Raw genomic sequence first — 144,179 nt, 5'->3', positions numbered from 1 at the left:
TTGTTCCTCCAACTCTTTTCTTGCACCTTAATCCCCTAAAGTTCGGAGAAACTGAGGGGGGAGGTCATGAGCCAACTGATAAAGCTGTCTTCCACAGGCCCAAATTCCTTCTCATTCTGAAGGTTCTCCATTAGTCAGTGTATTTAATCCTCTCCCCATCAGACACTTTGATGGAAGTTCATGGCTCCCTCAGTGGTGGTGGGGATTAAAAGAAAAGGTGCAATCTCTGTTAGAGCTAATATATGTTTCTTATTATAATGAGCCAATATACTATTAGGGATCTTGTGGTCAGCTTACTGTGCTTGATAAATACGACCAATGCATGTTATTCCCCTCTGAGACCGACCTCCCATCATCTTTCCATACTCATCTATCGACAGTAGTCATTTGCGGATAATTCTCCCCACCAAGAGCCTACCTCTAATGTGCCCATTGTCTTTCCCCCTGCTGCAAATTGGTCTGATACAGGCCCTAGGATAACAAATCTAGACTGTATCATTATTATTGCTGTTATTTTACTAGTTCCTTGATGCTAAGACAGGGGTAACAAGCTAATCATTTGCTGTAGCTATAGGAAAGTTACTTGTAACTTAATGCATTATTTCCTATCACACATTTGTGTAACTGATTTCTACCCATGTTTAGGAATAGTACCCTAAATTCAAATACTCCTCAGTACATTTCCTAAAGCTTTTGTTTGCTGTGGAACATTAAACCATCTTTTCCTTTTCTCTTCCTACCTATATCTCTTGTGGCTAGTCTTGATTTCATTTCAACAAATAGCACCATTTGTTTAAGTTTAGCCTAACAATGCACCTTGCCTTTTGTTTGAATGCACTGATGAGTTCTTGATCCTCCACATTGGTAATTTGTACTTCTAGCCATAGCATAATTTCTTTAAGGATTTGCCTGCACTCATGAACACCTTTTTCTTCAGACCTTTTCTCTCATGTTACCTCTTCATCCTTGGAGATTATAAAAGTCATCTTTATGGAAGTTCACTGCTTGATGCATTCCCACGGAATTTATGCGTGTATGCCTGCCTGCCCACCTTTAGTTGAACTACCAGACAAATTGCAACCATACTTGACAAAATCTAGCCCATTCAGAGAGGGATGTTCCAAGACAATAAAGAGGAAACTTTTTCACTCAGTTTCACACAGCTTTGGGCAGGGAGACAGGTTGTCCGGAGAGGTTGTGCAGTTTCCATCCTTGGAGTTTCTGACTGTAAAGATGTGACTAGCAAGATGTGTCTGGAAAAAAACCCTAAAAAATCTAATTTGAATTCACAACTCACTCTGCATGGTGCAGGAGGGTGGACTAAAGGCTTCCTGAGGTTCCCTCCAACCTGAAGTACCCCTATGATCCTTCTCAGTGACTCCTGAGAATGCTACCAGCCATCTAAGTCACTGTAAAGTATCAAGTTGTATTGGCACTGGTCCTTGCTACAGACCTTGGCTGTGTCCCTTGTCTTTGAAGATCTCGCGAAGCCCTTAACATTGTGGATGCTTTTAAGCCTCACTACCTCATCCTCCCCCCAGCCTACTAAGTCCCCCCTTTACTCAAACATCTATTTAATGCTTTGGAAGGCAATATAGCACTCAGATTCAATGTACAGTAAGCATGTTGCTGTAATACATGGGCCCTTCTATACCACGCATACTTGTCTACACAAGGTCTCATGCCAGAGGATCTTGACAGCACAAACCACAGTGTTCTTAGGGACCTACACAGCTTGGATGTACATCCTTCGACACAGGAGAAAAGGGAGCATCAGTCTCTCATGTTTTGAAAAGCTTGACTTGTAAAACATGGGCAGGACAAGGAGAGGGACCAGGACCGGCTGGGCCAATGAAGGCAGACAATACATCTGAATGCTCATGAAGCCTTGCACGGGGATGGAATAGTAACTCTTCTTGTTAATGTAGCCACAAGTGATCTAGGAGGGGTAAATTATTGGACCTTAGGAACACATGGGCAAAGTTCCAATCCTTGAGGATTTCCTTAAATAAATCCCTTCTGTGAAGACAGGCTTTAATAGCCACCTTCCTTGCTTTTCCCACCTCCCACTTGAGTCCACTGAGAAGAAAACTTTTTCAGGGCAACGAACACCCTCATCCTCACATTTAATGGTGTGTAAAAGGTGCTTTTTGAAGCTCAAGGAACAGTTCACTAAAGAGACGTTCAATCAGAAACCCTGTTTCTGAAAACTGCTAATTTATATTTGTCTCTCCAATCCCAAACCAGCTTCCTCGTAACAGTGGAGAAGGTTCTGTGAAACACAGACCAAAGAAGAAATTGGAGATTATTTTCTGTCTACCTGCATAGCTCCACAGAGATTCCTATCAGTTTATACAGCCATCCTGCAGTGCCTCCAGAAGCTATGCTACCTTTGTACCTATGTCAGGCTCCAGAAGAAGTCTTGCCTGCACCCTTCTAAAAGAGAGACAGAGTCAAAAGTTGAGTTATCACAGCTGAAAAAAACAGAAGATGAGCAGCACGGTTCCACAAATAGAGGGAGCAAGAAATGAGTTAGCTTCTCTGTTTTTGGCGAAATATACAAATGGTCTGCATGACTGATATCATAACAAAATGTGGCAGCCAACAACTTAAGGAGTTACTGAACCAACTTGTTGCAGAAATACAGTCAAATATACATCAGCCAGCATGACACCCTGCAGCATCCCTCTGCAAAACTCTTAGTGGAAGTGCAAGCAGTTCAGCAAAAGGAGACACATTAACTCATTTCAAATTACCCGATGCAAAGTGGTAGTGCAGACCTACCATCATGTTCTCATTCTGATGATGACTAGCTTTCACTAAACAATAATTGCAGGGCAGAGCAGGAGAGCCTGGTTAGGAGGTCACTGCTAACATGCGTGTCCTATAGACACCAACTCTACCGTATTTTAAACTACAAATTGCCAACAAACAAAAAAATAAAATAAAAGCAGATCAATAACCTTTCAGATTGACATCATACTGACTTGACAATAAAGTATTTTAACAACTAACACCATAGCCAGTATTATTTGGATAGAAAATCTAACTGTGGCACTTGCTAATACTGTAACTCTATGAAAAAGGGGTCTGAAGCTGCTGGGCTGTGAACCAGAAAAGCTATTCCTGGACAAATGTAAAGGCAACATAATACTGCAGACTGAAAATTCTTCACTTGATTTAAAGTTTGCACTAGCATGGATAGAACTTAATTTCATGAAAACAAAATGCCAATTTCTACCAAAGCTGCCCTAGCAAATGGTGTTTTTCTACAGAAGTATCTGTAATGGACCTATGTCAAGATGCCAGCACACTCCTGGCAACATCCTACCGCAGTAGGTGATTAGAGTTTATGCTGTGTAAAATTAACTTTTAGCTGAAAGGAAAATAATGAACCAAAATACAAAAGGCAATAAGGCAATTCGCCAATTGCTTAAAAAATGTCAGGTCAAATGAGCAAAATGTAGCGTTCTGAAGAATTCCCAAAAAGCTTTGGATATTTTAGCAACTTCTTTTCCATCCCCACAATCCTTTTAGAGCAAAATCTGCAAAACTATTGGCATACTGAACTACTTTCATTTATGATCAAGTGAAGAACAGTAAAGGGAAATTGAAAATATATATTTATAGAAGAATGAGCAAAGAAAAAACAAAATCAAAATCAAACAAAAAAACACTAATAAAATTATCAGATACCAGGCATGGGAAACCATACATGCTGCTAAATCCGTCAAGAATTTTTGTTGAAAACTACGTCACGAGAAACAGACGGGAAACAGCTAGGAGTTGAGTGAAAGCACCCAACACCTTGCAAGCTTGAGATGCAGACAGGAATGAGAGGCAGAAGTAAGGCCTTTATCACAGGTGTGTTTCATGGGAAGCAATGAGTCCGCCCTAGCACAAGCCGAGAACGGAAACTGCTCCACTCATTCCCTCCGAAGAGGCAAAAGCACCACGCACCAAAGGGAGGCGGAAAATGAGCTGAGCAATTGGCCAGGGGAGGGGACAGCAACACGACTCCTCAACCAACTCCTGACCTCAAACAGGAGGGAGGAAAAAAATAAAAAATAAATAAATAAAATCACAGTGTTTCAGTGATGCCAGTGACCAGAAACAGAAATTAATAAAATAAGGGCCTATTTTGGATTTATTAGCAATTTCACACACGCACAAAAACCTGATTTAGAAGTCATGTAATAACTGTATAATTTAGAAATACATTTATTTGGATAAGTAATAATGCACATTAGCAAATACATCACAGGCTTCTCACTATTCACATTACTGTGATGCTTCATTTCACTATCATTGGGAAAAAAGTCATTTTCTGAACAGAAGACTGTCACATAAGTTCTGATCTTCATTTCATTTCAGTTCTGCAGTCTAATCCAACAGTCTGCTGCTGCTTTTCCAGAGTAAGGGTCTAGTAACAAAGGTGACAAAAATAAATCTAAATTCTTCCATTATTTCCTGTCTATAAGACACCAAAAGGAATTTCTTCCAACTTCTAGTGTGTTGCTTTGTGGCTGCTGTGAAGCTTGAGGCTTTATATTCTTTCAAAATAATGTTTCACCTGATCAGATGTAACTGTGCATGTTATGATATGTGTGTGTGTGTATGTATAGATATATAAAATTCATTTTTTAATCCTAGTGAGCCTCTGGCTCAATACTGTCTTGTGGATCAAGTTTGCAGTTATGCATTTCATAAAAAGCATTTCCTATGATCAATTTAAATATATTGCTGCTCATCTTCAATAAATGTTGCCTGCATCCTTGCTCAAGTTGCACTCTCTACTATGTACATCTATTTTAGCCACTATCATTTTTGAATCAAACAATACCTATCTGTTAAACTTTTACTCAGTCTTCATTCTTTCCTGTTCTTTCCTGTTTGATATAGGAGAGAGAAAAATGTTACGGGTCTCTATGTTAATCAGTGATCCCAATACAGAAGCTCAAGCTTCATCAAGCATCATCATTTCTGTTATTTCTTTGATCAAGCATCATCATTTCTGATACTTAACATTTACTCCTGTTCTCTCTCTCTCTGATCTTATCTACTTTCCAGTGTCTGGCAGTTCATCTTTTGGTTTGGTCCAGTTTGGTCCAGCAGCTTCTCAATTTAAAGCTTTGTGAATATATAAATACAGATCAATTCCATCAGACTTACGATTTTTTAGCCAAAAAAAAAAAAAAAATCTAGTAAATGTGAGGCAGATTTTGGAGATAGTTCTTTTTGGGGCAGAGAGATGTAAGTATGTATTTACAGGGGATATAGCATAACTGGTATACTATTTAACACCTTTTTTTTTTTTTTTTTTTTTTTTCCTTTTTTGAACTTCAGTTTGTAGTCTCTCTAGAATACTCTATAAATTAACCTTAATGAATATCTCCTATAGAATAGAATCCTATTTTATGCTACAGCAGCTATTACCCATGAAGAAAAATCAGCTACTCACTTTTTACATTTTCTTTGGGGGTTCTGGCTAAATTCCACCTGACTTTTCTGATGCAACGATTTTTCGTAAAAGAGCAAAATGCAATGGCAAAAATTGCAACACTATGACAAGTGAGGAGAAAAAAAAAAAAAAACCACCACACACACCACTTAATTCATTTACTGTCTCTATTCTTAGGACATTTCCAGCATTTCTGTTCACATATTTGATTTGCTGCATAGGTTTCCCTGCCATGTCCCAGCCCTCCTATTTTCTGCATTCTGCACTTAGCATTCTACATGCCAAATGCAGCACCTTTTCTACTAGTTTCACGTTGGTTTGGTTTTATTCAATAAAGGATCCTTGGTAAAGTTAACCCTGTATCTTGCCATTTCATCACCTGGCTCCCATTATGCATTCCTGCTTGTTTTTTGTTTAGGGAAAGCTGATGTTCCTTAATACAGAGTTTCAGTGGAAACGCTCACTTCTGAGTAGAGCTATCACCTCTCTTGCAGCACAGTATCAGAGGAATAGGGCAATTTTTGTCACCACCAATTAAAAACTTTTACGAAACAGGACCGTTATAAAACAATTAAACCTTGCAAATGCAGTAGTCTCTAGGAGGGAAACCCTGGAGGAAATTCTGCTTATTAAAATTGCAATTTTAGTTTCCATTAAAAGAGAGAATAAGACAACAGAAGATGGGCTGGCAAGACAAATTATTTCTTAATGTCAGTTGAGCTTGTTTCAAATGAGATAACATATCTACACCAGGTTGGGTTCAACACATTTTTGCCTCCTCAACTCATTTATCTAATTCAGTCATATTGATTATAGCCTCATGGACCTTCAATTTCAGGAAGAATTTCCTAACAAACAACCTACACAACATGCTGATTACTGAACAGTTAATTCTAATTAAGTTGGCTATGGCAAGAGAATTTTGATAAAAGTCCTACAATGTAAATACAGTTTGGTTATCCCGGCCCAACTTCTATATAATAAAAACGCACAGCAGGGTCTCCAGATGAGACATCAGAGTGATAGAGATCTAATTTAAAGAAACAAATGAGAAAATTAAAATCACAAATAATTTATTCTTCCGTTGGAATTGATGGAGTACAGTTTTAAATAGCAATGAAGTACACAGTGGTGGAAAATTGGCACAGAACCTACAAGCATTTCATTCATAATAATGCTCCTCATACCGTATCTCTTCAATCTTTGATGTTTATTTTCTATCAAACAATTTTAAGTAAAAGAAAATTGTTTTTCCCTTTAAAAATGATGAACAAATTGAAAATCCTGTTTTCCAGGTATAAGGTCATACACAGACTATGCACGCTTTTTTAAAAAACAAAAAACAAAAAACAAAAAAAAACAAACAAAAACTATTTAAACATGATTGCAACTGAAAAAGTACAATTTTACTCCAGGGCTATTTTTTAAGTTACATCCTTTATAAAAGTTGCCAGAAATTCTTGTATGCATATATTCCTGCACAATAGAATAGCCATTAATTTATCTGATATATAGTTGCAGGACAGTTTCAAACCCAATTTGTTTACTATGCTACTGATCAAGGTGCTGCGTCTATCTCACACGCAACACTATAAGCAATAATGCAGTTCAAAACAAAATTTGGCATTTACCTCACCAACAGGTTTTAGGTGTGATGTTCTATGACATCCCTTGGTCTCACGTTCACCAGTAAGAAAAACGGACACCACACACAAAATGCCCCCTGTCTAAAGATATTAACTCCCAGTTAGGAAAGTTTAGATAGGTTTTACAGTCTTCTAGACTATTTTGATACATACAAATTATTCAACTAAAGGTTAAAATACACTTAGATAACACAGTCCTGTTCTCGGTAATCTTTTCTGAGTTCTTTGCATATTCAAGCCATGTAAAATTCACACTTGGCATTTTCTGTGTTATTGCAATTATTAGCAGGGATTACAGCGTGCTTGTTGTGAAGCTGTGACAAAACACAGGTAAGAGATATGACCCAAACGTTTACCTTGTTACCCCAAAAATGTTGCAGGAAAATGTCAAACTATATTAGAAACAATTTTTACAAAAAATGCTTCACTCAGAAAAATTGTAAAGCTTAAAAAATTAACCTTTGCACAAGACTATATTATACTGTCCTTAATTACGTTCCCATTTAGATAACTGGGATTCTTATTCTTTGTACATGAACCTATCAGTGATGTGTGAGGCTCTCTGCCTTTTCTCACTGTTATCTTTATTGTACACCATTTCGAGGACTTACACCATCAAGCATTTACCATGCCCCTACCCATTTTAACAGCAGACTTCCTATCCTGCCCAGCGAGTAGTGTACTGCCTTGCATATTCACCATATGAAAAACATAATATACAAAATATTGCTGTTGTAAAAAGTGTGCATTTCCCCTTTCCCCCTACAAAAAAAAATCTGTGGAAAAAATATTAAATTCCCATAACCTTCATAAACATACAAAGCTGTTCGCACCTTTCCGTCTGTAACAGTCTACTTGATATACAGTTCTCAGCTCACTGCAAGTTGTTATGTCACATATTTTCTGTCCAATATTGCCATCTAGAGTAGAGATGTGAAATCAGTTTCTGAAAAACTACAGTCTTTTGCAGTTAACCCATGAAGGCTGCATACTGTCAAACAGCCATTTACCCACAAGGTTTTTCCAAAAACTAGATGGATTGGGAAGTTCTCATCTCAGGAAGATGTCCACAGTGCTGAGGAAACAATATGGCTGCTAATAGATACTGCCTACCGGAATGTGAGTATTTTTTCACTGTTGATAATTTCCGTACTGACCCTAAAAAGGAAAACCAAAATATGGAATTAGACCAATAGATAGCTTTCTTGTATTAAAAGTTGAAATCAAAAGACCAATAAAAGAACTGTGATGTTAAATGGTGTAAACATACGACAGTAAGTGGCAAATTGATTTGAACAGCACGAAGTTTTATCTCACTAAATCTTTTATGTTTTAATGTATACACATTAAAATAATGCCATGGATTTAAAACTAAAATTGTACGTCTTTAAATACAGCGCACACTAGGAAATTTGCAGAGTATCACCAAAAATAAGAGATAGGAATTACTTCCCAGCTAAACATCTAACTATTTTAAAAGACAAGGTCACCTACACTCAAAGAAGTTTAGAAAACTAAACTGCTTTCAGACACACCTAAGACATTCATATATCAAGCATCAAAAAATAGACTGATGCGAGTCACTCAACAATCAAGGCACATTATGCTAAACATTATTAAGTAATCAACTTATCCTACAGGAATCATTTATTCCCCAGATCTGATCCACAGAATTATTCCCCTTGCTCATATCCGCTGCTTGCTTTGACAGAGATATCGGGTGTGATTTACTGAAAAGAAGGGCAGAGATGAAAGCCTCAATGCTACAGACTTACCACGAGCTTTAGTTAGTGTGCCATAAAGTAAACATTCTTCAAAGTGCGTTTGCCTTTTTTTTTTTTTTCTGTCAACATTTCAGGTAAATACCACCACAGTAAGGCAATGCTTTAAATGCCATTTTTATATTGCAATGTCACTTTTTTTTTTCATTGTAATACACTGATCAGTTGGGAAGGAGAGTTTCAGAACAGCTGCCAGATGAGTATTTATGCAGTGCAGTTCCTATGGGACTGGCTAGTATGAAAGAGTGGGAAGGCCTTCCATAATTGAATTTCCCAGTGGAACTCAGGTTGCACAAACTAGAAGACTAGAACGTACCAACAGAGCCACATATTTCTGTCACAAAGGAAACCAGAACTCAGCGAACGGACATTCTTTCACTATGTTTGCCATAAGCAAAGCATTTTTCTATACTTTTTTCTTTCCGTAAGTAAGGTATTAATTCAGTGCTTGACCTAATTGCAGCTCTAACCTGTCACACCAAAAGCCTCTATGTGTTCCTTCTTCACTGTCTTTTTCTAAGTTCTGCAGAAAGGAAGCAAACTACTGTCCTTTGGAAATACAGATAACTGTAACTATTCTCACTTGTAAGAGTAAGTTCTTATTAAAAATTCAACTAACTCTTTACTGACCTACCACATTTTTTTCAAACACTATATCCTATCGTTTGATTGAGGATCTGTCAATTTTAGTAATGCCAAGCAATAGTGTTTACTGCAGCGATGTTTCTGAACTATTTATACTGCTAAAATTAAACGTTCAAGTTTAGTTAAACTTCTACGAGAATAAAACCTCTGCTTCATGCTTTATTGAGAAAACAGTTTTACAGGAGTCCTCTCCCATCACAGTCCTGCAATACAGGGACTTTAGTTGCTCACGTGAGGTACTTCTGCTGCTGGAGAGTAGCATTACTGGATTTGTTTTTGTGGAAAATTAATTCAACAATTCTTAATGCAAGGCAGTAATGAAAATGATCCTACATGAGATTTAGGAGTCTCAACTTTCACAACAGTTACTAAGGTTCAAAAACAGGGTTTGTAGGTCCACACTTTGCTGAACTGCATTCAACTTTACAAACTCAAAAAAGAATGACTAATCATCCCTCCAGAGAAGTATTTCTGAACAAGCCACATGGGAATAAAAGCACAAGAGTTGCGTATACACAGCAGAGAGACTATGCTCTCAAATGCATGAGTTTAAATGCCTGCAACAACTGAAATTACCAAATGAGCATATAAGAACCACAACAAATCAAATGGAGGCATACCTGGTCATATCCGTAAGGTCTCTGCTGTGGTGGCTGTGGTGGCCCAGGCTGCGTGGGCCTGTATCCCCCATACTGCTGGCCCTGCCCTTGTGGATAATTGGGATACTGAGGTCCTGGGCCACTCTGCGAAGGGCCTGGAAGTCACAGAACAAAATTCGGGTAAAGGTGTTATAAAGAAGCAGCGGTAAAGGCATTGCATTTTATAACTGAGAGGGGCTCAAAAACAGCACTACTGTGCATTAAGGTCATCTACCTAAAAACGTGTAACAGATCACTGAAAGCACCTTAGCTGACAGGGCCTGTGCTCCAACTTGTGTACTTACCTCTTATTTATTCATTTATTTATTTTTGCATTACCAATACATATAGTTCCACGCACTAGGTGTAGGCCATAGGGCAGGGAGGACAAGACAAGAAGATACAGCAGGAACCCTGTCACTTCGTAGCATTAAGGAGGTACCCTGTTCCTGCCATACGCTGCTGCTCCAGGTCAAAGCCTTTTAATTCCAGGCACAGCCAAAGAGCAGTTGGGTTTAGCACTTGTACTTTTGAAGAGACTAGCAGTGCTGCACAGCCTAGCAGCCCATTCTCACACCACGGCAGGCAATCATAAACAGGGAGACAGGCTGCTGAATAAAATGTGAGATGTGACAACCAGGAAATGCTATTGTGGAGTGAAACAAGATGCCCTCCACTCGCTCCTACTCTGGTAACAGCAACTTTCCAGGAAAAGGGTAGAAAATAACTTTGGCTCCAGCTTTTTTGGTCTGTAAAAGCAAAGAGTTCTCCTGCCTATGCAAACTGTCACCACTTGCAGGGACTTTTTCTTCCAGTCAGCTGACCCCTGGAAGCTGCATGTTGCTACCACAAGGCAGCGCAGACATGCCCCAGACCAAGTGACCTCCACGCGCTGCCAGCCTAGCAGGAGAAGGTGCTGCCTGTGTAACTGGGACCCCGAGCTGACTGCTTGCCTTCTGCAGCACCTCTCCTTCATGAGGGGAGTCAGGAATACCTGCAACTCTCTAGGAAGTGCTTTCTGAGCAAAGCAATTTTTTCAGGAAAAAAATGGGTATGTCTTAGCTATACTGTAATTCAGTGCTGCAGTTACAGCTACTGGCACTGAACATTAAGACAACATAGGCTGATAACTTTTGATAAATTTTGAATCTATGAGAGATTTAGAAAGATGGCCTGGAACGAAAAAGCTCCACAGGCTATTGCCTTTCTTCTCAGGCCTCAAATCCCCTTGAACTACAGAGTTTCACCTTTCTGCAGTGGGACAAAACTTAGAAGATTGATAATAAGGCCGGGAAGCAGATTTATTCTTTATTCTTTTATTTTATTTTTATTTCTATTTTTAACCAATTAAATCCTAAATCAAGCAAGGATACTGCATCCTAAAAAGTGCTGTGCTCATCTGACAAATAAAACTTGGGTTCATTTATTCACAGGAATTCTTTATAGTGATTCTTCATAGTAAAATTATAAATGGTCACTAAGAGATTTTGTAAAACAGATTTCGTATTTATTTACTTGGGATCTTAATACCTATTTTTGCTTAAAAAAAGGAAATTGAGAACAAGCTATCTAGGTATACAGATTTTGGCAACTCCAGTGGATTTCCTGATCCCTTTCCTCTATGATCTCTTAATCAGAGTAAGTCAGATTTATTTCATAGAATCATTATGGTTGAAAAAGACCTTGAATATCATCAAGTCCAACCGTAAACCCTTCAACACCATGCGCACTAAACCATGTCCCTAAGTGCCTCATCTAAGGCAGACACAATCACACTTCTTAGTGTGATTTTGTTTTTAATTGGCCCTTTCTATTTGGAGAACTGATTTTGTGTTGGCTAAATTACAGACTTTTATTTGTTTACAACATTTAGAATACTGGGCTGGATGGACCTTCATGCTGTTCTTGTGTTAAACTTAGTGGAATATAAGTGAACATTATTTGAACTACTAATTCACCCATACCCTCAACAAGTTTGTCAAATCTCAGTGGATCCTTTTAAAGCTTAACTCTATCTCAACATAATGAGACTTGATGTGAAACTAGTATTTATCTAGATGGCAAACAAACATGGTATGTACTTCCTTGCATAACCACAACCAGGAATTCTTACTATTTAAACCTGCAACTAAACTAAATTTTAAATTATATGGAACTGTATTTCAGAGATTTCTTTCTAAAGGCTGCTGCTTCTACAATAAATATGTACAATATTAAAGCAAGGAAAACTTAAAGTCAGTGTTTTCACTATGACCTTCTGTCTGTCCCCCCCCCCCCTTTTTTTTTTTTTTTTTTTTTTTTTTTAAGTGATATCCCAACAAACATATACAAGTACTGTAAGCTTCCTGTTAGGAATAATGTCCTCGAATCCAAGAATGGGATCATCTTATGTGGCAAAAGATTTCTTTTGTGTCATGTGCGACAACAGCTTTAGGAAGTTTTCACTACCAGGGCAATACTTTAAGACAAATACTTCCCAAAGCTGCATTGACGATGCTGCCTAGTGAATTTCTTCATTGATCAGTGCAAGAATTTAAAGATGATTCATAAAGACTCTATGAAACTTTACACTAGTTTATAGGAGTTGCAATTCTGAACAACAAAATCAGAGACAAAGATGTGAGAACAACTTTTTGCCATCTTCGTGCCCTCCTAATTCTATGTTCAGCTACAGATAAAACAGCAGAGTCTCTCAGAATCTTTTTAAATTACAGATTCCTGTGTAAAAAATGTCTAGAAGTTCCCCAGTTTGCCATGCTATCAACCTGTAATAAACCAACCAGACCCACTTCCCAACGGATGCCATCTTCTGCTCCTTCTCGTTCTGGCCCACTGAGATGGAAGGTATAGAGCTCTTTGGCAAAGATGGATTTTCTACCCAGTAAAACTGCGGTGGAAAAACGTATGAGGATCTCACTCAGTCTTTCCCATGATTATTGTCTGTGTGTCTTCAGGTTCTTACCATAACCCTGCTGTTGTCCTGGGTAGCCTTGTTGGCCTGGATATTGCTGCTGTTGTGGTGGATAACCCTGCTGTTGCGGTGGTCCTTGATATGCATCTTGCTGCTGACCATATTGGGAGTTTCCTGTAATATGATTGCAAGAAAGAAAGAAAGAAAAGAAAATTAAAGATATTTACTTTATTATTTTTTCCTTCTAAGATGCACAGCCAACAACACAAGAACGAATGAAAATGCAATACTGATTTCAAAAACTGAACGAAACAAAGAAAACTCAAACCAAACAGAAGGAATTCGGCCAAACAAACTGCAGTTAAAGCCAATTTTGCAAAGTTGAACTGCAGCATTTTCAGCATCTCTGCCAAACGAGCATTACATTTACTGGACCATCACAGTCATAAGATCATGACTATGCTAAATAAAATAAAAAAGACAAAGTTAAGGACAGCTACAAGAGCACAGACTAGCTACACAAGATCAGCAAGCTGTTTCCTAACGGCACTATAATTATACAAAATATATACACACACAAAAAGAAAATATGCAACTGAACCAACAAATTTATGTTTAAACAAAAATTTCCATTGAGGGGAAAAAAAAATCTCTATAGTGTTTTAGTCATTTTATTGTTGTTAGACATGGCAAATTATGGTTATACGTTTTAGGTGTTTGCAAGAAATTATTCTGAATGCTTCCAAGTTCCCTGCAATTTTCAAGACAGCCAGCAACTAGTATTCTACAAGAGCTTTGCATGGGTATCAGGTGTGTTGTGCAAGAATTTCTGTTCCCGCTGCAGGTGAGGGAGGAAAGGGGATGTATGTGCGTATGTGTGTGAAGGTATATAGATACCTCCTTCGTAGTAATGTTGTGAGGAATCCTCATAAGGCCTATCGTAGCCTTGTTCAGGATACGACGGTTGCTGATAACCGTAATCATTATGACCTACATCAATTCGACAAGAGACAGGAAGAAACGTTAATGGCCTCTGAGTGAAAACCCTAAAAATATTTAATCTTTCAGAAAAATGAAAAAAAAAATCAACTGGAAATACATGAAAAAGATTTTTCAATTGTACTAGCCAAAGATTTATTCATATGATTTCCTTTAGTACTGAATTAACATGTGACAGGAAAAAAAAAAGCTTAATGCAGTAGTTTTAGCTACATCACAGCAAGGGATGGTCTTAACCTTCTGGTAATCCTTGTTGGGGCGGGGGGGTGGAAGTACTTTATCTTTCACTCAAAAAAAAATGAAAGCATTTAGGCCTTTCACATGTAAATAACCTGAATTAAATTAGAATGAACAAAGAAAGCAATTATCATACTTCAACTAATACCTGTTCTGCTGATCTCCAGTTCAAAACCATATGCTAAAAGTAGTGTGAAATACAGCAAATAAAGCTCAAAAGGGGTTTTGAACAAATCTATATTAAATTTTTCTCTGAAACAAGAGGAAAAAAAAATTCAATGTTGACTTTTCCCTACAAACAGAATTCCTAGAAGCTGTAAGAAAACTCCTCCCATTTTACATTCCAGTCACAAGGAAAATCATTACAAGAGAACTTTCCTTTCCAGAGACTACAGACACCTCCGAAAAAGCAACCAATACCTGAAGTAAGCGCCCTTCCTGTTGGCCGTTTTAAGATAAATACATTTGCAGATAACCAAAACATATCATAGTGCTAACTTGATCACGAAAACAATATGAAATTTTGTTAAAATCTGGGATAAATTTACACTGGGTAGCCAAAATAAGAAGAAAATAGATCTAAAAGGTCCTTACAATTAGTTCTGCAACTGTATCATACTTCATTGACTGAATCTAATATAAATACATAACCATTAACATAAGTTTCATAATATATTCCTTTTACATTCTGTGTAACAGTAATAATGAGACAGTTATAGAGAATATATCTTTACAAGGAATAAGTCTTAGCAAATTCATCTGAGCTGCCACAGAGCTGTCAATGATAATGTCCAATTTCCCCTACTGCAGTAAATTACCTGTAAGCATTTAAAGGTCACGTGCATGACATAAGAGTCCCAAAATGAAAGCTCAATAATAAGTGAAGGCAACCTGTAAAACCTTTGCATGTATGTATCCAAAAATAGCATGTGTAAGCTTATATGCAGGATCTTTAGATATGGTCCTGAGTGTCTTAACAATTGTGTCCTTCTTGTGTCCTTCTGTTTGCAACGAGATATTTTAGCAAGTGTACAGCTTTGCATATATTTTTAAATCATTATTCTCTACCACTTTTCTTGAATTTCCTAGGATACCATTAAGCTGCAGAGAGAGTTATCACAGTAGCCAAGAGTCTGTGCTCAGACTGAAAAGAAGTAACTGCAACTCTCCCAACTTGTAACACAATCCAGGAGCCTTCAGGACTCCAAAGCAGCAGAAGAATCCTTTTGTGCGATTCAAAGTCAAGGTCTTTTCTTGAAAGCTCCGGGGGACTTTTAAATGGGATTCACAATTAATAGCTCCTCAGGGCAGGGACTAATTTATGCCTTTGCAAAACATTAATTAAGCTAAAGGTCCATAACGTATCAATAGTAAGACATTTTTGAGACTTATATTAAAACTAAAAGCTAAGTAAAAAAAAATAAAAACAGAAAAACACCCACATGCCTTTAGCAAGTTTTCCCATGCCCGCCCCCCTCTTATTTATTATAGTTATGACTATTTTAATTCAGCACAATTATACTAGATATAATAATGAACCCCTCATACTTCTAGACAAACCAATTACAGAATCTTCATTTTGAAATACTGATACTGATGATATAGTAACAAGTGAAGGTATTACAAATGACATACTTTAAGTTGTAACGTTAACTAATCATAACAACTTAAGCTCTAGTAACAATTCCGAATTGGGAAGTTTCTGCAAATGCAAGGTATGATACTCAAATCACTATTCTTGCCCCGTTTCCTAATTATGGGCAATGTAATGTCTACATTAATATTGGGCAGGTATAGAAAATGGGAAAGTTAACATTTATGAGAGATTACCATCAGGGTAATATTGCTGGTTCATGCCTTCTGGAGGACCTTGTCCACCATGACTGTATTGGTCCCCATAATAGTCTTCCTGGCCTGAGTACTGCTGTGGTGGGCCTGAAAAACCACAACCAGTCAATACGTAAATAACTTGTTTTCTCTATTATAAAGGTTTCTAATTTCTGATTTCAGTATGAGAAATATTTCTCAAATGTACTCCCCACCCATATTGTTGCATTTCAGACAACATATGTAATCTGGTTTACTTAAAATACACACTCACACCCACACAGATAAACACAAAGTCCTCTGGTCGCACTTGATCTGAGCACACTGATATCATACTTAATTTCTGAGCTTATTTTATGAACTTGTATGTAAAAACACTAGGCAAAAATAAGATTACTCCCCTTCTAAAAGGTCTGCAAAGACAAAAAAAAGCAAGATTGTGCAATATTTTGTCCCCCGCGCCCCCCCCCCCTTTTTTTTTTTAAAAAAAAGAGCTAATTCAGAACCAGGAAGGTACTCTGTTCCTTTTCTATATCTATCAGTCATTTTCACATAGAAACAGATTTCTGCATCAGCATATTTGAGATGCATTCTTTGAGATCCTTTCTGTGAGAAAGAACTCAAAAGAGAAGAAATATTTGTCTTCCAAGTTTCACAGCAATATCAGGAATTTGTTGCTGCAAGATCCAGCCCTAAGAGGATTACAGAAAATTATCCTAATGACAGATAGGTAACAGAAGTCCATACAGTTTGCAACTGTGACTCAAAATAACTTGATCCAGATTTAATGTAAGCAAGAAAGTGATTTAAAACAATTTTGCAGGTGGTTATTCAAAACTGATATCAAGACACTTCTTACCTTGCTGCGGTGGCCTGTATGGAGGGATCTGTCTCTGACCCATCATGTGATTTCCTTGGTTAACTTGACCCATCATTCCTATGGGTGGCTGCTGTCCCTGGTAGTGCTGGCCACCTGCTTGTGGCATATTATATTGTTGCGAGGGAGGCTGCTGGTGCATCATTGGACCTGTAAAAACACAGTGAATATGTCTTCTGTAACACATGACCCACGATTAAATCATTCTCCCAGGCTCCTAGGAACACACCCTCTGCCCTCTGCCCACCACAGAATAGCCCCAAGTAGCCCGTAACAAAACGATCAACTTTCCTATCAACTTGCAAAAAGACAAGGAATTGGAAAGAACAAGTGTCATCAATGTTTTACTAACCAAGACAAACAGGGGAAGTCTGAAGCTGAAGAAAGGCAATCTTTAGTATTGAAAAGCAGTAACAGAGCCGCTATCAACATCATACAGCAGTGAAAATTACAACTGAGCCATCTGAACATATCTGATTGCACATCAGGTTAGTACAGCTTTCTAACAAAGAACAGCTTCCTCCCTTCCTCTGTAGGAACACTTCAGAAGAGTTATTCAGAGTAATACAAAAATGAAACCGACAGTTGGGAGGTGGAGCCCAACTTTTTAAACAATATTTTAAATAAGTTTTTGCTAGCTAACTGATGCCTATTTTACACTTCCTAATGCCAAAACCCTAAGTTTTTTGCAAAGAAGCTAAGCAGTAATCAATTTTGCAGAGAGGAGAGAGAGGAGAAAAAAAAAAAAAAAAAAAGAAAAAGGTGAATCAAAGTACCAAACTAGCTGTTCCTTGTCCCTGTACCAAGAAATAAAGGAAGGTGTCACTTATTTCTTCTACTGAAAACTCCCTTTTGCTATTGCTGCTTTTAAATTTTTGTTTAAATAACTGACTGCTGGAGCACAAGAAGAAAGCACTATGTAGAAAATCCAGTAGTGGAAAATTAGCTGATACAGTCAATACAGACAACGGACTTATACAGGGAAAGGAATACTTAGCCACTTAGGTCTTGCCTATATGGGGTTACTGAAGAAATTTAAGCCAAATTAATTAACGGTATGAATTCAAAGTCTGTTAGTTAAATCCCATTAAACCCCTGTGTGAAATCTCTCAGTGAGAACTAAAATGGCCTTAGTTCCGTTAAGCTTAATTTTCCTCTGAAGATACATATTGGCTACTCTAAAAGATGATCTAGTCTTGCTCCCAATTGTCCGCACAACAATTTCTGTGTTCTGATTTTAAAGTAAATAAATGGTTTAAAGTGGAATACTGCAATTATTTTTCAGTTAACTACAGTATATTTCATTTTTTGATCTCTGGGCAAGTAAGTAATTCAGATCATTTCATTTCACCACTTTTTTGTTTAGAAGTACTGAGAAAGATTAATCAGCTTTGAAAGAAACCAAAAACTTGTTGCCGTAATGTTCCTAGATCTCAAGAAAGCTTGTTAATTAACAATATTAATATTAGTCACAATACAATATGATAAAATGTGTTGGGTCCCCATGGTGCAATGTAGAGGTTTTCTGTTTGCTTTTTAAATTAGAATTTCATTACCGCTTTGTAGAGTCACAATGAGAATTCACTACCCTGTATCACTGTGCATCGTGTTAATAACAGAGTGCCTGGCTTATTTCCAGCTTGTTCACATCTCCCTCTTATCAAATAGATACCTAAAAGAAGCATCATGGTCTCTTAACATCTCACACAATAGAATCATTTTATGCAGTGGCTTGAGGGGTGAAGAAACTTTAAAATTTTCTTTTGAAATACTAACCTACAGTAAGGTTACATTTATTCACTATATTACCACCTAGTATGACAAAGAACTGTAACTAACAACCCCCCTTCACAAAACCGTAGTCAAAAACTGTTACTCTTTCATGATCTAAGAGTTTCTAATATTTATGGCATGCATTTTTGAGCCTAGTTAAAATAAGGATTTTGAAGCTTCGATGAGATCACACCATATTCAAAGAAGCGACGATCTCTTCCAGACTTGGACATAAGATGTCACATAGAAAAGCTTCAAAAAAGGACAGAAGCAAATACTCCTTGCTTTCACAACTTTCTTTAGAAACAGTCAATTTTTGGCAAATTTCTGGAGCTACTTATTGCAAATGGGACAGACTATCCGATTGGCACTGAGCCCATAAGAAGCCCAAGAAAATATCATGCAGTGCTATTACTGTAAATATGCAGGTACAGACACGGATTATGGTCAAGCAACTCGAGTAACTTTGGCACAACAAACCCAGATAGACTTTGTTAAGGGCCTCTGGGTATTAAGGAGTGGGGCTTCACATGTCCATATATTGTGAGCATTCTTGGGATAAGGAAAATGATTTTTAGCATTAGTATTGTAGGTCCTGAGAGAAGTGCAGTACCTTCGGTAGGCATTAAATGGAAAAATGCCCTGTTAAACCCAAACTGGTCTTGCAGAGTAAGCAAACACGTGGGAAAAAAAGTCAATCAATAGATGAAAACTGAACTATGGTTCACTGATCAATTTCCTTTAATTAAAAATAGTCTCTGTTTGTTCCATTATCAGGAACACACAGAATTCTTAGCAGCTACTCAGTTCAAAGGGAAGCTGTAGAAGACTACAGCTACTAAATAAAATCTCCCTCCTCCAGAGCATCTCATACAAAGGACTAGCATAAGGAATATAAGGATGTACAGATATTAGTACTACAATATCTCCTAAATCCAATAATCTGTAGTAATTTAAGAAGAGAGCAGAAAAACAGAAATGAAAACTAGAAGAGGGCCCCAGAGCAACGCGACAACTTGAGACCACACGTACGCTGAGGCTGAATGAGCTGCAGAAAACCACAGGTGCTTAAAACAGCTCCTTAACCACGTCCCTTCTACTGAAATTCAGATACTGGTGACAAGCACTGTTAGTGGACAAAAATAACTGTCAAAACTTCCAAAAAGCAGGGGAACAAGGAAGCTGCTGGTATCACTGCTTTCCTGGTGGAAGAAGCCAGTCTAACTGAGCAGCAATAGTACAAGCTGTTGTTTCTTCTTGAACTATATAGTGACTTTGTTGCTAAAAACGGATGATCGGGGCCTGGAACATCTGTCCTATGAGGAGAGACTGAGGGAGCTGGGCCTGTTCAGCCTGGAGAAGAGAAGGCTGAGAGGGGATCTGATCAGTGTCTATAAGTACCTCAAGGGAGGCAGTGAGGAGGATGGTGCTGGCCTCTTTTCACTGGTGGCCACCGACAGAACTAAAGGTAAACTAAAGTTTGTGGCCACAGTTGAAACACCAAAAGTTCCACAGGAACTTAAGGAAATTTTTTTTTTAACAGGGAGGGTGACAGAGCACTGGAACAGGTTGCCCAGAGAGGTTGTGGAGTCTCCTTCTCGGGGGATCTTCCAAACCTGCTTCGACGCAGTCCTGTGCCACGTGCTCTAGGTGACCCTGCGTGTGCAATGGGGTCGGACCAGATGACCTCTAGAGGTCCCTTCCAACCTTAAGCATTCTGTGATTCTATGATCTTATATTGTACATGCATGCTGGTCAAGCAGCCAGATACCCATATTTAGATTATCAGCGAAATGCTGCAGTAGATATACTAAATCTCACTTTTGTGTGCATTGTTATACAATCACAAAAGGCATGCCTAGAAATTTGGTGGCCATCAGAAAAATTTTTCTTTTGTTTTTCAGGGTTAAAAAAATCATCATAGAAAATACTTGCTTTTAGACATATTCGATGATAATTCCTGGAAAACCTATTTTAGGAACTCTAGCATATGGTAAATTTAATATTTAATTTTCTCAGGATTCATGACAAAAAGCTAGAAATTCCACTAGAGTCCAGATACCCTAGTTAAATTGACCTAAGGGCCGATTTTAAAAATTTCTCAAAAGACATAAAATTTTCAAGATTAAAAAGTCTTCTGGCACTCCTAATGCAGTATTTAGATTGCAAACTAAAAGTAGTAGAGACCTCTTCACATTTTACCTTCTTCTACACAATGTCTCAATCTCAAATTGAATTTGAGGTTTATATGCCTAACCATCCCAGATTTCCCTTAAAAAAAAACAGAAAGAAAAAAAAAAAAAACACATTTTACACTAGAGAAGAGAGATTTATTTCTTTATCAAGAACAATTACTATGACATTTGTTTCTGTCTTTGTTTTCTCAACACAGGAGGACTGTAGCACTTCAGAATTTGAAGACAATTTTATTTCCTTTTAATAGGTTTGATGTCCAAAATACTGGGCTTAACTCTATTGAGTCTGCTGTGCTTCATGCATGACACAGCTACTGTAAGCAGGTGAGATAATTCAACTTAACAGCTTCTCCTCATAGGGGAATGAACAGATAGCAAGGTATCCACAATGGGTCATCAACCCAGTAAATTATTTTATCCCAAACTGGCACAGTCTGAGTAGGTTTACTTTTTGAATAACATAGGGTGTTCCTTTCTATTCCTTTAGATGGACAATAAAAGGAGCTAAGGAATTCCTCTCCTGTCTCGTGCCTCTGTGATCTCTTTGTATTTGGTTTTGGTTAAAAGGACTCTGATATTTAACAGATTAAGTTCATATAAATGAAACTGTCATTAAAGTCTCAACATCACATTCCCGAAATGCTCTTTTGCAAATGACCAAGCCAACACGACACCTAAATATACAGTTCAGCTGTTAAGTGAACTAACTCATCCTACCCTCTAGCCTTTCCCAGAAGCAACATCCCATGGCCATTTAAGACAGGAGACTTTGGCAAGAAAAGCAACTCTAGCAAAATGATTGAAAAAGTATGATTTCCAACACGGTTAATTTATTACTTCCTTGGTCCCCATTTTCAAAGCATTTGAATTCTATAGATGCATTTGCATTCTATAAATGCAAAAGATCGGTTCAGTACAGGTAAGAGGGATCTTTCATGTAATTTCCTTTTCCAGAAAATTCTGCTCACACTTCTCTAAAAAGCCAAAAAATAACAAGAGTTAAAATAATTCATTCAGCATAATGAAAGTAGCATCCCATACATAGAAAATCCATCCACCTATTAAAATGAGTTTCCACCATATACACTACCTACTGCTATTTCCTATCTTTTCCACAAGAGGGGCAAATATTCCTTACAGATTCCCCTAAGTGCTAAGGTAGTTTTTTTTAACTAAGAGCCCCCTGTGAAAGCCTTTATGTAAAGAGCTTGTTTAAGTCCAGAACAACTGAAATACTTATTTTAACTGGACTGACAACATAAAATTAATACTGTGAAAATATTGCTTCTCACTGAAGACATTCCTTGGCTAGAATTGTATAAATTAGTAATAAGTATAGACTAGAAAAAGAAACTAAATCTAACAGATAGATTAATAGATTCCGTTGCTGTGTGTTATATTTTTTAATTGTAAGTTCCTTTCTTCTCAACACCATCTGACTTAAAACGTATATACAGTGAGAAGCTTGATAGAGACCACATAGGAAAAGTTATGCCCAAACCACTAAAAAGTTAGATCAAACCTTTCTGTGTCTTATGGCATTTCTTCTATTATACAATAACACGCATTTCCTCAACAAGTCCTGGCTTCATTCAATACACAGCAGATACTCACCGCAAAATTATTCAACACTTTGTTTCATTGCATTCTTCCGTGTGAGGTGCCATGCCTATTCAAACAACACTCTGAAGCCAGAATTACTAATTTACTCAGGGGTTTTCTTATGCTACTCATAACTAAAACGTCCAATCTTCATAATGAACATACTTTCCCAACACCCCTGTGAAATCAGGTGGTATCATCTCACTGTCAGATTAATTCCTCTACAGACATGGACCCCACTCAGGGGAAAGATCAAGGTCAAAAACATCTACCAATTTTTAGCAACCAATTTGAGATGCTAATACCTTATCTTTCAGAATAGCCAGTGTGACACTGAGCTAGTGCTGTAGCTAACAGAGCAGGAGCCCACGTTCTCAATACGGATTACCCTACAAAGCCAAGCAGCCGACCTTGTTAAGGGCTCATAGCCATCTCCTGACACCAGGCTCAAAAATGTTGGTTTCGTTTCTGTGCAGCAGCATACTCTACTGATTAAAAAAAACTTCAAGCCACAATCTGTTCAGTCCCTTTTTGTTTGGTTGTTACCAACCACACCTCTTATCTGCTCACCCTTGTTTCTTCACCTTAGATGAGGAACCTGGAGCATTTGGGTTTGGTGCGTCCATCTGCTCGGCTAGGCTGGCTCTTGGCTCCAGGTCTCTGGCCATCTCTCCCCTGCTGCCTTGGGGTCACAATTCCCAAAGACACCCAAAGGTATTTAAAAACTGACCAAGTTGGGACAGTATTCTCATTGAAACAGCAAATATAATTTTGCTGGCAGAACAGACAAATTTCGAAGTGTTGTTATAAAGCAAGGAGAACCTACACTCCTGCATTCATGTAAGCGCTCTGTGTAATAATGTTTTTGCGTAACATTTAAAATGTGTAATAAATTTTCACCTATTTTCAGCAATATTCATTTTTTTTAAATACGCTTCTGTGAAAATGCCACAAAAAAGTATAAAACAGACATTTGACATGGAAAAATCTCAGCCTAGTGGATCCAAATTTGGTAAAATGAGAAGGACTCCTGATGCGAAAGCTTACTGTGACCTTAAGTCAATGCTCAAGTCAATGCCAGCAACTCCAATGACATAAATGTTTAGAAAGAGATTTTGTTCTGTAGCCAAAAATTTGGTCTAGAATACTGTCTAAAAATACTGCTTTATCCGTTATTCCCCAAAGATACTGCAATACTATTATTTGTTCAGAACAGAACCCTCTTAAGTGCTTTTCTCCCTAATTTCCAAATTTCAAGTTTGAAAAGAGTACTGAAAATAAAGCCAGGGAGTATTACCAGAAAGAGTAAAGAACTATTTTTGAGATGGGAGAATCACTAGTCCTAAATTGTAAGCCAATCATACAAAGCTGTTTTCTGTAGAGCAATCAAGTGGATGGCTTCCTCATACAAACTACTGCATATTTACTGCTGACTCTCTGCAACTAGCAACTTCAACCCAACACGCACAGGACTTTTCTAAAGCGTCTTACAAATTTTATAAAATTATTCCATGATGTACTGCTCAGGATAGATATATACGAATGTGGAGAGACAGATAAAAATATTCCCAGTTGTGATGATTCTCTGCTACGTGCCCACTTTTTCTTTCCTTTACCGTCATATTTCAAGAATGATGCCATTAACAACGCGAATGTGTGAGACTCAGAATTCCTGCTCTCACTATCAGTAAGAAAACTGCAGAAACGCCAGGCTTCCTGACTTATTTTGGATCTCACATTACCTTACTCTTTAGTCTGTTATAAAACTCTAACTGATCTAATAAAGCATCCCTCACGAACAACTGACATCTATGCAACAAAACAGAGCTTTTGCCTCCAGTGAGGATATGTTGTGATAATAAGAACCCATGCCACTAGAATGCTATTTTTATAAGGACCACAAAAGGAGTCTTAAAGAAGGAAACTATTTTCTCCTACAGTAGAAAGGAAGAAAATGCTCAACTCCAGTCATATCCTTCAACTAATCTGTCTTTAACAAGAATTCATACAGACTGAATAAAAATGCTTACTATAAAAAGGCACAAGTATTACGAAAAAAAAATCTACAGCATGTCTTCCAGTGGGTGGCATGTTTGGATCCAGTATAGTAATAGACTTAACAAGCAAGCTGAAAATACTGCTTGCTGGCTTATAAAGCACATCTATGAGAATAAGTAGTATAGATACAATTTAATAATTTGGCCTGTTGTGACTCTAATGCAATATTTTAATACTGCAACGTCCTTGCACTTCAAAAAGGACCACACTGTCAACAGGATACATCATCTGTTTATGCAATGCAAATGCCCAAGATTGAAAATTAGTTTTGCATTTTACTATATGCACAAGGACATCTCCTAAAAACAGTAGGGAGTAACAGGTTTTTTTCCTGGAACAGACTTTTATTTCTTAAGATTAAAAGACATCCTGAGCTAAAACAGCATGCCGCAAAGAACTAAGACTAATTAGGCATAAAAATCTGAGGGCTACCTGGCTTTAATTTTCTGATATACCCAAGAGACTGAAGAGTAGAGAGCAATATTTTATCAATTTGCACAACAGTAATACTTACAAATGTAAAATCTGAGAAAAATAAACAGCTGCTCAAATTTACAACCCATGAAAACAGGTCCAATTCCAGATTTTCATGCAATATCTGAAAACACTTCAGTGACTGCAAACACAGTGACACATAGGAGGATGGAGATGTACAATTTTAAAAACACAAGGCAAATACATTTCAGAGAAAAAAAAAAAAAAAAGGGAAAAAAGACGACCTTTCAAAAGCATGTCCCTATGTGAAACGTGTTTCATTTTTATAGAAGGTAGCAAGCGCTTCACTGACCTTGGTTTGGCTGCATGTTCATGTTCGGCCTGGGGCCATAGTTGCCCATTTGCTGCCCCTGGCTCATGGTCATCTGAGACTGCACTGGCACGCTCTGTGAGGAGGGCACCGAGTGGCTGTAGCCACCCATGGAGCCGTGGCTGCTGGAAGGCATGTTCATGGAGCTGTTTGTCATGTTGAGCTGGTTTGGCCCAGGCCCTTGCATAGGCATATGGTTAGGTCCTTGGGAGAAAATAAAGGAAAGAGGGTGGGGGAACAGTGTTACATTATGCATCATAAACCAAGTAATTATAGTCACTTTGAGTCGTGAAACTTGATAAAGTCATCAAATACACTTATTTTAAAATAAAGCTAGAACACAAAGTATTTGCTAGTAATTTTCTGACCCAGGTAAGCACTAAAATCACAGAATCACAAAATGGCTGAGGTTGGAAGGGACCTCTAGAGATCATCCAGTCCAATCTCTCTGCTCAAGCAGGGACATCTAGAGCACGTGGCACAGGAAATAAAGTTACAAAATGTCAAAGGTCGGTTCTACTCCGAAATAAATTCTCTTGTAGGGCAGCTGAAGCTGTTAAAACAAAACTCTACATTTAAGATCCATCTTATACCTGTGTCATACAAGCAGCTAGCCTTTTTAATACTTGCTTAACATACCCCAAATTCCAACTTGAACTCCACTTGAAGAGAGTACAGCAGCCTCGGTAGTTTAAAAAAATCCACCTAGAACATTTTTGTGTATTTGAACTAAAGTACAATTATTTTTTCAAAGGTCTGGTAGTATTAACATTGATATGGTGTAAGTACATAGAGAACAGACATGGCTAAAGGCATATCTAATGATGTTTGACCATCAAATCCATAGCTAGCATTTTTTGAGTGTATTTAATGATTACTGATGTGGTAGGGGATGACCAAAAGGACAGCCAAATAGCAATGGATATTTTACAAAGCACAAACTTTACAAGCTTGCCAGCGTGCTGTCTGAGCAGTTTAGCCATTACTTCAGCCAGGAGAAGCAAGCAGTGAGTAAAATCAGTAAGATTAAAGTATCTGTCTCACACACACACACACACACTAGTTAAAAGCAAGGATTATGCATATGATGAACACCATACGAAGAATTTATGAAGTTATGAACAACTAGAGTATGTGACAGAGTAGGTCAAGTGTAAACCAGGCATGTTGATAAATAGAGTCTGCACCCTCATGGCTAAAAGCATCACATTTTTCTAGTTACGTAAGATGCAAAGAGCTATGAAATAGAGAAAACTTAGAGGAGGAACCTAAAAGAAGCTATTCCAGTAGAATTTCAGGAGGATAGAGTGACTTGGTTACATATCTCCACATACAGAAAAAGCTATCTGCCTTCTGATGAAAAAGACTTCTGAGTATTGATTTGGCCAAAGAAATAACTGCACCAATCCAGGACAGAATGAAGGCAAAAGCAGGGGTTTAGACTAGAAGAGCTGTACGCAATGGCACAGAGGCAATACCAACTGCTGTGCAAACAAAAAGATGCAGAAGGAAAATATAATGATGGTCAAGGATCACCGCTAATGAAGGCCAACATAAAGAAACAGAGAATATGTTTAAGGAAGCCCCTCTATCCCTTCTCGGGATATTTTGCTGAAATGAACATATAAGCTTATTTCATAGAATCATAGAATGCTTAAGGTTGGAAGGGACCTCTAGAGGTCATCTAGTCCAACCCCCCTGCACACGCAGGGTCACCTAGAGCATGTAGCACAGGACTGCATCCAAGCAGGTTTGGAAGGTCTCCAGAGACAGAGACTCCACAACCTCTCTTGGCAACCTGTTCCAGTGCTCTGTCACCCTCACTGTCAAGAAATTTTTCCTTAAGTTCCTGTGGAACTTTTGGTGCTTTAGTTTGTGGCCATTTCTTCTAGTTCTCTACGTGGTTACTACTGAAAAGAGGCCAGCACCATCCTCCTCACTCCCTCCCTTGAGGTACTTATAGACACTGATCAGGTCCCCTCTCAGCCTTCTCCAGGCTGAACAGGCCCAGCTCCCTCAGTCTCTCCTCATAAGGAGGATGTTCCAGGCCTCTGATCATCCTTGTAGCCCTGAACTGGACTGTCCCCAGCAGTTCCACAACTAGTAGTAGTAGTAGTGCCACTTATCTTACCAAAACAAGCGAAAAGAGATAATAAAGATATCATATGCACAGTTCACTCTTACTGCAGAACAAAAAGCAAAATTAAATTAAGCAGATATTACTTAATTGCACAAAGGCAGATCTATCACAAAAACAGAAAAAAAAAATCTCAGTAAACAGGATTATAATCATGACACAGAACTACAGATATCTATAATGCCTCCTCTCCAAATGAAGAGTGTCTAGAAGAGCAAACAAGGTGGCTTAATTGGGAAATAAATGGGACCATCCGCAGCAGTAACATCTTAAATGTGTTAAGGGAAAGCTAAGGTGCAGTAAGCTCCAGATTGTGGTGCTAAGAAAATACAGGACTGAGAGAACTCCTTTTTCAATAGCTTCCCTAAGAAGGTAAAGGAGGACACAGGATTAGTACTAGAAAGTAATAAAAGAAACAAAATAGGGAAGCAAAAAACGACAGTGCAGAGATCACACATGCATGTTCTGGGAGTTAAAACAAGAAGTTTTTTAGCAAGAATACGGGAGACAAGGACAAGAAAATCCGAGTCTACTGTATGAAGAAAATCCTCCAAAAAAAAAAAAAAAACAGTAAGAGAAAGTTTTATACAACATAATGTTTTTAATCACAAAATTTACCAAAATACTTGGTGATAATATTTTATTTCCATCTCCATGTGAGGGTGACAGAGCCCCAGCCCAGAGAGGTTGTGGAGTCTCCTTCTCTAGAGATCTTCCAAACCTGCCTGGATGCCACCCTGTGCCACGTGCTCTAGGTGTCCCTACTGGAGCAGGGGGGTTGGACTAGAGGACCTCTAGAGGTCCCTTCCAACCTCAACCATTCTGTGAGTCTGTGATTATCCAGGAAGGGCAGGTACCAGTGCTAAAACAGACAGTCTTTTTTTCCACCCACCCCCCCCTCCAGATTAAAGCCATAATCCGCCACAGATTCAACTCCACCAGAGCCTCGAAAGGTCTGTGGCAACTGCCTTCCCTGGCAAGGGCATATTGTTACCTGTCTTCAAAAACCTGCAATTTATTTCTTCCAGGCAGGTCAACTTTTGGTTGTTTTCACAGAATTCTCTTTGTTTACACATTAACGGCTTAGCTCTATTTGAACAGATATTTTAATTTTTGTATCTAGCTTCCATTAAAAAGCAATTAAATATTTTTATACGGTAAGGGTCCTATAAACAGAAAACAAATGCATACACAGAATGAATGATTACAAGTATGTATCTATGAAACACAAAAAGGTGCAAGTACAGCCAACCTACTACACACTTAAAAAAATATTTAGCTATCCCCTTAATAAGGCAATTCTGTTTTCCCTTCTCCAGAGTGTAACTATGGAATGATTTTAGCATGCCTTCCCCATATTAGAGATATCCTCATCTTAAGCTGTTTATCTTTACATCCTCAGAGACAACCTTACACAGAAAAAGGAAGAAAGAGACATTCAAAAAAAGAGAATATGTTGGAAGAAAGGCTAAATTAAAGTTTAGATGGAAACGGTATTTCAACATCTGTCTAGGTGAATACCCGAACAAATCTATTTACCTTTCACATATTTTCATAAGGGCTCTCTTCTTACTCTATCTAATTACAAAATATGTATGTTTAAGCAGTGGCTTTTCTCCCTTGTGATTCTGCAATGAAGTCATTATGCTCACATTGTGACTTAGTAATCCTTCTCCTTGGAAAAGATCATTATAATAACAATAATATGATTACACTAGAAGGTCAAAGAGACTGATCTGCAAGAGGCAATGCTATTCTCCATGGGAGATGATGGATCTTGGATGGATAGGAGACTCCTCAGCCTCTACTTAGGGAGCAGCATGTATCGGTCTTTCCACTTCCTAAAGCAGACCATGACCAAAATGCATAATGAAACTAACTTCTCTAGATCATTTATTATGCTTGTTGCATGGAGTGTCTGCAGCTCTTCCAATCATTTTCTCAGAAAAGTTGCCACTAATATTATCAGGTCCATTTTATTGAGATTTGAAGGGAAATTAGAGACTGCAGCTTTTTTTTTTTTTTTTTTTTTTTAAACTTTCATATTTTAAATTTTGCATAGTGACTTACTATGTTTATTGCTATTGAGATCATCTTTGTGAATTCTGAAAGATTTTTGACAACAGTTTTACTTCTTGGAAGAATCAGTACCTTGAAGAACTTTGGTATGGTAAGTTCCTCCATATACAAAAGTGAGGGAGTCCTAAAAAAAAGAATCCTAGGAACACGATTTTAAGTTCCAAACCAATTCACACGAAGTAGGCAATATGACTTTATGAGGGGAAATGCTGGAAAACAGCCTCTCTATAAAGCAGCAAGCTTTTCCGGGGCTCCCTCCACTCTGCTATGACTACTGAAGGGAACAGTTACTCCAAAGCCAGGCTGGCACAATGTGGAATTTTATCATCTTGCTTCATTGCTTTGTTTCTTTGGACTTTTCAAGCACTTTTATTTTTATTACAAAACAGGCTGGTATAAAAACTGACTTAAAACTTACACCTTGAACAATGATCTGGAGGCCATTTCTTTACAAATCCCTCACCATTTCAACATGTCTCCAATAATAAGAACACAGGAGATTAGCGGAAACGGGATGGCTTTCTGTGTAAGAGTGATTCATTTTTTTTAAGTTTATCCAAGCTTGAAACATCCTCTTAAAGACATATCTATTTTATTACTACCTAATTATTTAGCCACAATGATTTCACATTATCTTTTCAGGGAAGGATTTGTATTCATTCAGCCACAGGCCAATAGCATTCTCCAATAAGCCTTCCAAAGCCAGCTGTACTGCATGGTTTCAAACAGACTAAATTTAGCCAGTTCTGCTCATCAGAGGAATGCTGTGTGTCAGCTCCATCAAAGCCCAAGGGCAGCCTGATAAACACTGAATACAGGTCACGTAGCTCTGTAGCTAACAAACTCTAAGAGCGCCTGTACTCGGGGGCATTCAAAGCAGTTTTGTCATCAACAATCTCGTATCCCCTGAGCCCCCATGTCGTTTCCGTCGCTAAGCAACGCCGGTGTTAATGTCTTGGAGGAGAAAAACTTACCCGGCATCTGGCCGTTCATCTGGCCCTGCATGTGCGGCGCGGGAGGGCCCCCCGCCACCATGCCGTCCGAGGAGAGGCTGTGCGGCGCGCGCGGCGCCGCCGCGGGGCCGCTCTGGCTCAGCCCGCCCGGGCCCATCGGCAGGTTCTGCGTGGGAGGCTGCAGGGAGACAGTTCAGGCAAACAAGAGGAGCGGTTAGTCTGACAAATAGGTAATATATGTGTATGGTGCAGCAGTTGCCTGTACTGTTAAGCGAAGTAAAAAGAAAGCACCAAAAAGCCTTTCCTTCTTTTCCCTCCTGATGCACTGAACTCCTCTCAATATTTGTTTCAGCAAAACATTTAACATTTCTATCAATTTTACCAGAGGTACATACCAGCAACACTACAGCACCTTCAAGCAATACCTTAAAATAGAAAACACCAATCAATGCCTCATTAAAAGAATTGCACTCAAATAGTTTAAGACTGCTAGAATTACTTTCCCCCTTGTACATGCAAAAGCTTTCCTGCAAAGCAACATTTGTTTAATGGAAAAACAACAACTCTAAGTCTCTCACATCAACAATTTGTTGCTGCTAACAGACCTTGCACCGGGACAAAGCAGGTACAAGAGATAGAAGCCTCCAAATGCTCCGAGAGCAGCAAAAAGAGCTCAGTGCTCATAGAGCACTTGGGTGTGGTAAAATGTTTGAGGTCTCTTCTTGCCTCTCCCCTGAAGCACTGAGGGCCTAGTTCATAATTTTGTGCCAAACACCCCCTACAGACTGGAAGCACATTAGTGCTGGCCTCCAAAGGTCCAGAGACAGCTGCCTAGAAAGGATGTTTTTGGCAAAATTCCTAATGAAATTGTGAGGAAAATAACTGAATAACCTTGAGAGTTCAAACAGGGAGAGCAAGAAAAACAACAAATACAAGGGGGAATTTACTGTTAGGTTCTACTCAGGGCAATGTAAGTAGATACAAAAGCTGCTCGGAGTTTCATTTTCCTATTAAAAATACCAGTGAGATTGTCCTTAACCTCTTTGCAAACTCTAGCCAAAAGCTTTCCAGGAAACATAAACAACCTCTGTGACAGGAAAAGCCTAGGTCTATGGTTTTTGAAGACCCTCTCTAAAAGCCAAAAGCCACAAAATCCTACTCTGAGAGATGGGGAAAGAAGCATGGCGGTATACCCTGGGTTCTTCTCTTGTTCAGTCCTCCTTTTAACTACAGCTTTTCATCAGGAAGTTGCTATATGCAAGACAGAACAGGAAAAAATAGTCCTTAAAAATAAGTGTAAAGCAGGACCCATTTCACCTTGGAGAGGGCAATGCCAGCAACAAGGACGTTAACCTATGTGCTCACTTCTCTCAAGATGAATAAGTGAGCGGTGATGTTATTGCCACTGATGGACTTTCTCACTCTCTTCAAAAGAGACGGCCACTTGGAGGTATTATTTTCATTGCTGCATCTTAAAAAGTTCCTCAAGAGCTTAGTGAAAGGCTTTCTCTTCAGCAGGAAGGGGGAGATGACATAGCTTACTAAGTTCCTTGCATTCCTCCACAGTGAGGAGAATGACCTCACCATGAGCCAGAACCATATTATGAGCAAGTTTCTTCCTCACCATGTAGTACAAGGGGGAGGAGGTAAAAAAACATGAGAGCACAAGGCACTTCTACTCTCTGAACAGTGTAGGAGTGAAATAGAGCTCCACTTTGCTTGATCTTTCCTCACTAGTGAAGTCAAAAGAGAAGAAAGGTCACTCCAGCTAGGTCTTGCTTCCTTCAAAAAGATTACTAGCATTCTGTTGCAGCCTCTGAAAATTATCTAAAACTGATGCACAGAGAAACAAAGTGAAAATAGAACTAATAGACTACTACTCATTTTCTTTTCGAATGAGTATTTCTGGAAAGATCAGCAACGTGACGCTCTTGACTCGATAAGCTGCTAGAGCTTGGAGTGTAACAACAGCCCTGTTTCAGCACAGGGCAGAGCAGAAACCCAGCCAAGCTCAAATGAACAAACCATGACACTATTTTCCTGTTAACTCTTCAAAACTAAGGCAAACTTCTTAGTCAGACATCAGTTACATGTCTTTAGCAAACCCACTGTTCATGCATGCTGATAATGACAAATGCTGTAAAGTACTAAAAAAAAAAAAAAAAAAAAAAAATCAGGTGTACTTAGGTTTTGCAGGTTGCAATTGCCAAATTTATGAACATGCCCGAACTCTTAGGTATGGGAAGAAACACAGAAAAAAATTCCAAATGACTATTCTGGATAAATTTTTATTTTCCAGCTCTAAATTTATGCTGAAAGTTTTCTAAATAAGTTTTGGTTAAACACTGAGATAGACACTAGAGATATCAAAGACAGAAGTCAGAGACCAAATATTCAAGAACAAGAAAAAAAAAAAACACTAACAATTTTTAAAACAAAAGCCTGCAAAAGCCTTTTAGAACCACCAAGAACCACACGGGAGTAGGAGGAGTAATTTAAGGGGACCAGAAAAAAAAGGTATTATCAGAAAATAAGCATGAGGAGTTTCTGGGTATGGAAACATACCTAAGATCAAGTGAGAATCCATTTGAGATTCTTGGAGGAGAGGAGAGGGGGAGGGAAAAAAAAAATCCACTAAACTGACAATATACACAACCTTTCCTCAAAATAAACTCCTCCATGAGAGCACTGGAAGGTAACAAACACTGCAGCTCTTTTTATAAATAAAACAGTGGGATGAATTCTAGGAATCAAAAATCTGAGAGCACTTGTCTCCGAGCTACAAGGAAATTGAACAAAATAATTAGAGAATTATAAAACTCTAAGAGCATTAAGAGATAAAGACAAGTTTGTGAAGTGTAAATAAATGGCATTTTAACTTTCTAATCTATTTGAGCTTTTGGAAAATATGTGCAAAATATGTTTAGCTGCATATTTAACAAAACAAACAAAATTAACCTTGTCTAGGGCTACACACTTTCATTGATCAGAAATTGCCCAAAAGGAAGAAATAAGCAATAACTTTATGCAAAGTCCAAATCAAAGTAACACATGAAAGTTTATGAGTAATACTTATTACTAAATGTCACATGCTGAATATGCTACAATTTTAATAACTGAAAGCTATGGAAGAAAGAATGAACAGACTGATGGCAGGTGAAATTCAACACAAATAAATATAAGGCAATTAAACTGGATTCTGAACACAGAGTTTCACTGTCACTGCAACTACCCTGGAAAGAGAACTAACTGTGACCCAGGCAGTTTGGTGTGAAAATGTTACCCCAAACACAAATCAGAGGATTAGGGAAAAAAAAAAAAAAAAAAAGAGAGAGAGAGAGAGAAGAAAAACACAAGCAGAAGGACTCCAAAGACAGGCACTGAGTGACTCAAGAGCTCAAATATCTTTCACGTGAATCAAGTTGCAAAAGACTTTTTTTTAAAATAGAAAGGAGTCAAACGTGAGAGGATATGACAGAAATACAATTTAATGTATGATATAGAGAAAAATGTAGACAATCCGATTTATGCTTGAACAACAAAATACCCCAAGGGCACAGTCAGTAAATTGAGGTATAATATTAAGCATACAAGATACCAGAAGGAAAAAGAAGAAAAAAAAATAACCTAAACTTGAGTAATTCACCAACACAAGACACTAGAACAAGGTCTAAATAGAATTCAGAAATAATTATACATACATATATGCAATGTATTAGGACATTTTACAAATGTGTTTTAAGCCTTCATGCTAGAATTATACGCAAATAACTACCTGAGATCAATTAAAAATAAATGCCTCTTGCCAATATAATTTATTCTCTAGTGAAATTCCTCCAGAATAGTGTTACTGGCCACAGCCAAGAAAAAACATATATGTATATATATTTATTAAAATGGCAACTTCCTTGTTTTTAATCAGTTAATGCAGGCTTTTAGAGGTCAGCTTCTTTTAAACCTTCTTTAATTACAAAAACCCCTGTGTCATTTAACCTTTCTTGTCTTTAAAAAAAGCTACGGAAATTGGCTATCACCGGTAATACGCACTAAGTATAAAAGTGTTTTTTTAAAAAAACACAAATTGCCCATACAATATTCAATATACTAAAAAAAGCCCTTTGTCAAAAGCAAAATGACCCAACAGGAATCCTCCTCACTTGATCTAAATATGAAGGCTGAGATTACATCCAAAGGTAGTCAGATGCACAGAAGAACAGAAAAGCTCTTTCCCTCTTCTTGCAGAAAGAGTCACAAAGTGGAATGGAAATTAAAAGCACTGCTGACTTTGGTCTCATTATCAAATAGAAAATATTTAATATTCTATCAGCAAAAAAAGTAAATTAAACAATTAAATGTAAGCTCAGAATAAAATACAACTTCACTTGTTAACCTTTACTTTTTGGCTGTCTTTCCTCATGTACACGAGTTGTACTTCCTAGTCACTATGAGCCTTTAAAATTTATCAAAGCATGAAAAAACACACAAACAAAAAACCAACAAAAGAACCACTGTTTTGCCTAACTCTGGAAGGCTAAACTAGAAAGACTGAAGTTATGACTTCAGTTACAACCTGTAGTTATGACTAGAAAACCTCAAAGTAAACATTAAATTTTAACTGATAATTTTCAGAAAACAAAATTCTAGTAATCCTTATAACTTCATTTGCAAGTATAAACTGAAGACAGTCATACTGTACTTTTTCAATGATTTCCTCTGAAGTAATAGATCAGAAAGAAGAGAGTAAACAAAAACAGTTTATCATGGTAGAACTGTATATCTGGAATTTTCATCTATACCTCTTTCCTGCTCTAATTTTGACTACCACATTTTGCTTGCCTTCAACAGCAAGTTAGAATATGTGTTCATGGAACACTCATTGCTATAAAAACCCAGGTTGGAATACCAATTCAGTAATCAAAATCTTAAAGTACCAAAATGCACTAAAACGCACTATTACTACTCAATCTAAATGGCAAAAAAATATTTTAAATATACTACTACATATAAAATTTGCCTGCAGTTCCCTCTACGCACAATGCAAACAAAAGTACTTCTGATCTTTCGAGAAGTAAAGAAATGCTCAAACTCAGGATTTAATCATCCTTGTCATTTCTCAAACAGAATTTTCTGCAAAGCAAAATATCCCATCCCAGGAGGTATCCTGCCCGGCAATCAACTGCTAATCTCACAGCCCTAGTCCCAGGCTCAGAGAACAGTTGTCTGTTGATAGGTGGCGATGGCACCCGCAGAGCCCTTACCAAGGTGTTGGAGCAGGAAATAAAATCGTAAAGGAAGGAGTACTACTTTGAGATCTGAAAAAGGTGAGATTTAATTAGTTTATGTCTCATCTTCTATAAGGAGCAAGATATTCCTGAACTGTAAATATATATTAAAATAAAGTAAGAAAGGGGGAAAAAAAGGCAACTCATACAAATTCTCAGAATACATGGTATTTGGGAGGGGGAGGAAAATTTCTGTGAGAAACACGTTTACCATCATATCTAAAAGGGAAGTTTAATTACAAATGCAATTTGTGCTTTCACTGCTGGAAGTACCAGTTGTGACACCAGCAGCAAGAAATTCTATATTTAGAATGACAACCATTTCTGAAATTTCCACTTATATTAATACCTTCAAAAGCAAAAAGAACTCTGATTTAGTATTTGAAAAAACTGTTAAGGTGTTTCTTAACATAAATAATAAAAGCATTTTGTCCAAAGTATATGTGGGATCCTCGATTGTTTCAAATTGTACAACAGATTGTATAAAAGTATTTCATGGTTTGAATATTCTTTGATACTATGTTAATCAGAAAATATAACCCCAAATTGTTTGTAAATGACCACAAAACAAGAGCTTTTCTGATACTTAAAAAGTAGTAACATACAATTCTTAACCCTTGATACCCTAGAGAGTATTTAAACGGCAAGTTAGAGAGTCCAGTGTAACTTCATATGATTTTATTGTGAAAGATGAGAAAAAGTAACTGCGGGCATTAATCCGGGGAAGACGCAGCTCTAGAAACTAGACAGATTCAGAGGTGTTCCACACCTGCCCCATAAAACAGCTCAGTTTTGTTTTTAAAATTACCTGCCTCTGTTCTTGAATGTTTTTAGGGGAACTCACTTGGGAGAATCTCCAGATTTGGTGACTTTAAGGATGCTACTATCAAGATAATCAGAAGCAGGAGCCTTCTGTTCCACAGCTGTGTATCTCCTGCTTCTTTAGTTTTCAAGATGCCTTCAGTTCATTTCATTGGGGGAAGAGCAAAGCCATACATGAAAAAGGACTCGCACCCATTTACACTACATCCGTGCTACAAGACTGCCTGGTATAGCGCTCTGACAAAACTGTCTAAAGCAACATAGGAACAAGACAAAATTTATTCTACAGCTACTGCCCTTGATTAGAGTCAAATTACACCTTCAGGTGTGAAAGGATTGCATTTTAGAGCATTCTCCTTAACCAAATTGCCTGCTATTTTGACTAATTACAAAAAGAGCTACAAAAGCCAGTGGGTCACTAAAATAGGATTTTTGTGCACAGTGCACTAGCTCCCCACGTGGGCATACTAGATTAGCACTACATGCAAAATAGCGTAGGGAGTCTCTTATTCAAAGTGAAGCAGGCTAATAACGAGCGAAATCGCCCCACACATGCTAACATCTTAAAAGGACCTGTTCTGCTGAGAACGTCTTTCAGCAGAAGTGCTGATTGAGGAAGGTCTCTCCAGCCCCTCTCCCCTTGCTAGTCCCACCCTTCCAGTTGTCCCAGTCCAGCTGTTTGCACAGCCCTGCAGAGAAACAGAACTGATCTGGAACAACCATCCCCTCCCTCCCCAGCACACACAATAAGCTCACACTGGCTCATCATACAGCAACGCTAGAATATGACACACAAAACTTGCTCCAGACTCTTTGGAGCACAATGAAAAACCCTGAAAAGCAACTTTTATCCTAAGACCGTGGCACACCAGCAAAAATTGAGGGTCCCTGGCCTGAGAAATCTTTTTTTTTTTAAAAAAAGGCAGTGTACTTGATTCTCCTTTGCTAGAACCAAAAAAAGGCAAACAAAAAAAAGAAACATAGATTTTTAAAGACAAGTTTAAGTTTTGTTTTAAGTTAAACAATTTGTTTTCAAGACAAGTCTCGATACTGATGTGTTCTAGAATTCCTCCTTGGATTCACATCTACCTCATTGTTCAGGTGCACTCCAACTCCCTTTCCCCAAAACATTAACTCACACTGTACTCCTGTCACTATCTCCCAGGTAATATTTCGCTTCTAAAGCCTTTTAGACATTATACTCTTTGAAAATTTTATCAAGCACTTAACAAAAGCAGTTTTTCTTCAAAATTCATGCTCAGTTGACTTAAGAGCTCATCTGCTTCTCAACAGGTAACATGTAACATTTTTTACTCCTGTTCTCTATTAACTCAGCTTATAAACAGTTGAAAAGAATTGAATTTGGTAAAGACCTGTGCTCTTAACAGCTAACACTGAGTATCTAGTATAATGTACTATTTGGTGTCCACCAGCATCCACTATAATACACAACTGTGTGTTTTTAAAGTAATTTAATCAATATTTACCCTACCATTCCTTGCACACAGATTTAAACCAGAGACTTAAAAGTCTGATGTCAGCTCTAACTAGCAGGAAAACATATATGACTAACAGATTTTCCCAGGTAACATGGTATCTATTAGACAAGAATTTTATTACAGTTAGGATTCTCATTTTTAAAGACGTAATTTTACAAACAGACGTATAATTCACATTTTAATACCTTCACAGCAAGAGTTCTTTCCTGCAAGCCATCTTGCTTTTTGAAGTTAAATAAGTCTAATTTGATTAGTGTATGTGCATATACTTTGTCCTTTCAAATAGTACTAAGGGACATTCAGCAAAATGAAGAAACATCTTTGACAGGAGAGAGAGACTGAGCAGATAAATCCAAGTTTTGGATAGATTGGCAATGGTATGCATGAAGGACACCAGAGTTCCTGCAGAGTACATTAGTTTTGAGGGAAATCTCTCTCAAAACAAACTTTTTGCTATTTTATTAATAACTTTTCCAACATTCTTTGACGCTATCTTTTGAGTATATCTTTGTCCTCTACAACTCACGTAGAATAACTTATTGCTGTTGCTTTGCAGATAGTAGTGGAAATCTAAAGAATGCAAGTGTTGTACTCCTCACTTTGTAAGGCCTTTTTGGGCAGCTTAATCCCTCCAATGCTGGTAAATAGACTCTTACTTTCCTCTGCTGTTCAAGAGAATACCTGCCAAAATTCAGTAAGAGGCCACAGTAAGTCTTATCAATTTCACATGCTGATTTAAACCATCTTTATTCAAGGAAAAAAAAAAAGGCAAAATTCTCTGAACAGTCCCACTCTTAGCAATACTGAAGAAAGTATGGCTGAAAAGAGGCCAGCTGAGCTGCAAGTTCACTCCCCACCTCTTTGGTCTTCTAATGTGATGAAAGGCTCATTTAACAGGAGTCATAATTTAATATTGAACATTTACAATGCACACAAACACAAGCCTTGTCATAACAGTGATGTTTTGAACTAGGTCTTCCTTTTCAGCTACCTTGCAATGCTTACTTTTCCTGTTCCCCTTCTCCTCAGGTCCAGGCCCATTTCAGAAGCATTTCTGTGCACAATGTAGCTAATTCAAGCTGTTTAGCATAAGTTTTATCTTATTCCCTACAGGCAATACTGTTATTTCATTTCAAAAAGGATGTACTGTCATTTTATTAGTACAGCCCAATCTGAAAGACATGACCAGTGGTACCGAAGCCGAATGTTTCCTTTTAACATCCACGTTAATATCCAATAAAAAAGGAAGGAAGGAAGGAAGTAGTAACTAGCTGGCACAAGAGCGCATACTACATGCATCTTTCCCAACACAGAAATCATTAAGTCTAAGGACTACTGAGAAAGGATACAATAAAGTACCGTTATGCCCAAGTCATTTTTGGTTATAAAATCATTCATTCGCCTGAGCTTTTAGTTCTGTTGTCCAGATGAATGCTACCGAAAGACCAGAATCCTCACTTTAACTTCAGCTGATCGTCCATAAAACACTTACACAAGATAGATTAAAGTAGTATAGTTTACCAGAACAACCTTCCAGATGTGACTAGATGAGAGATACTCTAACGTTAGAGAAGCTACCCAGTTAAAGTCCTCTTAATTTACACGGGAAGCTACTGCAGTGCATCATCTGCATCATCAATTTGGTGTATATTTTACTATAGTAGACCTTTAAATACACAGTATCTTGCTCCACATTTAACTGTGGCCTTGCATTTAGTAAGATTGTACAACAGTGGCCACACAAGAGTGCTGAAACGTAACCTATTATCAGCTTGGGCCTCATCAGTTCACCAACAGAAAACCAGAAGAAAAAAAAGAGTTTGAAGCAATTGCATCTTACACTGCAAGGGCAATGGCTCACAGATTCCTATATTATTCTGACTACAAATGAAAACTTTAAAGAGCAATTTCCTTGAAAACCACAAATTAATTTTGATTATCTGATTAAATTAGCACATTTCGGACAAAACTTCAAAATCTGACTTGGCAGATCAGAATGTCTATGCTTAAATATGACTCAACATCCAAATTTGTTCTCATATTTCATTTTAGGAGGAAGAGTAACCAATGAAATACTTTTTCCTCATCCCCTCTCCCAATCTATCGGGGGAAAACAGTTATTAAAAAAGTATAATTATACTCGCTACTGCAAAATCATCCTTACATACAAGATCAGAAATAAACCTAAGTCCTGATCTGCATAAGTCCTTCTTGGCCCCATCTTTGTTTTCTCTTAAGGAGAAAATGCCACCACATTCAACCATACCAAGCTGTCCACCAGGGACTAGGAGAAGGTCAAAATCATTTTCAGTTGTCACCAGAACCAGGATATGAATTAAACCTCCGAAAAAAAAAGTTTAGTTGAAAATAGACATTAACTTCTTAAAGTCCCCCCACCATCAGCCCCAGTATCCAACAAGGACAGAGTTATAACAGAAGCCTCTACATAGAGGTTGGACATAATGAAGCACTGTTTCTATAATCCTCTAGGTACCAACTAAAAAGGAGGCTTCACTAGTAGCAGAGATCAAAGTAATTCAATTTCAGTTGGTGAAAACTAGTCTATAGAAATGGTTGTTTTATAGACACTTTTTTAGTTTCATTTTACATAAGTGAGAAGACTACATGAAGAAGTCATATCACCAAGACCAAAGAACTTCCTAGCCTTTTGTAATAATTCCCCAAACTTTCTAATTAACACGTAATACTAACAGATAACAAGCTATTTTACCATCTGTTGTCCCTTTGCTTACTGCTCTATAAGCAAGGGAAAAGGAAAAATAATGGCCAGTAATTAATAAAATAAGGGCTTCAGGAAGACAGAAATTATAGGTTAGGGAAAAAAAAGCAAGTATTATTCCCAAAAAGGCTAACTTGTAAAGCTATGCAGCACTTCAGGATTAGTCTGTGTAACCTAACAATCTTTTTTTTTTTTTTTATGTATTATCACTTCACAACTCACCTAAAAAAGGTTGCTTTCTGATAATACAAAAGGGCAAAGGATTCTGAAGAGGCTCAATTATAGAGTAATAAAAGTTGACCGATTTTTCATAAGAACTATCTATGAGGCAAACTAGATAACCTGTGCACTGTGCATTTAATCCAAAATACCAGTTTTCAGTTAAGCAAATCAGATTGTGATCAAGAAGGACACAAGCAGTCAGACTACTACACTCCAAACACTGTATGAAAAAGATTCCACCTTGTACAGTAAATTTCAGGCTAAATGTTTGGTGTCAGTAGCTCAAACACCTTTTCTCTGTCAGAAACCCAAACAGAAAACAACCCTTTAGTTTTATAGTGCTTTGTACTTACTGCTGGTAATAAAGACTGCATGTTCTGGTTGGAGTCAGCTATTGTGGCTAGATAAACCAAGTTCGTATGCAGCATCTGTTGGTATCTACCAAAAGAAATAAAGACAAGTATTAAAAAGTCACAAATACAGTGATATTAAAAATCTACTTAATTTGACACATGTAAATAAAGCTACCTATGCAAAACCAGGTTCAAAAGACAAAGGAGAATTTTTAGGAATCCCGTGCCTTTGCCAATACTTGTTTATTTGGTAATTTCTGGCAAGTTCTCCATCAGCATGAGAAAAAAAAAATTGTATGAAAACCTAAAGCAGAGTGACACTGTTCCTAACTATTTCACTACCCGTTGCCAGGAGGCACACAGCTTGTGTAAGTTTGTGGGGCTGTTTGGTGCAGTTTCAATCACAAGCCCTACGAGCCACCTCCCTGTTATACCCCCAAATGCAAGATATCACACACTTAGATCACTCATGACCAAGAGCATTGCAAAAAAAAAAAAAAAAAAAAAAAAAAAAAAAAAAGGGTAGGATCTCTTTTTTTTTTCCTGCTCTAGCACCACATTCCAAGATATGTAGCCCACATTGTTTTCAACAATAACTTTCGAAACAGGAGCAGATTATGGACATATAACTACTGTATGAACTTACATGCAAACTTGTTCCATATCCTACTCATCTCAATAAAGACACTAATTTTAAACAAAAATACCTATCCTTTATCACCCCTTACCTCTCCAGACCACTAGTTATCTTAGGAAAGGATTCCATAGCTACACTGCAATGATTCATCTGGCACATGATAGTTTTTTTGCAAACCTTTGGAGATAACATAGTATAACATAACAGTATTTGGACAAGTACTCTATCTCTCTCCCAAACCGTAATTACAATACACATGAAAAAGAAATGTTTTCACATTTTCGTTATGCAGTCCCCAAAAGTAACATCATGCTATTAACTTGCAGAGCTCAAATTACAACTTTGCAGTGACAGACATACTGCAAACAAAATAAGTCATAAATGTAATATCTACAGCAATATTTTTGTATTCATCATAGTGTATTTCTCCTATGCAGAAAACAAAGAATTGCATTCTAGACAGAAATTCATCCAGGTCACAGTAGATTTGAATTTTTGTCTTACTGAGAGCATTCAGATGTCTTTCCTTTGTTCTGATAGTCCATTATACACTGAATAAGATGGTTATTTTCATCCAACATCTGAAACAACAAAAAAGAAGTTTAGAATAAATTTCATGATCCTTATGAAAAGAAACTGAAGATGAATTTGAGCCCTCTTAGAGATGTTTTAAGCAAGTGTTCAGAAAAGTTCTATTTTAACCAATGATTTATAGATTATTTATATAAACTTTTTTGCTACCATCTTCCCCTCAGTTTTCAGTTGAAGGGTTTCAAAAACACCTGTTCTACACCAAGTTGTCATGAAGTTTTCGAACTCTTCAGTTTCTTTGTCTGATTTCTGCCCAGAATCTTATTTAAAAAATATTTCCTGAATTTCCTCTGTCCTGTTAAAGCCTGTGGGTGTTCAAAACTTTACTAGGAATAGGTACTGAAGGGCTATGGATAGCAGCTGAGATTACTAAATCGCCCTTATTTCAAGGAAATGCACAGAAAAGTTAGGCTGTATTCATAGTACATGTTGCTAGCTAAATGTATCTGACAAATATTCTATAACCGGTGTCATCGTTGTATTATGCTTCAGCACTGCTCAGAAATAGGAAAACATATGAATTAACAGTCGGGGCTGGGAAGGGGGCAAGGCAAATCTTAACCATGGAAGTCATAAATCTCATTGCTTTCTACCAAAAAATAAAATAAAATAGAAAGTAATGAATTTAAGGTGTTGCCAAATTCCACAAACCAAACAGGACAAGTTATATACTCTGGTCTCTTGGATTGCATAACCCCACCACATATACCCACGTATCTCCTAATCACTCCCCTGCACTCTGGTCAGACAAGAGACAGCAGAACTACGGTTAATCTGAGCGACCAGTTGAATTACTCCAGTTAATTGAACTAAACAACAAAAATTATTGTCAAATGGAAAATTCTGCATCCACTTTTCCCCATGCTTTGCCCTCAGTCAGGCAAAATACAGCTGCCAAATTTCACAAAACTGGTGGGATCTTAATTTTATTTCCCTTCTTCCAAACACGGTTGAAATTAACCAGCAGGCTCACGATTCTGGAAGGGAAGCACAGACACTGTAGTCACATCATCCCCAATCCAGAGGGATCTAACATGAAAGATCTGGAGGGTGTTTTGTTGTTCTTTTTTTCTAAATGATCTACCTTTACTATGAAAAGGGTACAGAGTCAAAAGCCTCCTATGGTCCACTAAGGTGTCACACCTATACGTAAGAAGAAACAAGCAAACCAAACAAGTGTTTCTAAATTCAAAACACTGATGCACCAAAATTGACCGGAATGGTCACTGAGCAATTATCCTTGCCTAAAATTGCTAGAGATGAAAATATGTCCTTAAGCAACGGACACACACCAAAGAAGAGTGTTTTTTACAACTTTGTGAGCTCCAGAAGCCAGGCAGAGCTGAACCTCCATGCTCTAAAGGGGACACTTCCTGTGAGCTCATTCTCAATTTTGTAAGAAATACAGTGGCTATTTCACTTGAAAAGTTAGGTAAAAAAGGAGTGAGCAAATACAGGCAAACACAAGTCTAACAAGGCACTTGCAAAGGAAGCCTTGGATCAAGGCTGTTATCAAAATGCTTCCCATCTTTTAGGAGAAGACCAGACATACATAGGGAGAGACAGGTCATGAGACCGACAGTTCAATGATTTTGTTCTTTTTCCCCTCCCTGCATCAGGTAAGCCAGACCTTTTTTTTTCTGGCTCCTTCCAAAATCCAGGGCAAGGGAGAAAATAAGCAAGACTGCATACAAGCATAGCCTATAAATACAACCAGGGCCCCTAGCACTCTTTTGCATCATTCTCATCAAGTTGTTGCTGATAAAAAAAAAAAAAAAAAGAAGGGGGAAAAAAAAAAGTTTCCACACAGATTTGCAAGCACCTACAATCAAGACAGAACCTAGGTTTCCAGACAGCTGAAGACACCTCCTAGGCTTCCAGCAGCTTAGGGACACTGGGGAAACTTGTCAGCTCTAACTAGCCCATGACTTCTGGAGCACCGAACCGCCCGCAGCACAAGAGCAAGTCCGAGGCGCCTCCGCTGTTCAACGCACCCCGGCGGGCTGCGTCTTTGGGCCACGCTCCCCAAGCGCCGCGTTCTGCACCGCGGCCCAAAGCCCAGGTCCTCCCCGCAGCCCCGGCGATGCATCCCGGAGCCCTGATCCACCAGCTGGGGCTGAAACGCGCCTCCGCATGGCCATAAATCCGTCGGACTCCAACCGCAGCTCGAGCTGCGGGCAGCGACAGCCTGAAGTTAACTTTCCAAAGGCCACGAGTTGCCGCCCAACTCGCCGGCGCAGCCACCACCGCGCTCCCACTCGCCCTGAGGGGCTCTCACGCCGCCGCCTCCCGGAGGGCCCAAGCGGGACCTGGGACCCGCTCCGACCACGGCCTCGCCCGAAGCAACCCCAGCGCTCCGGGGGGTGTCTGGGGCGATACGGGGGGACCTCCCCGGCGGGACAGGCCGAGCACAGCAGGGAGGGAGCGGCGGGACTCGGCAGCGCCGCTCGCAGGAGGGGCCCGCGCGGCTGCTCCGCTCCCCGGGCGCGGGCTGGGGCCCGGGGCAGCGGCCGCTCCCCGCGCGGGCCGCGATGCCCCGTGGGGGCCGCGCCGCCCCCCCCCCCCCACCCAGCCCCGCGCCAGGAAGCGGCGGCGGCCACGGGCCGGGCCCCTCCTCCCGCGCGCCCTCACCTTCTGTATGGCGGCCGGCGTGATCTCGCCCTTGGCCCGCTGCCTCGGCGCCGCGAACGCCACCGACATGTCGGGCCGCAGCCGGACGGCGCCGCGGCCGCCCGCGCCGCTCACGCGCCCCGCGGGACCGGCGGCAGCGGCCGCAGCAGCGCGAGACGACGGCGACCCGGGAGGAACGCGCGGCGCGGCGGGGGGGCGGCTGCCCTCGGCACGGCCCATCGCCAGCCCGCCGGGGAAGGCCCAGAGCGCAGGGGGGTTTCCCGCGCCGCCCCTGCGCGCAGAGGGAGCGCCGCGAAGGCAGCGGGCGCTTAGTCGCGTTTAGTAAAAACGAAAGGAGCGAAACGCGGCGCCGCTGCTTTTCATCCCGGCCTCCCTCCGCCGCGCAGCCCTCCCGGCCACCCCTTTCCTTCCGCCGTGTTGGTACGTCCCGGCCCAGGGCTGCCTCGCGCCGGACGGGCAGGCAGTGGTACGGCCGGCGGGGGGGGTGGCGCGCGGCACGCGGCGCCGGCTGTGCCGAGGAGTGCGCTCTCCTCCCCCCCGCCGCGGCCGCGCTTGGTCGCGCCCGCGCCGCCCGCTGCGCTCCGCGGGGGAGGGGGCGGCGGCCCTGGCGCTCGCGAGGGACCGGGCGAAGCCGCCGCGGCCTCGGCCTGGCCCGCGCGGCCGCTGGGGCCCCGAGGCGGGGGGAGGTTTGGTCGTTGGTGCCGTTTTGACCTGTAGCGTTTGCGCGGTTTCCTCCCGCCTTTTTTCTTTTCTCTCTCTTTCCCCCTTTTTTTTTTTTTAATCCTACTGTCAAGTCACTGCCTGAACTCAGAGCTTGCGGGACCAAGCAAGCCAGCAGTTGCTGCGGAGCGGGACGGGGCCCCGTGCCCCGCAGCTGCCCGTGTGGGGTTTGCAGGTTTGCTCCCGTGCCAGCCTCCCTGGCCACCGCTCAACTGCCGTGAAAACGAAACCAGGCGAGGAGAAACAACTGGAACAACTGTTGCTATGACCTCGAATAAGTTACTGGTGCTAGAAAACAGCCTTTTTTTTTTTTTTTTTTTTTTTCCCTGTGCTGCCTTTGGGGCTCACTACAGATACTCAGAGTCTGTGCTTTACAGTACTAAGAGTTTCAAAGGTATTGGCAAAGTAGAAAACGCCATGCAGTCGCGAACTGAAGCTCCTCGAATCTGCTTCCGCGGCCGCTCTGTGCGTGTCCGTGCTTTGCAGCGCCGCAGCGCAGGCCGCGAGCGGCCCCACGCTGGCGTGCCGCGCGGTGACCTTCGGTCGCAGGTTTCAGCCCTTGCGGCTGACAGGAGCGCTGTGCTGCGGCTGAGGGGACGCTGCTCTCCTGCGTGAGGCTGCATGGCAGTGTGACTGCCCTCCCGCCCTCCCTGCGTGTCTCGCTGCCTCTCTGTGCTGCTGCTGGCTCAGTCCTTGGCGCTCCTTGCAGCCCCAGCCCTTTTGGTTACCGTGCATTTGTCAGTGGCCTCCTTGGGCGCCCAGTGGCCGTGCAGCTGCCTCCCCCCTGGCGCGCTCACTGCTCGTGCTGTTCCTCACCTGGCTCGTTTCCCTGGCCCCGTAGAGATGGCTCTGCCAGCCTAGGATTATCTGCGACTGCTCATCACCCCCTGTACTTTTCCCCGTGACAACCATTCCCAGGCTGTTGTCTCCAAGCTGTTCCTGCATTCCCACAGCATCACCCTCTCCAAGGGCCTGTCACCCAGGCCCCATTCTCTCTGTCACCAGAATGATGTTTCTTCTGCTCTGTCTCTTCAGATTATATAGGGCCCTGAGTTGATGTGATGCTAATCTGTCTTGCTGTCCTTTCCAAAAAATGACTCTGGCCCAGTCATTTCACTATAGATCCCTCTAAGGAGGAGGAGTGTGGTACCAGCATAGCCACTAGGTTGACCGTCTTTCTAGCATATTTCACTCATCATCATGGTACCTGGGTCGTTTTACTTTATTTGTACAAGCAGGGCTTTTTCCTCTCCCACACATTTTATTATTATTTGCAGGAGCAGCAGCATTATTACACTCGTAGGAAAGCAAAGGTTGAAGAAACTTCCTTTTTTTTCTGAAGTTGATGGGCTTCATGGTCATACATGGTTATTGTTGAATATTCTTGGAATGAACTCATACCACATAGATGGTACTCCTTTCTCCAATCAAAATTATTTCTACATGCCACAAATGACAAATCTAGGAATTAAGAGTGCAAGATCACTGTGGTCGGAACACAGTCAGAAGGCACTATCTCCTAGCCAGTTTAAAAATAAATAAATTAAATAAATAAATAAATAAATTCTTTAGCATAAGTAGATATTTGACTTTCAAAAATTAGTGAGGTATCTGAGAGTATTCCCAGGCTGCAAGCACCTTCAGCAGCTGGAGGACAAATACATTCTCATGAACTATTCCGAACACTGAGAAATCTTCAAAACACTTTTATCTTCCCACAAGTATGACTTATCTTGCCATCATCTTCTAGTTAGACAACCACTGTTTCTCAAAGTTTGCATGGGGGGTAGCTTGGTGATCACAATATTTGACACAATGTGGGTTAGGTATCAGCCACACAGCAATTGCTTTCAAGCTCTGAGTGCTGCATCATGCTGTTCCCTCTTTCAGCCCAATGATCAGTGGAAATAAAAAAAAAAAAACAGGCTTGTGGGAATCCACAGGTGAGGAACCTTGCGATGAAAGGAGTAATTGCCCATCCTAAATCCCAGAGATGGTCCAAATTGCACACCAGATACTTTTAAACGCATTTTTGTTTTCCATCACAAATGCAGAAGAATGGTGTTTGGAATTCAGCTATTATCAGAGGGAGATAAAGGCACAAGGACAGGTCATTCATTTATAATAACTAAAACTCCCTCTTTTGCCTGGTTTTATCTGACAGTTGTAAATTAAATCCAGCTATTCTGCTTTCCTTGCGATGATTTTAAATTCATTCATATATTAAATATTCAGGGTTTCCCTGTCCATAAATAGCAACGTATCTAAAGAACAGTTCAAAACAGAAACTGCAGCCTCATTTTTTTAACGTGGAAAGAGAAATTCATCTTGAAAATCTACATTTAAATAATGGCACAGATGCATACAGGCAGGGAAATAGCTGCAATGGAAATGTGCCACATGTCTCCAAACACATAACCACAACAGGGTGTCTCTTTTATGACTTTCTTAATGCACTGCAATATGCCTAGATATCAAAGGACATATGGTGTATTTTCTTTTTAATTGCACATTTCTTTGCTCTTGTGAGTTACTCGCAACCTTAACTTTATTTAATTGTAATTTTGATGCATAAATCTAGATCATCACCAAGAGTTTCAGATACAAATATCTTTCATCCAGCTCTTTCATCTCTGTTCCAACTTTTACAGTGCAGTGCTCCTTCTTTAATGTGAATTCCAGGATTTCATTCCTTTTGGAGAGTGAAGAATGCAGACAGAGAAGGATGGGCACTTTTCTGAAGGATTTTTCCCCCATGTTTCCAGCTCATCTTTCTCAAACTCAAGTACTGTGTAACAATATAGGCTCGGAGATGAGGGTCCGGAAAGCATTAACATATGGTTCCTAGAAAAAGCTATTTATTTGAAATGAAGTTGAGCGATTTTAGCCTCCTCAGGAGTGTGTCAAAATTCCTCATTGCACTGGGCTTCATTTGATTTAGTTTTTGGGAAAGCTCTAAGATTTGTAATGATCCAATAGTCTTCCAACAGTCCAAGAAAAAAAGAAATAAGCTAGTTTCAGTTTCTGCCTATATTTTCTGCCATTATTATTATTTGTGTTTTCGTAAATTAGCTAGAATAGAAGATACAGATGCAAGAAGTGCTCGCAAAACATTGCTTTTCACAGGCAGGAATAGACAGAACGCTAGTTCATCTTAATTTTCAAATTTAAATTCAAAATTTAAATTCAAATTTCTAAGTTTGTATTTACCAAGCTGGCAAGACAAGACAGAGGAGAGCAAAGAAGTTTATGGTAACACTGCTTGCACCTGCTGACAAAAGTGCAGTGTCAAACTAAAAATGCATCCTGAGAGTTAGAGGTTTCTCAGACAGGGACTAAGATACTGGTGACAGCACATCATTTTGTGCATTTACCTCAAACTGACAAGAAAGAATCACTTTTTTAAAAGTCAGTATAGTAGCTCGGAATCTAGTACTAGTAGGATGGCAGAATGAATTTGAGCCTCTTTTCAGGGATGACTTTTTTATCTTGTGATTGAAAAAAAGAAAAGAGTTTTGGGTTGATGCCTGTGTTCTGTATTATTTTTTGATCAGCAATCAATCAGGGAACCAATACCGCAAATCTCAAGGGAATAGCTTTCTGTAATAGATAAAATAGGAAAGGTGACAAGAGGAGGAAATACTGGTTTTGATTTAGGATTTCTGCAACCTTTGCTAACTGTACTCAACGTCATCTTGTGACTTTGGTCCAATTTCCTGCATGCCCAGAATCCATGTTAATTCTCTTGATGCAAAATAAAGCTAATGAAGCTAATGAAGGTTTGCCAACACAAATGGTGGCACTTCGAAGATGGTTCAGATGCAGACCAAGGGCCAGACCACTGCTGCAGTGTGTCTTGCTGCCAAACCCGTGAGTTCACAGCTGTCCCTGGAGTCTCTGGCCCTGTCTTCCTTACACCCTCTCTTCTGATACTTGTACACATTGATAGGATCCCCCCTCAGCCTTCTCTTCTGCAGGCGGAGCAGGCCCAGCTCTCTCAGGCTTTCCGCATAGCAGGGATGCTCCAGGCCCTTAGTAGCCCTTTGCCAGACTCGCTCCAGGAGGCCCAGATCTCTCTTGTACTGCGGAACCCAACACTGGACACAGTGCTCTAGATATAGCCTCACCAGGGCTGAGGGGAAGGGGTTGACCTGCTGGCAATGCTCTGCCGCATGCAGCCCACGATACCGTTGGCCACAAGGGCGCATTGCTAGTTCATGGTCTACTTGTTGGCCACCAGAACTCCTAGGTCCTGTGCAGGGCTGCTCTGCAGCAGGACAGCCTCCGGCCTGTGTTGGTGCAGGGAATCATTTCTGCCTGGGAGAAGGACTCAGCCTGTCACGGTCCCTGAGAATGACAGCACAGATCTCCGGTGTGTCAGCACTCCCCCCAGTTTTGGATCATCAGCAAAGTCGCTGAGGGGGCACCCTGTTTCTTCATCTAGGTCAATGATGAAGCAGTTGAGCAATATTGGATCCAGGATTGAACCCCAAGGAACATCTACAAGTCTCCAGTTGTACCACTGGTCACAATCCTCTGAGCTTGACCATTCAGACAGTTCTCAGCTGCCTCCTCTATCCTCCTCTGTCCACATCTCCAGCCTGCACCTCCTCAGCTTCCTAGAAAGAGACAGTGTCAAAAGCCTTTCCGAAGCTTAGACAACGTGCACTGCTCTTGCCTCATCTGCCCAGGCAGGCATTCCACTAGAGAAGAAAATCAGGTTTGTTAAGCCGGCTTTGTCTTGGGGTATCCATTGGAAGTGGTATGCAGGGTGAGCTGCTCCCTCACCTCTCCAAGGACTGAGCTCAGGCTGACTGGCCTGTAGTTGACTGGATCCTCATCCTTGCCTGTGACATCTTGAGGGACTGACTTGAGGGACATCTGCTTTCTTCCAGTCCTCAGGCACCTCTCATGATCCCCACGACCTTTGCAAGATGACTGAAAGAGGCCTCGCAAAGACAACTGCCAGCTCCCTCAGCACTTGGTGTACCCCATGGTCCACTGACTCCTGTATGCCTGGATTGCTTAGGTGATCCCTGATCTCTTAAATCATCCTCCTCCACCAAGGACAAGTCTTTCTTTTCCAGACTTTCTGCCTCCTCTGCAGGGACTAGGTTTCCTGAGGGCTGCTCTTGTCCACAAAGACTGAGGCAAAGGTGGCAGCCAGTGTCTCTGCCTTTCCCATACCCTTTGTCAGCAGGGCCCTTGCCCCATTCTGCAGCAAGACCACACCTACCCCCATCTTTCTTTTGTTACTAATGTATGTAAAAGATGATTTCTTGTTGTCCTTGACATCCCTGCAGAGGGGCCTTGGTCTTCCTAGCCTTCATCCCTGCATACTTGGACATTGCTGTATTATCTTCCCAGTTACCTGTTCTGATTCCACCTCCTGTACACTTCCTCCTTCTTGTTGAGATTTTCCAGGAGCTCGTTGTTCATCCTGCCCCCTTTCCCTGATTTCTTACTTATTAGGATGGTGTGTTCTTGAGCTTGAAGGAGGTGATTCTTGAATATAAACCAGCTTTCTTGGATTCCTCTTCTCTCTAAGGCCCATCCAATAGGACTCCTCCAGGCAGGTCCCTCTTCTCTCTAAGGCCCATCCAATGGGACTCCTCCAGGCAGGTCCCTGAAGACGCCAAGGCTTGCTCTGTTAAATCCCTGCTTTTTGCTCTGGTCTCTCCTCACAGAGTCCTGAGCTCCACCATCATACGGTCAGTGCAGCTAAGGTTGCCCCCAGCCTTCCCATCTCCAGCTACTGCTGACTCATGGGTGAGTGCAAGGTCTAGCAGAGCACTTCTCCTTGCTGGCTACTCTGTCATCTCTATCATCAGGAAGTCACCATGGATGCTTTTCAGGAACTTCCTGGATTGCTTGTGCCTTGCTGCGTTATCTCTCCAGCAGGTACAGGACAGCCCTTGCCTCCCTGGCTTCTCCTTCCTAAATGGCCTATATCTATCCATCACAGTGCTCCAGCTGTACGAGCTATCCCGCCACATCCCTGTAACTGCAGGGAGATCAGCATCCTGCAACTGCATACAGGTCTGTTGATTTCCCATTCTGCAGGCATTTGTTTACATGCACTTGTGCTGATTTCCCAAGAGAGGGGCAAGAGGTTTCCCTGTAGTCTTGCCTTGTAGGCACTTCCTTGCTTGCCTCAAACGCTTGAAGTAGCCCCACCTGAGCCCCATTTGGTTGATTGTGTGGTTCCTATAACTCTCCCCCCATCTTTCCTAATTTGAAGCCCTCCTTAACAGGTTGACTAGACTGTTGGCAAAGATGCTTGTGCCCTGCTTGCTGATGTGGATCCCATCCCTCCCAAGCAAAACTGATCTTCAAACAGAACCTCACTGGCATGATCAAGGAGAAAACTGCCTGAGCCCCGTAACGCTCCCCTCCTCCCCTAGGGCTCTGCAGTCCCATTTGATACATTAAAGTTCCCTTGGCTGTATCCTTGATGCCCACAGGGAAGGGTAGCAAGAGCAAATAGTCAGAAGGGCGGACAAGCTTGGTCAGTTTCTCCACAGTGTGCCAGGCACAAGCCCCTGGCAATAGCCAGCATCTCTAGACAGGAGGTGAGGTTGGTGGGTGAGCGCCTGTGTCCCCCACAGCAGGCAGACACCCCCTGGTTTCACTCACAGCTTGCTCTGTGTGCGCTTGTGTGGGGCTAGGTCCTTCAGCCCCGTTGCTTCACTCGAAGCCATGCACGGTTCCTCCTCAGGTAGGAGGGCAGTGAACCTGTCATCAGTCACACCTTCAGGAGGAGCAGGAGTCTCCTGCTTGTTCAGGAGTCAGCTACTCCCTGTTGCTCCTCCAACAGAAGGTCTCTCTGGGTAGACACTTTTACAGGACAGGGAAAGCAACTCTGACAGCTAGTGGAGAACATGCCCTGGCATGTGTCAGAGTTCTATCTGAGAGAGCGTTTGCTTCTCCAAAGGGAGACATCGCCTTGTCTGCACCCTTCCGCGCAAACTGCTGCCCCTGTTGGCTGCGCTTTGGGAGCTGCGCTCTGGGCCTGGCTCTTGTATCCCTAGCAGTAGGTGACAGGGTGCTTGACCTGCCCTAATCAAGGGAGTGCTGGAACGAAGGCCTTCACTCTGTCTGACCGGGGCAACCTGCAGGGCTCCTTAGCAGTAGCTGCTCCTTGCAAGAGCTTCCTAGGAGAAGCTGAGGCTGCCGATGGCTCTTCTTATGCAGCTCTCCTTATGCAGCTCTGCTTAGGTCTCAGCAGCAAAGACCCTTTGGTGCCTGAGAAGGTGCCCAGATATCCAAGGATCCACCTCCAAGGATCTTCTTCAAAGAATGGGCACGGCCCTAGGCACGGCTATACAATCTGCTATGCCTGTGGGCTGGTTGCTCTGCTAGTGCTTAGGTGGATCCTGTTGGTTTGGGGCCAAACTCTTCTCAGTGGTGGCCAGTGGCAGGACAAGGGGTAAGGGGTGCAAGTTGAAACACAGGAGATTTAATCTCCATATGAGGAAGAACTTCTTTACTGTGTGAGGGAGACAGAGCCCTGGAACAGGCTGCCCAGAGAGGTTGGGGAGTCTCCTCCTCCTGAGATCTTCAAAAGCCGCCTGGATGCCACCCTGTGCCACGTGGGCGGCACTCTGTCCCTGCTTCAGCAGGGGGGTTGGACTAGATGATCTCTAGAGGTCCCTTCCAAACTCAACCGTTCTGTGATTCTGTGATCTCTGGCACCTCAGTGCACTGCCAGGATGGCACACAGCCTGTGACCACAGTGCACGCTGGGGTCCCAGATAGAGCCTGTGTGGATGGGGCACACCAAGACCCTGTCCAGGCTCTCCTAGACCCTTGCCCATAGCAGGACTGAGGGCATTCCCAGTGCACAGATCAGGCAGCTTGGCCCAGGTTCTGGAGCAGTGGGAGCTCTCACTGGGGCTTTCCCAGGGCAGGGGCCACAAGGATGCTCTGGGCAGGGGTAGCCTTTGCTGGGACAGTGGAGGGAGGTGGTCCCATGCACTGAAACGCTTCCTCCTGGGGCCCAGAGAGAACATCCAGAGAGAACATAGCACTATGGGTGCAGTCCCTAAAACCAGCCCCTGGGAAGGGCAAAGGAGGAAGAAGCCCAGGAGGAAATGTGTAGTTTCCCCAGAGCAGTTGAGATTAGCTGCCAGTTTTATTCTCCTGAGGGCTAATGCCCTTGCTTGGGGCTGGCACACAGCTCATCCCACGGGATCTTCATGGCCTGCTATAAGGATGTTGCGACCGTCGTAGTAGCCTTGAGCATCCACACTCCACCACAGATGGGGAAAGTCTCAGCCCAGCTAATCCCCTGTAGTGCTAACACCAGGACAGCTCCAATTTCCAATGCCCCTGCCCTGGAATGGCCCTCGCAGAACCCTGAGCCACCCCAAATGCTGCTGTTGCGGCCCTCTTTGCATACAAGTGCCTTCCCAAGATCATCACTCTCATATCCAAATTTTCCTGGCTCCTTGGCTTCCAGCAAACAGCCTTCACTCTGTCGCAGCCCATGTCGCCAGGCCACCTGCACCCTGCCACTTCTGGAGAAGGTAATGCCAACATGCAAAGAAAACACAGTTGCGCCGATGCTGTCTCCCAAGCCAGCCTCCGAGAAAGGCCAAGAAGGAAGAAGCCAAGGAAGAAATGTGTCACCTCCCAGCAACTGAAGTTGACATTAGCTGCCTATTTTATTCCCATGGGGTTTGGGAACTCATGCCCTTGCTTGGGGTTTGTGCTTGGCTCCTCCCACGAGGTCATCACGGCCTGTTATAAGGATGTTGTGACTGCCATACGAGCCTTGAGTGTCCTGGCCTTTGGTCTGGCCCTGCCTGGCCTGACTGGCTGCTGCTCTCAGGGGCTGGGAAGGTGGAAGATGATGCCGGTTCTGTCTGTCTGCTGCTGGCGGTACCAGCGGGATCTGACTGTGCAGAGGAGCCTGCAAGGGAGCTGGAGGACGAGCCCAGTTCCTGATGGCTGGTGGTGGTGCTGGTGATGATGGTGCTGGTGCCGGCCAGCTCTGACTGAGTCCTGGGGGCTGCAAGGGGAGCACCATGGCCCCAAGCCCCTGCAGCCAGAGAGGCTGGAGCGGCATCCCCAACCCTCGCAGGGGCAGACACACACTGGCAGCCCCTCGCGGAGCACCCGCCGCCAGGCCTTGCCTGCAGCCCGGCCTGAGCGCGCGGGGACCTGTGCACTTGGCCTCTTACCGGGGCCCAGGCCGGCACACTCATCACATTCCCACGTGTCCACGGCCATGCCCAGGGCTGAGCAGCGCCAATGGGTCCCTTTGGAGGCACACGAGGAGCACAACAGCAGCTCCCAGGGCCTGTGGAAGGAAAGGGGGTGTTGGTGCTGGCAGCCGGGGCTGGCACTCGTGCCAGGAAGGCGCCATGGACAAGGCAGTGCCTGGCCAAGCTCTTGTGCTAAGTGCCCTGCATGCCCATGCCCGCCCAGAGTGCTGCGTGAGGCCAAGAGCCCCAGTAGTGCCCTAGCAGCACCCTCCACTGCTTGGAAGGCCTCTTGGGCAGCATGAACAGGGGCATTTCTCCTGCCCTGGCAGCTCTGCATTCCCGTGCCAAAGCCTTTCCCTGTGCCCAGCCCCATGAGGGGTCCTCCTCTCAGGGCCTGCAGAGAGGTTCTGCATCCCACAGCATCTTACAGCCGCCCCACAGGCAGTGTTGACGTTGCTGCACTGGTGACGCACCCTCTTTCCTGCGCCTGCTCCCTGCCTTGCCGGGAAAGGCAGCGGCTGGCGTCGCACCGGCTGTGCCGCTCATATAATTCCTCGAAGCCCCCTCCTTCCTCCCAGGCTGGTGTTCTGCAGGAGAAGGGAGGGAAAGGCCTGCGGCTCCCGCACACGGCACGGCAGGCAGAGGCAGGACGTCCCCGCTCGCCTGTCCCTGCGGCCCCCTTGAAAGCCCATGGGGAAGCCAGGGAGCAGGCAAGCAGGAGCTGTGTGGGGCAGCAGCGCCTCGCAAGCCCTTGGCCGTGCGCAGCTCTTGTGCTCTTGTGTCTCGGGAGCCCAGCAGCCGCCCAGCAGCAACCTACCTGTTTGGGATGAGGATGCCCATTCTCAGCATTTCTGGGATAAACTTTTTCTTGTTATTGCAGTGGGGGCAGCGGAAGCAGGATCTGCTGGCATTGACTGCCTGTCCCTGCAGGAGAGACACAAGCAGTGTTGACGGGACGCTGCTGCTGGGCGCCAGCCGTGCCCACACAGCGAGGGAAGGGCCTCCTACCCGGATGCAGGCGTGGTGGAACCAGGCGCCTTTGCATGCTGGGCACACCATGGTGGTGTAAGATATTTTGTCCTCCACCGGCTCCAGGCAGATGATGCAGGTGGTGTCGGCCTCAGGCCGTGCCTGCACTGCCTGCTCGGGGCGGTGCTCCCAGCAGAAGGACCTGCGGCGAGGAGGGCAGAGAGGGCTCGGCTCAGGAAGTACCGAGGCCCCCGGGGTGATGGAGATGAGGGCAAAGGGCCGCGGAGGAGCCCTCCATGTGCTGGCTCTGGAAGGCCACTCGCAGGGGTCGCTGCCAGGCAGGCAGGCTGCTTCCTCGGCTGCCTGGCCCACGCTGGCACGAGGGGTGTCGAGGCCGGGAGGCTGCGGCACAAGGACCGACAGCCCTTACTTGAATTTCCTGAAGAACTGGGTGATGCAGCTGTGCTCGGAGGCGCAGGGCAGGTGAAAGCTGCGGCTGCAGCCCTTCTCCTGGCAGCTGATGCATGCACCCCCTCTCTCCACAGCAAAGCAGTGCTGCAAAGAGCACAGCCGCCCCATCGCTGACACGTGCTGGCCCGCAGTATTTCCTTAGTTTTGCACTTTGATTGTAAGCCTTTAGTGCAGGGACTGCCTGTTTAAACTGTATTTGTAAACCACAACTTTTTCATTTTTTTCCTGTGATGTTTACCACACTATATCACCCTTTTCCTCTAAACAGATGCCTCATTATTTTTTATTGCTTAAGGAGGATGACACAGCTGTTTGCCTGCATTAATGTGAAAAAACTTAATATAATGTATCCTCTGCATAATATGAATAAAGTCTACATTGGAAATTACACTATTTCTTTTAACTCTGATTTATCAGGTTGGAATTTGAGGGCTGGATACAGTTGTGCTAGGGATAGGAGAAAAATCCATTGCCAGGTTTCTATGAGAAAGATCTGTGAGGAATATTGACGTACCTGATGAACCTGTTTTTTTTGTTTGTTTGTTTGTTTTGTTTTGTTTTGTTTTTGACTTTTACAGAGCATCTCATTGCAGGTGCAGAGTACGTGAAAGGTCCTTAAAGATTTATGAAAAAACACTGTGAAGGATTGACAGTTTGAGAGACTGGTGTTAGGGTGTGAAGGTATTAGTTTCACACGCAATCAGATTGAACCTAGCTAAGAGATCCTTATGGGGTCAATAGGAAATATTTGATCCATAAAACTTGACTGATCTCTTACTATATTTTCAACTATTTTGCTCAGTTTTATTTGTGTATCATCAGTAGGGACAAGGCCCTTGGATAGAAATTGCTCCTGACTAGTTGCAACAGCAATAAGCATCCTAAACAGGAGGACAAAGGCAAAGTAGGGCCAAAATTCAGCAAAATAAACCAGGATGGTATGGGAAATACTCTAGGAGAGCTGGGAGATAAAGTCAGGCTCAAACTGGTGCTGCTCCTCTCCTTCTTTGACCTCTTGCAAGGGAGTGAAGGTAGAAGCTGGGGCAGTACAGTCCATTTCTGGTCCATTAGTGTAGTTCATCTGTGTTGTATAACCACGCAGTAAGGGTACAATTTGGTGTTGCACTCACAGCAGGCAAAATGTAAGCTGTTGCTGAAGGAGATAGTCCTAAATTCACCAAACTGATGAAAAAATACTTCTTGGTGAGCTGCCATAAAGTTGTGCGATGGTTAAATCCAGCACAAGGGAAAATGCAGAAATGTATATATGGGAAGTGGCTGTAAAGAACAGAACTGCTCCTTTTTGTGGCAACCTCCGATTAGGTCATGTTATCATGATATGAAACCATCCTCTTACTTGGCTTTCAAGAGAGATGACAACAAAATTCAGCTTGGAAAAAAAAGTTAATTTTGAGTTATATCCACAGAGTGATCTGACTTTGAACTGTAGAACAGTTTGTGCTGACACAGAGAAAGCTCAAGAAGATGCACTGAAAGGCAGAGCACAGGAGAAACGGCCTCTTCTGGTAGCAGTGTCTTAGAATGACTGATTCTGACCATGGAGATGCTCCCCAAGAAGGCGTTTCCAAATGACAGGTGAATTTTTCAACAGTTTGTAATATCCAACTCAATAAAATGATGTAACTTTTTTTTTTTTTTTTAAGCTAGATGCTGTTGTTGACGCCACAGTACTTACAGAATATTAAAATGTGAAACTATGCCTTGGATTTTCCATACTAGCTAGTAATGCACAAAAATGAGGATGTACCTCAACAACCCTCCATTCTGACAGACTGTAGCAATGCTCTGCCTCCAATTTCCTGACACTGAGTGGTGGAGAGTACAGTAAGATATCAACACCACGAGGTGTGGATGCTGCAGCATGGGGCAGGGCTTTTGTCTGACAGAGGCTGTCTCAGAAATATTGCACATTTGGTCCCCGATCACCCTAATAAAGCAAATATCGCAATAAAGCAAGCCACATGTTTTTGTTTGTTTGTTTTCCCAGTGCATATAAAAGTTAGACTACAGTATAGTGTAAACCTATTAAGTGTGCGATGGTTTTTTTTTTTTTAAATGTACATACGTTAATTAACAAATACCCCTATTGCTAAAAATCGCTAACCATCAGCAGCGCCTTCAGTGAGCTCTAATCTTTTTGCTGAGAGAGGGTCTTGCCTCAGTGTTGATGGCTGCTGACTGATCAGAGTGGTGGCTGATGAAGGCTGGGGTGACTGTGGCAATTTCCTAAAATTAAACAGGAATGGTGCCACATTACCTCTCCCTTTCATGAAGGATTTTTTTTTTTCCCCTCTGTAACATGCGATGCAGCTTGATAACAATTTAACCACAGTAGAACTTCTTTCAAAACGGGAGTCAATCGTCTCACCCCCTGCTGCTGCTTGGTCAGCTACGCTTATCTAATGTTCTAAATGCTTTGTTGTCATTTCAATAGTGTTCACAGCATCCTCACCAGGAGTAGGTTCCTTCTCAAGAAACCACTTTCTTTGCTCATCCATAAGATGCAACTCCTTATCTGTTAAAAGTTTTATCATGAAATTGCAGCAATTTAGTTGCACCTTCAGGCCCCACTTCTAATTCCAGTTCTCTTGCTATTTTCTCTGCATCTGCGGTTACTTCCTCCACTGGCATCTTGACTCCCTCAAAGTCATCCAAGCTGGAATCAACTTCTTCCAAACTCCTGTTAATGCTGATACTTTGATCTTCTCATATGAATCACAAATCTTGTTAATGACATCTAGAATGGGGAATCCTTTCTAGAAAGTTTTCAATTTTCTTTGCCCAGATCCATCAGAGGAATCACTGTCTATAGCAGCTATAGTCTTACAAAATATATTTCTTAGTAAGACTTGAAAGTCAAAATAAGTCCTTGATCCATGGATTGCAGAATGGATGTTGTGGTAGCAGGCATGAAAACAACAACAATCTAACTATGTGCCTCCATCAGAACTTCTGGGTGCTAGGTGCATTGTCACTGAGCAGTAATATTTTGAATCCTTTTTTTTCCTGTTCTGAGCAGTAGGTCTCAACTATGGGCTTAAAATATTCAGTAAATCACGTTGTAAATAGATGTGCTGTCACCGAAGCCGTGTTGTTCCATCTATAGAGCACTGTCAGAGTAGATATAGCATAATTCTTAAGGGCTCTAGGATTTTCAGAATGGTAAATAAGCATTGGCTTAAGGTCACCAGCTGCATTACTCCCTAACAAGAGCCAGCCTGTCCTTTGAAGCCAGACACTGACTTCTCCTCTCTAGCTGCAAAACACCTAGTGCCATCTTCTTTCAGTATAAGGCTCTTCCGTCTACACTGAAAACCTGTTCTTTAGCATAGCCAAATTCACCAATTACCCTAGCTAGATCTTCTGCATAACTTGCTGCAGCTTCTACATCAGCACTTGCTGCTTCACCTTGCACTTCTATGTTCTAGCTTCTCTCCTTAAACCTCATGGTTTCAAAGTTTTCTTCTGTGACTTCCTCATCCCTCTCAAACTTCATAGAATTGAAGAGTTAAGGCCTTGCTCTGGGATAGGCATTGGCTTAAGGGAATGTCGTGCCTGGTTTGATTTTCTTTCTATCCAGGCCACTAAAACTTTCTTCATATCAGCAGTAAGGCTGTTTTTACTTTCTTATTATTCGTGTGTGCTGCAGGAGTACTTTTAATTTCCTTCAGGAACTTTTCATTTGCATTCACAGTTTGGCTAACTGCTTACTGCAAGAGGCCCAGCCTTTGGCCCACCTCAGCTTTTGACTTGCCCTCCTCACTAAGCCTCATCATCCATTGCTTTTGATGTAAAGTGAGAGGCGTGTGGGTCTTCCTTGTGCTTTCCCTGGGGCCCTGGTAGGGTTATTGATTAGCCTAATTTCAAAACTCTTGTGTCTCAGGGAAGAGAGGGGCCCAAGGAGAGGGAAAGACACAGGGGAGCGTCTGGTCCACGGAGCGGACTGAACACACACGACATTTATTGGTTAAGTTTGCTGTCTTACGGCATGGTGCCCAAAAATAATTAAAGTAGTAGCATCAAAGAGCACTGAGCACCCTAACAGATATAATATTAATGAAAAAGTATGCAATATGTGAAGATTACCAAAATGTGATACACAGACACAAAGTGAGCATGTGCCATTGGAAAAAAATGGTGCCACTAGACTTGCTTTATGAAAACCCTCAATTTGTAAAAAAAAAAAAAAAAAAAAAAAAAAGGAAGTATCTGCAAAGTGCAATAAAGCAAAACACAACAAAACATGGTATGCCTCTGTAGACGTATATGTAACCTTTCAAAAAAGATTTTTCTTAAAAAAAAAAAATCTGCTTGGAACAACTGCCAAAGTTTGGTACTATTTCCTTACATCAAACAGGAAAACAAGGCATGCACAGTGTTCCTCTGTAACAATTTTCAAAACTTTTCAGTTTCACTGACACTGAAACTGCTGCCAGAACTTCCTGATGCACTGAACGATACCCGCATGGTTTGGTGTGCAAGACTGGTTTCTAGTGTTAAAGCTATGATATTTCTCACAGTGCCTGGTGAACAAATATTTGTAGTGGTTTCATAATGATACAATTCATACAGTTGAAGTTTCAAGGATTATTTTCTCTCTCCAAAGTTTATCAAAAAATGGTTTGAATATAATTACAAAATAATTCAAAATCTGTTCATTCATTCATCTCCATTCATTTGAAAGGAAAGTGGAAGGGGGCAGAAATTTCATCTAGGGGTACTGAGGAGCTGATTATGAACATCTGCCAACATGCCATGACCTTGTCAACTAACTGTATTCCTGGAAAGAATACATGTTTTGACCTAACTATCCGTATACCTCGGCCAGGCCTGGAGAAGGTTCTGTCAGCGTTTGCTCCAATGAAAATGGCAAGAGTGGGGTCTTGCACTGTTCACAGTGAAACAAGAGCATTCAGATTTTTTTTTCCTCATGTTTACAAGATTGTCATTAATAAAACAGTTGTCAGATTTTGTTAAACCTCAGCTTTTCAGGGGCTCATTGCTTGAAATATTTAATGTCTATCTGTAAGCTCCACAATTCTCTCCCCGCTAGCTCAAGTACTCAAGTACTGCTTTGAAGTATTATGAGAGCTCTTGAGCACACTGGTCTGTGTTTTGGTCTGAGTTCAGATGGTAGCTTCCACTACCCTGCTTTCTGGCTCTTGGGAATCAAGCAGAGAATGTGAACTGTAACCCAGCCAACTACCCCCTTGAGGCAAAAACTAGGGAATAAGAAGCAACTACAAGTAGGGCCCAGCAGGAATAGGGAACCAAAAAAGAAAAAAAAGTTCAATTGGCACAGCACCATAGAAAACAGCAGAAGGCAAAACCACCATCATTTGTTAACTCTGCTTAGTCTATGCTCACCTTGGGGAAGAACACACACATGCACACACGAAGTAAAAAAAGGAATAACGAAGGAATTAAAAGTTACCTTTTGTCTGTAACCTCTACTGAAGAACCCGAGCCTCTGAACAAACTTTTATGTTAGAAAACATCAAAAATATAAAATTGATAAAACTAGCATTTACAATATCAACATAGCAATAAGAAATATTTATATCATAAAGCTATCCTCCTAAAAATAAAAGAGACATGAGCACAGAAGTGGTATTCACTACTCAGCTTTATCTCTACGTTTTTTATTTTGTTGACGGCTAACAACAGCAAAAAAAAAAAAACAAAACAAAAACTTCAGCAGAACATATGTAAAGCTAGGAGAAGACTTTAAAGGCTCCCTATTGTAGGAATAAGGAAAAGAAAAAAAGGTCAACCAGAAATGAAAGTAATAATGCAGGTTGCTTGATGGATAAAAGGATTTTCTGAGGCCAACCATGAGAGGTTAACAAGGAACACCTGTTGAGATGTAAGCAGCACCTGGGAAGGTGGTGGTAGAGAGGTGAGTATATAACGATCTGGTGAAGAAGATGAAGAGAGGAAAAATCTGTCCTGTCCCGTCCCGTCCCGTCCCGTCCCGTCCCGTCCCGTCCCGTCCCGTCCCGTCCCGTCCCGTCCCGTCAAGCAGATGAAAAAGGAGGATAAAGAGGAAAAACTGAGCCTCCCTCACTGAGCCTCAGAAGCTCTAGAAGTTTGACACTCGGGAATAGAAATGTAGGAGTAGGAATTTAATCCTTAGTTGTGGGATTTCTGAAGGCCAGTGCTCGTGTTGTGAGCAAGCCAGCTAAGGACAGAAGGACTGCTAACTAAGAGATAAGGAGTGCGGCTGAAAGTCGGATAAGGAGTTAATGAGCTGAGACAAACTGGAAGAGGGGGACAGTTGTTAAATGTAAGGACACGTGGGCACCATTAGTTAGCCTCTGTTAGTTAGCCTATCACACTGTACAGTTACATGCGTAGACGTGGGGTCTTAACCAATCGTAGTAAAGAAGCGCTCGCGTGTACGGGGAAGTCTTGCACATAAGCACGGTTGGAACCCTAAATAAACTGGCATTGCTTGATCACATTGATCATGTTCGTGGTATCCGAGACCCCCGCGTCGACAAGGGGCGCCCGAACAGGGACCCTCGCGCCGAAGGCTTCCAGGAGCGCTTACCAGCAGCGGTACCCGAGGGTGCGGGATGATCCAGCTGAAACAGGCGCTGCCCCGGCGCCTGGAAAATCGCCGGCGCAAAGACGGATTTGGAATCCCACCCAGGACAGGTGAGTGGCTGGGGCGGAGATGGGGTCCACGCTAAGTTCTGAGGAAGAAGTAGTGGTTAAGCTCCTCCAACATATCCTTTCTACGAGAGGACTGAAATACGATAAGGCCTTACTCGAGAAACTATTGACATGGGCCCATGAGCGGGATTTGATCCCTTCAGTAAATGCGGCTTTTGAGATGCCCATGTGGGACCGAATTGGGTCAGAGTTGTGGGAAGAAGTGAGTAAGGGGTCAAAAGATGCTGCCAAAGTAGCCACTGGGTGGCAGTTGGTATGACAGGTATTAAAAGAAATGACGGCCAAACGTGCCGCTGCAATGGCGGTGCTTGTGGCTATCACGTCACCGAGTTCAGAGGGTGGGCCGACGAAAGCGGCCACCTCCTCTCAGGAAGTGTTCATGGGCCCAGGATTACCATCCAACAAGCCGCGAAAGCAAGGGAGTTCTGAATCCCCCCATCGCCCAAAGGACATCACAGGGCCACCGACGGACTGTGAGTCTCCTGAACCTGCGAGCAGTGTACCTGTAAAAGCCTCTGCCAGCTCCTCAGGAGCCGCACCGGGATCGCCACGCCACCGAAAACCGCTGGTGTTTGGAGATCCATCGCCACCGAAAACCACTGGTGTTTGGAGATCCATCGCCAAAACCCCCCCACCTGCGCCTGCACTGCCTGTGCCCCCGCTTCCGGACCCTCCCGGCGAACCTGAGGAACGTCCCGGCTGGGTCCAGGACTTGTTGAATCGCCTTGAAAAATTAGAAAAGGGGGCCGGGGAAGAAAAGGCAAATGTGATCAAGGAGACTGATGTCGCTGAGGGCTTGACAACAGCCAGGGGGGAGGTGCAGGGGGATTTGATCTGTCTTTTAAAGTGGGGGTTGGAAAATTGTAATGCTTTAAGTGAGGGCAGAAACCGTTATTAGGGCTATTACTTCTATTTGCTATGTTCGTCTGTATTGTGTGTTGTATCCTTCGTATATTGATGCTGACACGAGGTATGGTTGAAAGCTGGAAATTTGTATGATCTGTAGAGTCATAAAACTATTGGCGAAATAGAAGCCAGATCCTGAGAAAGAAGATGTTTGCCTGCCCAGGCTGAGCGATAAGGAGCGCGGAGGCGGCTGCTCAGCCAGGTTCACAGCCGACCTCCTCTGAAAGCAGCTGAAGGCGGCTGCTCAACCGGGCTTGTAGCCAACTTAACTGCAAACATCCTCTAAACAAATTTGAAGGTCAAACACCCGGGAGGGAGGAAGATGAGGAAGGCAGGACCCTCAGACTGACGGCTGGGCCCACTTACTGGTATGTGCACCTGCGCACCCAGGAGGGAAGGTTATGTGACTGAAGGTGGAGTTTGTCCGCCCCCTGGTCTGCCTGCTGGCACGTACTGGCCCTACGTGGCAGGATGCACCGGGCATAAACAGACATTGCAGAGAGAAAGAGGGGGTGAGACTCCTAACACTGAGGCCCACGTTGTCTCTGCGGGGACGCCCGCTGAGTTAGGAGCCTGTCAGCAACCCTCTAATCTGCCAACTCGAGAGAATGGTCAGTCTCAGTATCCTGCCGACAAGTGTTACCTCAAGAGTAATTATTCATATTTGCTTCTTTAATGCGCTTTCACCTGAATAGAGGCTCGGGTAGCCACCTTGTTTTGGGTGATTATCGCCAAATCCCAGGCCCATTCGCACCTAACTGGCGACGAGGATGGGCTTTGGCAACTGAAACAGTGGAACTCACTAGTGGAGTGCACAGCTACGTGAGGTCGTGCCACCGGATAGAAACTGTGTTTGTGCTGTTTGTGCCTGTGGTCTTTAGATCTTTATTGTATAATATATATCAGCAGAGAGGGCTGAATAAGCACAACAAGAAAGTGCAGGATTTGAAAGCGGGAAAGCCGGGAATAACTCAGACTATGGCGTCCCCCCCCCACCAGTGGAGGACTGGGAGCCGTACTCTGACTTGTATCCTTGGAAAGAGACTAGGGAAATGCTTCAGCACAGGAGGTAAGAATGAAGAACCAAATGCTGAAATGCCAGTTACAAAAAACAAAAAGGGGGACAGTTGGGAATTATGCCTGCAGAGAGATTGGCAAAAGCAGTATATGTTTTAATTTTTTTGAGATTACCCCAGGACAGCCTAGTCCCTCCGATGGTCAAACACGGGTCTGGGCTAAAAGAAGTCCTGACAGAAGTAAAGTCGGGTCTGTGTAAGGTGATGCTGAGAGACTGGAACACCGGAAAATGGACGGTACCTTTGGACTTGATAACCTGGGGAAAAGGGTAGGCTTGTGTTGTTACAGATACTGGAACCAGATGGGTGCCAGCGAAATGGGTGAGACCTTGGCTGGAAACAAACTCGCATACATCAGGCGTAGCAGGCAGGCGACTGGTACCCTAGCTGTGGAAAGTGTGAGCCTGCAGAAGAACAACATGGGAGGAAGAAGTGTTACTGTTATTAGCTGTATATTGTAGCTTTTAGGAGGTAGTATTGCTTTTAACACTATTATAGGGGTTAATGCTGCTTTTAGTGCTAATGGATATGTTATGCTTTTTAGGCGGATTGTTAATTATAACCAAATCAAGAGTTGTTGGCTTTGTGGGACAGCAGATCAACTCAATGCACCGATGTTAGGTATTCCTTTAGGCAACTGGACAGACCTGAATCCGTATAGCCTACTCAATAGGTCATCATTGTGGGTTGGCTACAATCACGGATCAAAACAGGTTTTATGATTCTGCTAATTTTCTTGTGCATTTTGGTTATCTGCCTGATTCCCTGCCTGATTGTCTGAGACAGACAGTGGACAAGTGGACAAAGACATATTTTGGGTGAACCATCAAGAATCCTGGCTCACTCAAAAACAAGAAGGGGGAATTGTTGTTCCATCTATAAAGCCTGACAGAGTAGATTTAGCATAATTCTTAAGGGCTTTAGGATTTTCAGAATGGTAAATAAGCATTGGCTTTAACTTAAGGTCACCAGCTGCATTACTCCCTAACAAGAGCCAGCCTGTCTTTTGAAGCCAGACACTGACTTCTCCTCTCTAGCTGCAAAACACCTAGTGGCATCTTCTTTCAGTATAAGGCTCTTCCATCTACACTGAAAACCTGTTCTTTAGCATCCAACCGTCCCGTCCCATCCCATCCCATTCCGTCCTCCCAACAGGGACTTGACCTGGATGATAAAAGAAGCTCTACAGGATGAATGGGAAACAACATAAATGGTAACAAAGCTCTGAGCTATGTAGGATGATTGTGAGTTGTAGAAGCTCTGGCCATGTGGGAAGCGAGCCTCAGAAGCTTTAGCTACTGAAAAAGCAGATGAAAAGGGAAGATAAAGAGGAAAAACTGAGCCTCCCTCACTGGGCCTCAGAAGCTCTAGAAGTTTGACACTCGGGAATAGAAATGTAGGAATAGGAATTTAATCCTTAGTTGTGGGATTTCTGAAGGCCAGTGCTCGTGTTGTGGGCAAGCCAGCTAAGGACAGAAGGACTGCTAACTAAGAGATAAGGAGTGCGGCTGAAAGTCGGATAAGGAGTTAATGAGCTGAGACAAACTGGAAGAGGGGGACAGTTGTTAAATGTAAGGACACATGGGCACCATTAGTTAGCCTCTGTTAGTTAGCCTATCGCACTGTACAGTTAGATGCATAGATGCTGGGTCTTAACCAATCATTGTAAAGAAGCGCTCGTGTGTACGGGGAAGCCTTGCATATAAGCGCGCTGGAACCCTAAATAAACTGGCACTGCTTGATCACATTGATCGTGTCCGTCGTGTCCGAGACCCCCGCGTCGGGAATTAGTAAACAAAAAAAGGGCCAAGTGTAGGAATAAGGAATAGGAAGGAAGGTTGGCCAGGGATGAAAGTAATAATGCCGATTGCTTGATGGATAAAAGGATTTTCTGAGGTCGACCATTAGAGGGTAACAAGGAACACTTGCTGAGATATAAACAGCACGTGGGAAGGTGGTGGTGGTGGTAAAGGTTGAGAGGTGAGGATATAAGGATCACCTGGGAAGATTGCTGGGGGGGGAAAAAAAACAAAATAAAATAAAGGCGGGTGGGGGGGGGGAGAAAAACCCTGGATGGAGGAGAGGTGGTGGGGTCTCTGGGTTGTTGTGCCTGCTCTTCTGTTTTCCCACACCCTGTATCCTTTGCCTCAAAACAAATATCTTTGATCTTGCCTTTTCTAAGACATAAACTGACAGGTTTAAACCAATTTTAATTCATTCTGCAGGAAAAAAGAAAGTTGTTCTGATTTGCACAAAACCAGAGCACAGACTATTACAATATGTTGGCATACTATCCCCCATCTCTTTTCCTTCTAAGCTTGGAAGATATCTGTATTTTATTTTCAAAGGGTATTAAACCAAAGCAAAGATGCTGAACTGTAAAGGTTTGCCCTGCATGCAGCCACACTGGAACAGTCAATCTGCTGCACCAGCTTTCAGCTCTGTTAGCTACGCCTTTGTCAGAAGAGAGAAACCACCAACTCATGAGCCCAGACCCTGGGATTTGATCATCAGGGTTCATCTCTCTCTCTCTTTTGGCATTAAGTCTAAGTACTTCTCCGCCAGTTTGAGCAATGTTCAGGAATAGCCCATGCGGGGAAGCATCAGCCTGGGTACACCTATTTGTTTCATTTCCAAGGTGAAGGACAGTTGGGTCTGACCATGGTCTCAGGACCAAGAAGTGGGCATTGGCAGCTTTGTTAGCTAATAAAGAGGTAGCTCATGAACTTATACATTACAAGATCTTTAAGCAACCATTAGGCACAAAGCCAGCAATGAAATTACCCCAGTAAATGGAAGGGGTAAAGGTTTCATCGACTGTGTTACTCAGATGTGACACTTTCTGGTTACGTAGCCTGGGTACTTCCTCAGTTCTTCCTCACTCTGCCTGCCTTATGCTTGTGCCTGTGTTCACAACGCTGATTGTTCCACCTCCCTGCTCTGCCTCCTGCATGAAAAAGCTCTCCGTAGGCCCAGCCAATGCATGCAGCCATTTCCCTGGAAGCAGAATGGCAGCTAAATCTAATCATGCAGGTGAGCTCTCTTGTCACTGCTGCCAGTAGCTCAGCTGCAGTGCTCAGGGGGCAGATCTTCTGGGTTAAGCAAACAGTGCACAGGAGAGTTCACCGTACTTTTTTCAATACTGCTTGCATCAGTTACAGAAAACTATGAGCAAGAGCAACTCAAAACTACCTGCTACTGAAACTCCAATGGCTTATCTGCCTGTATTCTTTTGAATACAGGTAACACAGGAGTTTTCAAAACATACCATTCTATGATAAAATTTTCTGTGTAGAAAAATGTTATATAAAGCCACGCATGAACAAAAGAATCACAAAGGATCATGAGATAAATTTTAAATGGAATATACTTTTAATTTTCTGTAACAAGCTACCCTTTTTAATGTAAATACCAAACAATACAAAAGCAATGGTGATTGCCTTTTGTAATTGTGACAAGTTATTCCAACTGCAATTGCCTTTGCAAAGCTTTTACCCTTATTTTTGTATTTTTGTTATAGTCTTATTCAAAGCTGATTCCAAAAGCAGGTAGGCCTCTGTGGCTCACTGAGCTTGAACTTCCCTTTTGATTCCATCAATGTTTGGTGCAGAATTCAACATCCAGCTTCAGGGAAAACACTGACTATACAAACATTTTTATTGTATACAATTGATTCCACATAAGTTACAAATATAAAGCACACATATACTGTATGTGTGCTAAATTGATATTTACTTTTCAAGAATGGTACTCACCAGATGGATCTGTCTCTTACAGTTTAAGCCTCCTGCTGCCCTATGTGTAGAGCTGTGAACAAGCTGGCCAGTTCTGCTACCCCAGAAAATTAAGAATAGTACAGGCCCCACACACAAGAAAAGTAGAGAGCAGAAAAGGCAGGTTACAGCTAATCACCATGTAGTTTTGATATACTGATTATTTCTCATATTCAGAGGTTAGTGTGGCCAATATTGCATCTGTACAACTCACACAAACCTAATGAAGGCAAAACTCTCTTCACATGGACATAAGCATTCCCTGTTAAAAGCATATGAACTACAGCAATTAAGACTTAGTGAGATTATTCTTTAACAAGATCTTTGGCACAGCTGGGAACAGATTCCAAGGACCATCTCGGATGCCTGTAATCACTCAGACTGCATACAGATGTTCTGCTAATCTTCAGTATTTGAAATGAAGAATCGGGGTTTGTGAGTTTTACTTTCAGTTGAGTCTCTCCCATTACTCTCTGCTGTAAGGGCTTTGTTATTGTTTCCTTTTTAAGTTTTCAGTCTTATCTCAGCTCTTTTATGTTATAATATTGTTTGGTCTCTCTGCATTATTATTATTTCCAAATTATATAAGTTCTTCACTAGATCTACATACAAGAAAATAGGCAATAAACTATATTTACTGGTGGTCCTTCAAATAAAAGAGCTGATAATAGGTGTTGTTATCTTGTGAAAAAGTTATTTTTTGCAAGTGATAGTCACGTTTTTAAGGAGTCCTATAGAGAAATATTAACGTTCTTTCTCTTCCATCTATTAAAAAAGACAACTGCTTTCTTTTCCATATTAAAGATGCAGAGCTTTTATATAGAAGTCTTAACAGTGCCAAAATGCTTAACAGCTTTCAAGTTGCAATCTTTTATGTGAGATACTCTACTGTGACTGGATCCTCAGCAATCAGTCTGTGGCTGTGACACTCCATCCTGGCTTTGTTGATCACTGTTCTAACAGCAGCAGTCAGGCCTGCCATAATAGTAAGGATCAAAAATAAAATCATAAAGACTCTTGCATTAATTAACAACAATCCTTATTCAAGAAAGAGGAATCTATTACAACAGCTAAAAAGATCAAAAACTGCTTAAAAAATGTAGGAGGAGACAGAAAACATAAATTTGAGGCAGCATATAGAAATAACTTTCATTCTAACTTAGAAAGTCTTCAAGTTTCAGGCCTTAATAGCTTTTATTAAGTTTAAGCAAAGTGGGTTTACAGTATTAAGTATGGATTTAACTCCTTGAAAAACAAACAGAGTGTCAGCCAGTGAAGGATGCTGCATCCTGACTTACTCAGAATGCTTCTCCTGTAGACAGAATTTGAGTTTCTTCAACTACTGATCACAGGACTGTGCTACAGGGCTTCAAAATCTCTGTCCTTCCCTAGCTCTGTATCAGAAGAGGTTTTGGCAAATAGAGTTGCTAGCATAGTGCATATATAGAGAAAGATGTGGCACGAAAATGTTTTCAGAACTCCTGATATATTTATGTCCCCAGATATACTACGATCAAATCTTGAAACGTTATCAGATCCTGAAGAGAAATGAAGAGAAGTCATTGACCTGGCAGATGGGGAAATTCTGATTTAAATACTGTAAAGTGATATCGGAGAATCCCAAATTAGAACTCCGTGTGGAATGTATACAAGCCTTTATGCAATTGATTGTAAATCGATTTATGTTGTGGTGAGGTTTACAGCCCTCTTTCTGTCCTCCACAGGCCACTGTGATTTGTCACAATGCTAAAACTGAAGTTTTGGAAAAGAATCACATGGAAGAAACTATGGCAAGTCATAAGGACCCCATCAAATGAGCTATGAGCTTTGCTGGAAGTAAGTGATCCATGACAATGCACGTGATAAATGCTTCAAGAAAAGCTGAAGTTTATTTCATTTATGGAAATATAAAATGCTTTATAAAAGTACTTATTTTAATGATTTTGTTGTACATTAGGTTGTGTGGTCTGGAGGAAAAAATATTGAACTTAATCTAGTTAAGAATCCAGCAGTCACAGGTACAAGTTTAATTTTATAGCGAAAAAATGTAACAAAATCTTCTCACAAAAATTATTCCAGGCACCTGTTCAATCAGCTTGATGTATGAAGTATCCCCTAACATCTGGTGGTAGAATGTTAGGTGACTTCTGTGGTGTCTCTGTAGACTGATAGCGCTGGGAGCTATAGTGATTGCTGCTAATTTACAACAGTGTAAGACTGCAGGGAGCATTTTGTGCAGGAGGCAGTTCTGGGAAGGCACGTGACAACAGGCTGCATCTACTGAGGGTACAAGCCATTACCACTTTCTTAAAATTATGAAAGTGTTAGGGGTGTAGTAATCCTGATCACAGTACTTCTGACCTGCTGTGGTCTCTTCATAGCTTAGTAGCTACTACCACATGTGGAAAACATGGACTTTGAGAACATACAAAACTTACATTAAAAATATCAGAATACTGCATTTTCATTTCTGGAAGAGTTTCATTCTTAATACTTACTACATAATCTGTGTAACAGAAAGGGAATATATTAAATATCTAGCTAAGATATCTAAGACTTTACTAAGCTATAAAATAAAGTCATCAGTCTCAAATGACAAGATCCTGTTGCCACTTGCAGTTATTGCTGCTATATCTTTAAGAAATTAAGTTCTTGATGTGTTACTTGATGGTCAAAACATTGCAAATATTTAGCAGCACAGTCTGGACCTATGAAACATAAATAAGTAAACAATATGACTTTTGGATATCAGTGGTATAAATACTTGTGTCTTATTCATTTTTTAATGAAAAAATAATGAAATGTAAGTTGCAGAAACAGAGAAAGAAAAAGAGGAATCTGCAAAGAAAAAGAAGAAAAATACCTAAGTTGCAGAAGAAATATGGTGGCTGTTATTGAAATGTTTTTGAAGTTCTAACAAGCAATAACTGACTAGAGTGCCTATAGTTACTGAATTAACTCATGGTTGATCCTGAGTTCTGTAGTTTTCCTAAAATATGATCAATTCCGTTGTGCTAAACCTAATATACTTGTGCGTGCTGCATTGTGCAAGGAGGCATATACTCACTTCTTGTATTTTCTCGAACATTTATTTGCCACAGAAAGCTATCAACATGTTTTCCGAGAGATGACAGTTATGTCCCTTGGTAGTCTTACTACAAGCTATGTAAAGTCTAAGAGAATTCCTATTTTTTTTCTTCTGTAACTTTTGCAAAGGAGATAATGGTTCTGCGGTGAAACTAAGAGTCCAGTAAAATTGATTTGTATTATGCTTCATTTACTAAATGTCACAATGCTGCACATCGCTGATCTGATTTCCACAGTACGAAAACCATGTTACCTAATGATATATTATTATAGCTCAGTGCTGTTCCAGTAATAAAACTGCTTTCTTCTAGTGAATCTTACCGGTTAGAAACTGGTACCCTTTATAACTTCTTAATATGATCATAGAATGTATTAAACGTTAAATCTTTCCTATGCCTGAAGCTGAAGAAGATACTTCTAGATGAATATCAAATGAGTATCAAATGAATATCAAATAAAATCCATTCATGGGTAGTAATAGTAAAGCAGGTCAATTCACCAAGCCTTGGACATTCCTTGAATGCATAACTAGATATGTCTTCAGCTGACTGTGAAGAAAAAAAAGTTAACATATTCATCAGTTCCTCCTGGATGAGGTCTTGCATAAAGGTCTAGACAAGAATGATGACTTAATGAAAAGTCTTTTAGGTGATGACATTTTTGGTGGTAGCAATTACCCAAGTAAAGAAGTTAAAATACTCAAGATAGTGACTCAAGTAATTTCCCTAACATGTGTTATAAACTTTTCACTTATCAAAGTGAAAATAACTTTAAAATTCCAGATTCTGTGTTTCTTCCAATTCACACTAAATTTTGGCTTTTCTCTTAGCTTAGGTAATGAAAAGTGATTAGTAGCACATTCTTCCAGTGTGGAAAAAACCTCTTCCTTATCTTTCCTGTGCTGTTTGATGGAATGATCGATGTGCCTGCTTTGCTTGGAGAGCAGTTTTAGCACTCTTAGACCATTTTAGTATGTCTATATTTCTATATCTTTGGGGCTTTGTTCAGTGTTTTTTTCTCTTTACTATCATTGGGCTATACCTTTTCCTGTGTTGTCTTTCGTATCATTTCCTTTTACTTCTGCACTGTTTCTTTCTCACTATGCTGCATTCTGTACTTCCTCTTTTCACATTCTGCTAAGCTTGACTACCTAATCTTCTGTCTAATGCACATTTCTTTGTCTCTTCCAGGTACACTTTCGCTCTTGAATGTTCACATGAGTCTTAGGTATCCCTATAAAATTTGAATGGCCACAAGAGGAGAAATACTGATCCTATGTTATAAATAATTTCTGTTCCTCCCTGAAGTTCTAGAACAGCAGAACTTGTGTTGATGTCTGTATCCCTTCCTCTGCATCCTACTCTTTCTGTCATCGGTCAGTGCTACTCTTTGTTTGTTGGAATTATTTCCTTTCTTCTCTTCTCTGGACATCCTTTCATGAGGGTAGCACCTCACTATGCTCTGCTTGGCACCTTATACACATAACATATTCAAATGCAGAAGAACTGATTTATTTGCTCAGACTTGGCAAAGCTGCAAGGGGTACAGAGATTGCCTCCCTCTTGTGTCAATCCTATTGCCATTTATTGCAAATGAAGGTAGGATTATTTTATGCAGCCTGTTAAAGCTTCCAGTGTAATAGTAGTGGTGAAATGTGTAGTAGAATAAACCTTGTGTGCATGTAAGAGAGTAAGGCACTTACTGAGACAGCTAGCCCATACAAGTCTCCATACAAGTACAGGTAAAAGTTACCTCACAAGTTAAGTTTTGGTGGGTGGATAACTGTGTTATGATCACATTAGACATTAAGGTACGGCCATATGGTTTTGGTTCTCACATGATTTCAGTAACTGCCTTGCCTAATGCTGACAGTATTTTAAAGCAGCAGTACTGTGAAACTGAGAGAGCTGCAAATGAAAATGTTTCTTTTCTTCCTGCAATTTGACAATCTTGGGCATTTCCATCAATGCATGGAAAACAGGTGGATTATCTTACGTGTATTATCTTATGTGTTCTGTTCACATTTTGCATCACTTTCACTGTATCTTGGAAGTACTGGAATTTTGTGTATGCATTTCTACCTGAAAAGCATAGTTGCAAAGGATGTCCAATATAATAAGTGTTAAAGTGTCTTTTTGCAACATGAACATTCTGTGCTTTAGGTGCCCTTATACTGAATTGTACACCTTCGCTTTGTACCCTCTTACACTGCGTTTTAACCTTGCCAGATGAGCAAGCCTCCTGAAGTTTATGAGTAAAGACAAGCACGTGCTTAAGTGTGCTTCAAAACCTATTGAAATTTAGCCCAACTCTGTGATAAATAAAACCCTCAGAATAGATGTGCTCAAGGTCATACTGCTGCAAGTTTCAGTTTCAGTTCTACTCTGAAGGCATGTTTTTGTTAAAAACCGAAACAAAACAAAAAAAAAAGAACAAAAAAAACACACTTGTCTTACTGATAACTGTGCCATGCTTACTTTACGAGGCGAGGGAGATTGTCTTGCCCTCCTCATTCCCCCGTTTACACGGCCTTTGCTTCAGCCGAGCCTGGGACGTGAAGGTCGGAGATGACTTTGCCTCGCTCAGCGTTAAAGGTAAGCGCTGCCTCAAGGTCTGCCTGGCGACACGCGCACCGCTGCTCGTGTCACTGAAGAGAGAAAAAAAATGAAAAAAAAAAAAGAGAGGGGAAAAAAAAAAAGGCAGTACTTTCGGGAGTTTTCGGTTCTGTTTGGTTTTGTGGTAACCCTAACAACCCGCGGAGTTACACACGTTGGGGAGTCCCCAACGGCTGCGGGGGCGCGGGCCCTGCCGCAGCGCCCGCCCCAACAGCCGCCGCCTCCCCTCAGCGCCGGCGCCGCCAATGGCGGCCGCGGGGAGCCGGGCTCGGGGCGCTTGCGCGGCGGCGGCTCCGCGTGGCCACATAAACACGGCAGGGGCGGCGGGGCGCGCGCGCTGAGCGCCGCGGGGCCGGGCCGGCCTGGGCCGGGCGCCGCCGCCGCCGCATCGCGTCCTGCTGCCCGCCCTGTGGGCCGGGCCGGGCCGGGCCGCCCGCCCGCCGGGAGGGGCGGTCCCAGAGGCGAGAGGCCCGGCCCGGCGCCGCGCGGCGCCCCCACGTGCGCGCCGCTGAGCAGCCGGCACGGCGCGGGATGACCATGTGTTTTCGCGAGCGCCGTGGCGGCGGCGGCCGGGGCGGCGTGTGAGCCTGCCTCGGCGCCTGCCGCTATGCGGGGGCGCCCCTCGCCTCGCCCCGAGTCGCCTCCCCATCCATGAGCGCCCCGGCGGCCGCGCCGCCGAGGCTCATGCCCCGGTGGCGCGCGGAGCAGCCGCCCGCTGGGGCCCCGCCGCCCGCGGGGCTCCCCTGCGGCGGCGCCGCCCCGGCCGCCGCGCCTGCTGCCCCCACACCCCGCGCGGCGGCGCCGCCGCCGGTGGCTCCCAAGGGGTCGCCCGCGGCCACCATCCAGTTACCGGCCAACTTGCAGCTGCCCCCAGGTAAGCGGCGCCGGGGCGGGCGGCCGGGCTGAGGTGGGCGCTGCGCTGGGAGCCGCGGCGCGCGGCAGCCGTTGCGACCGTTGAGCTGCTGGGTGCCCCCACTCGTCCCACCTGACGCCCCGCATCCCGTGTGGGAGCCGCGGGCGAGCCGAGCCCCGCGTCCCTCGAGGAGCCCGCGTGGGGCGGCCGAGGGGTCGTGGCGGGAGCGGCACCCACGTCCCACCTGCCGGAGGGCGCAGTGAGGCCGCCCGAGGAGCGGGCGCGTCTCTGGGTGCTCCCGAAAGTGTCGCCCTGCCCGGCGCCCTCGGTCCCTGCTGCCATGAGCCGCCGTCTCGCAACCGGTAAAGAGCGGGGCCGCTCGGGCCAACGTGGGAGCCCCCTCTGCGACTTCAGCTCTTGTGTGCAAGGCGGGGAAAAACCTCCTGGTTAGGGGAAACTGAGAAACTTGAGATGAGCTCACAGATGAGCTAAATATTACGGGAAAGTTGGTTTTCTGCCTAAAACTTTGATGAACTGGGGGTTTTCTGTCTTTTCTGCAGAGCATTGGTAGCGTTAGTTGATTGGCATTTGAGATGTGTAATATCTGTACGATTTGTCTGGAATTGGTGCCTGGGTTAGACAACTTCTTACCCCAAGTGTGAGGGGCAAGGGGCGAACAGCAAACTACCCGAGTTACTTCAGTTTGTAACTTTAAAAAAAGCGCCTGAGGTTTCGGTGGAAATTAAGTTCAATGTATAATGTGATAAAGCCTGGACGTGTGCTAACAACTATAAAACTATAAAATAATTCACACTTGAATATTCCTTCCCCCCCCCCCCCCCACCCCCGGCACTCTAGATAAACTACTTCAGGTAAATTCTTGTCACTGTTATGACCAGACTAATATAAACTGTTACCGAACCAAAATACTAACTGTGCTTAAGGAGTGGGTTGGAGATGTTCGGAATAGCATTGCATGGTGGCCTTGGAAATGCTTTTCTTCCTCCCCAGCAAAGCATGTGTGGGGAAATGAAGTGTTTAGAGAAGCATTGCATACTTAAGGATGTGTTTTCTACAGCAGCAGAGGAGAGATTAATGTGGAAACTATAGTGATGATAAATTAGTATTATTAAATATTTCGGGTACCCACAGAGGCTTAGACAGGTTTCCTACTTGCACATAAGAGAAATAATGTGCTATTAATTCCACACTTCCTGTGCTTTACTGTTGGACTACATTTTAATGGTAAAAGAACAAAAAAAGTGATTTTGATTTTACTGGTCTCAAAATCATTATGTTGAGACCCCAAGATGTAATCTCTTTATTGCTAATATTGCTGTGATTATTTTCTGCCAAGACAGTCCCTTTGCTGAAAAATCTAGTGCAATTACTTTCAGGTAGGACATTGCTTAGATGGATGGCTGATCTTGGAAAATAGGCACTGGGAGTGTAGGGGCTAATGATTTTTTTTTTTCTAGTGTTCTTGAAGAAAATAAATATAGGTGAAGGTATGGTGTTCTGGATGTTCTCTCTGTCTTTTTTTTTTTTTTTTTTTTTTGAGATGTATGAAGTTCAAAACTATTTAAAAAACTTGACTTTAATTGGTAAGCTTCCCTTTAGATTTTTCTGCACTCACTTCATGCTGTAATGTCTGAGCAGTCAGCAGTCAAAATCCTTCATGAGTCTACAACGTTGCCAAGTTCCCACTGAAGAGAACCACTGTAAAAGTATATTAGGCACATTTAAGTCGTAGGAGCCCCTAAATCTTTGAGTTTTCTCGATAACATCTTGGTATTCTGGAATGTACTGGACATTCACCTTCATAGAAAAAAATGTGTAACCAAACGTCATGTGAGTTACTTGTTGTTTGGCATCTTCCATAAAGTTGAATGAGGCCTTTACTTTTTACCACTAGTAGACCAGATAGCAAAACTGTGGGGTGGGTTTGTTTGTTTTTTCCCTTTACTCGTTGGTTTTGATTACGGCAAGTTACTCTATTGAGCATAATCTGACTTCTACCTAGGCAGATGTAAGAAAATCACTTGCATTGCATCAGCTTGTTCCCCTTCTTCCAGGGAGAAGAAACAGTGAAAGCAACTCTGTATTGGAAGCTTAGAAGCACCAATGATGTACACACTATAAATTGAAAGTTACTGTATGGAGTTTGATATTTTGGGAGGAGCATAGAAATTATTGCAAACCAAGTGGACCAATGTTTCAGAGTAATTTCTTAAAAGAATCTTCCTAAGAAATTGAAATGCATTTCTAAAAGTGTGTTCTAGCCTGAGAAAGTGTTAATGTTCTACCTCTGTCTTCAATACGAATTATTTTTTTGTTGAAAAATAAAAATCATTCAGAAATTGAAATGCAAGTTGTACAGGATTTAAGCTATAAATGTTAGTGTACTTAAAAAAAAAAAAAAAAAAAGAGGGTAGAATAAAAGCCAAAATTCTTAGGTTTGAGAAGCTTATATTTCAAATAAACTTAAATCTGGTGACACAGGATAAAATAAACAAGAATGAACCTGACTTTAAAACCCTGGAATTCAACCTGTGCCATCTATGGAAGCTGTTAAGTAAAAATACACACAGAAAGTATTTTACTTCTAACTCTGAAATTCAGGTTTTTGTTTTGTTTTATATTTGAGGAGAAGATGAGCAGCACATTTTTTCCTTTTCCTGTTGAGTATTCTCAAGTTCTTCTGAGGTTAACTTCTTGGAATCTCGATTGAGATTTCCTCATGTGCTTCTGTGGGGCTGCCGTTTGGGGGAAACAGACAACCAGGGTATATTTGTTTGCCTTCTTTTCTTGAAAGTCATTGAGGGTTCTTGCATGTCATGAATTTAAGGCATTCTTTTTCTTCCATATTCTATTTTCCTGTCCTCCTTGCCCAGGATAAACCTAGGATTTGAGAAATTAAGTGTCTGACAATCAGATATGACTCTTATTTCTGAGTGCAGGTTCTCGCAAATGCTGGGTCACCAAATTGCCCAAGGAATCTTAGTTAGTTACTGAGCTTTGCGAGCTCTCCAGGTCTAACAGAAACCAAACTTCTTCTTGAGTAACAAGGCTTTTAATCTCCTGTCAATGTTTTCCCTCTACTAAATGCCAATTTTATACTGAGTAACCAGCTAGTGTGGTGTGCTCAAAGCATTCTACTTGCTCTTGGGATAGCTTCTGTGCTTGCAGTCGTGAGGTTGGAGTCCTGAACCACGTTATGGCCAGCTGTGGTAGGCAGTATGTAGGTAGGCAGTATGGGAGCTACAGCTTTTATGTGCTTTGGAGAGGACAGAGATTCTGCTTTGAAGCCTTGGTGGAGGCCTTTTGACCTTAAATACAATCATCTCTGAGTGGCTGGTGTGGCTGCTGCTTCCTCAAGAGAAAGTGTATGGTATGGTTGCCTGATGAGACCCTTCCTCGTTCTCTTTCCCTCTGGTTAAAAAACACCTTTGCAGAATTTCAGGAGTGTTTCTGGCAGACTAGTCTGTTAATACTGCCAAAGAGCAGACAAGTGTGGCATGTGCAGTGCTTTCCGGTACTGCCAGTATATGCCTCTGTCCTGAGCTGTGGTGGATCAGTCTTTGGCCTGTGCTGATGCTCCTAAAACACAAATCTCTTATGTCATGACCATCTGTTTAATGAGAAATTATGTCCTTGGTTGACTTAAATTTATTGTCAGAGTTGGGCAGGACTGCTAACAGAAGGAAAGAGTTGAAAGGTTTGGACAGGAATGATGGTGGAAAGGGCAAGAGTGGTATGCTTTCTAAGTGACATTTACTGTAATTCTGTTTTTCCTTCATCATGGCTGAGTAAGGTAAAAAATTGTATTCAAGTAATATGAAAATTTTGAAGGACTAAGAAATGTCCATAATGCTCCTTAGTGTCTTTGGGCACAAGGGTTATTTTGGGCAGCTTCGTAGAGAAGGAGCATAAAAATCTTGATAGCCTTGTTCCTTGATCTCCTTTCTTCTTGACTTTTCTTGACCTAAGTTCTCTGTCCCTTCTCTTTCTGTCCTTGTTCATCTTTTGCTATGCCTGGTCTTCATATACTGTGAGCATGGAGAACAGCACTGCTTTTACAGTCAGATATTGAAGGGATGGTCACCAAACAGGCTAGCTTCTCTCATGAAGTGACAATGAAATAAAAAAAGTTGTCCAGATGCTGCGGATCCTTCATTTTTACCTTAGAATCTGCCCGGGAAAGCTCTCTTGTATTGCTGATGCCTCTGCTGATGGTTACAGCAGTCATAGCCACTGTCAGGCCTCTTCATGGCGGCGTCAGCAATGTCTGATGTGAGCATATGTCTGTTTTATCCTTTCTGTCAGTGGATCTGAACATGTGTGATTTGTGATTTCAATGAAGAAGCTATTGTGGGAGGAAAACAAGCCCCAATATAGATGGGGACCTGTAGGTTGAGTTTAGCTGGTGAGGGGGAGAGGGATCGACTGAGGTCAGTTAGCATGACTTTGAGGGCATTCACACAGCTGATTTTTTGGAAGCTTACTTGGACCTGATTGAGTGGTCCTTGATTCCTGTTTTCCCCAACCTGGAAGGTGTTATCTGGAAGAGTGCTGGCTGGCCCAGATCCAGACTGTGGTACTCATGGAAGTGCTAGAATGGACACCTGACTCTGTCTTCTTTTACGCTAGTAAGCTGGTGTGAGACATGGCCTCTGGATACAGGTTCCTTTGCATCTGGCTCAGAGGGGAAATGGCAGCAGTTACAGGCTCTTGGTTTTTCTTTGCAGCTCAGTTGTATTCAGTTGTGTGTTTTGATTTGCCCCTGGCAAGTTTTCCACTGCCTGCGGCTTATCTAGGTTGATAGTGAATAACTGTTGAGGAAGCACAATAGCTGTTCCTCTTCTTCGCAGATGGCCAGGCCTGAATGGGACAAGACAGCAACATGCAGCACCTGCGGGCAGCAAAGGGAAAGAGCTAGTGCAAAGTCCCCAAAATTGCCCCTGGGCGAGGCAGAACTTGGTCTCTTCACGTTTCTCCCTTAAATTTGTAGATAAGTTAATCTGGGGAGTGAGAGCAGGCAAACATCAGCTTGCTGCTTTCCACTTTTAAAATTGGCTTAATACCTGTAAATACACAAAAGGCACTGCTCTGAATTCTCCTTGTTCTGCTCTGCTTGGTGCAGGACAAATTGGATATTCTAAATTTGTACCTGGTTCCTTACTTTAGAATAGAGGGAAATGCTCATTTAAAAATACATTTTAATTTATATTTTCATTATGTATTTTGCTTTAGAAGTCAAAAACAAGAGACCTTCACAGTATACAATTTCTAGATATTGATAACCTTTTGAGGTCTGAATACAATCAGCTCTGGGTTGACTGGTAGACACTATGCTAAATATGAGGGTAGTACATGTTTCCAACTTTTTGCATCCCATCAGTTTCTTCTATTTAACAGGCTTATCAGAAAGAATTGTTTGCAAACTTTTCACAGTGGGTAACACCACTCAACTTCTTTCTTTCTTTCCCAAAGAGGAGTAGGCAGAATTTTGGCAGATCTGAGGAACTAAGTCAAATTTGGCAGTGGATGTCTTCCACTAATGCTGGTAGAAAGCTGGTAGAAATTTCAGGTGCTCCATAGGACTTGATTTTTTTTTTTTCTTCCCTCCTTTCAGAACTACGTGTGTCTAGCAAAGCAGGACTTTCATATCATTAAATACACTGCCATGTGGGAATTAGCTTTATGACTTATGCCAAGATTTAAATCATAATATTTAGATGCATAAATAAAAAAAAAAAGTACTTGGAGTGGTAAAGCATTGAAGTAGAGCACTCAGTAAAATGAAAAGAAAGCTAAACGTTTTTTATAATCACCTGCGCTGCATTGGGAAGGATTGCTACTGCAGGTTGGTGAATATTAAACTTTCTTTTACTCCTTGTGCATCTGAACTTTTGCTGCTTTTGCAGTATTTAAAGTACTTTTCAGCTTTTAGTAGTAAAAAAACAGCATCATGCACACAAATGACAGCTGGAAAAAAATACCAAATATTTCATTTTTCCCCCAAAACACTAATAAAGTGTGTAAGCTCACGAGTTCTTAAACTGATATTACAAGCTCCTCAATGTAAGTGTTTAGAGAACTGAATATTTATGGTGAACATCAGTGCAATGCTCAATGAGTAGACTTGGGTATTAAGAATTGCATATTAAAGTTTTGCTGTAAGTTACAAAGCTTTTGATAAGTATCAAGTTTAAAGCAGAATAATCATTATTGTCGTGATTACTGCAAGTATTGTGTGTCTCTTTTCTCTTACTCAATTCTTTAGCCAGTTTCTGAAGATAATGGTGATATTGCAAGAAAGATGTGCATAACTTGCAAAGTGGAAAGGATCACAACAGATGGTCATAACTACCTGTTACTCAAATTGTTGGGTGTTTGTCTGGAGCCCAGTCCCCTAGAAGATATTTTCCATCAGTGTTTCAGGCAAGCAGTCTCTGAATACAGTTGAAGTAGGGAAAACGTGGACAGGAGATGAAAATGCTATGTTATTAATGAGCAAATCTGGGTTCCCTTAGAACTAGAGAAGTGGTGAAGCCTAGGGACTTTCCCTGGGAACAGTCAGGTGAGGCAGTCACAATGGCATTTGGTTTTCATAGCTTGTATTTAGTTTATTAATGCTGGTTGCTTCTAGGAGTTACCTGGGGAATTAAAGGTCCCTTATGTGGATATTCAGGCTAGATGAATGGTGCCCTGGCTGACACAGCACTTGAAGGCAGTTTCACATCTATCTTGCCTCAGGAAGGCAGGTCCAAGGTGTCTGTCTGGCAGCTTGTTGTATTTTCTTGAGGCAGCTGAAGGTTTGTGTGGAAGGGGGAAAGTGATTCTGAATGGTTTTATGTGGTCTGTATCCTAAACATTTTAAAAATACCATGCAGTTCTGGTGACTGTTTCCTCAGTATTTTACAAGGAGTTTTTTTATTCCATCTCACTTGGAACAATGGTATCAGCATTAAAGTTTACAGCATTAAACCCCTTGCATCTGAAACACGTGAAAATGTGTCCAGGAACACGTGCTCCTGTGAACATGTTCACATGGGTAAACATATTTCTGAGGAAATCAAATGGAATACAACCTTGTACTGGTTTTCATGTGGACACCCAGAAAACAAGTGGCTACTTTGGAAACTCATCTGGGTCACCTGCTTACTCTGCTACTGGTCAAGACAGCTTAATACTTTGCATAGCTTTAGGAATGGTAAGTGCAGAGTACTGGCGTGTCGTCTTATTTGTATAGAGCTGCGTGCTGTTTGTGTATGACTTCAATGGTCAGACATCTATTTGTTGAAACATCAATTTGCTATTTAAAGAATCTGACACAAGTGAATACTGGGAGTAAACAACAAACCAGAAAGTTTGCCATGTATATTTGATGCCCTTTTGGAGCTGGAGTTCTTGCGGCAGCATATGGCACCTTGGTGCCTTCAAGGTGCTGTTTCACTGCCATCACCCAAGTCCTCTGCAAGTAAGCAAAGCTCCTTTAGGAAGTAACTTGGGTCCGAGGGAACCTGAACTCGGCTTGTGTACCTGTAGGCAATCCAGGACTGATGGTTAAGATGAAAGCAACCCAGTCCTGAGTATTTCTCATTGGCATTTCTGAATCACATCTTTGTTTTTTGAAACTTAGTCAATTTCAGTGTCTGAAAGGTGTACCTTTAAGATCTGAGCTGGCCTGAACACTGTCACAGTATCAACTAAGACTGTGTCCCATGCAATGCACAGGTTGCCTGAAATCCCGTGTGCCTTCCCCTCACAAAAGCTAAAGCCTCGTGGGATTAAAGTGTAATAAATATGTTTACTATTTGAATAGAAACAGTAGGATATTGGAACAATATTGGAACTGTGCCCAGAAAAAATCTATAGTCTGTCAGTTATTTAAAGTATCTCAACAAATCAATGTAATGGCCAGACTTTCTTTAGATGTTTGGTGTGGACATCTGTTGTTTGCTATAAAAGAAAGGTATGCTACCTTGCAACTGGGGCACTTGTATTTTTGCATTATAGCAGAACTCTGAAATTCCTCAAGTAGAAATGTATTCTGAAATAATGAGGCTGAACCCCATGTAGTCTGGGAGAACTTGAACTTTGCAGTTGTATTCTGTAAAAAGGCATCAATGCTACGGGGTGCCCAGCTGCTAGACTGTTCAGCAGAGATGTCCATCCCTGGATGCACCAAAAATGTGCTGATGAACAGCCTCTCAACATTTTGAATGAGATGTTGATTAAGCAGTGTGTGAAACTTAGTTTCAGATTTTTAGCATTTTGTGTCAGCTTCCTGGGAGAGGGGATTTTATTTATACTTTTCAAAAAGCTTTATTGTCACATTATTTTTTTCAAATAATATGGAATAAGGTGTGTGATTTGGTCCAATGCTGCCTACGAGCAGATTTCTTTATCCCTTTCCTCACTTTCTATGGTTGAAAAAGCTGTGTCTGTACTTCAGGATTTCAAGAGCGGATGGTCACTGCTTCCACAGAACCTTATCGGAGCTTGCTGGAAGCAACAGCCTTCACAGGGACCATTTATTCCTCCTTCTGTTAGTGTGGCAGAGAGGTGTGTGTGAATAATTTTTTGTTTGTTTGTTTTCTTTTTTTCTTTTAAGACATGCCAAAGAGTCTGCTTAAAACAATTTATATAATCAGAAAACAGTAATGCTAGTGAAATAATGCCATCTGTCAGACACTGGCTGCTGGTAGGGCTGTTCCCTGGTTTCCTAAAGGCTAGGTGTAGTCAGATGTATGAAGCTTGTCCAATCTCAAAACTTCTGGGTTAATATCTTACAGGTCTGTAGCGTGGTTCTCATGCAGTTGGCAAAGATGCAATAGACTTCTTTTGGGGCTTGTGGGATGTCATCTCCCTGCACTCTTGTATTATATTTAGCTTGTTCGTGGGTTGTCTGGTGTGTTGTTGTAGCATGAAAGTGTACCAGGATTATGACCTGAATGTTTTTCCTCACTTGGAAATCATATAATTCCATTTCTCTGGGCAAGACAAGATGTCTTTCTCTAGAACTCAAACCAGGGCAACTCAGCAGGGCAACAAAAATATCCACTATTGCAGTTCCTTAGACCTTGGCACCTTGACCCATAATACAGAAACTTTCCTGGAATGGAGGGAAAGGTGCAAAGGGTGATTTCTGATGTACATAATTATTCACTTAGTGAAGGTAGAATAGAACAAATTGGTTAAGGCCTGCATCTGGTGGGCTGCTATCCTGCTTGTGTTGCTTATGAGTGGATGTCTCTTTGATCTACTAAAGCTGACCTGCAAAAGCTGGTAACGGCTTGTCTTGCACAGCAAAATGCTTTGTGGATGTAGTGAACTACAAGCTGAACAGCTCAACTTGACCCATGTGATGAAGGAAAGCCCTTTACCTTACCTGGCTGGGAAATTGCAGAGCAGGTGGATGTGAAAACCCCAATCAGGCAATTTTTGAACTTCCCGTGTGGTCAGTTTTCCCAAGTTACTCAGTTTAAGAGTAAAGGCAGAGCTTATCTGTGGGAGGCTGTGTCTCACTTGAGTAAGTGGCCCAATATGCTGGGATACTTCCCAAGACCTATAAAAGTTGAGGTGTGTCAAAGTTCAGTGTGTCAAACTTAGCCAGGGTACTAATTTTCTTCTCTTTCATAGCATTTCTATTCTTCTTTTCTGCATTTCGGTCCGTTCTTAACATTCTCAACCTTAAAGTTCACTTTATCTGATGCATGCGTCTCTTGTTTAGAAATGAACTAATGTTATCCTTCTTCAAAAGCAGCAGTTGTAACTCTTGTTCTTAAATCAGTTGAGTATAATTCAGTTGAATCTTATTCATTTTTTTTTTGTAGGAGCCAAACATGAAAGCTCTTATTTATTACATAGTAGACTCTTCACTTTCTCATGTTGTTCAGTCTGCTGTGGTAAAGCACTTCTAAAGAGCCATTTTCTTAAAGCAGTTGTGCTGGTAATCATGTAATCAAGGTAATGATTTAACTTGACAATTTAAGCTTCAAATATAGCAACATCTGTATCTCTCCACAGGACCATACCTCTTCTCTTCATCTCAGGTACACAGATACACCTTGTGGATGTTCAATTTCTGAAAGTAGCCTCTCACTTGACTTACATGGTAGAAATTTAATGGTAAAAGTTGCCTTTGCAGTAGGAATCATCAGAGTTCTACACTGCAGGATAAAATCCTGAATTTCAGTTAGTGAAACAATTTTACATGAATAGCAGTACAGTTTTCATGAAACCAGCTTAGGAATACAGTAAAGCAGATGTACTTAAGCACAGTGGTACAGCCGATTTTGTTGTAATTCTGCAGTATCTTATTCATGTCGGTGACTTTCTGTGGGGACAATTTTGGGTTTTGCTGACCATAATTAAAATGAAGACGAAATTATCCCTTAAACTATACAGGTCTCAAAGCTGCTACTTCTGCTAATGTAAGCTTTGTGTCCTGATTCCAGGGTTGGATGCTAACTAATCATGGCAGCAACTTAGAAAAATTGAGTGGGTTCTTGGCTAGTTTAGAAGAAGCTGGATTTCCTTGGCTGGTGTGACTGGAACAGCACTAACACACAGCTGGAATATGTCAGGCTTGAGCAGCAAATGAGACTTAAAGCAAAGACCTCTAGTTTTACATGGCACGTGCTACTTTTGTGCAAAGGTAGAAGGTGTGTTGGGTGGTGAGTGCCCCAGCTTTGCAGGAGAGGTGGTTGGTGCTGTCCGAAGTGTTGGTCCTAGAGCTCCTCTGCAGGAGGAGGAGGCAAGTATTCCTCTGGGGATAGTTCTCAGTAAGATGTCTTTCAGTGGACCTGATCACTTGGTTCCTTCTGGTGAGCTGCAAAGGAAGCTCAGTTTGGTTTCAGTTGTCAGTTCCTTCCACTCTAGACTTCCTGGCAGGGTGGCAGCTGAAGGTGGGTGTGCAAGGAGGCAAAGAAATCAGCTCCTTGAGTAAATGGTTCTATTTTAATGTCTTCATTGGCAGGTGGGAAGAATAAATAATTTCCCAAATGATGTCTCTGGCAGGGCAGGCTGAATGTCTAGAGATAGCTGTCTGGATTCACTGTATAGAGACTCTTACTCTGAAAAAGATGCTCAAGTCCTCTACCACTGTACATGAACTGATTCCTGCCAGTAGCTGATGGCTTACAGTTTTTGTTGGAGATGTGAAAATAAGAACTGCCTTGTAACCCTGAGGGTTTTGTGACTTGGTCTTAATATCAAAGTGTGTGAATGATATGAATGTGATTTCTGGTGTCTGAAACAACTTCAGTAAAACCATGAACCCGTATATTCCGTAAACAAGTTTTCCTGGGAGCGATGCCCAAAATAAGGCATTTGTGGTGCTGAAGTTGCCTCACACAACTCACTAACCACAGGTGATGTCAATGTTTTGGATGGAAGTTATGGACATCTTTTCTGTATTTTCAGCGCTGGGCTGGATGACAGTAGCTTCACTGACTCAGATCTTCTCCTGCATCTCCTCGCATCCCTTTTTCTTGTGGAGTTGCCATGTTGTGACCAGCTGCAAGACATTACTTGTTTTCATATTTAGATGAGCAAAAATTACTTCGTGGTGAATGCGAAACAAGCTTCTGGTTTCTGATATGGCTGCTTTATTTTGAACGTGAAGAAAATGGGTTCTTTCTCAGTCTTGTACTTGGTAGCACCTTGGTAGCACCTTGGTAGCTGTGCAAGTCTTTCCACTGACAATTTTAGAGACCTATTACCTGTTCCTTCACATCTTGATATAACATATGAAACTTCAGCCATTGGTTTTGAATGCTTTAAAACCTTCTCTTTAGGCAGAAGAAACCTCTGCCCGTTCTTGGAGCCTGCACTACTGACTTGAATGCTTGGTCATTGCTTTCCTTTCAAGGCAGAAAGGAAGTATCAAAAGCCTGGAGCGGGGGGAGGTTAGCTGTGCAAAGTATAGCTAAATTACTGCAACCAAAAGTGGAATATGAGTGTGTTTCAACAGTTTTCTTTCAGAAGATCCATGTGCCAATCTAGTGTCATTTTAAGAAACCAGGTATGTAATTGCACTAGACTTGGTACCTAGTTCTTGATCTCTGGTAGATGCTAACTGAAACTTCTGAACAGAAATGCAAAATAGCCTTATGACTGAGTGGAATAGCAATGATGCTGTTTCTTCTCTGTAATATGATTCTAAGAGGTAGAAATTGTGCTGCTGAATTTTTATTAGAAAAGAAAAATAATGACAAGCAACAAAATATCCAAAAATATAAAAATGAAGTAATTCAAAGTGCATGTCAAATATCTGTAAGGAATTTCATAAGTTTTCATGTGTCTTAGAGTAGAACTAGGAGCAACAATTTTAAACATGCATAGTAACCAAAAATATCCAGCAGCAGCACTTCTGCAATACCGAATGTAGACCTAGTGCAGAGAAAAATGCTATTACCATAAAATACCAGGCATCATCAGCTTTCCGTCTTCCCAAATTGAATCTGCACAAACATGCAGTGTGAACAAAGGAGAAATGCACTTTTAATGAGAAATTGTATGTTATGAATCACTGTCTAAATCAGAAGAAATTTGAAACTTGGTATGTTTTCTGTGACTGTTTGGATTTATCAATTAATCTTAAGATCCTTCTGAAGCCAGGTAAACCTATAGTCAAGACTTTGGTGGAAGAGGAGAAAGCTGGGCTGGCAGAAAGGGTGCCTAGTGCTTATATATATGTAGGTGTACAGCTGTCTTGCAAAGCTGCCCTTCTCTAGTAAAGGTTGCCTGAGAATGGAGGGCATCTTTCTGGGTGCTGCTCTCACAGTCTTGGTTTGTGTGTGCTGCATAGTTCCCTCCTGAAGTGCAGTGTGGTGACTTTTACAGGAGAATTTTATACCAAGTTTTACACTGTCTTGTAGTATCAAGTCATGCTTTAGATGTAGAAGATGAAAAGTTGTTTCCAGGCATGTGGTTATAGCACCATCTTAAAGAGCTTGCAGTTCTTCCTGTTCTATTCATTAAACTCCCTGAAAGCAGTATTTTTGGTAGCTGTATGGTATATTGTTAAAAAACTTTCAGACTAACCAAGTAATAAAATTAATATTCTATCGATATAGTTTTACACTAGGAGATAAACACACATAAAAGATCTAGGATTCTTCTGGTACTTGAATAAATTTTGTGCTGAATATCTTCTGGGGGAAAAAGAGGAGATGTTTGGAGACCATTCAATTACAAGTGCACAGAGACTGGAAATGTCTGACTGTTCTCCTTAAAGTGCTTTTAACTTGAAAGCTTGGTAAAAATACTGCAGTTGTTAATTGTTGATCTCTACAGCTGATGGGATAGCAGAAAGATGGTAGGAGTGAACCTGGTTAGGTGGGCTAACATTGCTGTAGATTTAAAAGGAAAACAAAAAAAGGAGGGGGGCAAGGAAAAAGGGAAAGTTTCTGTCTTCACTGGAATTGCCATATTTGTCTATAAACAACTCTGATTAAATCCCTAAATTGTAATGCTTTTGAACAGACGGACGGCTTCAAAACACTGAGCACTGTTGGCTTTCACCAAAGTGCATTGCTCTGAGACTGTGAGATGGGCTTGATTTAGGCTGGGGAACTGGTTCTACTCATGCTTCAATTTACTTTGCAGATTTCCTCTAAACTGTAAATTTCCTCTCTATAACACCTGTAAGAGTGTACCTAAATGCTCAGAAAAAAATAGAAATGTACAGTGGCAGCCAAGTCTGAGCTGGTGAAATAAACTTGCATTTATTTTTGAATAACTGTTTAAAGAGATTGACTACTATTGGTTAACGTAATTCCAGTTCCATGGGAGGTGTGTGGGGACTGCGTCTTTTCTTTTAATGTCCCAGATGTCTTGACTCAAACTGTCTTGTTGTCTTTGCAGTTCACATGTGCTGTCTTTTCAAACTTGTTTCTTGATGTTTTTTAATGAATTTTCTATCATAAGTAAGGAATTTCTGTCATAAAATGCAGAGTAAAACTCTACATCTCATCTGAAGTAGCCTTAGCTTTTACAGGTGTTGGCAGTTTTTCTTTGAGGTAAGAAGCTTAAATATTACAAAACTTTATCTGTGGTCTACTTGTGAGTTATACTTTTGTGGAGAAGAAATAATAGCACTTAATTTCGAACAGTCTGATTTTTTTGTTTGTTTGTTTTCCCAACAGGAACTGTTCTTGTCAGAAGCAGCAATGGCCAACTAATGCTAGTATCTCAACAAGCAATAGCACGAGCCCAGTGTCAGCCACAAAATAACACAAATGTAAGACCAGCTGTACCTACCAGCACACCTGCAGTCAGAATATGTGCTGTACAGGTAACTTCTCTCACAGCTTTAATATGAAGTAGGTGCATGTTATGTTCTTTTATGTAGTTATACCAGGGTCTTTGCAATAAAAAGAAAGAGCTCACTTAAAAAGTGTCCACCAAGTGTCTGAAAAGTTTCTGAACAGACTTCATGGTCAGCATGGCAGTATTTTTTTTTTTAAACATAAATTTTAAAATAAATTTCCTAGTACACTTTGCAGTATGAAAAATCTGATAGCAGTTATACATGGTATATCTCCAATTCAGGAATTCTTCTTTTGGGATGATATTGCAAAAATGCAACCTTGTGTTCTTCTAATGAGAAGCTTCTTAGATGCTAACTGAGGCTTAGAGTATTTCTGAGCAGTTTTCTGTGTCCCTAGTATGTTCATCCTTTTCTACAGAAGGGAGTCTGACTTTGTTTCCCTCTTTTTTTTTGTAATGTAGCCAGCATATAAAATAAGAAGGGGCGCGCACACACACACACACACAAATTCAGTGTATAGCACTGATACAGTGATAGCATCATTTAACCATTTTATTTTGATTAGGAATTGTGTTTAAATGTCTTAATCTATTTTGCTGTGTAGAATTAGTAGATAGATAGCTTTGTTGAAAATTATTTTATCTATATGGGGTTAAATGTGTATTGTTTTATGAGTGGGTGTCTTGGTTTGTATTGGGCAAGAGTAGTTACTAACTTCATTGTTTGTTTTATCATTGACTTGTTGGGCAACTGTTCCATGCACCATATTATCTTTGCTTGAAGAACTCTGGCACCCCATTACTAAAGAAAGTAACAGCTACTCCTGTGAAAACATTGTCACAAACAACAAATTCTGTGGCTTCTACTGTTCAGCCACCTGCTGTAATACAGGTAGGTGACAAACTTTAAATCCCTGTAGAATAACATCTAGTGATGGAGAAAACTGAAGATCATCTAGATGCATTCTTGTTATTTGTGTTTCAATTTTCATGAAGCTGGTAGCTTTTATCTTTACAGCACATTTCTTTACTCAGTGTCCCCCTTTTTTTTTTTTTTTTTTCCTAAACATGTAATTTAATTATGCTTTTGCCAGCTTGTCAGATCATCTACCATCACTGAATTAGTGGTTACTACAGCACATATACAGTGGTAATAAGTAATGTATAAAATCTGGGTAAAATAAATAGTTCTGAGAACCATTTCCTATGCATTCGTGTTGTGATTGAGCTTCTTCAGGCTGTATCTGAATCTTTTCTGGTGGCTGGAGGCTTTGTAATGATGCTGCCCTGTGTGAGCTCCCTGCTACCTTTAGGGAAAAAATGTATACCGAAGGTATTGCTGGATTTTTTCACTGCTGTCCTCTGTCAAGCTGTTTTTCATATGTCTGACTTCATTTTTCTTTATTAAAATCCAAGGGAAAGTGGTAGATGGAAACCTCTACTCCAACTAAATTGGACAGACAGGTTCCAAAGATATGATTGTGAATAGACAGTGTCTGGAAATTTCTTATTATTTTAGAGGGTGTTTGTCATCTTTCTTAAGTTGTATTTCTCTCCCCTTACCAGCACAAATGCTTTAGGACTCTTCTGAAGGACCTTGCAAACTGCAGACTACGAGACTTCTTTACACTATTCTTCTTCTGTTCTTGGACCAAAGGTCTAGATAAAACATGTGTGATAAAGGAAAACTGCTTCTTTCTTCAGCTAAGCATTCTGTTCTCCTCATGACCTAGAGGAGAAATTGGGAGGAATAGTCTTTTTTTCATTTGTGAAAGAGCTAGAATGGGACTTGACTGTAGCTGTTGACCAAGCCCTCAGTAAATACATAGGATCAGTCATTCAAAAGAACATGTGAGATGCTCTTGACTTTGAGGTGTAGAGGGATGTGTGCACTGACAACTCTATCTGACAGCTCTAACAATCTGACTTACCTGTTTGTTTTCCTGAGGCTCTTTAATAGCAACTGAAAGCAACTTGGAGATCTGTCTGTGATGTTCTCTCTTCCTCCTCGCTGCAGGCATATATTTTTAGGGTCAAAGGGGAGACCCTGGACACCTGTTTTTAATATTTTTTTCTATTTTACGTAGAATGGAAAGAACATACCTTTCGCGTGTAATAACAGGGACTTGTATTTGTTATCTATTTTTGCTGTGAATTATTAGTTTGAAAAACATGTGTTCATGAGCTCTAGGTAGAGAACTTTAGGGTAGACTTAAGTCATCTGCTACACTACCCTTGCACTAAGGAGAAGAGATGAAGGTAAAGATTTGCTCTGCTGGGTGGATAAAACTGCCTGGGTCCTTACAGTCTAATGTAATAAATATTGAATTTCATTATGCTAATAACTTAAAAAAAAAAAAAAAAGCTCACATCTGCCTTTCTTCTTTATTTTTCTTACTTTTCTACCATCTTAGTTCAGTTTGATATAATCAGTTCAACTTGTGTTCCCCTGAGGTTTTTGAAGAGATGGATTCGAAGAGGGAGAACATTACTTTCCTGTAACCTTTTTTTAAGCTATAGAATGTGTAGCACTTCTAGAAGGCATGGAGTTGTCTTTAAACTGCAAGAAACACGACTGAGAAGAAATACTACTTTTTTTTTTTTTTTTTTTTTTTTTGGAATGGTTTCTCTAGAGCCTGCCTGTTCTGCAGAGGACTGCAAAATCCATAGAAGTGCCTTGTACAATAAGAGATAAAGAGGTGCAGCGAGGATACGTGCTGTTCTTGCAGGCCCGCTTTACTACTTGCGCTGCAGGGTGAAGTTTGTGGGACAGATGTGAGAAGAGTGGCCAACAAATTTGTCTTTTGGGTTGCTGGAAAGCCCTAGGGAAAGAAAGGAAGAACCCATGGGTCTGTTTTTTTTTTTTCTAGCAACTGTTATTTGTCATTCCTAAAATAACTTGTTGGTGTTATTCTCGATATTTTGAGGTCCCAGAAAAGGAGCGTGGCTGTGGAGGTGTGATGCCATCCAAAAATGGGAGAGGCTGAATAGGAAACAATGCTTAGCTTGGTTGTATCACTCTCATCTTATGATAAGTGTGCCTTGAAACATTATTCTCTGTTATTTTATCTAGTTAATGACTTCAGGACTTAAATATTTCCATTTGTTGTCATTCCTAGATGTTTGAGCTCTAAGGTTAAAAATAAATAAATAAAAATGTGTAGGTATTTTGTCTCATCTCCCTCCCAGATGGGATAACGAAGTTGCAAAGTATCTAATTAGCATCATGCTGGGGCACTTTCATTTAGATGCAAAGCTCTGCTCTTGAAAGCACTTCAAAATATGCAGGATTAATGCCATTTTTGTGGCGACTTTCTCTGTTGCTTGAAGTGAGAATGAGAATTGTCAGTAGTGGAAAAGGTTGAGGGCAGGTGACAGGAGCTAATTCCCATATATTCATCTTCCTGGGAAAAGCGTCCAGTCGCCTTCCTGTTGTTCCCTCCCTCAGCTGATAAAATTCTGTTCTGGCCTTGATGTGTAAACATAGTGGGAATCGCAAGAGAGAGCTCCAGCAAGCCTCGTGTTTTCAGTTTTTCAGAGCCCACAGCACTGCAGCGTGACAGTTCTGTGCTCTGTCCCCTTCAGTCTCCCTCTCCTCCATCTGTTGGTGGGATTCTCGTGCCCAGTTTGCCTCCCTGTGGTCCCAGAGCTGTTGAACTTCATCCTTGGAAAAGGCGGTGGTGGTGGCAAAGATCCTGCAGAGAGCTATTAAAGTGCCACCACCAATGCGGGAGCCGGCGCCACAGCGTCTCTGCTGCCTTCGTGCCAAGCTGGCAGCAGCTTTGGGAGCTCTGGGATAGACCTGCTTCTGGGATGGGATGGGGGAGGAAAAACAGTGGCCACAGTGCCTGTGTTTTGTGCTAGGCTTAAACACTTGCTTGCTAATTTTCCCTGCCTGGAAGGATTCAAAAGCATTTTGATATTCTATAGGCTGTCCAACCATTTTTTGTTTTATCTGTGATAGGGCAAGTTGGGCTCTCTTATGTGTTATTTTGACTAATGAAATTACCAGATATTAATTTGTGATTGATGGACTAAACTGTGATGTTTGAATGCAGTAGGAGTGGGTAAAATTGTGCTGCACAGCACAGGACCTAGAGTTTGGCCTACAAGACTGGGTTATATTTCTTTTGAAGTGTTACTGGAAAGGTGCAGATAATATGACATCTAACTTCAGTTTCATTGCTAGCTGTTGTGCTTATTTCCCCATATCCTACAGTTTCAGTATCTAGCTTTTTAGCTATCAAATAGATTGAAAGTTGTGGGGGCTCTTTTAGAGGCAAAATATTACTCATTCAATATTCTGGTTCTGTCTCAAAAAAACTTCACATTTTTTTCAGAGTCTGAAGTGGAAATACTAATTTCAATATATACACTTTTAACTGTGCTGATTTTTGCCTGGTTTGCAAAAATTGTTCTTTTCTCTCCCCTCCCCAACTTTCACCCCTTTCCTGCTTCTAGAACTTTCAAATCTGCTGATTTCTATATTTATTTATATATATATATATATATTCCAATTTGAAAGAGAGGTGAAAGTATGAAGTAACTAAATTTTTGTGAGGACTTGTGCCTGGGAATGATCCGGGTTGGTGCTCGTGTGGAGGGAAAGGCAGGAAAGACTTGTTCATTAGGTGTGTTTTACCCGGCTGGCTGTTTTTGCATAGCATGTGTATCCCTCCAAAGTAGATACAATGCACATAGCCTCTTGCTTGGTGGGTGTGTGATAGGAAACATGAGGGCTATTGCAGTTGGGAGAGGAGGGAAGTTATTTCCAGGGAAGCTGTATAATCACTTGAGGTCGTGTCTCCTTGCAGAGCAGCATCACTTGGTTTAGTGTTGTTCAAAATTGATTAATCCTGGGCTGCAGAAGTATAGCAAAGTTATGGTGTTGGTTTCTTCTAATAACTTTACCCTTCTCTGTCTTCACCGGCAGCTACAAGCAATAATCCAGACTGGATGAACCTTTGTCTCCCCTACCCTGCATAAAACCAGGGAATCGGGGCTTATGTGGTTGTTCTATACCTTTTGTTATATTAAATAGATTACATATATATAATCCTCTTAAGAACCACTTAAAGCAAGTGAATTTAAAAACAAAAATAGAAATAGCTTAACTATGTTGTAAATAGCTGGGTAATTTGGAGTGTGGAAAGTGGTGCTGCTTTATATGCTGGTAGAATACTGTATGTGCTTTCAAGTTTGTCTTTGATTAAAAAGTGTTAATTTTCCTTTTAGCCAACAGCTGCAACAGCTAGTGTTACTGCTGTAAAGCCTTTGAGTACTGGAACACCTGTAAAACTTCCAGTTACAGGACCACCTGCACAAGCCATCTCCCAAAAGGCAGTCTCTGTGAAAGCTGAGGGCACAGCAGTAGCACAGACCAACACTTCAGCAGTAAGGAAAAAAAAAAGTTTTTAATTAAAAATTAACATTCTCTATATTCATCAGAGGTTGGACAGCCAATACATGATCTTACAGTCTTTTTATTTCCACACTAGGAAATGCTAGAGAATGTGAAGAAATGCAAGAATTTTCTTGCTACACTAATAAAACTGGCATCTAGTGGACCTCAAGCCCATGAAATGGGGCAGAATGTGAAGAACCTGGTGCAAAATCTACTGGTGAGACTCTTGAAAACAAAGTCTGTGTCATTTGTGTATCAATTTGTGATATGTTGACTTTTTGTTTATTTTCTTCCTTGTCTTTCTCAATACATGTCATACTCTAAACAGCTGAAAAGATTATTTTGGTGCAGAATACACTTGATCCTTTAAGTCTTACATTATAACGTGCAATTTTAACTGAATACACTACTCATCCCCTTGCCCTCCATTCCTGTTTCATTTTATGCCTGCAGGTACTTGACAGTCAAAGATCCTGGCAGTGTTCAGACAGCTTGTGGGGCTGAGCTCCTTCCTGTGTTAGTGGGGATCTGAGTTGGGGCCCTTGCTCACGAGGCCATGGCATGGAGTCCAAGGCACTGTCGTGCACCAAGGCAGAGCTGACTTGAAAGTTCTCGGTTTGAAGCTCAAATGAAGCAACTGTGAAATTATCTCTATAGAGTGTGAAGGAGAGAGCAAGTAGGTGGCTGCCCATCTCTGTGCTGCATCTCTTGCAGGTGGCTTCTAGACACCTAGTCTACCTGCTGTACTCAGACCCAGAAGACAGTGTTTTCTTGATAATGTTTTCTCCTGTTACTACTCGGCATTTGACCTCTGCTGTTTTTTCATTCCACCTTGTGCTACAAGAGGGATGTGGTTGTGCTGGTGGTGCTGAGGAAGTGATTTTATTTTTTTTCTTCACCATCCTGCCCAGTGTAGGAAAGTGCATTGTAGACAAATGTGTTACTTCAGGGAACAGACTGTCTTAAGATAACAGCCTGGCAGAAGTGTGCTGCTGTCTTCCTCCTCTTCTGTGCTTGTGTCCCTGCTGTATTATATACCTTCTCTTGGACAATATTAAAATTATTACTTTGCTTGTGCAAATTCCTTACTTACAAGCTTATTCTTGCTTGTGCTTTGAGTAGTTTTTAAAGACAGTCATTATCAGACATATGTCATTAAATTGTGCATTTGTTTGCTTTATGCAATATTTTTAAAAAGCTGCTCTGTGTGTGTTTGATATAAATGTAAGATAATGTTTCATATGCATGAGGGATATGAGTAAATGGCAGTTGTGAAATAAAATAGTCCTTAAGGCAGTATATTCTGAAGCTAGTGTCAAGCCCCTGCGTGCACCAATGTAGTGTAGCAGATCACTACGTCTGTGCTGGTGAGTTTGTACACTTGGGTGACCTCTATCTGCACCTCAGTGAGATGAAACAGGCAGAAGGCTGGATGACTGTGTGTCTTGGTAGTCTCTGAATCTGTAGTCCTTAAGCACTGTGCTCTGAATGCAGAGCTTACAGTGAGTCCAAAGGAGCATTTGGGTGGAAAGAATAGTTTGTCTGCAGAATGAGAGATTCTAGCTAGGATCTGTCCTCCTTTGTGTTTCTGTGCCTCCTCCTGAAGGAGGTAACTTGGTGGCCTTGCAGTAGCAGCTAAATGGCAATAGCCTTAAACCCATCTTGATTTAATAACATACAATCTCAACCTCACCATTGCCCTCCTTTAGTGAGTAAGAATGGGATCTGTATCTGGGGTTACCTCCTGCTAATGTTTGTGAGGAAGGAGGATGCCGCCTGGGGCGGTTTCCTTACCCCTGCTGAATGAGGTGTTTGTGCTGCCTTAAGGAAGATGATGGTGCTCTGCAATTTGAGGACTCTTGCCCTCATGGTATGGAGAAGTGGTCTTGACTGGTTTTAGAAATAAGGTGTTAACTGTTCTGCTTTATTACACCATTTAACTAAATGGTTTTATAAAAATTACTCTTCTGATCCCTTTCCATTTTGATTTTTGTATAGTTGGCTAGTTCTACAGTTAAGTCCTCTTGCTTAGGTTTTAAGCTTTCCTTCATGAAAGGAGAAGGATCAGTGAAGGATCGTCAGAAGGCTCAGTGCTACTAAGGATTTTTTTTCTATTTCTTCAGTGAATGAGCATTTGTCCAATTCCTTCTAAATGAAGAAAGGAATTTAAATCTTTTACACTGCATCTGAATTGAAACATCATTCTATTCTAAAACCTTTTGGTTAAAAATATAGGAAGAAAAAAGTCTCAGATTACTGAAATTTAAATTACCATGAAGTTGTTCAAATTCCATTAGTTATTGACATACCTGAAAAAATAAATGATAGTTTTCTACTTAATAACTTGTCATTATAATTATGCTTTCCTCTTAGGAAGCAAAAATTGAACCAGAAGAATTTACAAAAAAGCTGTATATAGAACTCAAATCTTCTCCGCAACCATATCTAGTTCCTTTCCTCAAGGTAAGTGTTTGATTGGGGATCTACAGTGGGGGTAGTGGGACCAAAAGGGAAAAAGGAGGAGTGGAGGAGTGTTCAAATAGTTATTTGTTCAAATCAATGGAATAAACTCTGCCTAAATTTGTCTTTTGTGACTGCAGCTTTTGAGGCGGAGGTATTTTTGCGTGGCATTTCAGAGGAGTAATTTCACCTGCGTTTACAGCTTGGAGACTAATTCCATTACTGGAGACTGCTCGGTTGGAATCTGGTCCACCTTACAGTACAGCAGCTGTAGTAAAATGAACTCTTACTTTCTCATCAATGCTGCAGCTATTCTAAATTCTAATACCTAACAGGACATCTGAGGCATATAATGCTTATGAACAGAGCTTATGCAATGTTTAAATTTGAAACTAGCTTTATGTAGCTGTTTTAATTGTTTTGGGGTTTGTGCTTATCTGTAGGCAAGAAAAAAAGCACCCTCCTCCCCAGAAAGCTTGTTTGCTTAAAACAAGCAAAAAACCCAATAACTGTACCTCCATTTAAGCAAATAATCATGTGATTAAAATAAATGCTGTCCTAACTTTTTAAATCACATGAAAAAATGGGATTTATTGACGGTCAGAATAAAAATATCTTCCTCATGCGGCATGCTTTAAATCCCAGTAAAAATATTGCACATTACTCATATAGTGGGCATAGCACCTACATAAATATTCTGACCAGATGAGACTGTGCTTTTGTTTGCTGTAGAGTATAGGCAGTGTAGAGTCAAGAAAAGTGAAGTGATAAAGCTGGGACTATTTTTCTGGAGTTTCTCCTCTTTCTTGGTACTTTACCATACCTATAACATTCCCTGTTTACCACATGTTACAATTATTGTAGATGACTAATCTCTTCAAGTATGGGATGGCTCTTCTGTTTGCTTTGTTGTTTCAATGCTACCCTTCAAATGCTCAGCCAATTGCTTGGCAAGAGGACAGGTCTTCTCTGCAATGCTTAATGAAAAGGCTTGCTAAGAGTACAGGCTTTTTAGCATCTCACTTGTACTGTTAGCTATCTATTGTAGCTCAGGCTTTCACATGAGTTTCTAGAACAGGTGGTGGAACAACTGTAATACTGGTAGCTCTGTTACCTGTGGACGCTTATTATCGCTACAGAACAACCAGTCTGTGAATGCAGAGTCAAGGTGACTGAAAAGCCCGTTTTTTTTTTTGTTTGTTTGTTTTTTTCCCCTCCTTGGTTCTGCACAGTCTCAGCTCTGCTGCCACAATAAACTTTGCTTCAGCTCAGATGCCCCTGTACAACGTTCCTAACAGAGCTCAGACAAACCTCAGTGGCTTTGAGACCTAGCCTAATTTTGGCTCCCCTACCTGTGTCTCCTAAGCCCTGACAGACCCAGACTGCAGAGCAGTCTAAGGGCTAGGCTGGCTGCACTATGCTAGCTAGCACTTGGGTTCCCAAGGATTTCTTAGCTGGGGCATAGGCATATGTTCATGTAGGTGCTCTGCTAGAGTTACTTGAGCAATCCTGCAACGTGTGTTACTGATATATCTGGTGCAAAGACCTTGTGACAGTTGCACAGCAGTTAGGTCAGACTGGTCAGCCCGTGCGAGACCTGGGCTGGCATCCCACACAGCTGCTGCATGATACTAGGGACTGGTATCCCCTAGGCCTTCCCATTATAGGGAATATCTGAGCTCCTGTAATGCCTGATAACATAGTGTGCAACAGAGGGAGTGCGTCCTAATGATGTGGTACAGAACTTCAAAAACATTTTTCAGACGCTGTCTTGGTGGAGCTTAGCTGAACTGATAGTGTTACCTGTCCTTTAAATGGTCTTGTATCATGGCTGCCTTTGACCGGGTTCCCTTCGGAATCTGCAGGCGATACGCACCGATTAACTCTGGTCTGTAACTGTTTACTCTTTCAATAAAGTTACTGAAAGTCTGCTTGTCTGAGACACGCGTTTTTGGTAAAGTTATAGCTTTCACTATTTGCAGTCTCTTAAAGGGCTTGAAGGCTATTCTGTTCATTGGCCTTCTTAAACATAGTTGTAGTGAAAATGAGAAGTTGGCAGATAACCTGATTAAAGTTCTCCTGGTGTTGAGAATTTACTTGGCTCAAGTTGTGCTGCTCCAGCTACATACGTGTCTATAATTAAAGTGGTATCCCCCCCTAGTGTAGATACAGCTGTATTGGAGCTTGTTCCTGGCTTTATTGGATAATTTTTAGCTCTCTGAGAGAAGCTCTGTGGAATAAACACAGCTGTTATACGGCATTTAGTGAGGAGGCGGTGGCAAATCGGAAATGAATTTCTGAAGTAGTCGTTGAGATGATCTTACTTTGAAACACAAATTTCAAATTGAAACAAACTAAACAATATAGTTTTTCTAGGTAGGATTTGCTCTGCGTGGTAAAGCTGTGGTGACTCTGACCTTTCCTCAGCCTGTGTTAGTGAATCTTGTGATCTTCACTTTACATTATCAATTTAAAAACTCTAGGAAAACTTTTTGTTTGGAATAATTAATTTAATGCCCCATGGAGGGGGATGGAAAATAATTGGGAGGTGAGAAAGGTGGAAAGAAAGATTTAGGTGCAATGTGTTTTTGTCGTTGTTTTGTTTTTCCTTCTCTCTTCTAGAAAAGCATGCTCGCCTTACGGCAGCTCATGCCAAATGCTCAGAGCTTTATCCAGCAGTGTATGCAGCAGCCAGTCCCAACCCCAGGAGCTGTTTCAGCTTGTACCTCTGCAGCACCAACCCCTTCTGTAGCAGGGGCAACCTCAGCAGTATCAACTGCTTCTCTTCCGACTGTGAAACCAGTGTCTGCCTCCACAACAGTCACAGCCTCTCCGGTTATAAAACCCATCCTTTCCAGTGCTCCTGTGAAGGCCTCTCTGCAAGCTGTGAAACCCATCCTTGCCTCTGCAGTGCGGACAGCCCCTCTCCATCCTGCGAGTCCAGGCTTCACCACGACAGTACAAACGTCAGGGCTTGCTGCCATCCAAACTGTAAAGCCAGTCTTCACTTCTGCAGTAGCAACATCATCTCTTCAACCTATGAAGCCGGTGCTTGTCTCAACGGTGGCAACTTCTGCGCCAACTGCTCTGCAGCCTCTGAAACCGGTCATTGGAACCCCCATCAGTATTAAAATCTCACAGCCCAACTCCATTGTTGCGCAGTCAGTTGGTACTCAGCAGGTGGTTAAAGTAAAACAGCTGGTAAGATGAATTCCTCTACTTCTTGTAACACGGCATGTTTACTTTGACTCTTACCAGTTTGCCAAGATGATGCCAATTGGCATCTGGATCTTTTTTTTGATAAACTTGTCTGTTGCCAGGTAACTAGTTTAGGCCATCATAGCTGCCTTGTGCTTGATTAATGAACTGTAGCCTCATTACTTGGTCTGAGACCAGTCTGGAGACCCCTTGGCAATGTGGAAAGGTAACTGACTTTCAGTAGATGTTATAGCTGACAGCTATGGTTGTTGAGCACTTGCTGAAAAAGAGACTCTAAAGTCAAACTGTAATGTGAGTCTCTTGCAAGATGTCCTGGGCACCCTTTCACCAGAGTAAACACTAAACATCCTGAGTGTGATGGAAGGGAATTGGAGTTCTGATTCCTGGTGCTCACACAGCCTGGGTGTGAAAAAAGTGTTTGCATTGGACACAGAAATTGATGATGGGATGTTTACATTTAATTACCCTTAGATGCCCTGTTAGGGCAGTATCTCCATTAGCTACTAGGTTTTCCAGTGTCTTTAGGCTAGATAGCTTGGTTGTAGATAACTTGATAGTTTATATACTGGATTTTTTTGCAGGCATAATTGACTTGATATTTAGTGGTAGGGCTTTTGTTAACTAAAGCATAGGAACTAGCTCAAGGTGCTTTCCAGAGCAGAGTGCTGACCTCCAAATTTGCTCAGACATGTTCATTATAAAGTCATCAAAACGTGAGGATGTCAGGCCTCGTTAGCTAACAGTTGCTGGAGGAATTAATAGCTTATTAACATTGCTTTTGAGGCTATTGTTTTAATGTTACTATTTCTTGGCATAGGATAACTTCTTGCTATCCTGCTAGGCTCTGAAGGAGTCTAACAATTATGAGTCACAGGTGTACCCAGCATATTGTATAATGCATTAAATTTAGTTTACAGATGTACTGAATAGTGTACTGAGTAACAGATGTACCTGAGTAATGTTCTCAGGTTTGAGAGAAGTTTCTCATCTTGTCATATAAAGAACCCTGCTTGAATAGGGCTTCCTTTTAAAGATTTGCACCTTAAAATGGAAATGTTAGACTTCCTCTGAAACTAGATTTACTTTCCGCAGGTATGGTAGGGCATTCAATGTGTGGATTTCCTTTGTAGTGTGGTTACTGTGATGTCTTGACTTAACAATGTTTAGACCCTGAAAGTGTGTGTTGCTTGCTTATTTTCTTCCTTTCAAAGTGGGTAAGATGGAAGTAATACAAGAATGATGCACTCTAAGGAGCTTATTCTACCAGCTTTTTGCCTTTTTAGTCTTAAAAAGAACAAAACACCAAACTACAGAGGCTTTTTTTTTTTAAGCATGTATTTCTATAACTTTGTTGTTCTACTTTGTTGCTGGGAGTGTGTGCTAATGAATTCTAATAGTAGCCATGGCTAAACTGGAAAAGGAGTTACTACCATTTCTGTCTTTAAGGACTAAATTTGAAATTAGAGCCAGAAGAAAATGAGGGCTTCTTAAATTGTATAAGGATTGGAGAGCAGTTTGGCTATACAACAAGCCATGTAATCCAGGGGGACAGGTTGACCATCTGTACAGATAGATGAGGAAGCTTTACTATTCACAGGGGAATTGAGATGCTTCTTGAATATGATATTGGCAAACTTCTGAAATGACTTTTGTCTCCCTCACAACTGCACTGAGGCAATCGAATGCAGTTTTTTTCCTCTCTACCTTCCAAACAATAAATTGCCTACAAAACTTATTATTTTCATTTGGCTGCATTCTGGGCATATTGATTAAAATATTTCCTTTTGCAATACCTGTTTAAATTTAGTCTTGAATGAGGTTGAAGGGCCAAGCTTAGCACTTAGCATCTTGGCCATATGCGGGACTTGGTGTTTGTTCTGGCAACTTATCAGCCCAGTGAGCAAGTTAGAAGTGAGTATATCTTGCAGGGTGACTGTTCCTCCCCCTTGAAAACAAGTCTAGGATGTGACCTCCCAAAAGAGAAGGGTCCTGTTGCCAGCTGAAGGAGGTGGTGCGTACCAGCTGTGCAAATCTGTGCATACAAAGCTGCCAGCTTTTTCTTCCTTTTTCTAGCCCCCTGGGTGGTCTGATGGCACGTGCTCCCTCTGCCTGCCCACTGCTGATTTTTCTGTTTCTTGAGGAACATGAAGCAAACTTCTCCTGTGCCTCCTTATGGCAGAGCTGCCACAAAGTTGATGCTTAAGAATGCAACACTGCAGTCTTTTCACTCAGTACTGTGATGTGATTGATCTGACACAGAGCTGTTTCTTTTTTTGCCATAAAATTTAGGGTTTGCATGGCGAATGCTAAGGGAGCTGTTCTTAAGGAATTAATGCTGTTGGGATTGGATTCAGCATCTTTGCTGAGTTATAATTATATCCTTTCTGTTTGTGGTTGAACTTAAGACATGTGGAAGCTGAATCTTTAAGAAAGTTCAATTTATTTTTGATGGAAAAAAATAGAAGCATGTGTTAGTGTTCATACTAGTTCTAGTTTAAGTGCTGTTTGTGAGATTTGACTCTATCAATAACCAGTGTCCATATTCTGGAATCTACTTTCTTTGTACACAAAGCTTGTTTCTTCCCTAAATTTGTGTTTTGTTTTGTTTTTTTTTCCTTCAGAACTGTATGCTCTTGTCTAGTTTTCAGATATCAACTTCAACTCAGTTGTTCTAAATTACAGCTGCTATGCCAAATCATGGTAAAATGAGAGGTGTGGTCTGTAATTTTTTATACACCAAAGCATCTCTCTTCTTGTGAAGGGGTGGCACTTATGCTGATGGTGTTAGCTGATAAATCTGCAGCTAGATGACAAAAGGTGACAAGCTGATTTTTTTGAAGTATAAAAAATACGTCAATGCCTTTAAATTGAATACTGTTGCTGTGCAAGCGCTTCGTAGACTTTCTGAAGTGACAATAAAGGATTTTCAGAAAACATGGTTTCTTGATCCTGAAAATTCCTTCATGTTGGCTTTTTGCCTCCAAACAACTACTATTCAATCTGAAGATGCTGATAATTTTGTGCTTTGGTAAGAGGATCTTAGCTTCTATTATTTATCATCTTGTTCTTTCTACTGCTTGTGATAAAGCATTTTTCCAAAGGATGTATTAAAATTTACAGACCATATTTCATGAAGTTGGAGGGTAGAGATAGAGTGTTTCAGAGATACTGTAACTTTATTACTTTCTTCCATTTTAATTGCTGAACCTGAGAAGAAGAAAAAACAGTATTTGAGAGCTGTGCCTATAGATCTGTCAGTGCAATGGATTATATAGCATTCTATGAAACTTCTTACATCTCTATAAATAGAGAATAGAGAGTAGGGGTGAGATGTCTATCGGAGCTCTCTGGACAAGCTGGAAGTTTAAGCTCACCACAGTTATTAAGATTTATTTCTTCATATGAAGTCAAGAAAAGACGTCTTTTTTGTTTGTTTTTTGAGCAGGCTCTTTGTTCTAGACTGTAAGCCCAGACATGCGTGCATGCCCTGCAGTGCTTCCAGGTGAATGAACATGCTGATGCTATTTACTGCTCTATATTTTTAGCTCTTCTCACTCTTGATCTTGGGTATTCTACTTTCAGGTAGTCCAGCAGCCATCAGGAACCATTGTAAAACAAGTATCCACACTCCCACAGCCCTCAACACTGCAGACGTCTTCCGAGAAAAGGATGCCACTTAATACACTTGTCCAATCTAACCAGTTTCCTGCAGGTACAGCTGAACTTTTTTAATGGAGGCTTGAGAGGACAGCTGAGGTACAGCAATATGCATAAGTGTTTGGCAGATTATACGTTGTAAGAAGGTACTTATTTATCAGAATCGCCAATTCTGTGTGATAAATGAAGTTTATTTACTGGCTGCTCGGAGTTCTGATTAGAATCTCCTTTGATACTATGTCCACCTCTGTTGCCTGTTAAGAGCATGTCACTCAAAAGTACTTCTGCTTTTTAAAAACACTGTGAGCAAGCTTTATTGGAACAATGGGGCTTCTGAGTGTCGCTTCATGAGCTCTTTCTTCAACAGTCTGAGTTAATAATTAAAAATGCAAGCTTTGTCTCAGCCAGTCAGTCGGGGCTGATAGCTACCTTTCACCAGTCAACACAGAGGAGGACTTGTAGACATCTTGGCCATACAGAACACGTGGGATATAGTCCTCCCAAGTGTCTGATTTTCAAGTGGACCTATTTGGTTGCCATAGAGTCTGCTGCAGCCTTTGGTGAAAGTATGAACTGATTAAATGGTTGTCTAGCTCCCTGCTTTCCATTGTACTAAGTTCTTTTTTGTTTGGTTTGTTTTAGGCTCCATTCGGAAACAAATTACCCTGCCAGGAAATAAAATTCTGTCGCTTCAAGCATCTCCTGTTCAGAAAAATAAAATAGAAGAGAATGGAACAACATCTTTCAGGTAGAAATAAACAGTATCAAAAGTTTGGTATAGGAAACAACAAAAGGAAAAGACAGCAAATACAGAGATGAGAACCTAAAAAAAGATATTTTGACTTGTTTATGATGGGTGTTTTATCATGTAATGCTAATTGGTAATGGAGAACCTAAAAGCTCTGACCTCGTAGAAGATCTTAGTTATTCTTAATAAAACAAAACTCTCTTCATGAGTCGGGGTTTACATTGGGCTGTTTCCAGAATACACATAATGTGCTTCAGTATGTATCAGTTTTTTTTAAGTTGCAGAGGATGCATATTGATCTTGATCCTGTGAAAACTATTAACTAATCTAAAGCAATAGTATCTTGTACTGAAAATCTTCTGTAGGATAAAAGCAGATACAACTCTGCTTTTTGCAAGGCAGGTGGATAGCATTTTACTATAATTTGGACTGGCTGGCAATATGTTAAAAGCTCTGTGCTGTATTACAAAATCCTTTATTAGCTCTCCTTAGAAGCTTTTTCCTGTAGGTGGAGGTGAATGTCTCTGGCTACATCTCTGGTTGTTGCTGCTCTGGTTGTAGGCCTTTACGTTACACAAATGCTCCAACCTTCTAGTTCAGGTAACTGATGAACTTTTCACAAGAATAAATGATTTTATATCTCTGACATCTAATGGTGGAACAGAAGTGCAGATTAACATAAGCAAAAGGTCCTGTGACCATAAGGCAAAGCTTCAAGTTAGTCTTCCAGGGGTAGAAGATCAGAAGTGAAAAACCTCTGTCTTGCTGAGCGGTTGACGTCTCATCTCTTGTAACTCTGTACTGATGAAGCTGTACAGCTGTTATTTATAGTAGCATATAGTGTACACTGAATATTAAGACATTGGAGTCTAGAAGCTGGAACAAAAAGGTGACATTAAGAAATAACTGAATTTTCTGTCAGTTTCTTATGAAATATACCTTCAGAATATAACTTGAAATGTAACTTTTCATACTGATGCTTGAAAATTACTTTATAAGTATAAATAGTAAAAAGAAACTTTTTAAAAAAATTCCTATGCACCTCTACTCAGTATATGCCAATTCCTCTATCTGAGAAAAAGGGATTAAATTCTCGAAGCTCATTTCTTGAACTTTCAAGTTTTCTGCGCAGTTACGTAGAAAAACACTTGCTCCTTTATTAGTCAAAATTTGTACAAACATGTATGTTTTATGGGTTGGTCTTCAGAATATAAAATATATATATATAATATATCTAATTCTTGTAAGCTTTTTGTCTCTGGTAGTGCCTTTTTGGATGCCTATCTAATAATGCTCATCTGTTCTCTAGCATGACCAAACTTTCAGACTTACAAAGGCTGTCACATATAGCTTTTAATAACTGTACCTGAGCATCATACCCTAAGCTTTTGATTTCCCTGGATCTTGATCTGAGTTCTCCAAGCTGCTTAGTTTGGCCCGGACAGTAGCCTTCTCTAGAAGGCAATGAAATGGACCCTTGTGGGCGTTGCTGTCTCTGGGCAGAGAGCACATCTTGCAATTGGGGTGACTCTGCACGTGATGCCTGAAGCTGGGGCCTCTCCTTGCAGAATGTCATCGAGCCTGCGTGCCGTTGCGCGACTAGGTTAGGTCAGGGTTTGGGAACATAATCAAGTGCTACTTAATGAGCTGCAATTTTGCTTTGTCTGCTATTGAATGATTTTTTTTTTCCTGCTTGTTAAGGGTGGGTGATAGAAAAATAATAATAATAAATAAAAATAATAATAAAAAAGGTGAATGCTTTATCGATTTTAAAATACTCCTGCTAGAAATCAGAAGACCTCAGCTTAGCTTCAGTTGGTATTTGATTGTCCTGTGGAACCTGTGGCAAAAGGACAGTCACCTTTAAAACACTGGGATTCTGTACCCCATGCCAAGAGCCTTCTGGAAAAATAGTATGCAAATAGAAGAGAGTTGTGCTCAAAAGCACTTACCCTGGTTTTTGCATATTGTCTTGAAAGGAGTGTAAATCTCCTCTGCCAGCCAAGCAGAAGCAGTGATACTGCAAAGCACAGAACACCTGGCTCCCTGTGTGTCCCATCTCAGGGTGGTCTGGAGCTCCCCTGGAATTGTTTGGTCCCACTTCACTGTTGGTGGCAGCGCTCCAGAGGTCCGAGTTAAGCAGGTGTTGCCGTTTTCCCTTTTACTAATGGATAAAATGGAGCAAGTGGAAGATGAATTCAGAAGAAAGCATGTGCGTTGCTCAAACACCAGAGGGTGCCACAGGCTCACTTTTCAACCTGTGTAGTCGGGTTTGTATAATGAGGTTCATCTGCATCTCTTATGTCGCCTTTCCAATTGAGTGTACTCTTGAATGTCAAAATTTGATTTCATACAGAGTAACCAAGAACTGTGTTCTGCTTTCCTCTTTATCCTGATAGTCTTAAATTACTAAAGACTTGTAACGGTTATTGATGGTTTTTTGTGGGGCGGGTTACGTAAATTATCTTTGTAAATGTCTTTTCTGGGTAGTGGTCTAATGTAAAAGCATTAAAGGAATTGCTGTGCAAGAGAAGCTTTGCTTTTGCACACATACTCTGAAATATTTTAAATACAATATTTTAATAGCTTATGCTAAACATATGGTACCTTACTAAAAGTGATTGAGGTTTCTTCAAACAGCAAGAAAGGATGAAAATTGTGAAAGTACACACTTAACATGGCTTCCGATGTGTTTATTGATCTCCAGTGAGCATCATATCTAAGGAAGTGTAATGATGGTTGCTTTGGTTAAGTAAAAGGTGCAGAATATTTTGTAGGTACAAATTAATTTTTCAGGACTAGTGACTCAGTGACTTAGTGCAATCTCATGTCCCAGAATAACACAGTTAAAATGTGTCTTTAAGTAGCACAGAGTTGTCTGTGTATGAGTTCTGTCTGAGTGTACTTACACAAGAGGAACCACGTTATTTGTAAAGGAAGAAAACTAATTTGATAAAGGCTAGTTTTAGAGAACTGAAATATCTTCATGTGGAAAGACAGAAGGGAAGTTTACCTGTCCCTATCTTGTGCATTCAGAGCATGTGGCCAGATTGAAAGCCAAAAAGATTTGAACTGCACTATGACATTTTACCTGAGGTGTAAGCATCTTTACTGAGAGAGAGAGAGCCTACCAGTGGCTCCATCTGAGCAGGTTTCAGGCTCTGCAGCTCTGATAACTTTGGTCTATATTCTTGTGGCTAGTTATGCTGATTTTTGCAATCTCCTGTATCAGCAGATCCAAGAGAGTCATTGTACTGCGGTGGGATTCTTGTTGCCACGAATAACCACTTTTCCATGTAGTATCAGTGATCATTAAGAGGAGGAAACTGGACTGATTGTGAAGATCAATTAGCACTCCATTATCATGCATGGAAGCTCCACTGGCACACTTCTGGAAAGATTAGGATTTCTTTTAGGCTGATAGAGTATGAATGTATTCTTAGAATTGTTCATTTGACTCTTGTGATGGGGTAGGAAGGGAGAAATTTTCTTACTGTGGTGGCTTCAACTTCAGATATAAACATAGGTTATTTAACTGTTCTGAGAATCCTGGGGTTTAGTGCCTTTCTTAGCGTGACAGATTTGGGACAGAAGCCTAGTCAGGAAGCGTGGTCGAGTTAGACTTAAATGAATGAGGCTGACTTGAGAATCTGTTGGGTCTCCTTTTCCCTAAGCAAATAATGTAGAAGCTGCCTAGCCATGAGAGTAGACGAATGGAAGGCAGGAGCTGTGTAAAGTAGGATTCTCTTCCTAGTCATCGATTTCTTCAGAAGTGGTTGGCAGAAGATTAGTGCCATAGAAGCGTATTAAAGCCCTAATAAGAAAATGCATCTAATAATTAACTACTTATATGTGACTTTGGAATATTACTCAAACCCTTTTCTTGTGACTCCAGCTTTTACCTGTTGCCAGCCAGAAATCAGAGAAAAAGATCCCGTTTTCTCCCAAGACTGGCAAATGTCTGACCTATCGCTGGTTGAAGAATTATTTAGGTGTTTTCTGAAGAGTGTTTTTTGAAGATAAATTTGCCAAACCTTCTCAATTCCTTTTTAGAAGTTTTTTTCTTCTTTTTGAAAATCAAGAGAGCTTCAGACAGAGAGTCTGTATAAATGTTGCAAATGTTTAAGATCAATCTAGAATCTACTCTTGAACATATCAGAGGACCTTTCTCATGTTGTGAAAGAAGAAGGCTTCCCTTGATAATCTAAACTTGTATCTTAAAATAACTTGAATTGTTTTGATGCTGAAGTTCTGCAGAAACTTTCCTGATGGGATTCATTCAGTAATAAAGTAATCTTTATTAAAAAATAATAAAATACAAGCTATTTGCTTGACTTGAGCTTTGTCATAGTTACAGCTATTAGTTATGATAGCCTGAAGTGTGCCAGACATGAGTGTTTATTTTCAATGTTCAACGTAAAACTGCTACAACAGAATTTAGGTAGCACAGAAATACTAAGACTAGAGTTCTGCCACTGCTCTGGCCACAGGAGAGATATAGTGTCCTCTCCACTAACTAGGTAAAGACTGCATAGTAGAACCAGTTTAAAGAGCAAGCTCTGAGTCGGTTCATCAGTGAGTGTGCTAAACAAGAAGCATTTGTCCCTTAGGGAACTCAATTTAAAAAAAAAAATCAAGTTTAAGTTAATACATGTGTTCTGAAAACTTCTGCTAGTCAAATGCAGATCTCATTTAGCAATTAAGCTTGTTTATAGTATGAGTCAATATTCAACTTCACTCAACATTTAGTGTTACCTGATGAATTGTAACTTTAGAGCATCTCAGCTAATCTGTGACTTTCTGTGGACTCGGCAAGGAACCTTGACTCTTTTTTGCCTGCTAAATATTGTTGGTATAGGATAAAATAATCCTGCTGTTATAGGAGTAGTGACGGGCAGAGAGCAGCCATATATAAGGAATAAACAGACCCAGTATACTTCAGTTGTTGGTTTCTAAGCTTGCTTAAAAGCTGACTGTTAAATTTCCTTTCTTGTAAAGGATTTGTGTGCCTAGCATCTGAGGCATTGGTAAGCCAATGACGAGAGGCACTTCACTGAACTGTGAAAGATTTTAGGGGACAACTTTCTCTGTCCCCTCCTACACTACATATGTAGGGTATAGAGGTAACTTCCAAGGTATTTGAATGTGGTTGTCTGAAAAAAAACAGTCATTTTCTTTGTGTTCATTAAGAGCGAAGCATAATATGTTATTTTTTTCTCTTCAGTAAAGATGAAGATGACATAAATGATGTGACTTCTATGGCTGGGGTCAATCTTAACGAGGAGAATGCATGTATTCTGGCAACGAATAGCGAGCTCATTGGTACTGTGGTGCGTTCATGTGCAGATGAACCTTTTCTCTCCTCAGAAGCTCTTCAGAAGATGATCTTGAACATAGGTGAGAACACATAAGTAATATGTATGTATGTAGTGTTTTCTTATCTATCAGCCAGCCTTTGGTCCTTAAAGAAGAAGCCATTAAGATCTCCCTCCTTGACTTGTGACCGATCTGTGCTAAGGTTTCGTTTGGCCTTCCAAAAAAGATAAGTTTTTGGGTTTTTTGGTTTTTTAATAGGGAAACTATCACACAAGAGGCACTAGCACCACTTTTACATGTGAGATGTGTGTGAGCAACCTACAACTCTTCAGTCTATTGCTGTTTTACTATGCAACACATCAGCATATAAATATTTGTGTCAAATTCTTAAGTCTACTCTTCTATTTCTGCAGCTCTTAATCAGATGTGTGAAAGCTGCCCCTAGGCTATGAAAGGCAGCTTTGCATCTTCAGCCTATTGAGGTATCTACAGTATAGACCAATGTTACACATGCCTCCCACCTGATTAGGAAGAAGTTTCATGCTGTCAATCCGCGCAGGGCAGATCTTTGTTTTTCACACTCTCTATGGAAAGGTTGTATACAAAAGAGTTGTCAATGTTATTTTATCTGTATTACAGAATAATACTGTCTTAGACTAAAATGTGATAGGGTTTTTCATATACCTCTGTTCACTTTTTGGTTTCTGAGCAAAACTGAACGGTTGTTTGGCAATGTGGCACTGTGTCAAAGCAGAGTACGTATTTGTACAGTGTGTAACAGCGCAAGCACCATGCGGGTGCCACTGCCCCTTACAGCAAGCTGGATGAGTGTTGCACAGTTCTCTGCTAATATTCTCTGCTTAGTCGCTTGCCTTAGTGCTTAGCCACAAGTGCTCACAGTTACCGGGAAATGCTGCTGTACATACATGTGGTAATAATCCTACCCAAGTTGTCCAGCTGTGTGAACACGTGATGTTTCTCGGTCTCTGGTTCAATGTGCAACTTTTTTGTAGTCCAAAGGAAGCAGCTAGTCTACGCATAGAGGATGTCACCTGCAAATGCTATATACTGCTTAAAAAGGTCCTAAGCTAGTCAGCAAATGTGCCATGTGAGCTGTATGGAGCATAGTTAAGTGAAGTCAGTGCTATGTTGATAGATAAAAAGGGAAAATACTCACTGAAAGACACTAGTGCCTAGGACACTTCCTCAAAATTCAGTAGTTAACCATAATCCATTCAAAGCAGATAAGAAAAAGATCTCTAAGGACTTAAGAAAATACACTTCTAGAATAATAGTCTTTCTGATGTAAAGATGGAAAATATAAGCATGACTGTTTCGTAACTTTAATGCTAGCTAATCTGTGTTAATAAAAAATGGTTTGATTGCAAGGAAAGGAATATGGTCAGGCTGTACAGCAATTCAGAATATGAAGTTTCCTGCCCTCTAACAGGGCAGGAAGCTTAGGAAGTATATGTGGAGGGAGGTCTTGAGGAGTTTAGTTCTTTCTGTTGTTCTGCTTTAAACTGACTTATTTTCATTATTCTAGTAGACTAGTAGAGAACTGCTGAGCAAATTTCGAAAGGTGCTTGAGCAAAATCAACTTTTCACTGAGATAAATGACGGCCTTAGAGAGGCATCTTGATATTTACCCGGTAGTATCAAGTTGTGGAACGTTCTGATCATGTGTGCAATAATATCATAGATTCTTCCCGAGAGATTGCTATTCTAACAGAAAAATGAATTATAAAAGCAAAATACATGGAGGTGGAGGATTTTTTGCAGTGTACTGTTTATTCATTCTTAATGCTCAGGTTGGCAATAAATACTAAAGTGAATTTTAAGTGCATGCTGTATGTTGCATCATAAAGTGTTACAGCCACTGGAAGTGCAGCGAGGGGTAGGAAGATGAGCTTGCTACAAGGTATTGTGTGTAAGGTCTGCAAAACAGCTGTTTGTCTCCAAAGAAAAGTGCTGTCCAGGTATCTCAGTTGAGCTGCGCTCCAAGGTTGATTGCGTCGCCCTCTCAAGAGCTTCTCCAGCCGCGCGGAGGTGCCGGGTGGCTCTGGGCGTAGGAGCCGGACAGCTCTGCCCAGAGCTGCCGCCAGCCTCCGCAGCGGCTGCTGGAGCGCAGGGAGGCAGCGGCGCGCTCGGGAGCGGGCACCTGGGAGGACAGGCTGAGGGTGATGGTGTGATCCCCCAAGGGGGCCTGGATCTGCATTTACCAGGCTGCTGCCGTGGAATTTGGGATCAGTCAGCCGCTTGCTGCCTGGTGGAGGTAGGTGAGAGGGACCCGTGTCCCCACGCCTGCAACGTGCTGCACACACCATTCCCGTTCGTCGAATAAATGTCATGAGTTGTTAACAAGCACAGTGTCAAGCAGGGCAAAATGTAATTCTCTATTTTTTTAATTACTGAAATTAACAGAATATGGCACTAATTTCTACTGCTACCGTTTCTCCCTCTCCCTGAACATGAAGCTAGATTTGTGTTCTTATTAACTTTGTCCTATAAATGACCTTGCAAGGAGAGTGATTCTAGAGGCTAAGTGAAACAATGTCTGTATTTTCTGAAGCTCCAGGCTAAGTTTTATTAATGTAGTGTCTAAGATCTTTGAAGTTGTGACTTTACCAGGAAAATCATAATCTCCAAACCTTTATTCATAATGGGTATGACTTCCAGGGGGAACAGAATACCTGCTGTGCTAATTATTTCAATTATCAGCTACTACTAAAACATGTAATGGATTTTCTCTGCTTCCACAGGTAAAAGGCATGACATTATGGAAGTTAACTCTGATGTTGTGAACTTGGTCTCCCATGCTACACAGGAGAGATTACGAGGGCTTCTAGAAAAGCTAACTGTAACCGCTCAGCACAGAGTATCAACCCATAAGGTAAAGGAAATCACTTGCAAGTTTTGCACCGAAGTGTTTATGCTTGGCAGCCTTGAAGATGAAATTCTTCCATGTGTAGGCACATGATATATAATATGTACCTTTTCAATACCTACCATAAGTTGGTTTTGTCATAACTATTTATAGCCTCTAACTACAACTGCTGCTTTTCCTTTTGACTAGTTAGGCACTTTTAAAACCTAGATTACATGCAGAAGTAAATGCATTCATTTCTCCTCTTCCACAGCAATGGTGATTGTAATGCCAAATCTACCTGGTAGATGTAAAAGTGTTTCTGACTGTAATCAGCTCTATTTTGACTAGGGATTGGTATTTCCTTGTGTGTTTACTTTTAGTAGAGATGCAGTATTGGCTCAGTAGAAGTTAGAAGTTAATTCTGTCATCTGTTTGAATTTGTTATTTACAGAAACTTTATCCATACTTGCAGTATAACACGAGCAACTGTTAGGGTAGGAGTTCAACTCTTGAAGGGACTTCTTACAGCCTTTTAAATATAGGAGAACAATATTGAAAGAGGAGAAAATGCTTGGAAATCTCCAGGTATTTGTAAGGATTTCTGGGACAGCTGGGATATGAAGAGGACATGGGAAGAAAAAAAAAAAGATACAGAAAAAGCGTGCAATTTTCTATGAAAAGTCTAGAAATCTTACAAATTCTGTGTTGTTTCCCTAAAATGGGAAATCTGATAAATCACGTGAACAGAAGTAGAATGTAAGCTGCAGTCTGGAGGAGCTGCTAGGGCCTAGTGTCTTGCAAGCGTCAAAAACAGCAAGGGGGTATTTTTGGACAGTGGACTTCTGATATAACTGGTTTCTGTTTCACTGTACTAAAGAAATAAGAGAATTGGTGAGATTTTGATGACTGACAGAAGCAGAGATGGGATTGCAAGGCTGTAACAAATTTTCTTTTCAGTTTCTTAAAAAATAAAAAGTTGAAAACAAGTATATTATAACACCATCTTTCCAGCAGGAAGATAGTATTACACCATAGAGGAGTAATACTAGGAGGATTGTACTTTTAAGTGGTCCCATATCAGTAATATTGCTGCGATACATTTCTAAAAGCTTATGAGCATATAACTTAGAGAAAAGTTAAAGCTTATGAGCGTTAGAGTGTTATTATGTACTTACATACATGTACTTCCATCTCCACCAAGTTCTTGCACTTCAATCTTTTTTTTTTTGTTTCTGGGCTCATTTGCAATATGGACTTCTATGTGTTTGAGACTTGCCAAAGACTTTACAAGAGGACTGGACAACAGTTCCCTCCCCTATACTGGTGTTTTTTTTTTTTTTTTTTTTTTTATTGGCTTATCTCCATTACACACACGCTTCTGTGATACGTCTGTTGACAACACGCAGGTTATATTAGGATAGAAGTTGTTGAAAAACATCAGTAATTCACATGGTAATACTCAGGGAACTCTTCCTTCTGGTTTGCTGAGTTCATGCCCAGTAGCTTTTACCTGATAGCCCTTAGAGAGTCTACCAGCAGGTACATCCCTACTTTTGCCCTCTTCTACTGTGTGTTAAAAGCTGAATAATTGGAAGTTATGAACTTCTGTTAATTAGCATAAAACTATCATGGTGGTCTCACCATTTAAAGCAAGAAATAGGAATAGGCATTCAGAGTCTTATAAGCTGATGTCTGTAGTACAAATTTTGTTGTGATGCCTGTATTTAGGGCTAGTAAGACCACAAAGGTGGCCAGCTGGTTTTTGTTCAGCCGCATCCTCCCCTCTCCTCTGATTTGGAGAAGTGCTGAGGTAAAATACTGAGGTTGACCTAGCATGGTAGTTGAGAGCAGAGTTATGACAACTGAACAAAGCAGTGATTAAAAATGTCTTTGGTGTGTGTGGATTCTGCGTAACAGAACTGTTTCATGTTCCTGTGCTGGGGGTTCATGAACATGTGGCTCAGTCATGGCATGTGGTCTTGTACATGTGCTCCACATGCAAGAGCAGTAAGAATGGGAAACTAAATTGTACTGTGAATGTGGCAATATTCTGTGACAGCTCCAGAGCTACATTTTGTGTTTACCCCTTAAAGCAAGGGGTGAGCCCTTTCAGGTTGCCAACCTTCTCTCCCTCCTGTCATCAGTCAAACTGCAGAGTACCGAAGTAACTTACCAGAAGGAAAAAACAAAAAGATCTTTTAATTTAGTTTAGAAATTGAATATAAATGGCTCTCTAGGTTGTTCCATAATAGCTGAGCCTTGTCCAACTTTTGGCCTGGCTGAGCTTGCATGTGCATGATCTCTCCTTTTTGTGCCCCTGGACATGGGATACACTCTTGGTGCTAAACAGCAACTGACTTGCTCAGAATTTGGTTTCACTTGCAAATACATGACAATCTAGAACGAAAATAACAAATGGTAGGCAAGGCTTACAGCTGCTTTTGAGCTTGTTGCCAGATATTTCTTCGCTGAAGATGTACCTGGGAATGTTTTGCTATTTAGTGCTGCATAAATATGTGTAAACTTGAGGTTCAAATTTTGTAACAAGTTGGCCACGCTGTAGAGTGCATCTATGGAGTCGTCCAGAGCATGCAGATTTGTCTTGCAGTGTGAAGGAAGGAGTTTCATGATAAGATTGCATAGCTCTAGTATGCTACTGCTCTTTGGGAATAATAGCTTCTTTCAAGACAAAATTTTTTTTTTTCTTCCCCACCTTCACTTTCAGTGAATTCCAGATTAAATGTAATTCAGTTAAAGTGAAAAGGATTTTTGACCATCAGCCGTACAAGTTCATTCTTAGCACATACAATTCTAAGCATCCTGTCTGTGTTGTGGCTACTCACGCTATCAGTAACTTAAACTTGGTACTCAGTTGCATTTGCATAACTTCAGTTTTCACAGCGTTTGCACTGCTATGGCTGGGGACAGTTAGGTCTTACAGAAGGAAGTTAAGTTGTATGAACAAAACCTGAATTGAGCCTGCTGCCTCATAACCGTTATGACTATGAATTATACACGTTTAAAACACTTTTTTCAGTTTAAGCATATACAATGCTAAATGATTATGGAGGATGGGTCTATTTAGTAGATATGTTAAAATATAACTGCAGTTATTCCTCTCGTAAAGACCTTATTTGGGAAATATTCAACTATTGCTGAGCTGAAATAGCGTAATGACTCTTTGTTTCCTGTCACCTGTGTGATGCTGTTACAGGACCCCGCTAGGCTGTTCCTGGGTTGCTGGTATTTCTAATTGGCCCAAGGTCTTTGATTTGGTTTTTAAAATGTAAATGCTTAACTCTGACTTAGCACTCTAAAGTGAAGAAAGAAGAAACATGGTTCATGGGAGAAAAGATATGTAAATGGATACCTACCATCCAACAGTTTGTTTTTAAACAGTCGGTATTTGTTTCAGCTTTGATAATGCTGTGCTATTTGAATTGTTTTGTGAATTTGTTTGACCCAGTGTAGCTTCTTAGTGATGTACATAACAGCCTACTTGTCTATAACAGAGGTCTCTTTCCAGGGGAGTGATAAATACATCATATCTAGTGACACTAGAGCTCAGCTGAGGTTTCTTGAAAAGCTTGATCACCTAGAAAAGCAGAGGAAGGATGAAGAGGAACGTGAAATATTGCTACGAGCAGCCAAGGTAAGAACTTCCTGCGTTCCTAGGAAGTAGTGGTGCTCTTCATATTGGTGAGCATCTGCTGATTTCTCCAATTTCTGCTTTAAATAAAGCAACTATTAACTTTGCAACTGAAGAGCTTTGTTTAGGAGAGCTCAGACTGTTCAGAAAAGCCTTTGAGTTTTTTACATTTCTTTTGAACATGACAGGAGTTCAGATGAGTGGTAGGAATGATATCTTCTGAGAGCTGGTAACGAAGGACAATAGTCTGTTGACACTCTTCTACTTCATTTCTGTATTTTTATCTCTGCTGCTAAAACATTGTGTCTCCTAATCTGTGCATGACGTTGTTCCAAAATATGGGTTCACTGCACTTGGTAGTCCCATGCAGTCCAAGGTCCTGTGGTGTTTGTCTACACTGAGATCAGAGGGCTAACATAGGCCTTGAGCATCCCTGTTTTAGCCACTGTTGGTACAGAGTAAGCATCCTCTTCCCCCTTGTCTTCCCTCAAAAACAGAAAAGGAAAAGATCTGTAAGCATTGCACCATGAGATGCAAGTCGATCTTCTGTTTATTTTACAGCTTTTTGTTTTGCTTTCATGTTCAATTCTGGAGTCACTTGGGCAGAAGGGTAACCTCGACTTGAAGGAATCCTGTTGTACTTGCACAAGTACAACTTCTTTTCTGTACTTCCTGTCCCTTTTAAACGTCTGCTACTGACGTGAACAACATCATGCCTAGACTGGACCTGACTGACAGCGTTAGCATCATTTTCAGCTTAATCTTCCTTGAGGCTATAGCAGAGGCAGCCAGCCCAGATGAGGAGGGGGAGGGGGCATGTGTGTGCGGTGGGGGAGCAGGGAGCCAGTCTGGATTGAGGCATTTGCCCCTGGAGCTAAATCTTTCAATCACAAGAGAAAATTGTCATTTATTAAATATTTAACGGATGCTGTGGTGTTTGGATGCTAGTAATTTCTATTCAGTTTTTCTCCTCTTCCTTTGCTAGAGTCGCTCCAATAAAGAAGATCCAGAGCAACTGCGTTTGAAGCAGAAAGCAAAAGAGGTAGGACTTTCAAGTTGCCATGCCTGCCTTTGTGTTGAGAGAAGGTTGGCAGCCCTGTCCTGGCAATTAGGTCAGGGTTTATTTTGCTGTTGCATACCATTTGCAGAGGCCTTGGGGAAGGACAGGAACTGCTGCAGGCAAGGGCAGTACTTCAAATGAGGTCAATGAATTATGAGCTCTCTTTAACATTTTATTTTCATAGTTTAGTCCTGTCAAGAAATGGTTCTTTGTAAACTACAGCAGCACACTTGGTAGGAATATAATGTGGGATTAGAGGGGGGGGAAGAAACTTTGAGATTTAGCATCTGGGACTGTACAATAGGCTACATTTTTCCAGGGTAATTGTTCGTTTTGTAAATCTGATACTGCTTATAATTCTTTGGCTGGGAGGCGGTACTGGGATTTAGTTTTAAATGGAAAACGCCTCTGGCTTTTAATTTTCTGGGCCCAGCAGTTTTCTGTTCTGGAATGGAGCCCTTGTTTCACACAGTTCATGTTTAGCTGCAGGGGTTTTAGTTTATAGCTTAGACTGGTTAAGCTTTTACTCCCAGAGGCCTCTGCATAGCAACTGTAGAAATCAACAAATAAGTTCATTTATGTCTGCAGCCTCCTCTCAGTAGCTGACTTTTTACATTTCCCAATATCCATTTCCTGACTTTTCTAGCCTGAGAGAAAAAAGCTCCACTAATTGGAGCTTATTTTAATTGAGCCTTAATATTGGATCTCACTGGAGTTGCCCCCAGAGCTACTGGGAACAGAATGAAATGAAAGTACCTCAGGTTGAAGATGTGTGTGTCAGGAAGGGAGGGAGTGTGTGTGTGTGTGTGTGTGAAATTTTTCACTTGACCTACAGATTTTTTCCCCGCTGAATAAATCATCAAGCCTGTTCACATTTCTGATTAAGGATCTGACAGCAGACGATAATAAAGACAATTGAGGTGTGAGACGTGTGATACAGAGCTGAAGAAATTGGTTTCTATAGTTACTTGACTGATTTCATGTAATTTTTAAGGATCTTTGTGCTAAATGAGAATGATTTTCTGAGCAACCTTTTTCCTTAACTGTGCCTCTTGAACTATGAAATTTGTTGTTGCTTAACATTGCTGCATTTGGCTCCTAGGTGCCAGCAGCAGGTTATTTATGAATGCTTTAAAGGCCCTTATTGTTTGGATTAATGTAGGAGCTGAGGCAAAACAAATGGAAATCCAGTAAAATAGTCTTGGAATCAATACTCTGGATTTTCACTAAAGTAGGAAAAAATAGTAAAAATGAGAAAAGGAGAAACCTGTTTTACTATCTGTCTTTAAATTCATTCTTTTCTTTTTATAACTGTGTGCTTTTCCATGCTTATAATTTGGAAGTACAAAAGTTGCCTTCAAGCCATCCTCAGTTTGCCTCCAGGGTCATCAGGATCAGTGGTCAGTGGATGAACGTTTGCTTGCATTTTCATAGGTGCTTCTATCTCTGCAGTGTCTGATTTCCACCTCCCTGCCCCTAGAGGTTTTATCTTTTTAAACACCGCAAACCTTCCATGATTCATTTGTGCAGCTTTTCTCTTTTCATTTGAACAGTAGTATATAGGAACTTGTATGAGAACTTAATCTTCTGTGAATTAGATATTTAGAATAGAGAGTAGTTAGCTGTGTGTGTGTTTATTTCCTATTGAGAAGAAGAAAAAAAGTATTGTCAGTGAGGTCTTTAAAAATTGTCTTGGAAGTTGACAAATAGGAAGCAAACGGAGTGGAGAAGGCCATCAGTTTAGTGCTTAGTGCTCTATTAATTTCTTGAGTTCACGTCCTTTAGTACATCTTATCTTCTGCCTGATTAGCAGTTTTCATTGCGTTTGTTTCGCGTTACCATCAGTTCCTTACTGATCCTGGAGTGACTGTCTCCAGCTGCTCCATCAAAAGAAAAGGAAGCAGATCTGCCTCTTTAGATAACGCATATCTTTGTATTGGTATGCATGGCCCTCAGTTCCGTTTTGTTCTCCCAAGAATAAAGGAACCAGCACTTTGAGATTTCAATTACAGCACAGGCAGCCCAACTTGAGTGCCGTGGATTTTGTGTGCAAGTCCGTCTTGAGCTTGAGTTTAAATGTGCTCAAGCGCAACTGGTTAATTGGAGATAAATTATCAGGAGACTCTTACATTAAAAATGTGAATGTGAGCGGAACCTGGAGTAAGAGCAAAGTGAAAATCAACAAATATCCCAAGGCTGAAACTGGTAACGCAGAAGCCCAGTGTGCACTGAGCTATAACCTGAGAAGTCTTTCTGTTATCTCGTCAAGTTATGAGTTCAGCCCACTCCAAAGAAACGAAATTGGTAGGGAATTTTGATACCTCTGTTAGCTGGAATTGCTGGAATTGGATCGTTTCCTGATCATTCTGTTTGGATATCCATTAGGAATGCTAATCTGATTTGTCTCCTTGTAGTTCTATTAAAAAAACAAAAAAAAAACAAAAAAAAAACAAAAACAGGTCTCCCTCCCTCTAAGCTGGCTTTTATATGTTAATGGTGATCTGCTGGGAAAGGGGAGAGGGTGGGGGGATAACAGCCCTGGAGGTCCTCAGCATGTTCTCTAGCAGTACTTCCCCAAATGCAGGGTGTACAACAACAGATACTTATAAATCCAGGATGTCCTGTCATCCTGTAGCTGGAGGCAACATCTTAAAATTACTGGAAGTACATCCAGAGACTTGGCAAAAGATTCTTTTATCCAAAAGGCTATCCATAATTTCTGTGACCTTTGTCCCTTTTTGCATGACCTAATACCTCAGACTTCCCCTGTGCTAACAGTCACTTATTTTCCTGTGTTCTTAGTCTGTGTAGCTTGCTATGAATTAGGTCTTTATTTACTTCCCCCTTTCACCTGTTTCAGCAAATTTTAATACCTACAGAAAATGCATTCCTTTGGAGACAGCTGCAGGGCTTGCCTGGAGCTGCTCCTTTATCCGCTCAAGAATTTTGTCCTCACCACCTCATGGACCAGCCTTTTGTATAGCAGCATTCCCAAAGCCTGGGCAAATTGCCCCTGCTTTTCATTCAGCCCAATCTCTTGCTCCCGGCTGAGGGTGCTGGCCTTGCCGGGCTCCCGGCTGAGGGTGCCAGCCTTGCCTGGTCACTGACACTTCCACTTTAAATCTTAACTTCCCTAGGTGCTTTCTGCTGCTCCTTGTTCTACTTTCAACTGTACTTTTAACTATAAGAAAAATGTTCAGTTGATGCGATTCCTGTAGCAGTATTGAGGATTTATTTAGCATTATTTCTCTTGTGAAATGACCTTACTTAAATTGAGCTAGTAGAGGATGCTATCAAATGAACATGCAACAGAACACCACAGAAGACCCAGGAACTTGTCATTATCTGACAATGTATGTTGTGAACTTAGATGCACACTGTGATCTTTCCTCCTCCTTGTCTCATGTCCTCCAAACGGAGTAGGCTCACAGTATCTGACTTCAGAAAGTGTAATTCTGACGCTAGGCAGCCCTTTCAGACAGTCTCCATGCTGCTCCTTGGCACAGAGTGTGCGAGTAGGTATCTCACTGATGCATCTCTGATGGCTCTTAGCCTCTTCCATGAGAACTGCCTTCATCTGGACTCTTCCCGTGTGGTGCCTTGCAGCCTCCCTTGGTGAGAGGTGAGCAGCCGTATCCTTGCCACAGGGAGGAGCATGTGGATGGAGCACAGGAATGGACAGCAAACCTGCCTGCCTTGGGCCCCACAGTGCTCTCCAGCAGCTCTAATTTAAGTGTTCACAGGTCTTCCTAGTCCCTTGTTCTCACCTGCTTGAGCTACTTGTGCATTTTACTGTTAAGACTTTGCCACTAATATCACAAGGCAGCAACAGAGGAGATGCTGAGAAAACTCAGTGCCTTCAGTACGAACTGCTTGGGAAGAAAATGGCAAACGCTAAGTATCTGTGAAGACAAACCCTCCAGCAAAAACAATGAAGAAGTCAGCATGATTTTTTAAGAGTTCTCGGGTGTCATTTAGTAATGATTGAAATTCAGCTGTCCTGCAGTACCTCTTTTCAAAAAAACAGGAGGGAAAATGGGAGTTCTCATGTGCTCATCCCAACTAGTTTTCTCTTACTTTGCCTTATGTTCTCAAGTAATTGGTAACTCTTACCTAATTCTTTATCTGCTGCATTTCCTACTCTGTTCAACTTGCAGTTCTCAAGTAGTTTGTCTGCTGGCCCTAAGGGATCAAATTCTCATATACCGTTCTTGTGGGAGGAAGAGGCAAGCTCCTCAGCCATAAGCACCCACTTGTTGCCGTTCAAGCGGCGTGGCGACCTGGTTCAGGAACGGCACGGCGACCGCCCCCAGGCCGCTCAGGCCATCAGCTCACTGACACCAATGTGGTAGACGGCAAATGGCGTTTATTGATGGGTAACACAGTGTTATGTAGCTAAGGTTTACAACGTCACATCCGCCTGCTTACATCGTAAACTAAATGCTATTGGCTGTTAGGGGCCCTATCTTTCCGTACAGCGCGATATCTTCTGGCCGCCGGACCCTAACTACCTACAACATTTCCCCCCTCCCTATGCATAACAAAACTAGCTAAAATACAACTATCTTATTCTTACTTATCTTATTCTAATTACTTATTCTTATTATTATCTTATTCTTATTACTTATTAGTCTTACTTATTTTTATATTATTCTATTCTTATAGTTTATAACAATCTTAAAATTATATATCGTAAGCTTGACATAAAAACATAAGGCACAAAGTGTAGAAGGTAGGGGATGACAGGTGATACCGCGGTATAGGAATAGGGTGTACCTTGGGATAACTTGGGGATAATACTGAGTGGATATATTCTTAAAGCAGTTGTCGGCGTTCTACTAACATGATGTTAACCTTTTCTAGCCGACTCTTGACAAATGACATGAGCTTATTCAATATACAGGGTCCAAAGATCAGTGTCATCATGATCATTGTGATCGGCCCTATCAAGGTGGATATCAGGGTGGTTAATCACGGCGAACCGGTGAACAAATTTTTGTACCAGCTGCGTTTGGAACAGGGTTCAATGGGTGCTAGTTGGCAAGGCATGGCACTGAAAACTGGTGGCCCTGTAGTTATTTTTGTACTAATTACTCGAGATTGTTCCATCTGTTCAAGTACCCATTTAAAGGGCTGGTGTGACTCTACCTGTCCTGTAGTGACAAGCTGCAAAATTAAGATAACGCAGAGGCATCACGGCCCCCTCTTGCGGAGGCTGTTTTGTTGTTTTCTGGATTCGGTCAGCGTGGAACTCACAGGCTTGGGCGGGACGCTTGTCACCGGGGCGTCCGATGATCCGGTCCTGTCAACAGAAACTCACAATTTTCATTAGTTTTATTTTGAAGGTCTCGTTTAATAGACTTAAGCGGGCACCACTTGACTCTGCCATCTTTTCTGACGGCGGCATACCCTCGCCCTGTTAGAACTAGTTTCCATCCTTGTTCCCATTCTCCCAGCTCATTTCTAATTATAACCAACGGACCTTCTTCGAGTGCTCGAGAGCTCTTTGCTTTATTGTGGACCATGGCGATAGTTTGGCAACGACTCTAGAGGCTGTGCGAATAGCTTCCCTGGCCGCACGAGTAGTTGCCATAACTTCATGGGCCCGCAGGCTGTGGGCCTGCGCCTGGGGGGTGATCATTGTTGGATCTGTACCCATTAACCGCTGCAGGCTGGAGCCGTGGAATGGATGATCCGCCCCAGTTACTTGGGCTAAATACCTCGTACAGTTGTCTTCCCATTCTTGTTTGAAAACGATCATCCCTGCTCCACCAAAGAGCAAGTTAACTTCCCCCCTTCCCCCCTTTCAAAAAAAAAAAATAAGTATGTGTGAGTTTTTTTAAAGAGCCTTTTTAAAATTTCTGTGAGAATAATGGACACCAGTAGTAACCATCTGCAAGTTCGGCCTTGGACTGTAAACTTGAGCAGTCTGTAGGACTAAAAATCCATTTTGAAAGGATAAAAAGATGTTGATTAATCAGAAAGAACTGTCGTAAGAACAAGTGTTGAGTGGGCTGAATGATGGGATGGAGAACCTGCAGGTGAAAGGCAAGTCTTAAAGATCCTTTAGTTTTGAGACCGCACAAGAATGAATAGGCAGTGTCACAATAGTTGAAAATCATTTGTGATATTGTGCATTTGGAAGAACTTTTTCTTAAGTAATTTCTTGAGGGCACTGGACACTGCTGTTCTGATCACTAAAGATTCACTAATAGCAGTCTTCTCAAAAATGATAGAATCACAGAATGCTTAAGGTTGGAAGGGACCTCTAGAGATCATCTAGTCCAATCCCCCTGCACACGCAGGGTCACCTAGAGCACGTGGCACAGGACTGCGTCCAAGCAGGTTTTGAAGATCTCCAGAGAAGGAGACTCCACAACCTCTCTGGGCAGCCTGTTCCAGTGCTCTGTCACCCTCACTGTTAAGAAATTTTTTCCTTAAGTTCCTCTTGGACTTTTGGTGTTTCAGTTTGTGGCCATTACCTCTAGTTCTGTTGGTGGCCACCACTGAAAAGAGACCAGCACCATCCTCTGCACTCCCTCCCTTGAGGTACTTATAGACACTGATTAGATCCCCTCTCAGCCTTCTCTTCTCCAGGATGAACAGGCCCAGCTCCCTCAGCCTCTCCTCATAGGGCAGATGTTTGAAATTTAAAGTATTTTGCTATGGTATGGTTCTGTAGTCTTGGCCACACAAGGAAAGTAGTGTAGGATGCATCTAAAACATATGCAAAGAGAATTGGATGCTGGGAGTCAAGGAGTCACTGCACCAAGTTGTGTGGAGGATTTTTTTTAAATGTTTTTATTCTGTGAGAATCTAGTTATCTATATATTGGAAAACACCAGGTAATAAAGTAGAAATAATTCAGTAGGCACATAACTGCCCTGCTGTGCCAGTGAGGCCTTCTATCATTGTCCAAAAAAATTGTAGCTGTTGCTACAGCTACAGGCATCTGGTCTTGGTGGGGCACAGCCACAGTACGGCCTGTTTTGCTACTAAAGCAGCCTGGGGAATATTAAATTGAAAGACATCTATAGGATTGTATATGACCCCATTAAAAGGTAAGGCTGCATGTTAAACCAGCATATACTATCCTGCCTTGTACTTCTAAGTCTAAACTGCAACAGAGGGAAAAGTCAGTTGAAGCTAATTGTATGGCTAATTAAAACAGTTTGAAAGGAAGCAATTGCAGGAGGAGAAATTGCATTGTAGGCAAGAGGAGAAGATGGTAAATGTTTAAGTATGCAGTTTTTCAAATGTCAGTTTTCCTCAGAGAATGTCGCCGTATACCAGAGAACTCTGGTATTCAGCGGCATTCAACCTGTAGGGTAGAATTTTTTTTGTGGAAAGGTAGAGTCTGGAAGCAATAATGCTCATTGAGCTTTATGACAACCACTGTGAGAGGCTCAGAATTAAAAACAGATTTTTTTTTAAGCTGTATTTTTCATTTTTGTCACAAATTTCTTAAAATGCTTAGAGGGAATGCAAAGAAGAAAGAGATCGTTCTTCCAAAGACAATGAAGGGAGAAGCAACTGAGAATAGAAAACTTTCAAAATAATAAAGTGAGGGACACAAACTGGAAACGCACAGGAACTTCAGTTGAAAAAGGTGGTCAGAAAAGAGCATTTATAAATAAGAGATGAAAGCAATTTTGTGAGTTAAGTAGCCCTAGTTAAAACCTCAACATTTAGTTCTTTACTGAAGCCCTTTCCTGCGCAGGTTTCAAGGCAGTAAAGAGGGGAGATATTCAGTTTGTGGGTGTGGGGTTTTTTTGGTGGTGGTGCTTGTGTGTGGTGTGTGGGGTTTTTTTGTTGTTGTTGTGTTATTTTTTTTTTTAAGCTTGCATCACTGTAAAAGTACATCTTGAGACCTGATGACAGTTTCTGACTTACCTATTTTATAATATTTTAACATTAACCAATATATGATTTAATCTCTTTGCTGTGGAAGCTGGAAGAATTGGGAGTTTTCCCTCCTCCTTTGTATGCCTGTTTCTTTCCTTTTTCTTTTTCTTTTTTTTTTTTTTTCATTCCTGCAAGATTTATACAAATTCTTGTTCATCTACTTTAGTGCTTTTATTACTTCTGATGTCCTTATTGCTGGATAGCACACATAACCCTTAGGCATGTATTAACTTGTCTTCAGCCTCCCCTGGTTTCCTTTCCTGCCAGTTCTCCTGTTACTTTAAATATTTTATTTAATCTGTCCCATACCTTGCTGTCATATGGTATTGTATGTGGAGACATCATGATCCCTCCTCTTCTTTTGGTAATAAACCCCATATCTTGCACATGTACTTTCTAGTCTCTTTTCCTCATATCAGAACCAAGTCCAGAGTTGTTGTGTTTAGTTCCCCCCTAATGTCTTATCTGCATTTCTTCTGAGCTCATTTACATCTGCACAGCTGTATTTGATCATCCTTGCCAAGACTCTATTTTTTGCTTTTCTAAGCGTAACTCCCCAGCACTTAAACTTGGGGAGGGGAGAGACTTTTTTTATTTTATTTTTTTTTTAAACTAGGTTATTCAAACTCCAGGGGCTGTGGAAAATGGTGTAAATTACTTTAAGATGCATGTCATAAATGAGCAGCTTGCTGCACGAGTGCTGTCTATTTGGCTTTTAAACACAAATCTCTTGTTCCTCTATGAAACCTGGTTAATGCAGATGCTTAATTTCTTCTCTCTAATGTAAAAAATCTTCACCAGTGAAAGTGTTCTCAAGGATCTAGAGAACCAAGGTTTCATGCACTTCGTTTGTCTTCTGCGAAAGCTTCTATAAAATACTTGAATCCTTTGTGCAGTTTGTGAACAGTCATGAGGGCTTTTATTACTCCTTTTCAGAGGAAAACATGGATTCAGCTACGTAGCTCTTTGCTACCATTTGGTAACTATACACATCTTGGAATATATGATGTAAATTAGTGTGGGAGGCTGTTTTTTGTTTGCTTTTTAGCAGAATACAAATCTCCATTATTAAATGTTCAAGGGATTCTTTCTTGCAGTGATTGGGAAAAACTTGCGAAGTTTTCACTGCCTGAGTTAGTGGATCTCTGATAATGTGAACAATTGCATTTCATGTTCTTCATAATTTTCATAATCGCATCAACATGCAATATTATATGGGATGTGAAACTACCCCAGCAATACTTATTCAGAGACTACAGGTTGGAAATGAAGAGTGTGATTTCCTTTTTCTTCCTTTCTGGATATCAGTGAAGTCACTGTTCACAAGGATGTGTGATACTCTTAGCTGAAAGAAGAAATATCTGAAAAAGTATCTGTCTATTCTACAAATGAAGTATTGCTCTCATCTGCTAGGATGTCTACTGCTTATTTCGTGTGTGGGAGCCAAAACAAAAGCTCTGCACCTTTTTCTGAAAAGGTGAAAAGATGCTGTCTAGATTATTGCTTACCACTATAAGCAACCAAGCAGATCGACTTCACTAGTAACTTCTCAAGTCTGATCAGTGTTTAGCACAGAAGAGAAAAGCACAGTGTTTAGCACAGCCTTTGAAAATCCTGCTTTTGCAGAATTACTGAAGTAAGTCTTGGAATTTCCTAACTGAAATATTTCTTATTTTCATATTCGACTTGATTTTTTTTAATATTAAAATGGCACCAAAAAGCATTCTTAGCGTAGGGGGAAATAGACTTTGCATATTTTCAGAAATGTGGAGTATGAGACATCATAAGTGAAAAATACAATTCCTGTGAGCAGAAAAGGAAATGTTTTTCTTGGAGAGGATTGAATAGAGAACGGGTCAATTTAAAAATCTTTCATTTTGTATGATTACAGCCATGCTACAAATGCCATTTCACTGTAAGGGAGGACTTTAAAACATACCTTGCTTTTTGATTTGTGCTGCAGGTCAGATTTACTAAAATGGTTATTGTGTCACCCTAGAAATTCCTGCTTTGTTGCAAGACCAGATTTTAAACATTATTTTTATTATTAAAAAAGCCAGCAGCAACAAAGACTATTTTACAAGTTCTGAGACATTTTTGTAGCAATTTGATCTTTATATACTGTTTTTTTAGAACTGTTTGTAGGGTGCTTCTTAGTGTATGTGAAACTCTAAATGGTAGCAGCAGGCGCATGAATGGTGATTTGCTTCTTGTCTGAAGACTGTTCCCTTTTGAGAGAATTTTGAGTACAATATGAATATTCAGCTCTTCACCTACTTGGGGGTACTCTAGGAGTTTGTGGGTTGATATTTGACAAAGATCTCCTTTCCCCTTCTTGAACTGTCATTAGGTACTTATATCTTTCTATATTTACTCAGTTTTAGTCAGAGATACTGGTATTAAAAGGGGACTCCTGGAAGGAAAACAATGCCAAATGGAACTCTTCTCCCTTATATTTTTTTCAATAAAATATATGTACTACTACTTTGGTCTTTCACTTGCCGTGGTGATTTTTCTGCCCGAACTTGTGTGCTACAAAAAAGGACCATTAAAAGATTTGATCAACATAGTTGCCTCCTGCTCTTTCCTAATCTTAGTTTTCCAACAGCAAGTCAATATCTTCATGTGTCCCTTGATGTTGTCTTTGTGTTCTCTTAAGCCTCTGCTTTAAACTGTTCATTCAATGTTTGGACATTTAATATTACACTTTTATAAGAACAAAACGTGTCAAAGACATCTTTACGGGCTTCAGTAAAATAATTTGGATACTTGCCCATATCTTTTACTGGGGATGTTCTGCCCATTTTGGACCTTGTTTAAATTAATTTGTTGTAATTATGTTCTCAAAAAAATCCAAGAGACACCAAGATTGCAATGAGGTGATTTTTTTTTTTTTTTTCCTCCTGGACAGATTCTCCTGGATCTGAAAATTGATAGGGAAAAGCATGTAGTTATGGTACCATGATGCATTTCCAGCATCATCTTGGGAACTTCTTACTAGAAGGTGCATCTCCTCCTCCCACCCACCCCTTTCTCAAGTCGTCTTGCCCTGTGCCCTGGGCACTTGTCTGTGTAGCGCGCTCGAGCAGCAGAGCTTCTGCCAGGAATCTGTGTCCCCAGCAGCATTTGCCAGCTTGAGTCTCCCGGGCTGCACGAGGGGCTGTGGGCAGAGGCTGCAGCGCGGGCACCCGCAGCAGCCCGTGGGCTCTCGCCCTGCTGCAGCTCCTGTACTCAGTGCTCGTGCCGACCATCACCCTAACCATAACCTGCCATAACCATAGCTGCTCCGCAGCTGCGGCTCTTGTCCTGCCTCTTCCCTGCGGCAGCCTCCGTGCCCGTGACCCAGGGTGCCTCTCCCAGTGCTTCCTGGAGGGCCATGTGGCTGGGGTTAGATGTCAACACAGGCCCCTGCTGCAGAATCTGAGCATTTTATTGCTTCTGGTTAATCCAGGGAGTGATGAAAACACCAAGTAAAAGCAGTTCCTAAGCCTCAATGTTTGACTGAGGTTTTCAGTTCATGTGAAGCTTGGATTTAGTCTTTGATTTAGTCATTTACACTGAACACATGGGCAAGAATAATAATGTGTGATCAGAATGATGGTGCCCGCTGTTGTAGAGACACTGCTACACTTGTGTAAGCAAAAGCCTGCATACTATCATCAAAGCCGACTTGTAAATAATAGTGCTGTTTCCTTACCTGAACTTGAGGGAAAAAAAAAGTTCATGTGTGTGTCAAACTTTTGTATTCCCAATTTTGTGTTGAAAAAATTTTAGTGTGTGTCTCAATTGAGTCTTGAAAGGGAGGTGTGTGTTTTTTTTTTTTTTTTTTTTTTGAATCCCTCAAATGACATTTTTAACATCAAACCAACTTCTGCAGAACTTTCTGTGAGGTTACCAGCATCTTTTGAGTAAAATAGTTGAACAAGTAATATCAATACAAATAATATTACTGATTACAAATAAAATAACTGAAAATAATAGGTGTGGTTTTTTTGTGTGTTTTTGTTTTGTTTTTGTAAATCTTTGTGGATTCTACCTTATTTAAGGAGTACCAAATGGAAATATTGCCCCTAAGGTAGTACAAGCTTCGTTGTTTTACTAGCTATATTTCTCTTCCCATTAAACTGGGCAGAAAAGCAAACAAAAGCATAATCTATTGCAAGCTTAATAAATGAAACATCTGTACTTACTGAATAAGGAAACTTCTCCTTTTTATGATTGGAAAAGAGGGGAATTTTACTTTCTTATCATGGTGTGACTGTACTTAACATCTCCCTCGTGCTCACCAGCCTGTATGAAAAATTCCAGTTTAGATTGTTTGAACTTCAGGGTGTTTTTTAAGTCATGGGAGCAAGGAGAGGCAGGGCCTAAGGTGCTGCTCGTCAGATCTTCTAAGGGGTAACAGCAAGCCCCAGAGTTGGTACTTAAGGACAGACTCAACGCAGGTAATAGGCCCCTCTTCTGGGGAGAGCGGCCAATCTCCCTGTGCGGCCACCCCCTGCGCCCGGAGAAGCGGAGCCGCCAGCAACGGGGCCCCGTAACCCGGGGGCTGCTTTGGGCTCCAGAGCTGGCATCTGCAGTTACCACTGTACAAAATGAAATGGTGTGTGCCTTAAAATGTCGACATAGCATAAACCCTTTTTCTCTTGATCACAGTATTTTTTTCTTCTTTCATCCTCATTCTAGGAATTATTTCTGATCCACTTTTAAAAGAAAGGGGAGCCTTGTCTTGTTGCTAGATGGTTCTTTAGAATGTCATTGAAGATGTTTTCTGGCAGGCTGATCTGACTTTATTAAAAAAAAAAAAAAAGGAAAAAAAAAAGGAAAGAAAAAAAAAGAGAAACCAAGACAGATGTTGTGTCTGTAGGGATTTCTGGATTTCTGAGGGTTGAAGTGTTTTGGGATTGAGTGACTGAAAACAAATACATGTAGTGTTAGGTATGTCTCTAATTTGCTTCCAAAGGTTCAATTCTGTGCTTGGGGAACAAAACAGTATCGATGAACTGACAGCATCCCATTCCTTGGATAATAAGGCCTTTTTGAATGATGCTAAGTGCTAGGTTTAGGTAGTATGGACTGAGGAAATTTAGAGTATCTGGCTTGTGCGATTGTAAGTTTGTGAAATGAGTAAAGGGTATGCTCAGTTTACAGAGTTAAGCAACTTCAACTTAAATGCAGCCGTGTGCACCAGCTCTGCCCAGATGTTCTCTGCTTATCAGAAATGTCACAGCTCAAGGCGTTAGAGGTATCAGCTGAGAGGTTCCTGTTGAGACGGTATTGATGCTGATAGTCGCAACAAAAATGTGTTATTTATGCACTACTATCTCTAGGGCTGTTAGTATTTCAAGGTTCTAAGCACTTCTGATAATTATAATCTATTAGAGGTGTTCAGGAAGATGGTACTAGCTGCTGTCAAATATGTTGTTTCAGTAAGCATCACAAACTGTCTGAAAGTGTAATAAGGGGAACAAACCTTTTAGATTACTTTATATCATAATTAATGTATCTGTTTTCTTTTTAAAATAGATGCAACAGTTGGAGTTAGCACAAATGCAACAGAGGGAAGCCAACCTCACAGCCCTGGCAGCCATTGGACCGAGAAAGAAAAGATCTTTGGATTCATCAAACGTTGGGCTGGAGGTACTGAAATAACTTGTATAGCATAGTTGTATCTTCTTACTGGATTATTTTCATCTTTCTCTGTGTGGAGAAATGAGAATTATTTCACTAAAAGACCAGATACATACTGTATGAAAAGCAGTCTGAGTGTTAGATCCTTGGAAGGATTACTTCTGGCAAATTTTAAGAGGAAGTTAATTGCTTGGTACAAGGAAAACTGCGGATAACAGTGGTGTGTACAAAGAGCTAAAGCAGATGATGTCTCAAAAACTTTGGTCTACAGAAGAGGGTAACAAAGGCCATGATAGTTCTTCACAGCAGCTAGTTGTTGTGGCCCATCCGTAGAATTTATGAAAATAGTTTTGGATGTCTCTTGAAATGGCTGTGACTCTTAGATTTGGCTGCAGGCTGTTTTCTGTTTGTAAGGCACAGGGACTCTTTTTGAACACACTGTGAGCTCACCCAGCTAGCAGACAAAAAAAAGCTAGATCCTTCAGATTCTGTTTCCATTCCAGGAGTGAGTCAGGTCTCCTTTTCTGGCCCATCTTCCCGTTTTTAAAAGTACTTTTAAGATATTTTTAACATATCTTGATTTAATATATCTTTAATGTTGTGCAGGAGATAAACTATTTCAGGAACCTGGGAAACTTCTGAAGTTGCACAAGTTCTTTTCAAGGAGACTGACAGCCTGGCTCTGTTAGATATTATCATCTTGGCTGGAGATGGGAGAAACGGGTTGCCAGGTGGGATTCAAGTGGTGCCTATTTTGCTGTTCTCATGAAGCCTCAACACTGATGAATAATCTGGCGGTTGGCCGGCGATCCAAGCGTAGTGAACAGAGCCTGAAAAATAACTCTCGGAGAGAACGGTGGTTAAGTTGTCTTGTCTGAAGAGCATGAGCTTTTTTGTTGTTATGTTCTAGGAAGTCAGAGTGGATACTAAGGTTAAAAATGCTTCAGCATTTTTGCATGCTGGAGGACCTTAACCTAAAGCTCAAGTAATGTTTGCAACGTGAAACAGGAGTGCCTTCTAACCTGTGTTTTCCCTTAGCCTGGACTGTGGCAAGAGACCTCTGTAAGGAGATGAGGTACACTTGTTTGTCTGGCTTCATTCTGGCATTGGGACACTAACAACTCCTTGAATGTTCACAGCTCATAGCAAACAAGTGAAGAAATCTATCTAAGTGAGTTCCAAAAGCTGTATTCCAAGCCACTCTTCATTTCTTTGATGTCTTTTAATGCACTTTTACGTGAAATTGAAGGTATAGGTGCTATATATTTATGTGCACCACTGGAAAAACCTGAAAAAGTGAGTCGAGCAGAATAAGTTTTCCCCATCCTTTTTTCTTCTTCCTCTAAGCTTTCAGTGAGTGACTATACCTGTTCTTCATAGCGTGTTTTTATAAATATTGCAAGTCTTGTTTCTGAATGTTTAACAAATTTGTTCAGTGCTTTTCAGTTATTTCTCATTGTCTGGGATGTACCTTCTTTATTAAAAGCTCTCCGGGATTGTACCATAGTGAGGCAGATAGCAGTGTTGGTATTGTATGTTGCTGTATGTTGCATTATCTGTTTGCTGCTTAAAAGAACCAAATTGCGATATGCTTAAACTGACCTGAATGGCATTTCATAATCAAATTTATCTGCTGTGTTTTAAGATCCTTCTATTCATACCTTGTGTTACTACACCCAGTTGAAAGGGCAGTAGGTGAGGGGGATTCTGCCAGTTGAAACTACTGTTGTCTCTCCTATGCAATCTCGTGTTGCAGTGCCTAGTGCTTCATCTTCCATGCCACCAGAAAGCAATTCTTTTTTTTCTCTTCATGAAATGACACAGGATAATAATTTATGCAAGATGTTCAAACTTAGATATTTAGTGTCCCGGTATATCTGAAGAGGATTCATAAAAGACTTGAGATTTCTCATGTAGAGTAAAAAAAAAAAGGTTTTGACAAACATTCTGTATTTCAAGAAGCAGAGCATTTGTAATGCATTCATGATAACATGGCAAAACATTCTGAGCAGTAAACAACATTCCATTCTTCAGAGATGAAAGGTCTTTGAAACTGAAAGCAAGTACAATATGGCCTGAGGCTGATACACATTTGGGCATCTTTAAAATCATCTTTTTGGGCAACCTGTCTGAGAGTAATTTAAACAGGCAGAATGTACTTTCTCATTTCAAATTGCAAATACAAACAGCTTTACTCACAAGTAATCTTAAATGTCAGAACTTCCTGACTATGCAATGGCTAGGAGTAAATCTGTGCATAATGCTCCTGTGGCTTTTTATTTTAAATATAATGTCTTGGCAGACAGGTATGATAGCAGCATTATTTCGGAATACAAATTAACCTTTGATAGTATTAAATGAAATCGGTAATGATAACTGTTAGGCTTTTCTTAATGGATTTTCTTCAGCTTACTTTAGATAATGTGTTTTGTTCAAATTCGTATCTCTTAAGTCTATATTAGAAAGAGGTGGCTGTTCAGTTTTTCATCACTTTCTACTGTAATTATTAAAAAAAAAATGAAATGTTTGAAGTAAGTCATTACTGATGTAAACTTAAAGCCCCAAGACGTTTGGAGGGGAAGGGAAGAAGTGATCAATTACAGAGTGTACCGAAGAAAAGAAACTTGTGTTAATTTATGTGTTTTCCTTTGCTGGAAATCTAAAGGATGCTGGAAGAGTGTAGCTCAACAGCCTGGGTTGGAATGGATTCAGTGATAGGCATAAAGGACAGAGGACAGTACTTGGATAGTCCATGGCTTTTCCTTTCTCCACAAATGAGTGTTGATGTTGTAATTTAAACAGTTCTTCATCCTTAGGTATCTGCTCCCACCACAGTTCACCACGTTGCTTTTACACCTCTCTTGGAAAGTCTTTTTCATGGCATGACTGACTTGTTCTCTGAAAATCTGTATTTTTTAAGGAAACAATCTTTTAAGGAAAGTTATTGTGGATTGTCTTAATCACTGGATTTACAAATGTGGTGACAAAAGAATGTGAGCTGCAGGCAGATCCCTGCTTATTAGCCGGCACATCACCTCAATATATGGTAGGCAACAAATGAAGGAAGATGTTCCTGCCCAGAGGAGTTTGTCTTCTAACTTGGATCTAAAAGCAGTGTGAAAAGGGTGAACTGTATCCTGCTGTAGTTTCTGTTCATGTATTTTACTCAGATATCATGACGGACAAATTCATGAAGATGATGTAATGAAAAAATAAGGCTAACTCTGCAGGCCTAGGGAAAAATAGCACTACATTGGAATGCTTTCTCCCTTCTTGATGGCATGCTAGTTGGGGTAGTCTTGCTTTTTCTGTTTTCTGCAATTTACTCTTTCTGAACAAAAATACACAAAAGTTAATTTGAGAAAGTCCTGGTAAGAAAATCCCTCTATTGGAAAGATGCTAATTGGTGTAACTTGTATTCCAGAGATATTAATATCTTCATCTCTGATTCTGGTCCCTTTGGACACTTTTGGATACAGTCAGTAGGGGAGGCTTTCAGATATGTGTTTTTTGGTTTTGTGCACTTGTTATCCACCTCTTCTACCCCTAATCTGGGGGCATGTGGTCAATATTGGTGAATTAGAGGATGGGAAAACTTGGTAGAAAGAACTATTCCTATGTGCTCTGTCTCCCAGTCGCTGTAGCCACCATTGCAGGGATGAGGAAGGTCTGTCTAAAAGACTTCTTGGGATGCTGCCATATGCTCTGCAGTTTATATGATGCCAAGCACCAGGCAGTTGCTGCAGAAGTAAATGGTGTAGCTGGTGTCTGGAGTCAGCACCCAGTTGTTCAAAGACTTTCTCTCCTGTAAAACTTGTTGCTCTGACCCATATGTGTAAAACGATATGATGCTTGAAGTATGATGCATGCCTTCTAATACAATGTTTCCCAAATAAGCTTGTATTTCCTTCTGGAAAATATTTTGGCAAGAGGAAATGGGAGAAACAACTCGTTTTCTACAATAGTTAGTTCTGTTTGAATACTGATTATCGGTGGAGAAATCTTGCAAGTCATCTTCCCTTTCAAGTTGAGGCCTCTGCAGTGCCTGGTCATTGAGAGCAGGCCTTGAATTCCACCTTCTTGGTTTACAGTTTAGGATGCCAATATGCATGGATATCAAACATCTTGTAAATGCTGCATGTGAAACTTCTGGGAGCCTTTTCGGGTGGACCTATGAGGAGCTAAACATTTGAGCAAAAAGTCTTCTTGCAAAGTGAATGAAGAAAACCTCTGAATTTCCTAAATGACTGGGAAGTGATGTTTTGCTTATCGGTATGTTCCAGAGAACGTTGATATTTTTTTCTCCCATTTGAGGGGGGATATGTGTCAATTAAGGGGTGTGTGGATTTACAATAGTTGTGGAAGCTATTAGCATCTCTTGGACCGTAATTTCTTCTAAAGAATTTTTCTGCGTGAGAGCATAAGTTCATCAGCTTCAGGGTTGGTGCTAAGGATGTGGCCGTGTTTACACCTGAATTAAACTTAGACCTTGGCTGTGTTGTGAATGACAGAAGGTTGTTGTCCCACGTGTGTTTGGGGTGGAGAGGCTTCCAGCTGCGTCCCCTGCCTGGTGCTGGCCAGTGTACATGGGTTCATGGTTGGCTGCTGAAGTATTTTCTCCAATGTGGCAGAAACTGAGTAGGAGAGGAACCTCTTTAAATGGACCAAGACTGTTTGCAAGCAAGTAGGTGTTCAGGGCTATTTCTACACTTGTGGAATTTCTTCCTGCTACTCCTCCCCAGCCACTTTTGAGACTTGGGTTTAAAGTGATATGAGTTCCTCCCTCCAGTCCCCCGCTCCTTTCCATATGCTTAACATATGCAGACCGTTAATTTCAGCTTCCAGTTCTTCTCTAAGCGCTTGGGCAACTGGAGAATTTACAGGGTAGTCATCATACCTTTGGGGAAAAGGGAAGAAGCTAAAAGTGTGCAGCAATTACCAAAGATGGCTCCAGCATCTTTATCTGCAGCAAGACCTGAGCACATCCTGTCAGCTATAGACAGTTTCAGTTTCAGCCCTGAATTTCCTGCCTGCTGTCAGTCTAGGCCATACTCTTAATGTGACTTTTTTCTCACATAAATAGGCTAAAATATTCTCGACTGCCATTCATATACTTTGGATACACAGTCTATTGGCCCATATCTTGCCTTCTCTGTGTTAGAGATGAACTTAATTCGTCTTATGTGTGAAAGATATCTGCAATTTAAATGACTAATTGCACTGTAGCTTTAGGCTGAACATATTGGTAACACACAAATGTTGATGACATGTGAAGGGTCAAGAGATTTATAATTTAGTTGACAATACATTGCTTAAAATGATGTGGCAAAGAGCCAGAAAATTTCAGCTTAATAATTGTCTATTAACTAACATGACATATTTGTATAGTATTTGTTACCTCCAGGTACAGATTAAGCATCTGATGTAGCCATACGAAGTGACATGCGTATATGAATCTTGAGCATAATAGTGAATAAACTGACATTACATTTGTAGTAATTTGTTTCAATATGTAAAACATTTTGTTGCCTGCCTTTGAAAGGACTTATAGGAATGCTGCAATGAAATCTGAGGGGGAAAAGAAGTAGTCAAATAGCATTATTATATACATATTTTCGACAGCTTAGTGAGGCTGCTTTGTAGACTACAGATAACATCATAAATATACATGTTTGTTTTCAGCTGCATGAGAAACAGTCTGGAAATAGAGATGTAAGCCTCCCAGATGTCAACTTGATATATCCTAATGGTCTACAATAGTGGGTTTTTTTAAGGAGGGAGGGGGAAGATTTTTAAAAAAATACATATAAACATTCTGAGTAATGTAGTATTTTAGTACTGTGAATGTGGGAGTGTGTTTCTAACAGACTGAGGCTTGTTAGAATAGGCAGCATCACAAGTCTGGCTTGTCACCGAGGTAATATCAACTTCTCTCCCTTTGTTTTCTCTAGGCGAAATTCTGCACTTACTTCTTCATATAAGCATAATTTTCACAATTCTGGCAGGGTATTTTTCATTCCCCTTGTTGCCAGATAAGATCCAGGAAAGTGTCCGAGCACTTCACATTGCATTAATGGATTTTTACTTTCTTGTCTCATAAGAAGAAAAAAGTCTTCTACATTTTACAGCTGGGAAACTAGCGTACAGGATATATTAGGTATCGTAGACGTCAATGTGGCCACAGGTGACAGAGCTGGGAGTTAAACCTGAATTTGAGGATCTGTTCTGAGTTATTAGATTTTCTAACCACTTTCTGACAAAGTTTTTACTTCAAGCAGCTGTAATTTTTCAGCATTTTGCAATGTCATTGAAAACTATCTTATGACTTTGCTTCCTTTTTCTGGTGATATTTTTATAATGCACAGCAGAGCTGCAGTGGCAGTTGGCTCTCTTGGGATACTAGCTCAGAGACTTGGAAGTATACGTGCCACACCAAAAATGTAAATGAGAATTACTGACTCTGCCTTTAACATTTGATTGAACAGTTTGCTCCCTTAGTGCTCCACGGAAAATAGGATTAGAAGTTTAAAATTTTAAATGCGTGTGAAGCCATAGGATTTGAGAAGGGAATACATGTTCTGCCAGGAAGAGCGCACTGGCTTGCCCCAAAATTGTGGGAAGGAAGGCTTATGCTGACCTCAGTGAACTCTGTGTTGTGTCCTATGCAATACTGCTGAGTAATTTTAATATTCTTGTCAGTAATTAAAATTCCTAGATTATGTGCTCCGAATTCCTTGGAGACTAGAAATAACACTATGATGGTGGCTCAGGTAAAGATTTGTCATGCAAGGCTTGCTACTTTAATTTCATAACTCTCTTTTGCATCAGGTTCTTCTCTCCTGCTTTTTCTGAGAGAATCAACATTTAATTCTTGGTCTAGCCACTGGAGAGAGCTCTAAAGATCTTCAAAGGCAGGTTTAGGAAGCCACCTTCAACAATGCTAACCGTAAAACAGATACGGGACTGGTGCCAGAGTCCCACAGCATGTTCTACTGTCAAACATCAGTTCAGTGAAAGTTCCTGATTTTTATCAGGAATTTGCAAAAGGCCCTGAGGATCAAGAAAGGGAGACAGAGTTTTTGGTTTGTCCAAGCTGCTGAGTTGATTTTGATGCTGAAGACGCCCCAAGAGCACGAGGGTGCGCGACCTCGTGGTGCTGCTCACACGGCAGCCAACCTGGGTCCTGGGCAGCGGGGCTTCCATGGCACAGAGCCCAGTTGCCACCTCACCATAAGAGACCAATGCTTTGCAACTGTGGGGGACAAAGGCTAAAAGGCATTAGTGCTCATCGCTGTATAAACTTTGTCTGTCATGTGCAGGAGCTTTTGGGCCACCTGGCATACGGTGCCAGGTAAGTTCCCCTACAAGGCAAAGTCTTTCTGCAGCCCCAGTCAGGACCAGAATGACCTGAACTGACTTCTCCCCCGCCCCGGCCCTTCCTCTTCTCATTTTTTCATTTTAAACCATCTGGCCCTTAGCGAGGGGACTCCTCTTTTAACTTGGTTTTGGTAGTGACCTGGTTCAGTAACTGAGTGCTACATTTCAGAGGGTCTTTGGTCACTGTGATACGACTCACGTGACGCTGTGTGAAACTGAAAATGATGTGGCTGTCGCAGTGAACAAAAGTTCAGTGTGAGCTTTGGCCTTGGAAATGTTTTTTTGCAGTAGAACACCATTACGTGTGCCTGCACTGGGCTTGAGAAGTAAGGCTTAGCAGATCTGTGGCTTGGATGTGGGCAGCTTGGAGCTTCTGCTTTGCAGATCCAATGGCTTCCAAGGCAGATTAATGGGTTTGTGACATCTGCCTGATTTTTGTAAGGGAACAAACAAGATTTAGAGAGGGTGTTTTTTTTGTTTTGTGCATTTTTAAAGGTAAGACTTCCCATCTTGTGACTATTTGGCGAGAGAATACTTTCACCTCCATAAAGTTCTTTTGAATTATAGAGGACGTTGCTGCTGGGTTACTGAAAGCCCTTGGGGTTTGTTTCATTTATAACACTGCCTCGGGCCTTCTGCTGCATCCTGTTGGATTGACCTCCTTTTCAACCCTGTGCTAGCAGCTGCATTGCAGAGCTCTCCCTTCCCCGCATCCTTCGGGGTTGTCATATGACAAACCTGAACTGTGACCCTCTTGTGCCTTTACCAGGACGGCGGCGGCCGCTCCGCGCGGAGCAGACCGCCCCCGCGCCCGCTCCTTCCGAGCCATTTCAGGTGACTGCGTTTCCTAGTGTCCTAGTATCGACTGTAAAGCAGATGAAACGGTGCCGAGTGCCCTGCGCGCTGCTAGTGAGAAATACAGCCTCCATTTCTGCTATATGCCCTGGCTTTTCTGCAGCTATGTGCTAGCCGGTGAATCTTTTTTATTTTTTAATGTATTTCAGTGCCTTTCCCCCCCTAAACAATAGCACTGCTATAGACTGGTATTTGTTTCTAGTATATGTTTTTTTTTAAACTGATTTCTGTAAGCAAGGTGTGCAAAGTCATTTTGCTGAAGTCTTGCAGAGAGTGTTAGGGTAAGAACTGATACAGTTAACGCAGCATCCAAGCAACACCATCTCCGAGTGGTGTTGATGCTGGCAGGCATTGCCTTGCTGAAGTTACAGAGACTGAGCACTCGTATTTGTACAAATTGCATTCATTACCAAGAACCCTCCAGTAGTGATAAGAGACTGGCTGTGTAGCATAGATTGGCTCCAAGATAAGTAGCCAGTCTATTGTGCAGCTCATGATAATCTTCCTCCTCCCCACCCCTAATAATAAATCTTGGGGCATTTTGGAATGCGTGGGGGTTGCTCATTCCAATAGCCTGAATGTCTAACTACTGAACATAGTCATCTCGCCACCAATTGTGCTTTCATAACCAAGCAAAGCAGCTGACTGAGATAGATAGGCTTGGATATAACGTTGTGAAAACACAGATGCCCTGACTTTGTGTATGTGCTCCCTTGAAAAAAGGACTATTCACAAATGGCCCTGGAAAGAGTGCGCTTTTTCTTCTGGCAACGTTTTAAGGCTAAAGCCTGATCTCAGTGGCAGTTTTCTTCAAGAAATGTGAGCATCTGGAGCTTGGGTGTTTGCAGATGGAAGTAAGCCTTGCACAACCTCTGCGTGGAAGCTGTGGTAGTATCTTCACAGCTAGCCTGTCGTTTGTCTGTGCCAGTGCCAGTGTAGTTTGACTTCAGTGAAATTGCAATTATTTATCATAGCATAATATAGTTAGAAACAGAAAGTCTTCCTTTTCTTTTTTCCTTCCTTCCTTTAAAATAAACTATTTAACTAGCAGACACTTTTTTTTTTCTTTTAAAGTATCTAATGCACATGGAATTCAGGATTGTAGGTTTCTAACATGTAAAACTGAACATTGGCAGGCGAGTTCTGTGCAGGCAGGCACTACAATCAGAATTTAATGTAAAAACTTTAATTGATATGTAACTTTTATTTTCTCCCTTTTAGGGTTTGAATGGTAATGGAATTGCTCCTGGATCACCGGGTTTTAGCCTTACAAAGCCGTTGCTTCGTCCGAGAATAACCCGTGTTTGTCTCAGGGACTTGATATTCTGCATGGAACAAGAAAGGGAGATGAAGCATTCTCTAGCCTTGTACCGTGCTCTTTTGAAGTGATTTGGGTTTTACATTTCAACTTTGCTGTCTACTGCCAAAGAAAACACTGAAGCGTTGTTGCACTGTCTTGAAATTCCAATTTCTGGAAAAATGATCCGTTGTAAGGATAACTCTTGTTTACAGATAAACATTTTTATTAAATACCTAACTTATCACCTGTAGGGTTTTTAATAATATTTGGCTTAAACCAATCTGTAAACCAGTGAAAACACTGAACTACACACACAAGCACCAGATTACCTGCATGCATCTGACTGCCTTGCAGGCTCTGAGGCTTGAGACGTGAGCCTAGTTTATGTATGTCACTTGCTTCAGTACTCCAGAGCCTGCAACATCTGCTCTGTGTGTGGTGCCTTCTTCCAATCCAACCTTAGGGAAGCAAATTAGCACGTTAAAGGCACTGCATAGCATGACAACTGTATTAAATCATGAACTAGCAGTCAGTCAACATGCTAATGTATTGCCTACCTGACTCTGCATCTCCTTAAATTTTCTGGGTTTAGAATTACTACTGAATGTAGTGGAGAATGTTTGCAGAGAACGAAGTAGCGAGCAAAAAGACAAGGGACATTTTCTCCCCTCCTTGCCTCACCTCCACTGCCTTCCCCCTCTCTTCTGAGAAAGCAACTGAAGGAAGGTAAACAAATGGGTAATTCCTGTGATTAACGTACATCAAACAGTGCAGTTGCATGTAGTGGCATATTTCCATGTTTGGGAAAATCTGGAGTTACTAAACTTGAATACAGGGAGTGAAAGAGCCTGAAAAGGAAGGATAAACTGACGAAACAGATATCTTATGTTTTTTTCTTTATGCAGATATCAAAAATAGCAATGAACTCAAACATGGGTTTTTAAAAAGAAATGAACAAAAACAATCTGTGCTGACTGCAGAAAAAGGAACACTTAAAATACATATTCTAAAACTTCCCAGCTGGGGCCTCTTTTAAGAAGAAAAGTAGTGTTTGCAAAGCACAGTATTCACTACTTTGAAAATACTGATTTAATTGTCATGTCATCTTAATTTCATAATACCTTAATGCGGTACAACAGGGAAAATTCTTAAATAGAAGCTAGTTAGTTTAGCCAGTCGTCTGGTTTCCATTCAACGGGAAGGAGGGTTTCAGGTTCTTAAAACTGCTGGAACAGACTCAGAGATTTTCTGCTCTACTAGTATAGACTGCCTTGTGGTAGGAGGAAAAACCTTCTGGTCGTTTCCCTCTCCCCAGCCTCCAAACACTTTGCCTCCCGTGACACAGTGCTGCATAGCACGGCTGCTGACAGGGCCGGGGGAAAGGCACTGACTGTTTGGAATGGCTTCCTGCTGAAACTTTTATTTTAAGGAACCAGCTTCCCGTGGTTCCTTGGCATGCTCCTTTGGAACTTGAGGTGATAGTTCAAACACGCCCTCCACCATCGGAAACACTGCAGATACTTACTCAATTCAGTGAGTTTTGAATTGGTTATGGGTTTTTTTGTGTTGAAACAGTAGTAAACAAATTTAGCAAATGAATGCTGAAAATTATTTATATATGTATATATAGCATATATATATATATATATATGAAAAGCAGTACTTTGACTAAGCTATAGTTTGCAAGATATTGATGGCATCGGGCAAAATTGTTTTGTATAATTAAATGCTTAAGCTTTACTTTTTATGTAAAGTGCAGCATTTTCCATATTTGTGTACTGTATCTTATTGATCAGATGTTTAAAATTATTTTAAATACTGCATTAAAGCAATTATTTTATTAAAAATAATTAAAAATAATATGTTGGTAATTTTGTCTATTTCTTAATTCAGTATCTGAAATTTGGCATCATCATGACTAATGGCATGGCGCTCAGTGAGGCCCCATCGTATCTGCCCATCACAGTAAATTGGCACTGCTGCTAGACTTTGAAATATTATTGATAAACTTCCATCTATTAAGGCTTCTAATTCATACTAGGTGAGAGAACAAAACTTCAAGAAAAACATCAAAAAATGTTCTCACTTATCTAGTTGTCCATAAAGGCTATTATCTAACATCTAAGCAGAGGTAAGCACTTTGCATATTTTCCATGAAGTGAAAACACAGGAAGCTTCTCAAAACCTCCACAATGTGCAGGGGAATTGTTGTCCTAAATTATTTGTAAAGCAACCCTGAATTAATTAAGCACAGGTTGGAGAACAAAGATGAGCATCTGCATACTAGCCTACCTCCTTGGTTTTTAATATCTCATTAGTTTAAAGATGAAAGCTATTAGAGAAAAAGCTCTTGCTAAAAGAATATCTATTGATCAATTATGCAGGACAGATGCTTGAAATATTTCTGACATGCCTACCGTGGGGACTGCATGCCAAAGCAAGTTGTCTCTTCCCAATTGCTCTTTAAAAAAAAAAAGTCTAATGAGTAGCAGGCGTTTTCAGAAAATTGTTCAGTGGGTCTTGGGGTTAATTTCAGATAGGAGTAGTCATGGCCTTGGTGAAAAGGTTATAAATACTTTCGTCCTTCCTAAGGATTCAGTCCACGCCTCATTCCAGCTCTGTGCTGTGGGACTTGGAGAACAACATGGCTTTGGGTGGAGTGCTTGG

The 144,179-nt window shown here is 41.1% G+C and overlaps 3 protein-coding genes across 4 annotated transcripts; 1 reads left to right on the top strand and 2 right to left on the bottom strand.

Annotated features, from left to right (window-relative positions):
- Positions 1 to 7,016: 7,016 nt before the first annotated feature.
- On the bottom strand, positions 7,017 to 45,523 carry SS18 (SS18 subunit of BAF chromatin remodeling complex). 2 transcript variants are annotated; one of them, XM_088526672.1, is made up of 11 exons: positions 45,402 to 45,523; positions 42,684 to 42,760; positions 41,543 to 41,627; positions 30,646 to 30,802; positions 25,438 to 25,659; positions 17,005 to 17,172; positions 16,149 to 16,253; positions 13,980 to 14,072; positions 13,134 to 13,256; positions 10,154 to 10,287; positions 7,017 to 8,265 (listed from the first exon to the last, which is right to left on the bottom strand). In XM_088526672.1, exons 1-11 carry the CDS (start codon positions 45,468 to 45,470, stop codon positions 8,239 to 8,241), a joined length of 1,260 nt encoding a protein of 419 aa, XP_088382798.1. In that variant the 5' UTR covers positions 45,471 to 45,523; the 3' UTR covers positions 7,017 to 8,238. The 2 variants fall into 2 exon arrangements, with proteins under 2 accessions (XP_088382798.1, XP_088382799.1); XM_088526673.1 differs by lacking the exon at positions 13,980 to 14,072.
- A 9,333-nt stretch (positions 45,524 to 54,856) lies between these two features.
- Positions 54,857 to 56,878, bottom strand: LOC148594363 (E3 ubiquitin-protein ligase PHF7-like). The gene is made up of 6 exons (XM_088526684.1): positions 56,730 to 56,878; positions 56,339 to 56,501; positions 56,148 to 56,254; positions 55,804 to 55,917; positions 55,307 to 55,425; positions 54,857 to 55,035 (listed from the first exon to the last, which is right to left on the bottom strand). The coding sequence occupies exons 1-6, from the start codon at positions 56,876 to 56,878 to the stop codon at positions 54,857 to 54,859; spliced, it is 831 nt and encodes a 276-aa protein (XP_088382810.1).
- Positions 56,879 to 63,767: 6,889 nt separating this feature from the next.
- On the top strand, positions 63,768 to 141,872 carry TAF4B (TATA-box binding protein associated factor 4b). The gene is made up of 15 exons (XM_088526683.1): positions 63,768 to 64,161; positions 89,939 to 90,087; positions 90,847 to 90,954; positions 95,298 to 95,456; positions 95,561 to 95,683; positions 97,840 to 97,929; positions 100,549 to 101,127; positions 104,728 to 104,857; positions 105,445 to 105,550; positions 110,775 to 110,947; positions 113,629 to 113,759; positions 117,262 to 117,387; positions 118,370 to 118,426; positions 131,876 to 131,989; positions 141,434 to 141,872. Exons 1-15 carry the CDS (start codon positions 63,768 to 63,770, stop codon positions 141,599 to 141,601), a joined length of 2,607 nt encoding a protein of 868 aa, XP_088382809.1. The 3' UTR covers positions 141,602 to 141,872.
- The last annotated feature ends 2,307 nt before the right edge of the window (positions 141,873 to 144,179 follow it).

This window comes from Tinamus guttatus, unplaced genomic scaffold (genome assembly GCF_059628265.1).
Source record: "Tinamus guttatus ecotype Peru unplaced genomic scaffold, ASM5962826v1 Tinamus_guttatus_pri_ptg000249l, whole genome shotgun sequence".
Lineage (NCBI taxonomy): Eukaryota > Metazoa > Chordata > Aves > Tinamiformes > Tinamidae > Tinamus > Tinamus guttatus.
Note: the sequence above shows the minus strand (reverse complement) of the source record. Positions and strands in the feature narration are given on the sequence as shown.

Coding starts and splice junctions, on each gene's coding strand:
- TAF4B (XM_088526683.1), top strand. CDS start 63,768: ATGGCGGTGCTTGTGGCTATCACGTCACCGAGTTCAGAGGGTGGGCCG. Junction 105,551..110,774: donor AATGGAACAACATCTTTCAG/GTAGAAATAAAC, acceptor TTTTCTCTTCAG/TAAAGATGAAGATGACATAA. Junction 110,948..113,628: donor GAAGATGATCTTGAACATAG/GTGAGAACACAT, acceptor CTGCTTCCACAG/GTAAAAGGCATGACATTATG.
- SS18 (XM_088526672.1), bottom strand. CDS start 45,470: ATGTCGGTGGCGTTCGCGGCGCCGAGGCAGCGGGCCAAGGGCGAGATC. Junction 14,073..16,148: donor CCAGCAATATTACCCTGATG/GTAATCTCTCAT, acceptor GAATTGATGTAG/GTCATAATGATTACGGTTAT. Junction 13,257..13,979: donor ACAACATTACTACGAAGGAG/GTATCTATATAC, acceptor ATCATATTACAG/GAAACTCCCAATATGGTCAG.
- LOC148594363 (XM_088526684.1), bottom strand. CDS start 56,878: ATGGGGCGGCTGTGCTCTTTGCAGCACTGCTTTGCTGTGGAGAGAGGG. Junction 56,502..56,729: donor CAGTTCTTCAGGAAATTCAA/GTAAGGGCTGTC, acceptor TCCTCGCCGCAG/GTCCTTCTGCTGGGAGCACC. Junction 55,918..56,147: donor GGCATCCTCATCCCAAACAG/GTAGGTTGCTGC, acceptor CTTCTCCTGCAG/AACACCAGCCTGGGAGGAAG.